The 144,179-nt window shown below is 44.9% G+C and overlaps 2 protein-coding genes across 2 annotated transcripts; one reads left to right on the top strand and one right to left on the bottom strand.

Annotated features, from left to right (window-relative positions):
* Nucleotides 1–30,555: 30,555 nt before the first annotated feature.
* UBE2T (ubiquitin conjugating enzyme E2 T) lies at nucleotides 30,556–104,764 on the bottom strand. The gene is made up of 7 exons (XM_085599702.1): nucleotides 104,608–104,764; nucleotides 95,306–95,418; nucleotides 80,731–80,800; nucleotides 80,125–80,230; nucleotides 79,478–79,576; nucleotides 71,039–71,122; nucleotides 30,556–31,130 (listed from the first exon to the last, which is right to left on the bottom strand). The coding sequence occupies exons 2-7, from the start codon at nucleotides 95,412–95,414 to the stop codon at nucleotides 31,011–31,013; spliced, it is 588 nt and encodes a 195-aa protein (XP_085455828.1). The 5' UTR covers nucleotides 95,415–95,418; nucleotides 104,608–104,764; the 3' UTR covers nucleotides 30,556–31,010.
* A 671-nt stretch (nucleotides 104,765–105,435) lies between these two features.
* On the top strand, nucleotides 105,436–136,732 carry LOC146870658 (protein phosphatase 1 regulatory subunit 12B-like). Its single transcript, XM_085599701.1, has 3 exons — nucleotides 105,436–105,739; nucleotides 129,750–129,796; nucleotides 136,654–136,732. Exons 1-3 carry the CDS (start codon nucleotides 105,476–105,478, stop codon nucleotides 136,658–136,660), a joined length of 318 nt encoding a protein of 105 aa, XP_085455827.1. The 5' UTR covers nucleotides 105,436–105,475; the 3' UTR covers nucleotides 136,661–136,732.
* The last annotated feature ends 7,447 nt before the right edge of the window (nucleotides 136,733–144,179 follow it).

The following is a 144,179-nucleotide window of genomic DNA, read 5'->3' as shown; positions in this document are numbered from 1 at the left end:
CCAGTGTCACTATGGTGACACCAGGCTTTGTGGACCCTGGACAGTACATACCACGTGAGAATTACCTGGTGACCAATGCCAGCAATGCCACTACTTCACATAGTGTGGCAGTTGTTAACTTCTCATGGGGAGGGGTAACTGGCCTCAAAAGGGTTGTGGTTAGTGCAGACCTCCCAGTAGAATGTTTGTTGGGCAATGACCTAGAGAGTTCTCTATGGTCAGAAGTGGAGTACAGGACTCATGCAGAGATGTTAGGTATATCATCACATGTCCTTGCTGTGACCAGGTCACAGGCCAAAAAGTGCCTCACTGAACCTCAGGTCTTGGATCCTGGAACAATGGACCAAGCACCTACCAAGAAGAAGAACAGGAGGGTCAAGGCTGTGCCTTCCCCCCTGCCTCAGAGTGATGATCAGCCTTCCCAGGAAGCTGATCTAGAGGACCCTGAAGGAACTGTCCCTGAAGAGCTTGAACCTGATCAGGTTGAGTTTCTGGGGACAGGGGGACCTTCAAGGGCTGACTTGAGGCAGGCTCAGTTATCCTGTCCCTCTCTTGAACCCCTCAGACAGCTGGCTGCTGCTGAGGCTGCTGGGAATGCTCAAGGTACCCATAAAGTGTATTGGGATGAAGGGCTCCTTTATTCAGAGGCTAGAGACCCCAAGCCTGGTGCTACCAGGAGGTTGGTTATACCTCTGCAATTTAGGGGCTTCCTTCTTACCTTGGCCCATGATATTCCTTTAGCAGGACACTTAGGCCAGAACAAGACTTGGGACAGGCTTGTCCCTCACTTTCACTGGCCTCATATGAATGAAGATACAAAGGAGTTTTGTCGCTCCTGTGTGACCTGCCAAGCCAGTGGCAAATCAGGTGGCACAACAAAGGCCCCCCTAATACCACTACCTGTGGTGGGGGTCCCCTTTGAAAGAGTGGGAATAGACATAGTGGGTCCCATGGATCCTCCCACTGCATCTGGGCACAGATTTATACTGGTGGTAGTGGATCATGCCACCAGGTATCCAGAGGCAATTCCCCTTAGGACCACTACAGCTCCTGTTGTGGCCAGGGCCCTGCTGGGAGTATTCTCCAGAGTGGGGTTTCCTAAGGAGGTAGTATCTGACAGAGGTACCAACTTTATGTCAGGATACTTGACAGCTATGTGGAAGGAATGTGGTGTCAACTACAAGTTCACCACCCCTTATCACCCACAATGCAATGGGCTTGTTGAGAGATTCAACAAGACCCTAAAGGGTATGATCAAAGGATTACCTGAAAAGCTCAGGCGAAGATGGGACATCCTTCTACCCTGCCTTCTGTTTGCTTACAGAGAGGTCCCACAAAAAGGAGTTGGCTACAGCCCCTTTGAATTGTTGTTTGGGCACCCTGTAAGAGGCCCACTGTGTTTAGTGAAGGAAGGATGGGAGTTACCTCTCAAAAAGCCTAAGCAAGACATAGTGGACTATGTACTTGGTCTCCGCTCCAGGATGGCTGAGTATATGGAGAAGGCATCCAAAAACCTTGAGGCAAGCCAGGCCTTACAGAAAGCTTGGCATGACCAAAAGGCTGTCTTGGTTGAGTTTCAGCCAGGACAGAAGGTATGGGTGTTGGAGCCAGTGGCCCCAGCAGCACTCCAAGACAAATGGTCTGGACCCCATACAATCCTGGAAAAGAAGGGAGAGGTCACCTACTTGGTGGACCTAGGAACTCCCAGGAGTCCCCACAGGGTACTCCATGTTAACAGGCTTAAAGCATATGTTGACAGGGCAGACATGGGCTTGCTCATGGCTACAGATGAGGGACAGGAGGAAGAGAGTGACCCTCTCCCAGACCTGTTGTCTCAGAACCCTGAAGATGGCTCAGTTGAAGGAGTGACCCTTGGAGGCAACCTCACTGCCCATCAGCAGACTGAATGTAGACAGGTTCTACAATCATTTTCACATATGTTTTCCTTGATACCTAGTCAAACTGACTGGTGTACCCATGTGGTGGACACTGGTGACAGTCTGCCTGTAAAGAACAAGCTTTACAGACAACCTGACCACGTCAGGGACTGTATAAAGGCTGAGGTACATAAAATGCTGGAATTAGGTGTCATTGAACCCTCAGAGAGCCCCTGGGCTAGCCCAGTGGTTCTGGTCCCCTGTAACGCCCTGAACGTCTCAGGATCGTTTAACAGACACGATAATGAGAACGCAACCACTTGTGAAGGTTTAGTTATTTTAATGAAGGCAAAAATAATACAAGGAATAAACAAAGGTTATAGTCACTGGAATCCTCCAGGCTAAGTACGTTACCAGCCCACAGCACGGATGGTCCTAACCGTCCTCTGCATATACGCAGATCCCGGCGTATGCCAACAGAGGGCAGAAATGAAATGGCCGACAATGCCAATCGGTAGGCTGTGAGGGGCACGAAGAGTGTTGGGGAGAATCGAGGAGTCAGGGAAACACCCAGCCGGGGTCTCTACCTGAAGGAAGCAGCCGCTCAACCTCTTCCTCAGACTGCACCGGGACGCGGAGTCACCTCCTGGTGATGCGTCACCGATACCCCAATCACAAGCAAAGAAGACTGAACCGAGAGCAGCCGCTCGATCGATCCTGTGGACTTCCGAGTCTGTAACGCGGCAAACACCTCCTGGTGTGCGTTACAGCTGGCAGTCCCTGTATCTCTGGTCGGGCTGGGAGTTACGACTCCAACCAGCAAAAGCGCCACTGCGCTTTGACTCAGCCGAGTCAAAAAGCGAAGCTCAATGGTTATCCGGTAGAGCTTCCGGGTCCTTCACAGGTGACGATGGGGCAAGAAACGGCCCAGGGAGTAACGACTCGACCTACCTCCGTTCTTGCCTTACTGGAGCACCACTCCTGAACACTGCTCTTCACTAAGCAGGTACGTCGGTGTAAACACAATATCCGACAGCGTTGTACCTCCCGGTTCCTCCCTTTATAGGGCGTTGTTTTCCTTGAGTTATGTAACAGCTCTCCTGTTTACATAAGGGCGTGTTTTCCTTGAGTTATGTAACAGCTCTCCTGTTTACATAAGGGCGTGTTTTCCTTGAGTTATGTAACAGCTCTCCTGTTTTACATAAGGGCGTGTTTTCCTTGAGTTATGTAACAGCTCTCCTGTTTACATAACCTCTCAACCGCTAAGCATCCTGGGAGATGTAGTCCGTTTTCGCTGGTTACCGTTTTCCTCCCCTCGCATGACAGGAATTCTTGACAGTACATCCTCCCTCTCAGCGGCTCCCCACGGGTCCAGCGCTGGCAGGAAAACGCCGATGGAACAAGGAGACCAAGCGCGGAGCATGAACCCCTTCAGCCGGTTCCCATGACTGCTCCTCCGGGCCATAGCCTTTCCACGCAACCAGGTACCACAGCTTCCCCCTGCGCCATTGGGACGCCCGTATGCCCGACACTTCATACTCCACCTCCGACTCCACGCATACCGGCCTAGGTGTCCCAGACGGCTTGGAGGGTGCTGGTTTGAGCAATGATACATGAAAGACAGGGTGTATCCGCAATGACTGGGGCAAGCACACCTTCACGTTCACGGGACCCATACACTTGGTAATTCGATAGGGGCCCATGTACTTGGGATGGAACACACTGTTCTTTCGAAACCTCATGTTTCTTGTGGATATCCAGACGTAGTCTCCAGTGCGGTACAGTGGCCCGGGCCTTCTCTTCCTGTCTGCCGCAGCCTTGTATCTTCTCTTGGCCTCTATTAGGACAGCCCTTGAGCGCATCAACGTGTCTTTTATGTGTGCCACCCTGTCCGCTGTGGCGGGAATCCTGTCCTCTCTGAACGGATTTAGAAATGGCAAGAACCTGGGATGTTGGCCATAGTTGCTATAGAACGGAGATGACTGTGTGGAGCTGTGAGTGGCGTTGTTATAGGCGATCTCTGCAACCCATAGCAAGTCGACCCATTCTTCCCTGCCCTGGTCCACAAAACATCGCAGATACTGTTTGAGCGTTTGGGTCAGGCGCTCGGTTTGGCCGTCCGTTTGAGGGTGGTAGCTGGTGGACAGGGCGGTCTTAACATGCAGCGCAGTGCACCAAGTCTTCCAGAATTGCGCAGTAAACTGCGACCCCCGGTCCGACACGATCACCCCAGGTAATCCATGCAGTCGTACCACATTCTTTAGGAGTAGTGACGCCAATTCCCCGGCCGTAGGGACTCTCTTGCAGGGGATGAAGTGCCCCATTTTCGTCAAGTAATCCACCACCACCAGTATTGCCGTCATCCCCTGGTCTACCGGTAGGCCCACCACGAAGTCCAGTGATATGCTATCCCATGGTCTATCCGGGGTCGGAAGTGGATGTAAGAGCCCTTGGGTTCGGCCATGGTCGGCCTTCATGGTAGCACACGTAGGACACTCCTGTCCCCACCTCCTGACATCCACTCTCATGGTTGGCCACCAGAAATGCCGTCCCATGCTAGCCACCGTTTTTTCAAAGCCCAAATGACCTGCGCATGGAGAGTCATGGCACCAGATGAATGCTTGTTTCCTTAGCCTAGGCGTGGGTATCAATAGGCACCTGCCCTTCAGGGGTATCCCGTCCTTCAGCTGCCATTCTCTGTGACTGAGGAGCCACCTCCGCCATGCGAATGACCTGATCCCTCTCTTTATTCCCCTCAGGAAAGTATCCGGTTGGATAACCCCCAATACCATCCTCGGGGAAATGATGGAATGCTCGGTCGCAGGAAATGGTTCCTTAACTGCAGATTGACGGGACGGGGCGTCCGCCTTCCGGTTTTCCGTCCCCGGCCGATATGTGATGCGGAAGTTGAACCCCGCAAAGAAGATCATCCACCGCAGCTGTCTGGGAGAAAGGTGTCTTGTGGCCGTCATGAACTGTAGGTTCCGATGGTCCGTGTACACCGATACCACATGTCTTGCCCCCATCAACCAATGCCTCCATTCGGTGAAGGCGTCCTTGATTGCGAGAAGCTCCTTCTCCGCAATATGGTAGTTGCGTTCGGCGTCGTTGAGTTTGCGGGACATGTACGCAACGGGATGAAGCACCCCTGTGTCGTGGTTGCGTTGGGACAAGATAGCCCCCAGCGCCACATCCGATGCGTCCGCTTCCACCACGTAGGGGAGATCCGGATCGGGGTGAGCCAACACCGGTGCCTTACCAAAGGCGCTTTTCAGGGCCTCAAAGGCTTTGTTCGCTTCAGGGGACCAGACAAACTCCTTGGACTTCCTCAGTAGCTGTGTGATTGGGGCCACCAATCCTGAAAATCCATCTATAAACCGCCTGTAAAAGTTGGCGAAGCCAATGAAACTTTGGACGTCCTTCACGCTTTGGGGCACCGGCCATTCTTTCACCGCCTTGATCTTTCGTTCTGCCATCTCCTGTCCCTCTGGACTCAGCATCACTCCGAGGAATTCCACGGATGTGACGTGGAAGTCACACTTGCTGAGTTTACAAAACAGCATGTTTTCCCTCAGCTTTTGGAGCACAGCTTTGACGTGGTGTACGTGCTCCTCCACACTGGACGAATAGATGAGGATGTCGTCGATATATACGACCACGTAGATATCCAACTCCTCTCTGAATACCTCATTCAAAAAGTACTGAAAGGCTGCCGGGGCGTTGCACAGACCGAACGGCATGACGAGGTACTCAAAAAGGCCGAACCTGGTCTTAAAGGCGGTCTTCCACTCGTCTCCGTCCCTCATGCGCACCAGATGGTATGCCCCTTTCAAATCCAACTTGGTGTAGATACGAGCTTTCTTGACCTGTTCCAGGAGTACACTGATGAGAGGCAAGGGGTACCGATTCTTTACGGTTATCGCATTCAATGCCCTAAAGTCCACACAGGCTCTCAGCTCCCCATTAGCCTTCGGGATGAAGAAGAGTGGCGAGGCGGCCGGAGACTTGGACGGGCGGATGAATCCTAGCTTGAGGAGTTTATCCAGGTACCCCCGGAGATGCACGTTTTCAGGCTCCGTCAGGGCATACAGCCTGCCGCTGGGAACGCTGGCCCCTGGCACCAGGTCGATCTGGCAGTCAAACTGTCTATGCGGTGGTAGCACTTCCGCCTTCACCTCATCAAATACATCCTCAAAACTGTGATAAGCCTGGGGGAGAGCCACATCTTTTTCTGCGGCTGTAGCCCCCGTCTGACTCCCGCTCTCATCTGCGTCAAGGGATTCCGTTCCTATTCCACAATGCAGGATGCAATACGGTGACGTCAGTTCGATGCGATGTGTTGGCCAATCCACAGAGGGGTTGGGTTTCTGTAGCCACGGCAATCCCAATATGACGCCATATTGGGGCGCTCGGATGATGTTAAACTCGATTTGTTCCAAATGGTTCCTCCCACATCTCATCGGAAGGACCCCCGTGTGCTGCCCGATGGGCCCCGTCACCAATCGCCTTCCGTCTACAGCATAGACGTCTTCGGGTACAGCTTTGGGAAGAAGCACTAGCCCTAGCCTGCATGCCTCGTTGTGGTCCATAAACATGCCAGTGGCCCCTGAATCCACCATGGCCACAACGGGTATCCACTGGTCATGCACTCCCACGTGCACCGTGAGAAACAGGTGTCGTTGTCCCTTAGTGACCGAGTTGGAAAGTGAAGGGATGGATGAGTGACTCCGAGATGCCCCTTCTTTGGTCTGGGAGTCCTCTAGTTTTCCGCCGGTACGTCCACCACGGCTGTTACCGACCGGTTGGCCCGATAACGTGACGTCTTCGGTTTGGCAGGGCATTCACGTACGTAGTGGCCTTTTTTGCCACAACATAGGCACAATCCTTGTTTACGGCGTGACTCTTTCTCCGTGGCTGTGAGGCTCGCTCGTATTGCGCCGATGTCCATGGGTTCTCCCTTGGATGCGGTGGAAGTTTCAGGACTTCCCACTGTCACATAGGATGGAAGGGATTTTCCTTTTCTCCCATGATCCCCCTTTCTTTCACTTAGCCTATGTTCCAGCCGTAATACCAGGTTGATAAGGCCCTCACATGTCTTGGGTTGTGGGTCAATATGAGCCACGGCGTCCTTGAGCTCATCGCACAGCCCGTGATGGAAGAGCGCCGTCTGTTTAGCAACAGGCCACTTGGTTTCCGCAACCAGCCTTCGGAACGCGTTGAGATACTGCACCAGGTCGTTGGATCCCTGTCTCAACTCAAGCATTTCACGGTCCGCCGTGTACGAGTCAGCCCTTCTGTCGAAGACCTTCAGGAATTCCTCGCGAAAAGCACCCCAATCACAGAAGATGGGGTCGTCCCTGCTCACCAGAGGTACGGCCCATTGTGCCGCGTTTCCAGCCAAATAGGATATAAGGAAAGCCACACAAGCCTGACTCGTGGGGAACGCCCTTGGTTTGCATGATAAATGTAGCGCCACTTGTGTGAGGAATACCTGCACTGTGTTAGGATCCCCACTGTACCTCTCTGGTGTTGCCAAGGGGACGGCTACCGGCATTTCCACTACTACCGCAGGGGTCTGGTTCGTGAGGGAGGTGCTGGGCGTGAGCGGGTCCAATTGGATAGCATCCAGTCTGGCTTTTACATCGGCTGTTTCTTGCCTGGAGGCAGCCAATTCAATTTGCACGGTCGCTAAAGCAGCCAGCACATCATCAAGTGTTGCCATGTCTGTTATCGACCGGAAGACAGTTAGTGTTATTAAGGTCGGATATTTTGTAACGCCCTGAACATCTCAGGATCGTTTAACAGACACGATAATGAGAACGCAACCACTTGTGAAGGTTTAGTTATTTTAATGAAGGCAAAAATAATACAAGGAATAAACAAAGGTTATAGTCACTGGAATCCTCCAGGCTAAGTACGTTACCAGCCCACAGCACGGATGGTCCTAACCGTCCTCTGCATATACGCCGATCCCGGCGTATGCCAACAGAGGGCAGAAATGAAATGGCCGACAATGCCAATCGGTAGGCTGTGAGGGGCACGAAGAGTGTTGGGGAGAATCGAGGAGTCAGGGAAACACCCAGCCGGGGTCTCTACCTGAAGGGAGCAGCCGCTCAACCTCTTCCTCAGACTGCACCGGGACGCGGAGTCACCTCCTGGTGATGCGTCACCGATACCCCAATCACAAGCAAAGAAGACTGAACCGAGAGCAGCCGCTCGATCGATCCTGTGGACTTCCGAGTCTGTAACGCGGCAAACACCTCCTGGTGTGCGTTACAGCTGGCAGTCCCTGTATCTCTGGTCGGGCTGGGAGTTACGACTCCAACCAGCAAAAGCGCCACTGCGCTTTGACTCAGCCGAGTCAAAAAGCGAAGCTCAATGGTTATCCGGTAGAGCTTCCGGGTCCTTCACAGGTGACGATGGGGCAAGACACGGCCCAGGGAGTAACGACTCGACCTACCTCCGTTCTTGCCTTACTGGAGCACCACTCCTGAACACTGCTCTTCACTAAGCAGGTACGTCGGTGTAAACACAATATCCGACAGCGTTGTACCGCCCGGTTCCTCCCTTTATAGGGCGTTGTTTTCCTTGAGTTATGTAACAGCTCTCCTGTTTACATAAGGGCGTGTTTTCCTTGAGTTATGTAACAGCTCTCCTGTTTACATAAGGGCGTGTTTTCCTTGAGTTATGTAACAGCTCTCCTATTTTACATAAGGGCGTGTTTTCCTTGAGTTATGTAACAGCTCTCCTGTTTACATAACCTCTCAACCGCTAAGCATCCTGGGAGATGTAGTCCGTTTTCGTTGGTTACCGTTTTCCTCCACTCGCATGACAGGAATTCTTGACATCCCCAAACCTCACACCAAAGAGGGCAAGAGAGAAATGAGGTTCTGTGTGGACTACAGGGGTCTCAATGCTGTCACCAGGACAGATGCACACCCTATTCCAAGGGCAGATGAGCTCCTAGACAAACTAGCTTCTGCAAAGTTTTTGAGCACATTTGACTTGACAGCTGGCTATTGGCAAATCAGATTAGCTGAGGAGTCTAAGGCCAAAACAGCATTCTCAACCCCAGGTGGGCACTACCAGTTTGTGGTGATGCCCTTTGGTCTGAAGAATGCACCTGCCACCTTCCAAAGGCTGGTGAACCAAGTCCTTACTGGGTTGGATGACTTTTGCGCAGCATATCTGGATGACATTGCTGTCTTTAGCTCCACCTGGGAGGATCACCTGATCCACCTGAAGAAGGCTCTTGAGGCTCTGCAAAGGGCAGGCCTCACTATCAAGGCTACTAAGTGCCAGATAGGGCAGAGTAAGGTTGTATATTTGGGCCACCTTGTAGGTGGAGGCCAAGTTCAACCACTGGAGAGTAAGATACAATCCATCAAGGACTGGTCCCCTCCAACCACCCAGACTCAAGTTCGAGCTTTCTTGGGCTTGACTGGGTACTACAGAAAGTTTGTTAAGAACTATGGGTCCATTGTGACTCCTCTTAATGATCTGACATCCAAGAAGATGCCCAAAAAGGTTCAGTAAGACAGTAAGCTGTCAAAAGGCATTTGATGACCTGAAGGAGGCCATGTGCTCTGCACCTATCCTGAAAAGTCCTGACTACTCCAAAGAGTTTATTGTCCAAACAGATGCTTCTGAGTTGGGTGTGGGAGCTGTGCTGTCACAACTTAATGTAGATGGTCAAGACCAACCCATTGCTTTTATTAGCAGAAGGTTGACCCCCAGAGAGAAGAATTGGTCAGCTATTGAGAGGGAGGCCTTTGCTGTGGTGTGGGCCCTGAAGAAGCTGAGGCCATACTTGTTTAGCACTCACTTCAAGATTCAGACCGACCATAAGCCCCTCTTGTGGCTAAATCAGATGAAGGGTGAAAACCCCAAACTGCTTAGGTGGTCCATTTCCCTACAGGGGATGGACTTTACAGTGGAGCACCGGCCAGGTACTGACCATGGGAATGCAGATGGTCTCTCCAGGTACTTCCACTTAGGACATGAAGACGAGACTGGTCAAGGCTAGTTTAATGTCCCAGCGTTTGGGGGGGGGGGGGGTTGTGTAGGAGAGTAGGGTCTGCTATCCTATGGTCACCCCAAATTTTTACTTTTTGCTTCACTGGTTTTTGACATATTGAGGCTGTGGGCCTGCCAATCAGACCCCCAGCCTGCTGTTCTCTCTACTAAATTAAAACTATGCACCCTAGGTGCATAACCAATTGGAAGTGGATCACCCTGTCAGCCCCTGTACCAGTGTACACTAGGTACCCAGGGCATTGGTGTACCCAAGGCCTGCCAGGGGCTAAAGCATGTATTATGCCACCCCAGGCTTGGCCTAACAATTTGACACAACTGGCTGATCACTCAGCTGGGGTAAGTCGGTGTAATCACCTCTTACTTAGGTGTAGTATACCTATACCTAACCTTAAATGGGACACCTGGTAACCTATAAGTCACTCCTATGGCAGGCCTTAACAATCCTGAAGGCAGAGTGCTTGGTTCCATGTGAGATGGTGCTCTGGCATGAGCTGAGCCTGTCTGCAGTGGTCGGAACAACTTCCTTCTGCTGTTTCCAGATATCGTCATACCATATACTCTTAAGTGCATTATGAACCTCGCGGTTAAATGCTATCTTTGGTTTGGCTTTATCAAAACATGTCGAGTAAGGTGTCATACGAATTGGAATACTAACCCCTCGCCAATTCTGGCGACGGGGTTAGCATTCCACCCTTCTAGAGGGACACGACATGTACAGTACCTGAAACCCGGGTAAAATCAGACATAGCCTCAGCTCCACAAAATGGATGCTGCCACCACAGACACAAGTCTGCCCTCCTGCTGCTGGGAGTCCTTCCAGCTTGGGAGGTGTGGACAAAGGGTTTCCTGCCAGGGGAGGTGCATGCACCACCCCAGACAGGATTTTGTGTATTGGTCAGGTAGGGCTTGAAAGAAACCAGACATGCCTGTGGCTCACAAGGAGCCTCGGTGCATATGCCAGTTCAAACCGGTCCTGGGGCACACCAGTCCCGGGCCTGGGGCGAGCTGGACAAAGGATTGGGGGTGTAACCACCCCCCTTCCTGGTCCCACCCATAGGGAGGGACCTAGCAGGTAGTCCGGCCCCTAGAATCCGCTTAAAGGTAGGAGCTGTGTCCTAAGACTTCAGACATCCTGGAATCTACTTGAAACTAAGAAGAAGACGGGAACTTCGACATTCTGCTGCACAGAAGACTGAAGGAAATCTCCCCTGTGGTCAGGGAGTGACCACCTTGCTAACGCAAGCACCATCCAGCGAATCAACGTCTGCTTTGCCGCCGCCTCCCGCCGGAGCCCGAGCCCAGAGACTGACAAGACCTGGACCTCCAGACCTCTCACCGCCCGATCCACAGTCCCTGAAAAGAGGAGACCCGTGGAGGAACAGAGACACGTGGAGCCGGCCATCTTGAAACGACCACGACAAGCTGACAAGTGCAACAACCGAGGCTCCCTCCAAGTTGTGCTTTGGGATCTGAGAAGCCCAACCCTCGAGCAGCATCTGCACCAAAGGTGAGCCCTCCAGCATCTCCACGATCTGCGTGGGGCCCTTCTGCATTTTGCCACTCGACGCGCCTAACCGGTTGCTGGCCCGCTGGCTAGTAGCCATCTTGGCGACGAACTTCACGAAATACACCGCTGGTCTGGTTGCTCCAGACTGGCCCTTGCTCCCCTTCAAAGGAGCAGTCCTTCTGACCTTGCTGGTCAGAACCATCAGCTTATTTCATCTCCTACAACAATTGCTTTTGCCAAGGCTTGTTTGCTTCGATCAAGTCGCCGACACCGCCGACAGCGAGAGCCTGCGTGGGATAGCTCGTGAACCGACTCCTGGACGTCGTCGACCTCCAGGGACCACGTGGCTGCAGAGACAAGCTACACCTTTCTTCCTGTTTGCACCCGACATTGCCTGGTACCCACCTGGTGCCACGCTGGTCACTGGCTAGTGACTGTGAACACTGTCCCCTCTGCTTACAGGTCTTCAACATCTCCGATCCACTCTTGGATCCACTGCATCTCTCCCGGACCGACCGCCTGCAGCATCTTTGTCTTCAAGCTCCACGGAACAGATAGAAGAAACCCGACGCACTTCGAGGCCTATGCACCCGCTTCCTGTGGGTGAGGTAAAGCTGGCACACCTCTGCCCAAGTGTAGTATTACATCTCTAGTGCCTGTGTTCCAAATCTTGAGTTCCTAGTCCATCCGGAAGATCCTCTTTGCAGTAACTTTGTACTTTTTACGCACCCATTGAAACCTATGGGAGCACGCGTGTGACTATTTGCTCTGCACACGCCACCCGTGGACCTCCTGGTCACTAACTGAAGTTAGCTCCTTGTAGGCCCAGAGATTCTAGAGGCCCTAGGCCTTTTCCCTTTTCTGTTCGTGGTACTTATACCACTATTTTAGTATATGGTTTGAGCGGCCACCACGGCCTATCCATATAAAGTGCAACTTCTGTGTATTCTACTGTAATCTTGTTTGACGATTTGTGCTCCTGTGCTCATAAAGAGACTAGGGGTTACTTTGAGAAATAAATACATATATATTTTGAATATATATCTGTGTGGTGTCCTTTCATTGGTATAAAAGGGGGTTGCATTTGGTAAAACAGCTGGCTTAACACGCTTCACGAGTTTAGCCTCAAAGACTGCTTAGCCTACGCTACCACTAGGGCAGCTAGTCCGAAAAGGTTGACTTACAACCACACCATAAGGGTTGCTTGGCATGGTACAAGGTGATCACTTTAACTAGTGAGCATCATATACCAGGCCAACTTCTCACACCTACTGAATTCTGTAATTAAACAATCACCACTCGATCTGAATTGTGAGCACTGCTGACCGCAGTGTAAGCCAGAGGCAGTAGTCATTAACACCTCGCAGCCACGTGCCGTTGGATTCGGATGCACGGAGTTGGTTGCACCTGGTCAGAGGGGGTACACAGAAATCATCACAGACTTTAACTTCTGACATCCTCAATCATATAATCAAGACCCCGTTTCACTGTTCGGACCTTCTGTACCGTGGTGTAGTCCTCCGACTACAGTCAACCAAGCCCAATAATCATATGCAGCAGTTAACTACGGAAGCACAGACACTGATGCACCTCAACGGAAACAGTTCTGTGAAAAACAAGCAGCAGTTAATATCGGACACCGTCCATTGTGGGGTCAAGACACCATTCCACTGTTGAGACCTAGAGTTGGTAACACCGGGTCAAAGGGAGTGCCTTTATCTCCACTCTCAGATGCAGTTCTAACATCGTCCATTGTGGGATCAAGACACCGTTTCACTGTTGGTACCTGTTCGACTACTGTGTTAGTAGTATACAGAGCACTCCACGCTGCTGGGCCTCAAACTGAACGCTGTGTGCCTGTGTCGCGGTAGCCAGAGTTGATCTGAGGAACCTTTCGACCTCGCAGACCTCGCCCCAGGAGCTTCCGCCGGCATGTGGTTTGCCCTCTTTCACATAATGAGGTAGCGAAAGGTGAACTGTGGGGCATATGTGCGTCACAGCAGCCACAACGGTTTCTTTTTTTTTTTTTAAAGCTCTTTATTGTTTTAAAACAAAGACATCCCCAACCCACCCCCCACCCCCTCTCAGACAAGATAATTCATTATGATAGTATTTACATATGTCAATAGAAAACATAGAGGGAAAAAAAAGAAGCGATACAACGGTTTCTGAGTATCAGCAGGCTGAGAGCATCATTCACGCAGCCACCTTCACTCACGAGGTCAACCTCGTGGCGGTGTAAGCTGCGCAGACCTGGCAGATATGTTCGCCATTCCGGAAATGAACCAGCACCAGAGAAACGTGCCTTTATTTACACCCCTACGCTAGCCTTGCGTATGCTGAGCCAGCCCACTACGCTAAAGATTTGGGGGGGAGGAAGGGCACGTACGCGCTATGTTTTCGAAATCTTCCCTACTGACTGTACTATTATGGTTCCGTCCACTATCTACTTCACTCAATAGACCATCAGTGTATGTTTACATGTACATGTGTGTACTCTACATACTCAAGTCTGTCCGCAACATCCCCTCAACACTTTCCATTGGATACTTTTATAATCGAGAATCACTTGCCACCTTCGCACATACTTTCCTCCCATCTCTCGCCGCATTCTGCATTGTGTAACAGAGGTGCTATGCCATGTTTGCTTTGTGTACATGGCTAGCCACGGTTCCCACAGTACGTAGTGTTGTTGTGTCTGATAGGTGTACATGTTGTTTGTCATGTTGTATGCGATTATATAAGGTAGCGCGTTTATTCACGAGCAGCGATTTCTCCCATTTACATATCGCTGTCTTAAAGAGCATACAGAAGTTTTTCTCACAGGTGCAAACTGTGACCACAATGGCAGTCATTCATTACTATGCAAGAATTTCCAACTGCACGACACTTCTAAGCTTACATGCCTGCTTTCTTCAAAGCACGCCAACTGCCACAATCACACCAACAGTCACACAGCTTTCTAACGGGGTGTCTTTGATGCCCCAAAGGTCTAGAGAACCTGGATGGAGCACAGGCACAGATACGCAGAAGACTGGCAGGACGACAAGACCAGGAGCAGCAGGAGTCTTCCAGATGCAGTCTTGGTTCCCAAAGCTAAGTCCAACGAAGTCCAAAGTCCCCAGACTGTAGAGGTAGAAGTGATTTTGGATTTAAATCTTGTCCCACTACTAGTCTGAAGGGCCACACAGGTAAGCCCTTAAGTACCCATAGGAAAGGGTTGGGACGATTCAGGGGTCCCTCCCAGATGAGAGGCTGGACAGAGGGGAGGATAATGCCATGTACCATGTCCTTAGTCCAGTTTCGTGCCAGAGCAGGAGCCAATGGCTACCTGAACTGGTTGCAACTGGAGTATGCAAGGAGGGCACCACATGTGTCCTTAAAAACGGTCTGGTGGTGATGGCAAGAGCCCCCAGCCCAATACACAGTCTTGTCTGGGAGGTGGTTTCCGTGGAGCCAATATATAGTTAGACATCTCGTAATTGACTTGATGCTCACTGTGAGAAGTTGGCCTGGCATATGCTGGTCACTAGTTATAGTGGCCACCTTGCACCAGTCCAATTCGACTCTTATGGTAGATAGGTTTAAGACAACCTTTTAAAGAAAGCTATCCTAGTGGTAGCTGTGGAGAGCAGCCTTCTGGCTCAGTCTCTGAGGAATGTAAAGCAGCTTGTTTTACCTTATAATCTCTTGAATTACCAAATGAAAGGACACCACACAGGTATATATATCAAATATATATATGTATTTATTTCTAGATACACTCTACTAATCTCTTTATGAGATTAGAACCCAGATACACATTCAAATGTCAACAGTTCTCAATAAATTAAGCACAAATATGGCTGGAGCCCTAGGGGCGTACCAGACCATATACTAAGAAAATGGTTTAACAAAGTCGACTTGCAAAATGACAAAGCCTAGGGCCTTGGGAATTGCTGGGGCTTCACTACTGTAGTGTTAGCAGGTAAGTAACAAGCCCACGGGAGACGCGTGCAGTGTCTAAACACAGCCGCGGGTTTCCTATAGGTTACAATGGAGCAAGTCGCGGTTTGTATTTTAAAGTTTTAGGGCACTTCGAAGAAGTCAACAAGCAAGCCACTTACAGGGTAAGTATTTCGAGGGCCAACACACACTTGGGCACCGGAGTGCACGAGTTACCTCACCGAGGGAAGCCGGGTGCATAGGTGTCCTTTGGTGTCGGGTCGCGATGCTGTTTTCAATGGAGACCAATGAAGACTTGCTGCTTGAGACGACTGAAGAGGTGTCCGCTGGAATCCGAAGGTGGATTGAAGATGGAGGACCTGAAAATTGAGGGGACAGTGTTCAAAGTCACTTGCCAGTGACCGTTGGCCAGCAGAATGGATGACCACAGATGTCGCGTCGTTTCAGGTCGTCGATGGTGATTTGTCTCTTCGCTCACGAGGTCCAGGAGGGATCGACGATGACCAGCAGCTGGATTCGAAGTGTCCCACGACGTCTGCAGCTGATGACGGTGTCGGCAACCGGATTGGAGCCAACAAGCCTTGGCAGCTGCAAGTCTCGTGTGGACTGAAGATAGTCGGTGATGCAGACCAGCAAGGTCTGATGGACTTACCCAGCGAGGGTAAGTGAGGGCAGGCCCGGAGCAACCGGTAGAGCCCTTGAAGTCGGTTAGAAAGTCTTCGGGTGAGTCACTAGCCAACGGGCAAGTAACCGCGAAGACGCCTTTGCAGGAAAAGTTTCACAGGAGCCCACGGTCACTCGTGACGGGGTAGGCCGCTGATTTTCGGAACCAGACCTGCTAGGGACTTGGACTACAAATGGTCCAAAGCACAAGTTCGTAGAACGTTGTTTAGGGTTTGCACTCGAAATCAGTGCAGGGTTCCCTGGTATTGCTGTTCCTCGTCACTCGTGGGGTCCAGATCCCACAGCTTTGCTGGGGACTCAAAATGGCCGTCGAGAGGTCAGGAAATCCGCTTCAGGGGACGCAGGGACTTCGGCGGGAGCGGTGAAGTTTGCAACCGTCGATTGAAGTTATAGGTGCCTGCCAAGCAGGGGAGTCACTCCTTGACTCCAAGGGAGATTCTTCAGTCTTCCAGAGATAGTGGAACTTCGAGGGGCCAGGATTCTTCTTTGTAGAGCGTCGTCCGGGGTAATCTGAATTCCATTGGCAATGCTTGCTATCTTATAGTGAAGATAGGGGAGGGACTAGCTCTATGACCACTCCTCTAGGAGGGTCAGGGTAGTGGGTGCTTACACCCACTTCCCTTTGTCCAGTTTCGCGCCAGAGCAGGGGCAGGTAGCCCCTGAACCGGTTTGAGCTGGCATATGCACAGAGGAGCCTACTGCTCCCCCAGTGCAGGACTTCAAAGCACTCTAAGAGTGCACCCACCCAGCTCCAATACACTAAATACTGTCTGGGAGGTGGTGACACCTCCCTGTGACAGGATGCCTTTTGTTGGGCTTCCTCCACTGCGAGTTTCGGTCAGCAGCAGGAGGGCAGCCCAGTGTCTGTGCTGGTGGCATCCATTTTGTGATGCCAGGGCTCTAGGAGATTTCTACCGTTTAGTACAGTGGGTACCTGTCATCCCCTCTAGAAGGGTGGGATCATACTCCCACACCAGTTACTGGTGTGGGGGTATGATTCCAAGTTGTTTGACACCAAACACGACACGTTGATGCAGTCATTCCAAAGTTAGCATTTACCGCGAGGTTATAATGCACTCAAAAGTATATGGTTTAACCGCATCCACAAACAGCAGCAGAGAATAGACTCTGCCAGCTGCAGAGGGGTCCTGCTCATGCAGAAGCACCCCCTCACATAGTAAACCAAGCACCCTGCCCTCAGGATTGTAAGGGTCTGCAAGAGGGGTGGCTGATTTTATGTGTGTGTATGGTGAGATATAGGAATCTATACCTCAGTGAGGAGTGCTAACACTACCTCACACAGGCTGCAGTAGCAGGCCTGTGGTGTCAGATTGTGAATGCTTCCCAGGGGTGGCATAATACATGCTGCAGCCCCTGGTAGGCCTGTGAAGTACCAATGCCCTAGGTACCTAAGGTACCATATACTAGGGGCTCATAAGGTACCACAGTATCCAATCACTAGTGCATCTAATATGCACACCAAGTTGTTTAGAGAGATCAGTGAGACTGGGGCCCTGATTAGCAGGGACACAGCCCGACTATAGCCAGAAACCAGTGTATACATCAGAAAAAAAGTGGGGGCAACATAAGTGCAGATCCTACTCTCCTACACTCACTATATGAATAAAATGGCTGACCGCACTTACAAAGCCTGGAGAATCGACCCCTGGCTTTGTAGGGAGTGTCCTTCTCATGCAGGGTACCCTCACACTTATAACCAAGCACCCTGCCTTCAGGATTCAAAGACCTTCCATAGGGGTGACTTCTAGGTTGTAAGTGCAGCAACTTCAGATTTAAGGAAACTTAGATCTGTTGTGAGTGGTGGCCTGTAGTCAAAGTTTGAGTAGTCTCTCATGGGTGGCACAATACATGCTGCAGCCCATGGGAGACCACTGGTGTATCTATGCCCGGAGTACCTTAGTACCATATACCTGGGACTTAGAAGGGTGCACCAGTAGCCAAGTGGGAAGGTACCAAAGTATTTACCATTGTCAAGATTAGGGAGAAAGCACAGTGACTGGAGTCCTGATTAGCAGGATCCCAGTCAGACTAGTCCAAAACACACTGTCACCAGGCAAAAAGTGGGGGTAAGCATGCTAGAAGGATCCTACCTTCCTACAAATAGTGACCGTTTAGGAGTGGTATAACAAAAATTAAAGATGAAAGGAAGTCTGTGATTTGATAAGTAACGGAGTATGAGTAAGAGCACATGGGCAAGGGTAGCCATTTTAGGTACGTTTCTACTGAGAGAGGAGGAGGATTGCCATAGTTAGGACTTGAGATTTGCAGTAGATAACAGATGTTAACAGATAATACACTAAAGGTTGGACAACAGCAAAGAGATTTTACAGGTTTGTTAATTAGGTTGTATTATAAAAAGGTATATTTAAAAAAAATGAGTGTATATAGGCTGAAATAAAATGTGTAACTTCTGGACACTACAGTAAAAGTCAAAATAGAAGGGAGCTTAGATGAGAACATGAACTAAAAATATAGTAAGCAGCAAAGATTGACGAGAAATTGCTATACTGAAAATATAGTTATTTTATCAAGCCAGGATGAATGAATGTGTTAGAAATTAGATGTGGGTGCCTGCTTATAGTATGTAATTTGAACCCAGTAATACAGCCAGGCAGGCACTTACACACAGTTACACTCCCACAAAAGGACGTATGTACCCACTGCTCAAATAGACAGTAACTGACACACTCAGTCACACACCCCTAAGGCAATTCACATGCCTATTTAATCACCTGGTCATCAACTTACATATGCATTCACACACCCAACAGCCACTGACACCCACTCACACACCTATACAGCCATTCATGTACCCAGCACTCAGTCAGTTACACATGCACTTACAAACCCATACACCCAGTCATACATTCAGTCACTCACCCATGAAGATACTCGCATACCTATTTACAAAACCATACAGCCACTCACACATCCAGTCAGGCAGCAACAACGGTACTTGCACACACACATTTATACACCCACACAGCATTTATGTATCCACCACTAATAAAGCCACTTGCACACACAGTTACACATCCAAACTCTCACTAACAGACAGTTACCAATCCCTACAGCCACTTACATTCCCATTTAGACACCCATACAGTACTAGCACAATCACACAAACTCAGCTACTTGCACACCCAGAGGCACTGATACAATCACTCACACATCAACTCACCCACCCATACAGAAACTCATATGCCCATGTATATAGCCATACTCAGACACTTACACAGCCTCTTTCACACTCACACTGACATAACCACTTATGTAGTTACTCACTTCCTTATAGTATGTAATCTTGACAGCATCCATGAACTGGGCAACAAATAATATATTAATTCAACTGCCATATGGCATTTGGCACAATGATTGGCCATATCTTGCAGTTTTGGTGAAACTGCGGGTGTGGTAAATATTTGGTCAGGTGGTAAGGGTTCCACAGATGGTCCAACTGCTTATGATGACGCACCACCTTCCCTCTTCCATCATCCTTTGATACATCCCTGTAAGTATGTTTTTCAGATGTTTCAAAACAGATGATGGCCATATGAAAACTTCTTCAGAGTGGCTCTTGACAGTTTATTGCTGCATAGATTGCACTGGACAATTTGTGCAAGAGCTTTATTTTCTCCTGTAGGCATGGAGAAATATTTCCAAATGTCGGAGGAATTCTTTGGAGGTAGTAAATCATCATCTTCTTCGTCCTGCTCGTTCTGTTCTTTTCTATCTTCAGCAGAAGAGATCTCAACTTTGAAACGGTCTTCTGTTATATGGCTGTTAGGGTCATTGTCGACATTGCTAAGTTAGCATGAGCTTTGCTGCCATGATGCTGCTTTTGCGCACTTTACTACATGACTTTATTTTGCAAGACTCTGTTTGTGCCTTTCACATGAGAATCGACTGCTTTCTGCGTTCTCTGCCTGTTCCAGGAGTTTAGTCTGAACACGGTGTGCAAGGTCGATAAACAATGCCCCTTGTTATTCTGTTCTGGTCAGTCCCTAGCACCTAGACAAAACATGCTAACACAGCTGCTATTGCTGGAAACTCGTGCTTTGATATTATGGGGATGCATATTGTTCAAACGCTTGGAGAGGGACCTTTCCAGGGAGAAGAGCTATGCTGTTCCTATGATGTAAAAATACCATCTAGGCACTAAGGTATGGGGTCCGCTGACAAAGCCCAGAGATCTTCTTTTATATAATAAAACTTCTTCTTGCCAAGGGGAGGGTGGTTAGGCCGTATAGTCCTTTATCCACAGTCTGTATATGATGACTTCCTCCTTCTTAATCTATGGACTTGCTAGAATGCTAACTGTTTCAGGATAACGCGTTTTGCTGCTGGTAGTGGCTCGTATACTGCATTATAGAGCACTATAGTTAAAATGAACATTTTGAACTATAACAGTGACTCGGTCTATTCTTATTGTGGACAGGTACAAGTGAGTGAGCGAAAGGGTACGTCTTGCTCCTGCGATTCCCGAGAGTCGGGAGTGTTGTGTTCTGGGGTGTCTAATCATTTGCATCTTCGTGATTATGTAGGAGAGCGAGTGAGACACTATAGCTAGTCATTCCTGGGATTTTGGGTACTGAGGTGGTAGGAAGGCTTTGCCCCTATACACCGAGGTCCCATTCTCCTGCGCATAGTTCCGTGTATGTGCAGAATCCCTGCAACACTTCTTTTGAAGGAAAGGGAAATATACGATGGAGCTTTGCTACAAAGACTGTTTCCAAAGATGTGAAATTGAAATAAGTTAGGGCATGGTTTTCAATGTGGAAGGATGGCTAGATTTGTGGTGGCATCACAGCAGATGTGCGGATCCATAAAAATGGAAAACAAGGAAAGACTTTGGTCCCAATTACAATGTCAGGCGGACACCGTTGCGGGAAAGGAACTGCCCGACCATGGGTCGGTGGTTCCAGAATTCCAATAAGGATGCAAACGCACTTAGTGAGGCTGGAAACTTCAATTTTTCAATGGGAGCTTGTTCGGTGGGCTAAAAACGCCCGCAGCACAAGCGTTCACTGAAAAATGGACGTTTGCCAACATCCCTGCACCGTGTAGCAGGCACATCACGGTGTCTGTCACACAATGCAGGGATGTTGAGAGGGGACCCTTAGGTGCCCCCAGAGCACTATGTGGAGGGCCAAAGGGAAGGGGGCCCTGCTAGGGACCCCAATGTTGCTTTCTGACAGCCTTTTACATGTTGGAAAGGCCGACATGGAGTGGCTGACGGAAACCAACATCATAATCCGGACAGCGGAAACACAGTTCTTAAGGGATTATGTTGCCTTTCCGACAGGCTCCTCAAGCCCGTCAGATTCCATCGCAGGGTTAAACTTCGACTGCCATCATCCTATAACGACAATCAGACTTTAAACCTACCATGTCGGGCACTTTGTGTTTTGCATTCGTAAAAAGTTTAATATGTTATGTTAATTGTTTATTTTTAATTGTATAATAACAAATATCTTAATAAAACGTTTTTTAAGGTTGTAAAAATTTAGATAACTAAATTGAACCTATAGGTAAAATTGTAGTTCAATTTATATTTAAAAACTGTGAAATTCATTTTTTTTAAAACAACACTTACAGGGGCGTTACAGTTAGGAAATAGCATTAAACGCCATAGAAATTCACTGAAAAATACAAAAGGTTACAGGGCTGTTACAGTTAGAAAATAGAATTTCAAAAAACCTTTTAATTGTAAGGTTCAAATTTTACACACACAAAACCATAGAAATTCAGCAGCTATAGTTACCCGAGCTCACTATAACTTAGGCCCCAGCAATGCACTGCTTATGACTTCACATATTACATCACTCATGACATGGTTTGTGACATCACTGATGACATCATCGGGCAAAGTAAACTTCAATACACTTCCTAAAATGATATTTAGATTTTTTTAAAGTAATAAACTACACAGAGCTCACTGTAACCTTATCAACTACTACACTCACTTATCACATAAGAGATAGTGTTCAGCAGATAGTCCTGTTTTCTAAACCACTACTGAAAACACTAATGACCAAAGAAAAAAGTCTATCTGTATAGGCTAGTCTATTGCAAGCCACACCACCGCAATTCATGAACCTGGAAAGAGGTTTTAGTGCAAATGTCAGACTTACACAAACCACTACAACATACAACCATTAGCAACTTGTTAGGGTGTTGGGGTCCCCATGGCCTAATAAAGCTCAGGGGAGGGAGGGGGCTCAGGCCCCATCCCCTTTAAATAAAATAAATCGCCTTGGGGGATGGGTCCCCAGAATCTACTGATGTTCCGGGAGGCGGACCATGAGCTCCCCTCACTGTTCATAAAAAAGGCCCTGGGGTATAGGGTCTCCAGGGCCTAATAAGGCTCAGGGAGGGGGGCCATGTAGCCCCCTCCCCTTTAATATAAAAAAACAGCCCAGGGGGATGCATTACCCAGGGCATAATAAGGCTCAGCGGGGGGCATGAGGGCACCTTTCCTTTAAAAAAAATAAAAATGTCATGAGTGATGTCATAGAACATGACGTGAGTGATGTAATATGCGACGTCATAAACAATGCATGGCAGGGGTGTAAGTTATAGTTAGCTCTTAACTATAACTGGTTAATTTGTGTTTTTGTTGTTCAAAACATTAATGTGGTCACTGACATTCACTTAACTATGATGTTACTTTAACCTTTGTTTTGTTCAGTAAAAATATATCTATATATCTAACAATATCCACTTCAAAAAAAGGGGATGACGACCCCGTGTGGCAGCATGTATATTCTTTATTTGTCGTTCTACATCGAACGCGTTTCGGCTGTAACCAGCCTTGTTCACTGATAACGAACTAACGTTTCCGCATTTTAAACATAGACGGGAGAAGAGTTGGCCTAACCGCTAGGGTGGTCGACCTCAAATCTGGGGAACCGGGTTCGGGTCTCGGCAAGGATGCCCATCCTCCTGTGATTCTGGGCAAATCACTTAATCTCCCCGTGCCTAACAGAAATGAATGTGTCCTCATGTAACACAAGTGGTGCTTGTGTAAAGCGCTCCGATACCCGAAACCTTCGGGTCAAGTTCGCGCTATATAAAACTTAGTAAAAAATAAATTTCGATCATGTGACTTATGTGTGAAAGGAGAAAACAGACAAACTTCTAGCAATAGTTTACCGCCTAATAACAAACAATTTCGTGTGGTAACATATCGCACTAAGCTTATTTTATACATTCATTATAATTTATCAACGTGTTGAAATACATAACGCTTGTACAAAAATAATTATATATAAAAATGATAAAATCATTCTAATTAACAGGGCCGGTTACATGCTGCCACTGTTGAGAATTAATTACTATACATATTGTAGTAACCAAGTCCACATCCAGAATGTAGTTTTAGGTAGATTTATTCAGGTTGGTTACAAGATGTAGATACAGTAGTATACAGCAGTAGATTAGTTGTAAATCAGCTGAGAATCAGTAGTGAATCAGCCCCACCAGGAGCAGCCAGCCAGGCGCTCAGCCCTTCTCCAACTGTGGGTTTCATAGATGAACAGTCCACATTACATCATCTCCACAGTGTTCCACTGGTGGAGCAGTGAATGGCAAGAACACCACTATACCAAGATACTACATATCCTCCTTTCTTCCAAAAGGAAAACAAAACAGAGAAATAAAGAATTGGAATTAGAGCTCAGAAGAACAAAATAGAGGAGAGTACAAGGGAGAACAAAGCGGAGGTAGAAAAAGAGAAAACAAGCAAAGGTCTTAAAGAAACAGATAAAATAACTTGTTTCCTATCCTCCTTTCTATAAATGAGAAAAAGAAATAAAGAAAAGAAAAAGAAACCATCAATGAGTACTCTCTGCACACCAACTGGCCAGGTGAGTGTGCAAGAATGCGATCCAGAACCAGGAAAAAGCAAGATGACAGAGAAGACAAGACATACAAAAGATTACTCATACTTCCCTGTGATAATGATAATAAAATGTTAACAGCACTGGGTAAAACAATGTACTAAAACAGGAAACAATACGTAGAGAAAGAACATAACACCCAGTGAAAATAAAGATAAAGCGCAGGGCGACTTCCATAAAAGAAACACATGAAGCACAGGGCGACTTACACAGAGAAACGCGTGAGGCGCAATGCAACTTACACACAAAAGAACAAAAGAAGCGCAGGGCGACTTATATACAATATAACGTGAGGCGCAGGGCGGCTTACACACAAGACAAACGTGAAGCACAGGGCGACTTACACACAGGACAAACGTGAGGCGCACGGCAGCTTACACACAGGACAAACGTGAGGCGCAGTGCGGCTTACACACAGGACAAACGTGAGGCGCAGGGCGGCTTACACACAGGACAAACGTGATCATTTCGGGTAAGAACCCTGATACATGGATAGGAACCATGACTCAAATGTGGGTAGGGACCCGAACCAATGGGTAGGAACCCATGACAGAGTGCACTTAAAAGAAAGAAAAACCTTGGACCCATGTGACACACCATGAGGAGACGAACATTTTGTGCACTGTAGAGATGAGAATACGACCCATGTGACATCTCACGTAGAGACAAAACAAATGTTGTGTACTGTAAGGATGGGAGAAACTCCTGTGAGAGACCTCGTGTTGAGGTACAAAATGTGCACAGTGACAGGACTAAAACTCTTGTGAAAAAGAGATCGTAAACACTGCTCGAAAACAAACAAAAAACAACCTAACTGGTTATGTAGTATGACTTGTCACACTGAGCATTTTTAGAGAACGTAGAGTTAACAACACAGGAGGTTGAAACGCTGTAAAATTGTAACTAGAAAGAATCACAGTAAACTGTAATAAATTATACTTCAAAAATTGGCATACAGATACTGAATGGTGAGACGTTGACCAAAGAGCTTCAAGCTTGCAATGTTTGAAAATATCACTAGATGGCAGCATAGCAGTGAATAAAGCTCGTAAAATTTTAAATTGTCACTAGATGGCAAAATGTTAACAGAACTGGAGAAAAGAAATATCGCCTCAATGCCACCTGTTAAAAAAAACTAGTCAAAATCGTGCTCCGATAAGACAGCTGATCCCATGCACCCGATGCCATGCTGTTTAAAGAGTCCGGTGCTGTTGGTGCAAGACCCGCTGCAACTTCGTCACAACAAAAGGCTTGTCTCCACAGACTGTGACACAGAAAACGATCAGACCTAACCCAAAAGAAACTTTAGTGAACGTGAACAAAACGTGGTTGTCAGCATGTGTGGAAACCACAATAGAAAGTATTGCAGAAATGCCAAATCCAAAATGGCGACACGCACGGGTTACGCCGCACCGGATGGCTCCCGGCGTGATCGTGCTGTTAAACGTCCGAATGAGGAGATCTGAGCATGGCGTCACAAACAAGCAAGGAAGGTTCTCGAGGAGCCACAGGTGAGATTGCGCATGCAGAGGGAGGCACGCGCTGAGTTTGAAAAATGTGGAAGAGAATGGCAGTTTAAGCGTCTTGAAAATACGGTGAATAAAAACTTTGGAAATGTCTCTCCCATAGCCACAACCTCCTCGTAGACTGCCTGGATGCTCCCCAAGCCTACGTAGCATAAACATGAAATGAATAGTTCACTGCCACTTCAAACCTGAGGCACACATGCAGGGAGCGGGCAGTCTCTGCAATAAGCAACATTGAGGGCAGGACAAGATAGCAGGCAGGGAGACACAGCGGTAGATTTGACAAGGGAAAGTCCCACTTTGATGAATAAAACGAGTGTCCCCTCATTAACATCTTGATCAGACACATGCATGCTTACACATCTGATCCAAGGTCAACATAGAGGCAGCATCAAGAGAAACTTCCACTTCTTTCAAAAAGGTACTTAAGCAGGACGAAAACACCAGACAAAGCAGGTTTTAAAGACAGCAGTTCTTCTCTAGTGCACAAAAAGTAGCACACGATGATCTTTTTACCAAAATGCCAATCGCCATACAAAACGTTTAACCCTCACTGGGGCAGAAACGCAGGCAACCACAGATTACCTTATATGAAGAGGTACTGTATACATTTGATGTGGCTCCTAAAACGTTTGTTGAGGCTCTGTAGACATATGTTGTAGCGTAGGATCATCTGTACGACGTAGGAAGCGTTGAGACAGGCTGTGTGAACAGCATGAACAGACTTAAGGAACGCTGTAGGAACAGCAATAACAGACCTTTAGAGATACTGTGGAGACTTGAGCTGCGTAGAAACTGGAACTGGCACTATTGAGTTGAGGGCGACCGGTGGGAGGTCACTGGTGGGGCTGATGTGTGCCAGTAGTTGAGTTAGTGCAGCTGTGGATTCATAAGTAGCTTGAGGTTGCGAGTAGGTACTCCAGATGTCCTCAGAGGTAGCAGGTTCTTAGGTTCAAATCGTCGCCAATAAAATGTAGTAACCAAGTCCACATCCAGAATGTAGTTTTAGGTAGATTTATTCAGGTTGGTTACAAGATGTAGATACAGTAGTATACAGCAGTAGATTAGTTGTAAATCAGCTGAGGATCAGTAGTGAATCAGCCCCACCAGGAGCAGCCAGCCAGGCGCTCAGCCCTTCTCCAACTGTGGGTTTCATAGATGAACATTCCACATTACATCATCTCCACAGTGTTCCACTGGTGGAGCAGTGAATGGCAAGAACAACACTATACCAAGATACTACACATATCAAGTTCATTGAAACTCTCCATGGAATAAAGTGCATGTGATTTGAATAAATACTATTTGGAATATACAAAATTATGTATAAAATGTTAATTTTACTCAGTGTGGCATTGTTCAATCCCACGTGCTACACTCTTTCCTGCAGCTGAAAATCCCATCATTGTACAGATAAAATTGCTGCATGAAATTACTGTATGCCATGCATAATTTAACTCAAATTTGCGCCAGGTCTAGATTTATTAAGAAAGCACTGTTTCCTCCTTGTGTACTTTAGTCAAGCAGAAATCGACAATGGTGATCGTAATGATAATAATAAAGCCCAAGTGGGCAGTGTCCCCTATAATAACTCATGTGTTTAACGATTATTTCAATCCAGCGAGGAATGTGCAAAATACGTAATGAGGTGCTTAGTGCAATGTGCGAATCATGTCCATGTTAAGATAAATTTAAAATACCAAGTTGAGAGGAGAAATGATTCACTGCTTCTTTATAAATGAGTATGCAAGTCTTCTTCACTATTGAGACCCCATGGATATAACGTGCTCATCAATATATGTATCTAGACTCTATCTACCTAAGCTGTTTTTCTCTATTGCCTCCTCTTTTGTTGGGAGGGACCGCATCCAGGGCAAAGAATATTAAACCTGTCGTTTCACTGTTATGTACTATTTCATAATGACGGGCTACCGGATAACTTCTATAATCGTTCCTAATTTTCCGCAAATGCAGCACAATTTGCTTGAGTGGTGCTTCCTATATAGGACACGCCACAGGGACATTGTAATATATACACTGCAAAGTATGTATTACACGTGTAGTTACCCTGATGCTTTTCATGTGGGAAGTTAGCGGTAGCTCATATTCCCCTCGTATTTTTGCCATGTTGGCAAGCCTTACATCTACTACATTTGCTGAATCCTGTTTTATTCATTTTAGTTAGCCGCGTGGTTTTAATTGTTTTTTGACGTTCAATGCTGTTTTTCACCAAGTCTTGTCTCATGGCTTAAGCTCTTCAGAAAAAAATTCCTGGTTTAGGTGATACACATTTCCCTATTACTGGATCATTTTTAACTAAATGCCAATATTTATGAAGAATGGAGCAAAATGACCCCTTTTGCTCACCAAATGTAATGAGGTGTCTGAAATTCTGGTGTTCTCTAGCCTGAAAGTTGGATTTATTATTTTGGAACAATATGTGTTCCCTTGATCTCTGTTTGGTCTTCTCAATAGCTTTGTCAATGCATGTTTATGGGTACCCCGCTTAAGCAATCTAGATTTGATCAATAGCAATGTTCTCTTTTTTAGGCTCACTGCAATTGCATCTTGCCCTTAAAGTCTTCCCATACGGGATACTATGTTCTAGATTGCGTGAATGGTAACTGGTTTCGTGTAATACCGTGTTTCCAGCTGTCTGTTTTCTATACAATTTGGTTTGCAACTTTCTTTCCTTAATGTAAATAGTCAAATCCAAAAAAATAACCTCTGTTTTACTGATTACCCTGGTGAAATGTAAGTTTAGATCATTCTTTCCAATTTGGTTAAGGAACATTCTTGCGCTCTCCTCAGAACCTTTCCAGACTATAAAGAGCTTGTCAAAACAACACCAATGTACAATGTTCCTCTCCCATATATCGTGGTAACGCGTTTGGACCACTGCTCCTCCCACCAGCCCATATTCAAATTCACATAACAGGAGGCGAAGCAGGTGCCCACAGCTGTACCACTATCTGATGGTAATATTCACCATTGAAAGTGAAGTAGTTTCTGTTTAAGCATCAATTAATTAATGGTTAGTAGCATTTAAGTGTGTTCCCACATATTTAATGGCCTAGCTCCCAAAAAGTAACTGACTACCTTAGGGCATCTTTGTGTTTAATGCTGGTATATAATGAGGCAACATCAAAGTTAATCAAAACATACTCTTCTTCCCATAGAAAATAATACATCCTGTGCAAAAAATCTCCGGTATCTTGCAAATAAAATTGGAGCTTTTGAACGAATTCACCTAGAAATTGATCAACATATTTAGATGTGTTCTCAAATGTACTTTCTATAGCAGAAAAAATGGCGAGACCTGGGGGGTTCTCACAGTCTTTGTGGACTTTGGTAATAAGATACATCAGAGGTGTTATTGGGTGCTCTGTTTTGAGAAACATGTATTCTTCATGACTAAGTAGCCCACTTTCCCTCCAACATTGAAGTTCTGATGTAAATTTTATCTGAACTGCTGGCATCACATATATCTATACACATACACATATGCATGATATTGGTTCAGATTTTCTCGCAACACTCCTCCCCTAGTACCAGTTACTGCTTATATAGTAAATCAATGTCTTTATCCATAATGAAGAATCAATATTCTTGAGGGCGTCATGCTATTACATCCTGGCAGACTGAATGCAGAGGACAGTCCCTTGAACAAATTATGTTTTTAAACATGTTTGGTGAAAAACTCTTAATGCAGCAGTTGGTAGGGAGAGTCCAGTCCAATGCCTCCGTCACTTGTGGTCATGGTACGTGCATAGGTGTGGAAAACCCGCTTGTACACCAACACTTTATCTAAACCCAAGCGTCTAGAAAATGAATTTACACTTGGAATCATGGTGAATGCTTTTTAAATACAAGTTGGCTAGCAATCTCAACGAGTTTAGGAGAAAAAGTCTTGATCATGGTCAGGGAACCTTGCCATAAATACAGTTATAGTGCTCAAATGGTAAATGTAAATGATGGTTCAAAAACGGTCCAGCAATATTAGCTTATCAATAGTCGCCATCTTTAAATGTTTAATACACGTTCATGTGAAGGTATAATGTCCCAAATTGCTAGCATTATAAGTCTCAATCGACACTATTGTATCATTGATATAAACATCCTGATTATTAATAGCATGACTAATTCACATAGAATTTGCATGAATGCAACAAAATGTTATTCTCATAATGTCCATTAGAAATACTATCTCATAAATAGCAGCCATCTTGCAATGTTCGAGTTGAGGTTCATGTGAATGTATATTGTCCCATATTGTGAGCATTCCAAGTCTCAGTCAGCACTGTTTTATCATTACTATCAACATACTGATTATTAATATCATGATTAATTGACACAGAATATCAAAAAATGCAACAGTGTTTAACTCATAATACCTACCTTCCATTCTTTACTAATGCTCTGAAAAATATGATGTCATCAAATGCTGTGCATAAATTCATCTTCTTGATCGATCATGCAGATAAATACTTAACTCATGAGCATGACTCCACTGATGTAATCGTCAAACGTTTTTCAGCCATCCCAAGTGTGAAAGTAACATTAACCATAATTTAATACTCACCAAAATAAATGCAACAGAAAATAGCATATTTCGTCCTGATGTGTTATTGCTTATGATCTCAAGGTAGGCTTTAATAGTAGTATTCCGTTCATTTCTGCTACCCAGCAAATTCTATATTATCCGTAGTGCCCCTCCATATTATAGTACATGTCATATTGCCCCAGTGGGCTATGATCCACATTCTATGATTGTCAGTAACTCACCAAGTTCAGTGCCTAACATCTTCGAGTTCTGTATAATGTTAAAGCCCATTGATCAATATGCTCCAGCAATTATCATTTCAAGCCATACTAAAAAATTAAAAATCGAAAGGCTATTCCAAAACAGACAACACACCACAAAAATAGCAAAAAAATAATAATAGCTGCAGATAATCCTCTCTAGAACCTAAAAATAATCATCGTCGAAGTATAGTCTTGCTCATTTAAGGATTTAGAAGTTCAATGAAGAACGTGTACAAAACATCAAGCAATGCTTTTCAGGCGTGCTTCAATAACACTTTATTAAATAAACGTTACAAACACAAAAATATGACAAACCAACAAAACCATGTTACACTGTAGTGACTACACATTTTGCAGGCTTCCTATGCATTTTCACAAAGGGAGCTTCATTCTAGTAACATTCATTGCGCTCTTCAAATTCTGTGAATACAGATCTTTTGGCACTGTTCAGGTAACAAAAAAGATGGCGTCTTATCCTCTTCTAGGAACAGGCACTCAAGGGAAACGAGAATAGAAGCGTGGATTCATGGTGCAGCATTATATTCCAGTTAGAACTAGAGATAGTACAATTTTTAACTTGTACTCTTTTGGCTATGCTTTAGTCATGTCAGAAGAAATCTTCTATTAATTTTGCAACAGCAGGCTTTGCCTCGGGTGCCAAAAATCATGAAGGCCATTCACGCTGAACAAAGCCTCATTCACACCATCATGGTCCCAGACAGGCTTTTTTAGCTTTCCCATCCACAAGGGCTCCTGGTCTTTTTTGGGATTCAGAGGAAGTACACGCACCTACAGGGATCTCCACTTTGGCAGACGTTTCCAGATTCTAAACAAAACAATTAGACAGAATTTAAAAAATCATTGGCATTCAAATCCTTTAAAAGTGCGCTTTTAGGATTTAGGATGTCCGGTCAGATAATTAATGTAGGAAGTGCGGAAAGCCAGAGGTAATTCTGGCACAAAGTTCCAACAAACAGTATGCTTTTTACTAATATTTGCATAATATACCTCTGCTAATAGTTTGGCCTGTTAGCTCTTTTGACATGTCCAACTATGCATTACGGCTTTGTTTTTGGCTACCTGCGCTGACGCGTTGTAGGGATAATTTTAAGACGTTAAAGGTAGCACAGCATAGATAGTGAGCATGCCTTCAGATGAGAAGCATATTGTGAGTGCCTATGTAGGTTGACAAAATAAACAGAGTAAGGTAAGTATATGAGAAAAGACCTGCCACAGCCTTGTCTACCGGTGCAATAATGAGAGTAACATTGCAAACTGGACGTCTTCTAGTTTATTTAAATGTGCATGCACGCAAGGGATACATTAGGGAGGGGAACTTGACAGGGCAAGGGAGGGAAGAGCCTCTGGTGCAGTGGTGAAGAGGCAAACAGGACATGTAGGAAGTGTAGGCCCTTACATTTAGCTAGGGGTAGGTGCTTCAAGCGGCATTCACTTTTTGTAGTTCTGCCTCAAAGTTACTGTAATTCCTTGGCCTCATGAGAGTGTGTGCAGAATGCTATGTACAGGCTGTGGCTTGTTTGCCAATGGAGGAACTCCACAGAGTAAGGATATGAGTTGGGATTTTATGACCTTCCACCTCCTGTGGGTAAATGCATCAGTGTTGTCCGAAATTGTGGTATTTCTTTGTGGAGGGGTCTTCATGGAGTAGGGTGGGGAGAATAACAGGACAACTGACCTCTGCAAACATTTTAGTGTGATCACATGTTGGGGGTACGGTGCCCGTGTGGACATTTGTAGGTGTTGGAGATGTTGGGAGAGGTACACCGGGCTATCAAACCACCAGAGTGACCAGCTAGTGCTTGTTGCTGAAACGAATTCATACTCTTGAAAAGGTATTGAGGAGTCCCAACAGAAAGCCCTTGTGCATTTGTAAGTTACACTGCCGAGCAGCTAAGCATTTACACACAGTTGCAGATGATATGAGGACACATCAGAAATTGGACACACCCCTGGTTTGAGCAGAGAAAAATAAAGAGTGTCCACTTATTTCTTTTCTGATCCCCAAATTTGGAAAATTTGTCTCAGAGATTAAAACTCTTATATACTAAATAAAGCAAAATGCAATTCTATTAGAGTGGGCAAAACAGGGGAAAAATAAAAGATAAGGAAAACTGAATGGAGTTCAGAGTCTGCATGAGTTGGAGGATGACCACTGTGAATGGCCACAAAGTGATTAACAAATATTAGGAAGACTTTTAGGATGAAAGGGGTGAACGATAGCCAGCAGGAAAAGACTTATAATGCTACACATCAGTAGCGAGGCATTGTAACTGACAGTCTCCACTAAGACGTACGTTGGAAAAATGCAAACAATAAAACTATAAGCATTTGCCTAGGCACTAATTTTCATGGTTAAAACCGCTATTCTAGAGGAAAGTTTTTCAAAAACCTTTAGCATTATGATGGAAAAAGGAAATTAGGCATTCAGACTCAAATATAGAAAGCAGACACTGGGAAGCTTTTTCACAAAATTCCATCCTTAAAATTGTCAGTATGCGAAGTCGAGTGGAATGAAAGTTTTCTTATAGCCTTAGAGCCAGCTCTAGCAGGCTCTACCGGCCATTAAAGGGCCGCTGCGGCGTTGGCGTTTAAAAAGGGAGTGGGCCTTTAAAAGCCGTAGAGCTCGCTACAGATGGCATTTAAGGCTATTAGAACACTCCTCCCCTAGAGTGCAGAATGTTTTAATTTGTGAAACAAAGATTGAAATCTCCTCGGCCCCGTGAGGCCTTTGTTCACAGCTGCTGCTGTGAACAAACATTGGAATATTAATGCTCTGGGCTTCTACCTGCCATTGTAGCCCGAAAGCACTCCATTGTTTTCAATGGAGCGCTCAACATTCCAATGTTCTAATAGTTGTTATATGAAGGCTATTGTAAAAAGCATAATGCATACCTCAACCCGTGCACAAAATCCTGAGACACTTTTAAAAACTGAGAGAAGTAAATCACTCAGGATATAGAAAAATACAAAGCCGATGTGAATGCAAAACGTGCCTTTTATTTACATCTTTTAATGCAACTATATAAGAAGTCTTTCAAAATTAGAACATTTTAAATTGCTGTATGCAATAATTTAATGAAGATACTCATCATACAGAAGGTTAAGTCCCTTAACTGTAACAAAAGTTCTGTCACATCATTTTCATTATTATTGATAGACACTGAATAGTACAGTAAGATCATCTATTATTGGGGAGAACATGGCAGCCGCTGTCTGAGCAGGTCGCTTGCACACTTGCGGCACAGCGTCTATCGCCATGAAGTAGCAGTTTTTTTTAGCTAAATTGTGAACCGCGCTCCGTAAAGTCAATTAACCCCCCCTATAATTACAACTTACCTTATTCTTTTTTGCTGCATATGTGCCGTGTCGGGTCGTCTGCTTTTGATGCGAATACCTGCTGGCAGGCGGTGGCCCTGGAGCTGAGGAGGAGCCGCAGGGCAGCAGCACGCGGTCTCCTCCGGGGCAACTTGGGCAGCGGCAGCACACGTACTGTTTGTCTAGCCCTGGAAGCAAGGGGAGCCAGTGCGGAAAGACAGAGGAGCTACAGGAGCTTCAGAGGTAGCTTCCGAGTACACTTCAGCAGGATTCTCAGGACCTTCCAAGCACGGAGAAAACAATCAAATCCTCAGCCCGAGGAAAAAAGCAAGGTTTTGCAAGCGGGAAGGCAGACAGTAGTGGTGGTGGGAAATATCTTCCCTCCTCCCACCCAAGGATCCACACAGGATTCAGAGGAAGGATTTGTCTGTAAGGTAAGGTACAGCCCATGGTGGTGGAAATTACACAGCAGGCAAGGGCACTCAGAGAAGGGTTAGTAGAGCAGCCTATTAGAGAGCAAATGGCTGCCAAGGAGGGCTCTCCTTCATTAAACCTTGTAAGCAGTCAGGAGCAGGCTTCCACTAATGCATATGGTGAAAAAGATGCACAGGTGGGTTTAAAAACAATTTCCCAGGGCGGTGAGATCGAGCCTAGTACAGGTGGTGCAGTTATGGATACTTCCTTAGGGAAAGTACCAGTGCCCATGGAAGCCATGCTCTATACCCTCTTGGAAGAAATCAAGAGGGGGTTCGCGTTTCTGAATCAAACCAGGGAGAGATAAGGTGCTTTTGCGAGTCCCTGGAAAAGAAAACAGATCTCTTAAATACGAGGACTGAGACTTGTGATAACTCTGTAGGGGAGCTGAAAGATTAATTGAGCACCACAAAAGCTGACATATTGGCTCTCGAAAAAGAAGAGCAGGAGGTCAGTGATGAATTGGAGCAACTGGAGAATAACTCTAGGAGGTTTAACCTTCGTATTCTAAACATTCCAAAAGGAAAGAAAGGAGATGACTATAGGACTTTCATCACTGCATTAATTAAAGAAGCGGTACAGATCGAGGAGACCGAGGAAGAATTAAGTAAAGACATCCAAAGGGTGCATAGGGATCCATTTAGAAGGAACCCCAACAAAACCAAGTCCCAAAAGATCTTACTGAACTTCCACACATTCTTAAAAAGAAAAAGTTCTGACCATGGCTCTGAAGGCACAGTCGTTGAGGGGGAAAGATTTTTCCTTCGAAATTAGATCTGACTTCGCCCGAGCCACGTTAGATAGACAATGGGGGTTGGGGAAAAAACTCAATGAGTTCAAAAAGTTAGGCGCTGTGGCCCAACTTAAATTTCCCGCCTCCTTAAAAGTCATGCACAAAAATAGAATAATAAAGTAAGGACTAAGCAAGAGGTTGATGAGCTTTTGGAGCATAAAACAAGGTGACCGCTAATATATCAGAGGTTTGCTTGAATTTCTTTGAGGTCTTTTCCCTTTTCTAGTTCTTTTTTAGTCCCCCTTTCTACCATGAAAAATTATATACAATACCTCTTAGTTAACACATGGGGTATAGGTGGGGGTGGGGCAAACAAATAGAGTAGCTATTTATTGAAATGTATGCGGCTATAGATATTGTACGATAGAGGGATATGATGGTGGGTTTCCTTCTGGCGTAGCAATCTAGGACTAACATCAAGTCCAAGGAGATAGTGGGATGGGTTCTTCAGGGTGGGGCGCAGGGGTAGGGGTAGGGGTATGGGTTGGGTGCATTGGGTGGGGAGCATATATGGAATAAACAAACAAAAAAATCCTATTTTGACTCAGTCACGCTGTTTATCTCAGAAATAAATGCAGTGGTCTGGTTTGTTTGCCTCAAACATGAAATATTTAGAGGATGCTCCAGTTTTTATCTTGGAAAGTTAATAGGTTACATGTTAAACACAAATAATTATCTTGCAAGAGACCCATCTGATTAAAAACTAATGTACGGCAATTTTTAAGAACTTAAAATGGGTTGGACATATGATCTGTACCGATTACAGCGCCAACATAAGGAGTGGCGATAATAATTAAGAAGCAAGTTAAGGCACACATAATTGACTCGCTAATTGACACTGGCAGCAAATAGGTCAGTCTTAAGATGATACTCATGGGTAATTTAATTACTTTGGTAGGGTATTATGGCCCGAAATGTGATGATCCGGAGCCCTTAAAGACAATCTTCGCAAATTTGTAAGCTTCCCAGATCCTGTAAATATGGCGGGTGATTTTAATATTGTTTTAGACCTCAAGCTAGATAAATCGCCAAACAGAAGAGCGGTGGTGGTTCCTAATTCACGTGTATATTTACATTCGATGATTAGGCAGACGGGGCTAAGTGATGTCTGTAGGGATAGATCTGGCCTCCCGCTGGGTGCCTCCTATTACAATAGGAAATATGTCAATAGATCTAGAATAGACTACTTTTTAGTCAGTCGAAGCCTGAGAGAGGAAATCCAGGACATCTGGTTCTTGACGAACCATTAGTCTGACCACTCAGGGGTGTATTTGGATCTAGATCTCAAAAATAGGAAGGTCGGGAGAGTCTGGACCGGACGCTGCTCCAGGACACAGAAGAAATAATTATCTGCGTCTTGATACAAAGGAATTCTTAAGCCTTAATATCGGAACGGCCTCTACTTCAATAGTTTGGGACACCTTGAAGGCTTATTTAAGGGTGAAAATTACCAGCAGATTATGCTTCAGAAATAGGCAGCACAGAGAGGAGGTTGCCCAAATAGAAACAGAAATGAAGATCTTAGAGGCTGACATGTGGCGTACTAGGGAAGAGGAGATGAGGCAGGGAGATGAAGATAAACTGAAGAAATTGAAGGAACAGCTAGATACTATCCTACAGGCGAGGGTTACAAAGCGCTGAGAGGTGAGCAAGTTGGCTCATTTTGAATACGGGGAAGGAGCAGGGAGATTGTTGGCCTGTAAATCAAAAACAGACAGAATACTTAACTCAATAAGGGAAATAGAGGATACTGTGTGATAGGTTAAATTAACTACAGACTCAGAAATAGAGGGAGCTTTTTATGTCTTCTTTCAGAAATTATACACGGAAGAACGTGTTAACAAACAATGTTGAGGAATGGTTGAGCTGGAACATACTTAAACCTCTAGATACATCACAACAGAATTTCTCGGAGCAGATTACTCAGGAGGAGGTAAAGAGAGTTGTACTTTCAAGCAACAAAGGAAAAGCGTCAGTTCCGGATGGGTTACCAACAGAGCTATATAAAAAATGTAGAGGAGGTTTTAATTCCGGTTATGACCCTGCTGTTTAATAAGATTTTAAGCAATAGTGTACAACTACTTGGTTCTTGGGGTGAGGCAACGATCACTTTAATACTAAAGCCAGGGAAAAATCCCACCAACTGAGTCATATAGACCCATATTATTGATTAATGCGGATTATAAAATCTTTGCTAAAATCCTAGCAGATCGGCTGGGCACAGTAGCAGGTGATATGTTGCATCTCGACCAGAAGTGGTTTGTTATGGGCAGAAATCTGTATGAACTTAAACATGATCTTATTGGTACGATTGATCTTGCCTCAACGTACTCGCTTCCCCTATCAGTTATGACTTTAGATGCCACTAAGGCTTTTGACAGAGTCAACAGGGTATACTTGGCGGTCGTGCTAGAAAAGCATAACATTCGTAAGAACTTCTGCAGAGCTATCCAGTTGATCTATCAAGAGCCATCAGCAAAAATGTTTCTTAATGGAAATTCAACTAAACCTTTTAAAATAACACAGGGCTGCCCCTTATCCCCTCTTCTTTTTAACCTCTATATTGAGCAGTTTGCCCAGAAGCTTAGAGACCAGGTGAATATTCTATCCTTTAGGTATGAAGAGTGGGACAGAAAAGTAGCCCTTTATGCCGATGACATACTGGTTTATTCCTCAGACCTCTCTGCTGCCCTGCCAGCCGCCTTAAAACATGCAGGAGTTTGGAAAAGTGTCTCGGTATGAGGTAAATTCAGGAAAAACAGAGATTATTACATGGAATCTAGAGGAGTCAATACTGTACCAAAAAAGAGATGAGATATCTTGGGGGTAAAGATAGTACAGGAGACTGATAAAATTACAGTAGCCAACACGTTGAATGCCACAAGGGAATGCTCGCAGCTTATGAAGCGATGGGTTCAACCTCCCCCCCCCCCCCCCCCACCGTCAATGTGTGGTGGGTGAACCTGGTTAAAATGATAATACTGCCTAAGATCACCTTTTTTAACTCTATACCTCTACATTTTGGTATGCCTTCCATTGATAAACTTCAGCAGGCTATAAATTCCTTTATATGGGCATATAAAGGAACTAGAATTGCTTGGAAGTTGTGACGCAGGAGGGAGAAGGTAGGATTATCCCTCCCAGACTTGCAGTATTATGCGTGAGCCTTCCAACTGACTCACTCCAGAATGCTGTTGAAAGCCCCAGACTCTTCCGGGGTGGGGTCCATGTTTTCAGCCATGTTGAAGGGAGTCAATCTAGGCAAGGATTGTTTCATGTTTAAGTACGGAGACCCTAAGTTCTTCGAAAAGATAAGTCTCAAGGTGCTACAGGCCATGGCCAGAATATGGCCAAGCATCAGACGGCTGATGGGCCTTAGTTACTTCTCGAGCCTCGTCCCTCTCTGGATCTCCCCCGGAACACTGGATTGTTCAAAAGATAAACTAGCACAGCCATTAAGAAACGCAGGGCTCAGCGTATGGGTAGACCTTGCTCAGGAAGGTATGATTCAACCTTGGTTAATGTGACGCACCACCCTGGAGGGGGAAATTTCTAAATTTAAGTATATCCAACTGAGAAGCTGGGCTCAAAACCTGAAGTCTCCAATTGGCATAGGTAACCTCTTAGAATAACACTTGGTGGTGAAACCTCTGGGGAAGAAAGAGGTATCTACCTGGTTTAGGGAAATTGAAGAAGTAATAGATGGGGATTTCAGACTGGCAGAAGATCTGTGGGGCGATTGCCTGCCGAGAGTGCACTGGGAACAACTCTGGCAAGTATTGTTGAGCACCTTGTTCTTTATTGTCAAGCCGGCCTGGTTAAGGAGAAAACATCTCTTTTCAATTAACAGGGCCTACTTAACCCTGTAAAGGCTCTCAAAGATTACAAAGGGGCCTCATGCAAGATGCATGAAGTGCAGCCTGGAGAGAGCATCAAACGTCCACATGTTCCAGGAATTTCCGGCTATTCTAGAATTCCGGGTGAAGGTTGGTAACACCATCTCGAACATCCCTGAGTTCCAAGTTAAGGTAAGCCTCTCTTTGATTATGTTCGGAATCTCCGACGAAATCACAGGCCCTGCGTGAACATTTCTTTTTTATGCCATACTTTTAGCAAGAAGGGAAATTTGCCGCAGATGAGAGGAATGTTCACCCCCCCTCCAATCACACTGATTGGCTAGAATCTGTAATTTCAACATCTAAGTTAGATCTGAGAGGGAACTCATCCATGAGGAAGAAGGCCCTTTGGAACGTTCTATTGAGATGGCAGGACATAGAGGCAGGTGAAAAATTAAGGGTCTCTCAATTTTGATAATCTTGCCCTATGATTATACCTCTTGGATCTCTCTAGGCTGCGATGCCACCTATGTTCCCTGTAGGCTGTGTGCTTGTGCGCAACATTTCTACTTAGAGCGCAGAGACTCTCGCAGGGAGCGCGCCCGTCCTTCCCTGATTTGATAGAGATTTAAGGGAGGTGTGAAAACTCCCCTATTCTCTTTTCGTGGAAGGCGCACCAGGAGGCCCAGCAAATGCATCCCTGACAAAAGGGGCTGTTGCTTTGATTTAAGTTTGGAACGTTTTAAGAGGCCGGCAAGATGCAGTGTGAAATAAACAGGTGTGATTGTGTTTCACATGGCAAAGACAGGTTGAGTATGCAGAATTACTGCCAGAGCTGCTGACTTTGGAACTGGGAATACATTTGTTGGAGACGTATGCCCACTGTAGAGACAGAGTAGTCTCTGCCATTGTCAAACCATGGTCGGTTCAACTCTAAATCGAGCAAGCAGACTATATTGTTGGCAGGGAGAAAACTCAATTGAAGTTCTGGCAGAGTTCTCCACCAACATATAAACTGGGCCCAAAGCCTTAATTATAGATTCCATGTAGGCATTTGGTTTGAAAATAAAATTACATTGAGATAAAAGTGATGTATCTGCTAATCGAAATATAAAATAAGGAAATGGCTAAATAATGAGACATTCTATTATCACTTACAAGGGGTGCCCCAAGTATAATAGCCATTGTCAGATATTCTATACAATCCTATGATTAGGAGTGGGATCAAATAATTTAATTAAAACTTCAGGACTTTGGTTATGTAAGGGCAAAAATCGACAATCACCTGTACGATACCCCCAAGTATTCTCTCTGATGCAACAAGAGAGGTCAACTTGCAGGCTCAGTTTGTGAACCCCTGTTGCTGAGGGACTCAGAAGCTGCAACCAGACGCCCCTCACGGATGCAGTTGTAGGGCCCTGCTAAGAGAAGACCTTCCATTTTTCAAGCAAATCTGTATCCGCAAGCAAGTGGTCCCCCTGGACTCCTTCTGCACATGTCCTGGATGGTACAGCATTTATAGTTTATGGGGCACAGTAGCTGCACCCATAGGTAATGCCTCCAAGTGTACAATAAATGCAATGAGCAAGGACAGATTAGGAGAATTGGTGTTAATTTTTTGTGCAACTGGAAATGTCAGCAAACATTAGGTGAATAGGTTTCGCACTTAAGACTGTAAAAGTCTACACATGCACATGGTAGGAAATTCGCAATCACTAGAAATGCACTTGTTAGAGTTACCCTTAGATGATCACAAATATCTTTATGTGCAAGTTTGAAGGCATAATTGACCCTCCATTATCAGAGGACAAGAATAGCCCACTACCCACTTGTTCCTCTTCTAGTTCTCATCTGGTGATCCTCTTAGGAGGGGAGCAGACATGGTTTCCCAGGACAGCAGGCCCTTTAGGTAGTACATGCAGGGCCAGCTTTTGGCATGGGCGGTCTGGGTAAGGGAGTCCAGGCCTCAGGGCGCCTAGAGTTGGAGCAGATGTACCTGAATCATCGATCTGTCAAAGGACCCCTACTAGAAACACCAAAAGCGGGGGCAGATGAGGAAGAAGTGTAGGAGAAGGATCAGGAGAGGCGCCAAATGTAGTTTTGACTGGGGCATTGTCTTAGGAAAGGCTGGCCTGAGTAAATGCCCAGCGTATGGAGACAGCTGTCATTGTCTGCTTCCCTGCAATGTGGATCATCTGCAGAAACCCCCTCTATTCCCCATCTGAAGAGGGAAACTCCACAGACTCCGATGGGCAGCGGGCTGTTTTACATCTCACAGGGCTCGATAATATAAGCTGGAGCTCTCCTCCAGCACAATAAACCCCGCTTTAGACATGGACATAGTCAGGGGCTCCAGATGAGGCCACAAGAGTACCTGGAAGCCATCGATCTCTCTATGACACTATAAATCACAAGAGAGCCCCTTAAGAATGCACTTCTACAAGCACATGCGAGTCCAGTGGCTGCTCTGCCTGGCCAGCGCTCCTTTTTTCTGTATTTAATGAATCTGACCTTATTTTGTTTGTTTGCCCAGGTCCTGGACTGCATTTTTCTGTGCTAGCCGAACCAAGAAGGGCCCATCCTGGGACCATGCCCTCGCCTCGGCCTCATACACTGTCTGCTGGTTGGATACATCACATCTGCTGCTCGCCATGGCGGAGGATTCCCTCACCAAGCAAAAGTGACTGACCGGGAATGGAGTGAACATGGACCCCGCAGATCGGGACTGGATACATCCCAGTTTTAAAGGATAGGCACCACTCAACCCTATGCAGTAGACTGTCTGATACTCCTAAACATACTTACTCCACTTCCTGAAATCCAACATACTCTGTGTTTTATTTGCAGGACACTGTTTAAACGTGTTTTCATTTCCAATGCGGATCAGTGGTCGAAGTGGGTTGGATCGGCAGGGCACGGCGTGCCCCTACTTCTTTTATTCAATAGATTCCAATCCCTTACTTTATTATAAACATTCGTCCCAGGACGGCAGAAATTGCCAAGGCTCGGCATTCGTGGCCGTTCGGGTGGGCAGGAAAGGAAAAGGACTATTTTCCTTCTTGCCCAGAGAAGACAAGGCCAATGTCCACTCCTGCTCTGCCGCTGGCACCCCCTATCTGTCTTCCTCTTATTCCTAGCACCTCCTCACTTACTGAAAACTGTGACTTCAAGCAACGGTTCTCACCCGCTCTTTCCTCCTTTCCTTTATTTGTTCCCTTGTGAAATGGATCCAAAAAAGAAAAACACTTTTGAAATAATTTCTTCTCTACAGTGCAGCCTGCAGGAATAAAAGGTTCAAAATATGAAAAATAAATAAAAACCAAGCTAAAGCAAGACACAGTGATGGCAAAGTGGGCAGATTTATTTAATTCACACCCAAACACATTAGCGTCACTTTACAGAGTTTGCCAGTGAAGCGCTACTTTTGTTTTCTAGTCTTTCTTTGCACTGCATTGTTTTCACCGGGTGGGTAAGTGCACCAATCCTGGAGGTACTGCAATACCTGGTTGATGGGTGGTTTGGAAAACAAAATGTGTACTGTGGCTCTGTGTTCATGGATGTGGTCTTTTTAAACCATACTGCTTACGTTTTGTAAGGATATAAGCAATGTACATTAAAATGGGTCCCTCCCGGGCCCTGTAGTCATGTCCTTACCTTTCCAGCAAAAGCACTCACTGATTTCTGAATAGTGAGTGTAAAAGCGTTATGGTAACCATGTTGTTCCTACTTATATTTCAAATGCTTTACTTAATCTTGCATTCCCTAGGAGTGTTTGCTTTTTCCAGGATGTTGGTACTTTATTTTTAGGCAGCATATTGCTCTTGTCTAGTGCGTGATTTGAATTGAGTTGCATCCAGGTGTTTATATTGGAGCACAATTGGGTTATAGTGGAAGGAAGTGCGAGTTTCTCTCCGTGGGGCACTATGGTGTTCAGTGGGGGGAGGATGTTGCACTATGGTCAGAGCTGCAGAATTTGGAACTGGGTAACCAGTTTCAGCCTTCACGACCAGTCCCCCAGACCACTCTCCTGAGGAAGCATATTCCCATGCTAGACCTTAGAAGGCCCCGCAAGACCTTAGAAGCCCTGGTGTCTTAGCACCAACAGGTGGACCCTAGCGGTGGCAAGTGTAGGTTAACCTTGATGCATGTCCACCACAATCCATAGTAAAGCACACCTCAGTCTAGCGGGCAGGCCTATGAAGCAGCACACCCTAGAGCAACAGTGACTGTCACGGAGGTCAAAGGACTCTTGAGAGGGGCTGTCTCTAGGGCGGTGCGACCGGTATGACAACACTGGGCACCGATTTTGGGTGGAGGTGTCATGGTTGCAAGTAGATTATGGTTTTAAAAGCACTTTGCTGCCTCTTCCTGGCCTTCAGCGATTTTGGGTAACAATAACAATGTTATGATAGCTCTGGTGATTAATGTTCTTCATAGAGAGAGAAAAAGATCAGAGTTTTGTCTAGTGGAAGTTTTGACTCATGGAAAGGTAGCACAGAGGGTTAATGTGCCTGCTGCAAATAACATGTACCATGCAGATCACAAAGTGCATATACTGTAAATAGGACCGTGGGTTACTGCTTTTGTCAGAGAGATCCTTTTGTTACTTTCAGTTTACAAGTTAAAACCCTACCATCGAACAGTGAGCTATTAACCGTCATATTAGAGCTGCATACAAACTGCAAGATATAAATTAGAGCGTTATGGTGTTTTCCCCCCCAGTCTTTTATTATCCTAATGTTGCAAAAGGTGTTCATTCAGATGGAAATCAATTCTGATTATTAAAGAGAACCCCCAACACATTTTAAATTCTTAGTTTGTGTTTCTCCAGACCAATCACTATTAAAACTATATTGCCTACTAGTATGGTTGTCATGTGACTCCTACACCTTGTAGTCCTTTGTCTTATGTAACAATTCCTATACAGTGATTTACACACGTACAATGTACTGTCTCTGTGTAATGTGTGTGATGTAAAGTGCTTTGACACCCTAAACTGGTATGAGCTGCGCTGTAAATCAAATTAAATGCATATGAGAGTGTAGCTATGGAACCTTGAGGGGCACTGTTAAAGGGTGGCAGTGAGGGAATCATTGTTGCATAGGCCGCTACCAGGGCTAAAGCGGACCCTGCCCATGAGGACAGTCCACCTCACCCATTGGTACCTTCATTGGCCTGGTTTCAGCAGACGTAGCTGCAACTCACCAGGGTTCGGCAATGCAGGGCTTGCATGCACACCAAACTAAGTTTGCAAATTTCACAGTCTATCTGCTTCATGCACACGCACTTTTAACATGTGTTGCCTGCTTTGGGGCCACTGGAATTATGCAGCAAAGGAGGACAAAACGATGCTGCATAGTTGACTAAATTATGCAGCAAAAAAAAAGGCTGCAGCATAATGCAGTATATTTTCTGATACTTTATTATTTTGACATTTTACACATGCTAACAGTCTCTGGAAAGATTTTGCCTTATTAGTACCAGTGTAACATACAAATACAGCAGTGAGAAAGGTGATCAGTCAACCTTTGAGAAGGGCTGTCCACTTTGCAGCAACACAAGTCACATTTTTTTTAAACTTTTGATCCGTTTGAGCTGTAAACAGTTTATAAATTAAAATTGTCAGATTATATAGCAGATTATGTGTTATGTGCCAAATATGGCAGATGCAAAAAGAACTGTTGATGGACAGAACGCAGAACAATGTCATACATTCACCCCAGTACAGAGATCTGGGCCTACATCCATGGTTTTTTTGCTCACCATGCCATTCCAGTTTGGACCCAGCCATATGCAAATCAGTCTTGACCCTGTACCCAATGGCAACAGTCCAGCCCGAACTGCCAGGCCAGGTCCTCCCTGGACTGGAAACAAGCATCCTAGGACCGGATCTGTGACTGGGGGTGAATGTTTTGCCAATGTGCAACATTCCGTCCATCATCTTGTGTGTTTTGCTGCTCAAATATGGCAGAGCCATAAGTATATAGAAAACATTTGCAAACTAGGATATTTTGAGATTCATGTTTGGACAGCTGTTGTGGAAAAAGGGAGGAGAAGTTCTAATGACAGCAACTCCATGGCTCAGAGACAAGGCTTGTGCTTTCACTTTTAAGCGTATTTGGGACATTCTGTGATTGGAAACACATCCCACTTTATGAGTGTATTTTAATGTCAATAACTCACATTAAACCTCAAATAATCATGTGTATCCATTGGTTGAATTAAATAACATAAGCTGTAACTGGTCAGTGAAATGCCAAATACAAAAAAGTGGGATGTTTTGTGCATTCTGGCCACACCTCTGATTCTCCGCCCACAGTTCCCCCACACTTCGACCACTGATGTGGATATTGGTTTCAGTCGGTTTTCGAGGCTTCTTATTAATAGGATCAAGAGGAGGAAGGTTTGTGACCCCCTTGTAACTTCGTTTACGTGGAAGGGTTGTGGTTGCTTGCTCTGGTGAAGCAGCAACACGAGACCATCTAGCGTTAGAAGAGTTAACCTACATACCACTCCGAACTGTGGCGATTGTACGCGCAAAACAGCTATAAACAGATGGAAGAGGTGAACAGAGTCTACGGCTATAAAACCCTTAGATTTGAAAACCACGCAATAATGGAAATGGCAGACTCTCTGGGCGCTGCCCGAGCCCAGATTAATGGGATTGATTGGCGAGGTCACGCCGATGAGTAACAATGTTGCAAGGTCTTCGTCCGCCCTCTAGTGATCGAAATGCAAAGTTGACTGAACAGCGTGCATGGACGACATATTTTGCAAAAAACAGAATGAAAAATATGTATACTTGATATCAACCGAGCACAGATATCTCCTGACAACGGTTGAGACCTGTATTCATCTAATTTTTAATGCAACTAAACAACTGTCACATAGTTCAGGGCTGGGCTAACTATTCTAACACTTTGCACTCGGCAGGAGCTGTACAGTGCGAAACAGTGCGGGGCGAAAAATAAGCAGTGAATATTTACAGAAGACCGAAATCTTGGTACTATTCGGTTTGTTTTGTTTGAATATATTTTGCAGACTTTATTTTACTAACTGAAAAGGCCATTATTTGGGGTTTTCATGGGATATTTAACACGTTACCCCACCTTGCTTTCACAGCCAGCAATTATCACAAAGAAAAGCAGCATCATTGGACTGACTGCACTATACGCAAATCACAATCGTTTATGAACACTAGCATGTAAAACCCCACTTGTGTGCATTTATAGTAACAATTCTTCAGTGCTCAGCGCCACAGCTGCAAAACACTCAAAAGGGACGGCTAAGAAAACGCTACAATCCAAGCCTTCCATCATCACGTGAAAGATTGAAATGAGCTCACTGAAAAACACTTTTGTACAGAATCCTCATAAATCAAAGGACGAATCTTGAAGTTAAATTACCTCAAATCAATGTCAAGTTCAGGAGACCACTCGAGATTGCATATGAAAAAAAAAGATCAAAAACTGGACCCCGCCTATAAACTCCAAACGAACACACCAATAATGACGTTTCTCACAGACACAGCACACTTAGCCATTAGAAGCACTGTAAATGAACAGGTAGTATTCGATTTACCAAATTTAACGGGAGTCAATTTATTGATCCAATAGAAAATGAATGTGAAGTAGGCTTAACTAGTATTCAAACTATCGACATGAACATGCAACCTGCAAGTGCTAACTCACTAAACCATCTGACCAGTGAAATAATGTGCAATCCAATGTCCGAGTTCTGAATGACACTCAAACAGCTAGACACTACAGGTACCATAGAGGATGGAAGAACATGCACAGTGGAATACGTTTCGCGCCACACGGGTCTAGCATCTGGGATGCATTATTATTGGGCATGAGGCAAGAGTTCCGCTCAGCTTCACTTGTTTCGGAAGCAAGCGATATTTCTAACCCTTTAGGCCAGTCCCTTCGCACGTAGGTGCCAGCATTGGATCTGCGCTCTCACTGTTCTGACTGAAACAGTCTCATCCCGCTTAACATGAGACTATCCCATCTGCCGAGCCCTGAGCTTACTGATGTCAACAGCTCCTCATGCAGAAGGAACATCTACCACCAGATACCCCACTTTGGCGAGCTCCAAAGAAGGCTCAAAGTTTCTTTCTAACTAATATGTGGTCATATTAACAAAGGAGCGGTGGGTGGGGAAGCTAAGAGCAGCCATGCAGCCTCCCTAATTATACAGTATTCAACAAAGAGCAGGATTAGCTGTAAGAGACGAGAGAGCACTTAAATATTCACTCTAGAGGGGGTTCGACCAAAAGACGTTTCTATTAGAAGGACTCAAGGCCCTCACCAACCTATTAGGCAAACCTCATCACTGGTTCAGCTCCTCATTTCAACACAAATCTTCTCATGATTGGGTGGGCTACAAACAAAAAAACGTAATGGGAGAGGTGTTCGACTAGTTCTGTGATAAATTTCTTCACTACTATCACATGAATGTCGGCATGATTTCAGCATCAAAATATTTCTAAATGCTCATAACAAAGTTTTACATCAGCAATCGACTAAATAGCCTGTTACATAACTGTAAAAATAATCCAACATGGTATTGCCAAATATATATTGTGTTACTGCCAGTGAAAAGAGCGTCATTTCTCTTCATATTTAGTTATTTGGTCGTTTAATCTGCTAATTTGTTATTCGTCTGTCAACCACTAGTAACGTGGATATTTTCAGTGTGATTCATTGCCTCAGAATCCCATTTTTTGCCACCACCATGGATGTGGAGAACCATCTCCATCTTTTCTGGGTGATCTCAGGAATGGATGATGCATCATGGAGCAAGGATACACAATACAAGGATATTTCGATCCCTGTAAGAAGGTGGAATCTGACCACATGGTTGCCCCCACTTTTTTCCTGGTGTTTTGATGGTTTTTGACTAGTCTGGCTGGGATCCTGCTATTCAGGACCCCAGTCTATCTGCTTACTCCCTTAAACAACATGGAGTGCATATTAGGTGCACTAGTGATTGGATACTGTGGTGCCTTATGAGTCCCTAGTATATGGTACCATAGGTACCAAGGGCATAGGTACTTCACAGGCCTACCAGGGGCTGAAGCATATATTATGCCACCCCTGGGAAGCAGACTAAATCTGACACCACAGGCCTGCTACTGCAGCCTGGGTGAGGTGGTGCTAGCACTCCTCACTGAGATATAGGTTCCCTATATCTCTCCTTACACACACACACATATAAACCTATCAGTCACCCCTAAGGCAGGTCCTATCAATCCTGAGGGCAGGGTGCTTGGTTTCCATGTGAGGGGGTGCCTCTGCCTGAGCAGGGCCCCTCTGCAGCTCTCAGAGTCCATTCTCTGGGGCTGTTTGTGAATGCGGTCAAACCATATACTCTTAAGTGCATTATAACCTTGCGGTAAATGCTAACTCTCGGATGGCTGCATCAAAACATGTCGTGTTTGGGGTCAAACGCTTTGGAATCATACCTCCACACCATTAACTGGTGTGAGTATGATCCCACCCTTCTAGAGGGATAGGCATGTACCCACTGTGGAAACTCAGTAGAATCCTGAAGAGTCCTGGCATCACAAAATGGATGCCACCAGTCACAGACACTGGGCTGCCCTCCTGCTGCTGACCGAAACTCGCAGTGGAGGAGGCCCAACAATAGGCATCCTGTCACAGGGAGGTGTAACCACCTCCCAGACAGGATTTAGGGTAATGGGGCTGGGTGGGTGCACTCCTAGAGTGCTTTGAAGTCCTGCACTGGGGGAGCAGTAGGCTTCTCTGTGCATATGCCAGCTCAAACCGGTTCAGGGGCTACCTGCCCCTGCTCTGGCGTGAAACTGGACAAAGGGAAGTGGGTGTAGCCACCTACTCGTTTGACCCTCCTATAGGTGGGGTCATAGAGCTAGTCCCTCCCTTCCTTCTAGTATAAGTTAGGGAACCCTTGCCATTGCAAACTAGATATCCCTGGACGACGCTCTGTAGAAGAATCCTGGACCTTCGACGTTCCACTACCTCTGGAAGACTGAAGAATCTCCCTTGGAGTCAAGGAGTGACTCCCCTGCTTGGCAGGCACCAAAACTTTGAATCAACGGTCGCAAACTTTCCCGCTCCCGCCAGAGTCCGAAGTCCCTGCAGCCCCGGAAGTGGATTTCCTGACTTCTCCAAGGCCATCGTGAGTCCCCAGCAACGCTGAGGCAAGTGGACCCCACGAGTGACGAGGAACCGCAATACCTGGGTACCGGGCACTATTTTCGAGTGCAACCCCTTCACGACGTTCTACGAACTTGTGCATTGGACCACGTGTGGTCCAAGCCTCCAGCAGGATTTCCTCCGAAGATCAGAGGCCTACCTCATCCCGAGTGACCGTGGGCTCCTGGTGAGTGAATCCTCGAGAGGCGTCTTCGCGATCCTTGGTTGCTGGCTTGTGGGACCCCAGAAGACTTTTCTACGGAACCAAAGGGCTCCCCTGGTTGCTCCAGACCTGCCCTGACTTACGCTCGCTGGGTGAGTCCCTCAGACCTTGCTGGTCTGCACAGCTGACTTTTTACACGTTCCACGAGACTTGCTGTTGCCAAGGCTTGTTGGCTCCAATCTGGTCACCAACACCGCAGTAAGCTGCAGACTTCGTGGAACACGCCGAATCCAGCTCCTGGTCGTAGTCGACGCCTCCTGGACCTCGTGGCTGAAGAGTCAAGACACCGGTGATCACCTGAAATCACCAGACGACTGTGGGCATCCATCTTCCTTGCCCCGGGTCATTGCCAAGTGACTTCGAACACTGTCCCCTCTGCTTTCAGGTCTTCCTTCTTCTGAATCCAGCCTTGGATTCCACCAGACACTTCTTCTGTCTTCACAAGCAGCAAGTCTTCTTTGGCTCCCACTGAAAACGACGCCGCGACCCGACACCAAAAAACACCTATGCACCCGGCTTCCCTGGGTGAGGTAACACCAGCACTACGATGCTCCTGTGTGTGTTGGCTCTAGAACTACTTACCCTGTAAGTGACTTGCTTGTAGACTCTCCCGAAGTATCCTAAAACTTTAAAATTCCAACCGCGACTTGCTCCCTTGAAGTCAATTGGGATCCGCGGCTGTGTTCTCTCACTGCATGCGTCTCCCTTGGGTCCTTTACTTACCTGCCTTGGGTGGATTAGTGAGGCCCCAGCGTTTCTAAAGGCCCTAGGCCTTGTCCCCTCGCAAGTCGATATTCCTAAGTCTCTTTTTTAGTATATGGGCTGGTACGCCCCTAGGGCCCCAGCCATATTTGTGCTTAACTTGTTGTGAAATGTTGATTTGTGCATATGTCCTTGACTTCTAATCTCATAAAGAGATTAGTAGTGTGGGTCTAGTAATAAATAAATACATATATATATATATATCACAGCTACCACTTCCACCAGCCTTGAAATCCTTCAACTGCTTTACGAAGTAAGTACACAAGCCAAATTCAATTGCAAGTTCGATTTATTCACCCAGAGCGACGGCCATAACGTTTCGGCTCCTCAGAGCCTTGCTCACATGACAGCGTTACACTCGTGTTAACACAAATTTAAAGTGCTAGTATTGGTCACATGGGGGAGTCACATGGTTACAATTTCATAGACATAGTGAAAATATTGTTAGAGAGACAGGGCTGACAATAAAATCAGGTTGCCAATTGCTGTAGCTACATGTTAGACTAAAATCTCCGAATACCATGCAACAAAACGACATACTCTACAATAACGGCATAAATGCCCGTAAGAATAAGGCAAAATGACACCCATATTTAACATACTTGCTGGTATCGAAGTCAGTAAATACAGCCTGCTCTCAATGTCAGAAAACATATAAACGGTTCTCCCTTAGGGCCAATGAAATAGGAAAAGTGTGTAGTGCAATTAAAAAATACAAAAGTGCCTGTGCTTTAAAAAATATAATGATGTAAATATCTTTAAACATTTCATATTTGGATATGGTCATATCAAAAAAGTAAGATGTTAAGAGTCGGGAACTGGCAAAAAGGACACTGTTCATGTTGTTATGGGAACAAATATAGGGAGGATTTCAAGCGTCCAAATATAAATACTGGTATATCATAAATAGACTTTGAAAAGTAATTGTAAGGACGTTTCATCAATTTACGGAGTGCGAATATTGACCCTCAAAGCTATATATATAGGAATGGATGACAATATCAGATGTGCAAAAACGCAAAATTTACATAAAAATTACAGTCTGTCAATAATAAATAGTTAAATACTAGATGAATAACCATAAAATTTATATAACTTAATAGTTTTAAGACAAAAGACTAAAAACTTTTTTTTAAATTGCCGTATACACATCCGATATAAATTCCAGTAAAACATAACAGGATAAAAGCCAATGGAGACTAAAAAGTGGCGAACACTTGTGCAAATATCGCAAAAAGAAGTCCTAATACATTACAGACTCTGGTGCAACATTATAGCGTATGTGGATCAACTCAACCCAAACAAGTGTGCAGATCCTCAGTCATGTTTAGTCCTGTTGGTGTCTTAGTGTTGAGTTGCAAAATATAACGTGTTTCCAGTCTGCGTAGGTTGAACTCACGATCACCTCCCCTCCTACTAGGCTCAATAGAATCAATGACATAATAATTGAGCCCCCTAGTGTCGCTATTGTGTGCTTCTTTAAAATGTCAAGCGACGGGGTAGGTGTTGTCTTGGTTGGAAATAGCACGTAAATGTTGCAATATACGCTTATGCACCGCTAGCTTAGTACTGCCAATGTAGCTAAGGTTACATGGACAGGTGAGGACATAGATCGCATACTCGGTTTTGCACGTCAATAGCTTGCTGATCTTGCGCTGTCTGTTACTAAATGGATCAATATATACTTTAGTATTGATACCATGGGTACAGGCCTTGCATGTCTTGCACTTGTAAAACCCACTGTTGAGCTGTAGCCAAGAAGTTTTATCAATGGTTTCAGGATTAGTATTAACCAAGGCTTGTCTCATAGTTGGGGCCCTACTATAAGTGACGGTAACACGCTGCGGAAGCAAAGGACCAATAATTGGATCGCTCCGCACAATGGGCCAATTCCTGTTTATGATTCTACGTAATTCCGCTTGTTGTTTACTATAGCCCATGATAATTCTAAAAGCATTAGGTGAATTCACGTCATTACCCTCTTGGTTGCCGTGTATTGCAGTGACAACCGTAATGCTAGAAGTGGGTTTCAACAGATCCTCACGGCTCAGTGCATTGGATCTTGTAATGGCACTTTCAATGACACCCTCTGAGTAGCCTCTCTGCCTGAATCATTGTTTACTCAAAGTCTGTGCTACTCTAAGATCCGTATCATTACTGCACACGCGCTTAAGGCGCAACATCTCCCCATAGGGTATACTTTTAATGAGATGGGGCGGATGGGCACTAGTCGCGTGTAGGGTCGAATTACCTGCCGTTGGTTTGCGGTAAAGCCTAGTTTCTAATTTGCCAGCTCGTATGTAAATTTCTGTATCAAGAAAAGTGACACTGGTTTGGCTACATGTTGCAGTAAAATGAAGGTTAAGATTATTGACATTTAAAATCTCAATAAAACCATTGGCCTCATCTAAAGATCCATTCCATATCACAAATAAATCATCAATGAATCGTAACCAGACAACCACTTTATCATTGAGGCATTGAGCATGGTCCCTCTGGAGGATCATCTCCTCCCAATAGCCCATATGGAGACAGGCGTAGCTAGGGGAAAAACAAGCCCCCATAGCTACGCCTCTCAGTTGTCGGTACAGTAAGCTGTTGAACATAAAATTATTGTTAAGAAGACAGCATTCTAGCATATCAATCAACATTTCATTGTGGACCCCAAATTGAGCTGGTTTGCGTGATAAAAAATGTTTGATGGCCTGGATACCATCGCGGTGCCCAATACTGGTATACAGTGATGTCACATCGAGTGCTAACATCCAGTACTCATCTCTCCATTCAACCCTTTTTATCTTGCGCAAGAAATCCCCTGTATCTTGTATAAAAGAATCCAATGATTTAACAAAGTCCTGTAAGAAAAAGTCAATATACTGCGACGTTTTTTCATACATGCCATCTCGGGCTGAAATAATAGGTCTGCCCGGGGGTCTGTTTGGATCCTTATGCACCTTGGGGATAAAATACATAGTGGGGATAACAGGATTGTCATTACTCAGAAAGTTGAATTCAGCTTCAGAAATGAGTTTGTGTCTCTTCCAGCTGATCAATTTACCACGGAACTCATTATTGGATACCTGGATAGCTGCTGCTGTAGTGCGAATGTAGCAGCTCCTATCATTAAGTTGATTCAAGGCTTCATGGTCATAGTATTCCTTAGTCAACAGAACAATGTTGCCGCCCTTGTCACTTTGACGAACAATAATCTTTCTATCACTCTTGAGTTTTAGAATGAGTTGATTGTATTGTTGCGTTTGGCGGTTGTAACAACGTCTCTTTATCTGAGTTTCCTTATGCAAAACCTTCATTTCAGTGACCACGTTTTCATTGAATATGTCCAATGCATCGTGGGGCATGATGGGATTATATGTGGACTTGGGTCTGAATGATGTAACAGGTCCCCGTAGGTTGACATCATCCTGATAATTGGAATGGTTGCATTTGTCCACACCCTCAGTATCCCACAAGTCCTGTATGGCATCCTGAAGAGATACCTCAAGTGCATTGCTGGTAGTATTCCGTCGATTGCTTTGCAAAGCAAAGGATTTTTTAAGCTTGAGTTTGCGTACAGCTTTATAGATATCAAGACGCGTGGACACATAATCAAAATTGTTCTGTGGCGCAAAGGAGAGGCCTAAAGAGAGGATCCTCTTATCATCATCTGTTAACTTCACAGATGTCAGATTGATGATAGTATTGGCGTCTTTACATACTATTGATTCTTCGCCCAGTATCCTCTTCCTCTTCTCCTGTTCTGATTTGAGGCCCCTCTTCCTCGCCCTCTGCCTCTGCCTGGACCTGAAGTTTGCACGTCTACGACGTGATTCATTGTTGCCGGCCTTGGGCGTAGGGTTTGCCTCCTCTCCACACATAAAAAAATTCATTTCCTCTGCTGGTGTCGGTTTAGGGATCAGTCCTGCTGCCAGACTGACGCGTAGCTCAGATTCAGAGTCACTGCCACCAACAGAACTCAAATCCGACTGTGAAGTATCATTCACACAAGTAACTTTATTAGGGCCCCTATTAGGAGGAATGACCTTGGATTTCGGAATCCGCGATGCGTCATATTTCCGCGCAAATGTAAAAATTTGCCCCAATTGATAGTCATTGCGGTCTCGTTGGAATTTAAACGTTTTTCTCTCCATAATTTTTGTTTCCTCCTTCTTGAGCCTTGCTGTCATGTCATTTCTTAGCCTGGTTTTCTCGTCAGACTCATCAATTTTATCAAGCTCATCATTGATTGCATCAATCTCCTTAAGTAACAGGGCCCTATCAATGTCAGCATACTTAATCAAAATCAACACCAGCTTACGTGAGGATTCCAGATTCGTTTCAGCCCATTCACGCATGAGCTCAGGATTGGGGTTTTCGTAGCTGGGGGCCGCCAAGATACGCAACCCGCGGGGGATACGCTCCACATCAATGTAACTTCGGAGGGATTTTGACTCCCACCATTTACTTTGCTCGCTCCGTAGCTTTTTCTCCAGTACTTTAAATTTCTCCTTAAGTGAACTGTCCTTTATACCCACATCCGTGGTATGACCATTTCGAATATTGACAGGCAATGGGAGGCTGTCAGAGAACATTGACAGTGCTGCAGCCTCCCGATCGCGAACGCTGTCAGCCGTCATGCTCAAAATCAGGGCTCAATTAATCAGCGTGTGGGGGGGTTGATACGACTGCTCAGATTTAACAACCGCAACCACCCACCGCCGCACAAATACTCTCCAGCCCTCGATACCTTAAAGATCCGCCTGGGGGTGTCTCCGGTCCAAATCCTGTCGTGTCGTCCGATCACGGCTGGGGAGAACCACCTCCGTTGTAATCCGCTGCAGTCCGTATACACCGATCTGTCAAAGTTGGTATCAAGGGGGTCAGGCGCCAAATCTTCTATCTTCTTTCCGGAAGCAAGAACATCCGGGTGGGACCCGGAAAAGGTATATATATATATATATATATACCTGTGTGGTCCTTTCATTTAGTAATGCAAGAGATTATAAGGTAAAACAAGCTGCTTTAAATTCCTCTAAAGACTTAGCCTGAAGGCTGCTCTCCACAGCTACCACTAGGATAGCTTTCTTTAAAAGGTTGTCTTAAACCTACTACCATAAGAGTCGAATTGTACTGGTGCAAGGTGGCCACTTTAACTAGTGACCAGCATATACCAGGCCAACTTCTCACAATCCCTAATCCCCGTTTAATATCATCCCATTGGTCGTTCTAATAGCGAGCTGGTTTACTATATTCATACAAAATGTGCACAATGCAACAATTTTGTTCTGTGCATCTTCAACATGCAGATGTTGGACTCACTGCAGGGGTTTGCAGTTTTGGGTGGAGCCATTTATGTAATAATTTAAATCAACTCTGTTTCAGCCCGACCTCTCATTCCCTTATCATTGTGGAACTGCCCCACATTTCTCATCAGATTATTTGATAATCCGTTTTCCCCTTATGTTTTCAGACACATGCGGATTGGTGTGTTTTCTGTTCAACAAGCGTTCCTTTTAATCTTTATCATGCCCCTGCAGATACCACATATCCATACATGTATTTACTGCCAATTGCTCAAGCTCTCCAGGTTATATCTCAGGCATTTCTGTACACTATGCATCAGTTGCAAATATCTCCAGTATTGACACTGTGGGAGGTTGAAATGTTTCTGTAACTTAGCACTTGACTTAAAAGCTCTCCTCCTCCACTTAATAAATGGGCCGGTAGGAGAATCTTTGCCTTTCCAAGTTTTCCATGAAATGGAACTCTCATCTATAATGATCGCTTCATTATACCATGTAGGTGCCTGCAGATGTATGCAATCTGCTATGCAGCCTTGTAATGACATGGACTCTCACATGCATAGCCAATATATAATGGTGGTTGTGTCCCTCCACTTTAAATCTTATCACGTACAATTGGTTTACCCCACCCCAAGCAATTAATGGCCTTCTTTAGGTACACTAATGTTGGGATCTTTCTGTACCAGAGAAGCATATATTTCCTTTGGGCTCCCTGATGAGCAGTCCAATAAGATTCCAAATTTTGAGACCCCAATTAACCAGCATTAAAAAATATTTCAGTCGGCATTCCTTTCATTTAAAGGGGGTATAACTTGATGTTGGTTCTTGTCAATGGTAAAGCCTCAAACTTCTCCCAATTGATCCAATGCCCCGAAAAGTTTGTGCTGGGATGGAATTGGTTGGGTTATCTAAGGTTACAAGATGTCATGAGCATAAAATAGTATCTTGACTTCTGCTACTGCTGTGTTCACTTCCATTAGGTCTTTGAACATATGAAGGTCAATTGCTGGTGGTTCTAATGTTAAACAAGAATGGGGAGAGCGAGCGGACTGATCTGGTACCTCTTCGCAACCCAGGGAATTGTGAAACGGAGGCCCCACAACTCCTCACTACTGTTGATTCCTTATATAGCCATTACACTTTTAAGATGAAATCCCCTCATAGACCCAATTTTGCCTGTACATTAAATAAACACCCCATTCCACACAATGGATATAGCAAGTTTGTCATCTTCATTATTCCTTACTTGCCATAAAATATGAGACAATGTCCTTAGATGCATAGTCAACGAACGATTTGCGAAAAATCACACTTGCAAGGGGTGAATGAGGTAATGTATCACGATTTTCAGCCTACTTGACAATATTCTAGCTTATATTTTCATGTCTATATTTAATAGTGATATGAGCATTAAGTTTAAGTAATATTTAAGTGCTAATAAATTCTCGTGTCCAGACTCCTTTTTCATCAGTCTTTCGGTACACATGGTGTAAAAGTGGTACAAGCTTTTTAATTTTTTTAAAATCATTTAATGTTCTATTGGAAGTCCATCATCTCCCGGTGCTTTTCCCATGCCCATATCATATACAAGTTATGCAATCGCTTGCACAGAGATTTCTCCAATATTTGTTTTTGCTTCTGTGAGAAGTTGGCCTGGTATATGCTGTTCACTAGTTCTAGTGACCACCTTGTACCATGCCAAGCAACCCTTATGGTGTGGTTGTAAGTCAACCTTTTCGGACTAGCTGCCCTAGTGGTAGCGTAGGCTAAGCAGTCTTTGAGGCTAAACTCGTGATGCGTGTTAAGCCAGCTGTTTTACCAAATGCAACCCCCTTTTATACCAATGAAAGGACACCACACAGATATATATTCAAAATATATATGTATTTATTTCTCAAAGTAACCCCTAGTCTCTTTATGAGCACAGGAGCACAAATCGTCAAACAAGATTATCACAGAATACACAGAAGTTGCACGTTATATGGATAGGCCCTGGTGGCCACTCAAACCATATACTAAAATAGTGGTATAAGTACCACGAACAGAAAAGGGAAAAGGCCTAGGGCCTCTAGAATCGCTGGGCCTACAAGGAGCTAACGTCAGTTAGTGACCAGGAGGTCCACGGGTGGCGTGTGCAGAGCAAATAGTCACACGCGTGCTCCCATAGGTTTCAATGGGTGCGTAAAAAGTACAAAGTTACTGCAAAAGGAATCTTCCGGATGACCTAGGAACTTAAGATTTGGAACACAGGCACTAGAGATGTAATACTACACTTGGGCACAGGTGTGCCAGCTTTACCTCACCCACAGGAAGCGGGTGCATAGGCCTCGAAGTGCGTCGGGTTTCTTCTATCTGTTCCGTGGGGCCTGTAGACAAAAGTGCTGCAGGCGGTCGGTCGGGAAGAGATGCAGTGGATCCAAGAGTGGATCGGAGATGTTGAAGACCTGTAAGCAGAGGGGACAGTGTTCACAGTCACTAGCCAGTGACCAGCGTGGCACCAGGTGGGTACCAGGCGATGTCGGGTGCAAACAGGTGATGAGGGGTAGCTTGTCTCCGCAGCCACGTGGTCCCTGAAGGTCGACGACGTCCAGGAGTCGGCTCACGAGCTGTCCCACGCAGGCTCTCGCTGTCGGCGGTGTCGGCGACTTGATCGAAGCAAACAAGCCTTGGCAAAAGCAATTGTAGGAGGATTCGGAAATCAGCTGTTGGTTCTGACCAGCAAGGTCAGAGGGATTGCTCCTTTGGAGGGGAGCAAGGGCCAGTCTGGAGCAACCAGACCAGCGGTGTTTGTCGTAGATTTCGTCGCCAAGATGGCCACTAGCCAGCGGGCCAGCAACCGGTTAGGCGCGTCGAGTGGCAAAATGCAGAAGGGCCCCACGCAGATCGTGGAGATGCTGGAGGGCTCACCTTTGGTGCAGATGCTGCTCGAGGGTTGGGCTTCTCAGGACCCAAAGCACAACTTGGAGGGAGCCTCGGTTGTTGCACTTGTCAGCTTGTCGTAGTCGTTCCAAGATGGCTGGCTCCACGTGTCTCGGTGCCTCCACGGGTCTCCTCTTTGCAGGGACTGTGGATCGGGCGGTGAGAGGTCTGGAGGTCCAGGTCTTGTCAGTCTCTGGGCTCGGGCTCCGGCGGGAGGCGGCGGCAAAGCAGACGTTGATTCGCTGGATGGTGCTTGCGTTAGCAAGGTGGTCACTCCCTGACCACAGGGGAGATTTTCTTCAGTCTTCTGTGCAGCAGAATGTCGAAGTTCCCGTCTTCTTCTTAGTTTCAAGTTGATTCCAGGATGTCTAAAGTCTTAGGACACAGCTCCTACCTTTATTCGGATTCTAGGGGCCGGACTACCTGCTAGGTCCCTCCCTATGGGTGGGACCAGGAAGGGGGGTGGTTACACCCCCAATCCTTTGTCCAGCTCGCCCCAGGCCCGGGACTGGTGTGCCCCAGGACCGGTTTGAACTGGCATATGCACCGAGGCTCCTTGTGAGCCACAGGCATGTCTGGTTTCTTTCAAGCCCTACCTGACCAATACACAAAATCCTGTCTGGGGTGGTGCACGCACCTCCCCTGGCAGGAAACCCTTTGTCCACACCTCCCAAGCTGGAAGGACTCCCAGCAGCAGGAGGGCAGACTTGTGTCTGTGGTGGCAGCATCCATTTTGTGGAGCTGAGGCTATGTCTGATTTTACCCGGGTTTCAGGCACTGTACATGTCGTGTCCCTCTAGAAGGGTGGAATGCTAACCCCGTCGCCAGAATTGGCGAGGGGTTAGTATTCCAATTCGTATGACACCTTACTCGACATGTTTTGATAAAGCCAAACCAAAGATAGCATTTAACCGCGAGGTTCATAATGCACTTAAGAGTATATGGTATGACGATATCTGGAAACAGTAGAAGGAAGTTGTTCCGACCACTGCAGACAGGCTCAGCTCATGCCAGAGCACCATCTCACATGGAACCAAGCACTCTGCCTTCAGGATTGTTAAGGCCTGCCATAGGAGTGACTTATAGGTTACCAGGTGTCCCATTTAAGTTTAGGTATAGGTATACTACACCTAAGTAAGAGGTGATTACACCAACTTACCCCAGCTGAGTGATCAGCCAGTTGTGTCAGATTGTTAGGCCAAGCCTGGGGTGGCATAATACATGCTTCAGCCCCTGGCAGGCCTTGGATACACCAATGCCCTGGGTACCTAGTGTACACTGGTACAGGGGCTGACAGGGTGATCCAACCAATTGGGTATGTACCTAGGGTACATGGAGTCCATTTTACAGAGAGAGCAGATAGCCTGAGAGCCTGAATGGCAGGATCTCAGGCCAACTAAGTCGAAAAACCAGCTAGACACTAGGCAAAAATTTGGGGGTAACCATAGTCAGATATCCACCTTCCTACACAACCCCCCCCCAAACGAAGGGAGATAAGGCTGACCTTGACCAGGTAAGCCTATATTGCCCAAGTGGCCATATAAGGAGGAACCAGCACTGGCATGGTTACCCCCTGTCTCATGGTCCACTAAGCAATCCCTCACCCTAAGGGTATCAGAGGGTCTCCACCATAGGGAATCTCTACCTGTGGTGTGTCTTGGCAAAGTAAAAGGCTGGTGTTGAGATGGAGTACTGAAGTGAGTGTCCTCAAAGTGAGGCCTCAGCTTCCTCCAATCATCCTCCACCATGGATGCCTTTCTTTCTTTAACTGAGTTGCACTGTGCTCTCAGGGTCAGCCTCTGGCTACCTAAAGCTGGAGGCTGGGTCCCTTTTGTGGGCTTACTGGAGGGACAGGTCAGGTTTGGGGCCCTAAGGTCCCATGTTTGCCTGTGCCCAACAGAATCCCCCTGGGGGAGGTCCCTAACTACCTGTAAAGGAGATCCCTCAGGAATGTTTTTACCCATCACCTGACTAGGGCTACTAGCCAGGCAATCCTCATTCTTTTGATGGGGGGGTTCTTGTGGACAGGGGCCCTCTGGGGGTCCACTGGCCTCCCTGACCTCTGCAGCCCTGGGCTGACTGAGGCAGGGTAGAGAGAGGCAGGCTACCTGCACCAGACTGGATCCCACCTTGGAAGGGGCCACTGACATCAGAGGCTCTGCCAGGCCAGGCTACCTCTGGGGCAGTTCCTTCACAAGGGGTGAGGTCAGATCCCTGAGGAGGCTGACCTTTTCCTAATGTCTGGGGAGAGGGAGACTTTTCTTCCTCCCCACTACTCTCAGTTTGTGTGGAGTGATCCATTGTTTCAGGCTTCACTACACCTATGTCAGTCTGAGTATAGGCTGAGACCATTACAGCCTTGCCAACCTTTTCAGGGGGGCACTCAGTTTGTGTTTGAGCTGTGACTGTCACAGCTCTGCCAGTCCCTACAGGGAAGTCTGTCTGTGCCTGGGCTGTGGCTACCACTGCCCTTCCAACCTTTTCAGGGAGGAAATCTATTTGGACAGGGGTTGTGAATGGCACAACCCCCCTACCCTTTTGTGAAAGGCCTACCATTTTAGAATGGGTGTCTTGTTCAACTCCAGCCCAAGCTGAGAGTTCTAAGTCATTCCCCAGTAAGCAGTCTACAGGCAAGGTTGGGGACACTGCTACCCTTTTAGGGCCAGTGACCCCTCCCCAGCTGAGACATACCTCTGCCATGGGATGACTGTTCTGTTTGCCATCAATGTTAGTCACCTGGTAGGAGAAACCGGGCAAAAGCTGCTCAGAGGGAACTAGCCAATGGGCCACCATTGTGATGCTAGCCCCAGTGTCTCTGTAGGCCTCAGCTTTTGTACCATTGATGTAGGGCTCCTGTCTGTACCTACCCAAAGTGTTGGGACAGGCAGTGAAGTTGGCAAACCCCATGCCACCATCACAGACAAGAGTGGTTGCTGTAGGGGAATTGGCTAAGCCAGGGTCCCCCTGTGTTCCCCAAGTAAACCCACCCAGATTTCTGGGGGCACTCCCACCACCTGGGGGATTACTGCTGACAGTAATAGGTGGTGTGACAGGAGTAATTGGAGGAACAGTTTTGTTTTTAGCCCTTGGGCAACCGCTGTCAGTTTTCCAATGCCCAGGAGTTTTACACTCATGGCAGTAGGGCTTTTTAGCTGTGGTAGAGGAGGGAGCTTGGGACCCACCACCCTGTGTGGAGTTTTGGGGCCCTGAGGACGGTTTCTCTTTTTCTTTATCCCCACCCTTCTCTTGAGGCTTGGTGGTATCTTTCTTTTGGTCACCACCCTGGTTTTTAGGCCTGATCCTGGTCCTGACCCATTTATCTGCCCTCTTTCCCAATTCTTGGGGAGAGGTCAAATCTGAGTCTACCAGGTGTTGATGGAGAAGCTGGTTTTGACAATTACTTAAAATCTGCTCTCTCATCATCAAATTGTACAATCCTGTATAATCAGACACCTTACTTCCCAGCAACCAACCCTCCAAAGCCTTAGTGGCACATTCCACATATTCAGACCAGTCCTGAGTCTGTGTCTTCTGGGTGTCTCTGAACATTAACCTGTACTGTTCAGTGGTTAAGCCTAACCCATCAACTAGGACACTCTTCAGGACTCTGTAATTTCTGACATCCTCTTCTCTAACAGTGAGGAGTCTATCTCTGCCTCTCCCCTCAAAGGAGAGCCATAAGATTGCTGCCCACTGGTCTTCAGGAACCTGCTGCACTTTGCAGGCTCTCTCAAGAGCAGTCATCCATTTGTGGATGTCATCCCCACTTTTGTAGGGGGGCACAATCTTGGACAGGTTCCTATTGTCAAAGACCCTATCTTTGTCCCTAGGGACATTGCTGCCACCAGTGGGTATAGACCCACTCTCTCTATGCTGCCTAGCCTTGCTCAGTTTTTCTTCCATCAGGGCTACTTCTAGCTCCTGCTTCCTGATCCTCAGCTGGGCTTCCTGCATTCTGGCCTCATGTTCCCTCCTCTGAGGGGTGGTCAGTCTCCTTCTGGAGTGACCTTGAGAGCCTCTAGAGCCATGGGAAGCATTGGAGTCACCTGAGCGATTCCTTTGCCTTCCAAGCCCTGTGTTAAGTCCACTGGGGAGATCCAATGGGGTGAACCCACTGTCAGTCCCCAATAGCCTTAGTTTAGCTGGGCCAAGTATAACACTTGGCACTGGGCTAGTTCTCCCTTCATCCCCACTCACATCTGTATCCCCATCACTTTCTTCCTCTGTGGTAGGCATCCCATCTAAGGGGTGACTATTGGGAAGGGGTACTTCAGTGGCATCTTCAGAAGGGGGGCCTCCTGTTCCTGTCCCTAAGGGGGCTAACTGGGAAGCTTTCTTGAGTGCTCTCTGATTCTCATCATTCTGTAAGAGCTCTCTGAGCTCAGCAGAGTTTGGGTTCTTGGGCTGTTTAAGGCCTCTAAGAGTTGCCAAATGCCTGAGCTCATTCTGATTAAGGGTAGCAAAGCTGGATGGTGCCCTCTGGGGGTCACTCTCAACAGAGATGGGTACAGTGGACCCCTCTGCCCCGGCCATTGCTCTTAAGTGTGGGTGGATGTGTTGCAATCTACCTACACTTGGGTTTACCTACTAAACCTATCTAGTAGTTGTAGTCAGGGTGTGCTACTCCCTTTGCTCTACAACAACTAAGTTCAGTAGAACTTAAGTATATCTAATCTTGTTTTATATGTACCTACAGGTACCTATGTGATCTTTCAATTGGTAACCAAGAGATTACAATGGTAAAACACAGCAAGCTCAAATCCAACCGCTGCTCACCAATGTGAGAAGTTGGCCTGGTATATGCTGTTCACTAGTTCTAGTGACCACCTTGTACCATGCCAAGCAACCCTTATGGTGTGGTTGTAAGTCAACCTTTTCGGACTAGCTGCCCTAGTGGTAGCGTAGGCTAAGCAGTCTTTGAGGCTAAACTCGTGATGCGTGTTAAGCCAGCTGTTTTACCAAATGCAACCCCCTTTTATACCAATGAAAGGACACCACACAGATATATATTCAAAATATATATGTATTTATTTCTCAAAGTAACCCCTAGTCTCTTTATGAGCACAGGAGCACAAATCGTCAAACAAGATTATCACAGAATACACAGAAGTTGCACGTTATATGGATAGGCCCTGGTGGCCACTCAAACCATATACTAAAATAGTGGTATAAGTACCACGAACAGAAAAGGGAAAAGGCCTAGGGCCTCTAGAATCGCTGGGCCTACAAGGAGCTAACGTCAGTTAGTGACCAGGAGGTCCACGGGTGGCGTGTGCAGAGCAAATAGTCACACGCGTGCTCCCATAGGTTTCAATGGGTGCGTAAAAAGTACAAAGTTACTGCAAAAGGAATCTTCCGGATGACCTAGGAACTTAAGATTTGGAACACAGGCACTAGAGATGTAATACTACACTTGGGCACAGGTGTGCCAGCTTTACCTCACCCACAGGAAGCGGGTGCATAGGCCTCGAAGTGCGTCGGGTTTCTTCTATCTGTTCCGTGGGGCCTGTAGACAAAAGTGCTGCAGGCGGTCGGTCGGGAAGAGATGCAGTGGATCCAAGAGTGGATCGGAGATGTTGAAGACCTGTAAGCAGAGGGGACAGTGTTCACAGTCACTAGCCAGTGACCAGCGTGGCACCAGGTGGGTACCAGGCGATGTCGGGTGCAAACAGGTGATGAGGGGTAGCTTGTCTCCGCAGCCACGTGGTCCCTGAAGGTCGACGACGTCCAGGAGTCGGCTCACGAGCTGTCCCACGCAGGCTCTCGCTGTCGGCGGTGTCGGCGACTTGATCGAAGCAAACAAGCCTTGGCAAAAGCAATTGTAGGAGGATTCGGAAATCAGCTGTTGGTTCTGACCAGCAAGGTCAGAGGGATTGCTCCTTTGGAGGGGAGCAAGGGCCAGTCTGGAGCAACCAGACCAGCGGTGTTTGTCGTAGATTTCGTCGCCAAGATGGCCACTAGCCAGCGGGCCAGCAACCGGTTAGGCGCGTCGAGTGGCAAAATGCAGAAGGGCCCCACGCAGATCGTGGAGATGCTGGAGGGCTCACCTTTGGTGCAGATGCTGCTCGAGGGTTGGGCTTCTCAGGACCCAAAGCACAACTTGGAGGGAGCCTCGGTTGTTGCACTTGTCAGCTTGTCGTAGTCGTTCCAAGATGGCTGGCTCCACGTGTCTCGGTGCCTCCACGGGTCTCCTCTTTGCAGGGACTGTGGATCGGGCGGTGAGAGGTCTGGAGGTCCAGGTCTTGTCAGTCTCTGGGCTCGGGCTCCGGCGGGAGGCGGCGGCAAAGCAGACGTTGATTCGCTGGATGGTGCTTGCGTTAGCAAGGTGGTCACTCCCTGACCACAGGGGAGATTTTCTTCAGTCTTCTGTGCAGCAGAATGTCGAAGTTCCCGTCTTCTTCTTAGTTTCAAGTTGATTCCAGGATGTCTAAAGTCTTAGGACACAGCTCCTACCTTTATTCGGATTCTAGGGGCCGGACTACCTGCTAGGTCCCTCCCTATGGGTGGGACCAGGAAGGGGGGTGGTTACACCCCCAATCCTTTGTCCAGCTCGCCCCAGGCCCGGGACTGGTGTGCCCCAGGACCGGTTTGAACTGGCATATGCACCGAGGCTCCTTGTGAGCCACAGGCATGTCTGGTTTCTTTCAAGCCCTACCTGACCAATACACAAAATCCTGTCTGGGGTGGTGCACGCACCTCCCCTGGCAGGAAACCCTTTGTCCACACCTCCCAAGCTGGAAGGACTCCCAGCAGCAGGAGGGCAGACTTGTGTCTGTGGTGGCAGCATCCATTTTGTGGAGCTGAGGCTATGTCTGATTTTACCCGGGTTTCAGGCACTGTACATGTCGTGTCCCTCTAGAAGGGTGGAATGCTAACCCCGTCGCCAGAATTGGCGAGGGGTTAGTATTCCAATTCGTATGACACCTTACTCGACATGTTTTGATAAAGCCAAACCAAAGATAGCATTTAACCGCGAGGTTCATAATGCACTTAAGAGTATATGGTATGACGATATCTGGAAACAGTAGAAGGAAGTTGTTCCGACCACTGCAGACAGGCTCAGCTCATGCCAGAGCACCATCTCACATGGAACCAAGCACTCTGCCTTCAGGATTGTTAAGGCCTGCCATAGGAGTGACTTATAGGTTACCAGGTGTCCCATTTAAGTTTAGGTATAGGTATACTACACCTAAGTAAGAGGTGATTACACCAACTTACCCCAGCTGAGTGATCAGCCAGTTGTGTCAGATTGTTAGGCCAAGCCTGGGGTGGCATAATACATGCTTCAGCCCCTGGCAGGCCTTGGATACACCAATGCCCTGGGTACCTAGTGTACACTGGTACAGGGGCTGACAGGGTGATCCAACCAATTGGGTATGTACCTAGGGTACATGGAGTCCATTTTACAGAGAGAGCAGATAGCCTGAGAGCCTGAATGGCAGGATCTCAGGCCAACTAAGTCGAAAAACCAGCTAGACACTAGGCAAAAATTTGGGGGTAACCATAGTCAGATATCCACCTTCCTACAGCTTCGTTTAGTGAATCCATAGTGTCACTTTAGCTAAAAATGTGTCCTCTAAGACATTGGTATCAGTATGATCGGAAAGGTACAATGTTTGGTAGAAAGAGGCAAAGGTATTAGTAAATCCCACTGGATTGGTCAGTAGTTGACCCAGTCTATTTGTGATAGTGGGAAATGGATGTGTAGATTCTTTAGCGTTTATAGTTGACATTACATTTTAGTTTAACTAAAGACATTTGGTGGCACAGTGCAAACTGATGTAAGATATTTTACCTCTCTTTACAGTGCCTGGGTTTCCACTTACCTAAAACAGCAGTCGCTCATCATTTCGTCTCTCTCATATATTTTCCCTGTGGTCCATTTGTTATGTGCAGAGGTTGCCAAGCCCTAATTTCAAGTCAAGTATAATGTGAGGGAATACCAGTCGTTTCTCATCTTCTGGAAGACTGTATTTATATACCATCACAAGAGGCCTTTAGAAGAGCTTATAAGGTCGATTTTGTAAGAACAGAATAATGAGGTCATGATTAGATGCACTATTTGTTATGATCGAAACATCAACTACTCTTCATAAGATTTACCCTTTCAAGCAAAAGTCGACATGAAGTCCCATGTGTGAAAGAGGTCAATGTATAATCCCATTCTAATGGGTTTGTTAATTGCCGGGGGTCTACTAAAGTGTGGTCTACGATTACCCGAATAATCAAGTGCGTAGGAAATTACTACTGTTGTGTAAACTACGACTTTGGCGTAGTTCTACAAGATTTGCTTTCCCACTCACGGGTGACACAGGTGAACTCAGTTCAATGCACCAATGCTGAAAGTGAAAGAAAGGTTATTGTAGCCCACAGAACCCTACCCAATACACTACTGAAGCAGAGTGATTGCTTTTGGGTTACTAACAATCCCTGCAATGGGATCAGGGGCACCGTGGTAACAGACACAAACCTATTTGTTTCTTCAATCTGAAACCATCGTTATGGAGGACACTGCATGGGGTTAAGAGTGCTTTTTTGACTTCTAAGTTCGATGAAAGGGAAATTGGAGGCCTGTCCTTGCCTTCTGTGGGATCCTACATTTTGGTTCAAACTACTTTGTTCTTGGAACCATATCTAAATTATGATTTGTCAAACACTTATTGCTTTTGTTGAAACGTTCCAGGTTCAATTTAATTCATCTGTTGAGTGTGCAAATGCCTGGACTGCAGAAAACATTGATACTGCCTTTGTGATGTTGCTCTGTTCAAGATACACTGCATTTTGTTTTTGTTTGTTCTTCTTATTCACATATGCGCAGATGATTTTTCAAAAAAGATACTTTTTACTAGAATGAATTTTAGGCAAGCCAGGCCTGGTCTGCAATACTTACAGAAGTTAACTGATTTCCAAACTTGCTTTCATGATGCCTGTATTTTAAATTGTGCTGTCAGGATGAGGGACACTATGACATTAGACTGATAAAGATTTTTGTGATGTTTTCTAGACTATGACTATTTGAATTATTGCTTTTCCTTGGTCATCAATGCAGCCAGACATGCACTTGATAGTCGGTTTTGATTGTATTTCAATTTTATACTGTACAGTATTATAATTCTTTTATGGTTAACTTGTTTTGAACTGAATAAAGAATGATTAACTTTACACTTCCAGTGTGCTTAGAAAGATAAGATCAGACAACATCTGCATTAATGGCAGACATGACAAGGATTCTGCATAAATCGGGAAAGATGGAGACTTGCAGTACCTAAAATGGGAGTTGGGGCCTACTCAAAAATGGAGTCGGACCTTAAATCATCAGGTTCCAGTCTCCTCCTCCATACTACATCTGTCCATGCAATAGACAGTAATGTTCTATATATGGATGCAAGAAAGTCTTTGTCCCCAACAGGAGCATTAACTGAGCCTAACACAACCTTAATGTTTTCAATTTCCCTTTTAGCAAAATATAGTGTCCGGCTGGTTTAGACCATGTTTGCAAAACTCTTGCTAGCAGAGGTTTCCTCATTAAAATAGTTCCTCCTCCTTTCCTGTAAGGGGTATGAGAGCCTGTGCCTAAGCTTATGTTGTATGTCTAACTTGCACATATCACTTTCTTCACCAAATCCTGTTTTAGTTTTGCATTCTCTTTCACTCTCTTTTTTGAAGTAACATTATGGTAGGGCATTTGGAGTCAATGGATTTCTCGCTCTTTAAAAAAATGTGTTCAGCCCATTCACAATTGTTAGACTTATGTGGCAGCCTGTACCCGTAACTAAGCTAAAGGGGTATTAAGGTTGGTCCCTGTTAATATAGCAAATTATTAAGTGGGTACTTTCAAGTGGTCCCTACAGCCCCAGGTGTTATTTTGAGACAGTATACACTTGTGTACATGGTCTATGTACCTAATCAAGTCAGTTGAAATGATCACAGGTGTTTATATTTGGTCTTTATCCGTCGATACAGATATCTATTAACTGTGGGCTATGGGTAATGTCCTCTTGTGTTCCTGTATAAACTGTTTTTTAGCACTTGAGAATGGTCTGTGTACCCAGGAAGTCTGTAGTCCCCGAAACATTACATAGGAGTGGGTTAAGGGGTTGAGGCACAGGACATATGATTATGGAGGGTGTAAGAATGGACAGTTGTGAATAGAAAACAGACGGGAGAAAAAAGGGACGGGAAGCAGTCCGCAAATCAAGAGAAGCAAGGAAAATTAAAAAGTAACTACGATGTGAGTTAGTGGGCCGCCAAACCAGAGGGCCTATCTGCCAATAGCTCATAACGCACTACAAAGTAATCCAGTCCCCTAGTTGTGCGCTAAACCGCCGGTTCAAGTATATCCCTTTCAATATCGGTGAGGGCCTGGCGTCATGCAGGAACTATGGTCTTGGATTTTCTCAACTCTGAGCAAGTTAATATAGAGTTAGTATAAAACAGAATACACCTATCTTTTGGTCTAAAACCTCCATTCTGTTGATGGTTATTATACTTTATTTTAACAATCCTCCTATAGCTCACCTTCATAATTTTCAGGGACCTTTATGTTTTCACTGTATTTACACTGTCTTACATAGGTGTGTCAATAACATCACAGAGAAATGGGTTGGACGCTCTTGGCAGGTTTCTTGTCATTCCTTGAGGGGTGATCTTGATTTGTCTCGTGGCCTTGATATCCATCAGGCCTGTACTTTTTGTTGATGACCCAACGACAAGTGACTTCCTATAGCTTCTTACGTTCTCACTGCGAGAACACAAGCATCAACATATCAACCAAATCCAGAAAGACTCACTTATGCCTCGCAGTGAGAACGTAAGTATCTATTGAGTTCAGTAATTTCACCAGTGTTTAACAGTCACCATTCTTTGGTTTCCCCATCTATGAACACCAGGCCTAACAAGTCGCAAAAATTATCCCACAGCATTAGCAAACCACAGCTGCCTGGACAGTTTTGATTTAGACATGTGTTCCAACTGTAAAGTTTGCTGTAACACGCGCTCTTGCCCTGGCTCAGGAAATGTCGATCTCTAGAACATTTATGCAATTGTAATTGCTTGGGTAAACGTGCACAGGAGTATTACATTCATGTATACCATTATTTATTGTTTAGTGTATACCTGTTCCACTTTTCTGTTGTGGTCACTGATAAGATCTCCATTTTAATAGTCAGAGGGTTTTGCAGCAGGAAAGAGGTTTCATGCGACTTTGTTGTCAGGTTATGCGCTTCCTTGTTTCATTGGGTATTCCACAAAGCCAAAATTCACTGACCACATTAGAGTAAGAAAAAAAATAAGAGATGGGGAAGAGTCCTTCTTTGATCACTACTCCCTTAAAAAGACTTGGATCCCATCTTTTTTAATCCAGGTAGTGCTTGATAAGCGAATGTGTGCAGATCCCATGTTGCCTGATCTACTAATCACTTCTTCCCACAATTCACCAATTCTTTATCAAAGATCTCCCTCTTATGTTTCCTCCCTCCAATTTTCTCTTTCTATAGTACTACCTTTATGACCCCCCCCCCCCCCCTTTAGTGGTTCATCTGTGTTCTTCCATGGGTCTAGTGACAAGTCTCCTTTTCTTCATTTTGCGCCAGGTCGCAAGTGGGATGACTTCTGAAGCTCTGCCCGCACTTGGTGTGCGTGGGTAAAAGTATCTGACGGGCATGTTGTGGGAGACTTTCTAAAATGAGGAAAGGATACCCTTTTAGTTGGATTTGTTGACATAAGACAAAGTGTTTGAACTGGATTACTTTTGTTAGAGTAATGGGGAGTCAGTGATGAAGGAAAAGTTGGGGAAGATATGGGGAACTTTGTGTAGTCTAATGAGAAGATAAGTGATGGCATTCTGCCCTCTTTGGAGATGGTGGACGGGGAAAATCATTATGGCTCAGTAGAGACGCTTACCAAAGTCTATGAAAAAACAGATGAAGGCAGAGTCATGAGAGACTGACCAGTCGTGTAACGAAACTTGAGCCCCCCCCCCCCTACATAGAGGGGCCCCTCTCAGGACTTAATGCCCTCAGGTCAGGGTACTGTGATGAGGGCCCCCACATCACAGGGGTTGCGGGGCCTATGTTACACCACTGACTCGGACTCCAGTAACTACCCTGGATCCATCAATGAAATGCAAAATCTGACAATGGCAAGAATTCTATACACTCCATATTCCCCAACACAAAAATCCGGATTTTTACAGCAGTGACATCGGGTCCAACTCTGTCCATAGAACGAGATTTAAGTTGTAGACACAATTACATATACAACTCGTAAGTGTGCGAACAGTCGCACTTAAGAAGAAGGGTAAGTGCACTACTTATCTTTCCACGTTACGACTGGACAATGTGCTCTCCATTGGTCCTGAAGAAAGCCCCCAGACCCTACTGGGCACACCTGGGCTAAAACATGTCGACCAGCTACTTTTTCAAACAGGTGCGATAGAACAGTTTCCTTTCAATCACCGCACCACCACCTTGTTTTTACCTCTACCCCATCTTCGAAACCAAGATCGACAGATGGAGGTAATTTTAATGACACTGCACCCTTACCTTCATGATCTCTAATCACTACTGTAAATACCAGATGGTCTTCCTCCAGGTGGAGGAAAGCATAACCAAGACCCTATGATGATGCTTTTCACGTAACCATTCCTGCAGAGAAACAAGATATACAGCAACCGCGCTTATTTCGTGAATGAGGGTTTTTTAAGGCGACCAGAACCCCAGACTCTCATTTCTGATTAAGAGATTAAAAAAAAAGAAATACCATAAAACAGGCAGCCCTAATCATAAACAATCAAAGAGATGCTTGGACAAAACGAATTATCTACCAAAGGAAATTCATTCAGTCCCCCCATAGGCCAAGTTCTATTTTTTCATATTTACCCAGCTAACATCAAAGGAAGTTTTAATCTTACCTCCTTCCCCTGAACAGCATGCTTCTCTGTCCAGATGGCAGCATTTTTTAAGAACATCTGCTTGTTGTATTTATACTCAGATGACTAAAAAACATAAATGGATTCAAATTAACTGGTTGGGTAATAGGATAGTTGTGGTGCTTAGTACAGGTCATTTAAATGAAGTTGCAGAAATGTGCAATGTATGTGGAAGTTTTAGTGAATTGCGGACCACACCCTTGCCTGTGTAAAAGATCACTATAAAAAAACACATAAGCGGAACACAGCTAAAGTTTGCAGTTATGAAACATTTAGTTTAGAATTCATTGCAATAAGTATCCTTTATTTTAAAACTCAATTGAATGTATACACAACATACTGTGCTCTGTCAAGTAACGTGGGTGGATGCTACCTGCATATTAAATATAAGCAGGCTTGTTTTCGCTGAAGATTGGTTCAGTGCGACTGTTAGAATGAGAACTCTGCATGTTGTTTTTACAAGGAAGAAAAAGTTATTTATTTGTAATTAATCCTGCTTCGGCATCATGATAATCTTTGCTGAATTCATGAAAACAGACTGTGTCGGATTCTAGTAAACAGTCTACGTGTCAGATTTTGGTAAACTTTCTCTTTTGAAAATCAATTTAGTTCACCAACAACAAATTATACCCATTTTTTAAATACGGCATTTTATTTTATTTTTTCAACTTTTCAAAATGGAAGGGGTTTCTGATGAGGCACTTTCCGATAATGGATGTCACTTCACTGCGACACAATTTGGGGACTTTATGAAATTCATGGGCATAAAACATACTTAAACTTCTCTTTACAATGGTCTCGTAGAGAGATTTAATAGGCTGATCAAGGAGAATGTATAACTGTCAAAAGCCAGTGGGTTGAATTGTAAGCAAGAACTGAAGAAAATGTTACGGGCAGTGCGCACAATAGCCAACGCTGACACGGAGATTTCTCCGTTCATTTTGTTGAGAGGACGAGTTCCCTCTTCCAAAATGTTGAGGAGATGGATAGGTGAGTTTGAGTTACCCAAAGGAAAAATAAGGGAAGTATGCAATAAGAGAGTAGAAGCTCAAAACAAATATGTTCAGCAGAAGGACCAGAGAATTGAGAGTGAATGTTAGTGATCAGGTTAGGGCAAAATGTTCTAGGATTCTAACTAAGGGAGAATATAGGTTCTCTGACCTTACGACTGTTGTGAGAGTCAACAGGAGTGCAGTGAAATTGGAAGATGGCAGAGGGTGGAACAAAAGTAAAATCACAGTGACTAAGTTACATCAAGATGGTGTGTTCGGGAAGCATGAGTCTGAAGCCGATCATGGAGAGGAGCACTTTGAGGCGAGGGCCCCTGTACCTTCTTCCAGGATAACTAGGTTGCCAAGAAAGTTCCGAGAGTATGTTATGCATTAATTTAATGGTAATTGTCTGGCCGTCAACATTTATTTTTGCTATGTTAAAGAGCTTAATGCTGACAAGCTTAAGGTATTTTTAGACATGTTATAGAAATATTTCTAATTTGAATGGTTATGGTTTTTAATTTTCTTTTGTTTATTGTATTGGGGAAAGATGTGCTGGGTTGCATTGCTTCTGCTCTGGCCACTCACGTGGTTGCGCGCGAAGGCATGAGTAGAATGTTGTTGGGTTGGGTTGGATTCTAGAATGGGGACTGTTGGGAAGTTACAGTTGTTAAAGGAAGAAGTGGCCGCATCGGTCCTGCTGGCCTAATAAAAACTTACCTGCGTAACTCCAGTGTCCTGATCTTTTCAGTACCTTTTGCCAGCCTAACAGACAGACTTCCTACTCACATGATTCTTGCAACAAGGCTCACCATTGCTCGTTCCTGCAAATTGTCCACCTCCCTCAGCCCCCCAAACGGTGTTGGTCAACTTATTCAATGAAAACTGACCCTAATAAGAGATAAGATGAGTACATCTGAAAAAAGTACAGAATCCATTCCGTAAATATGTAGAAATGCACATTCTTATCATGGAGGCTCAGGTTATATGTTTGCAGAACTGCACAGTTGGGGTTTATGTAGGCCCGGCTTTCCCTCCGGTTTATCAGCAATGTTTGTTCCTGTTATACTAGGGTGGGTGGCACTTTATTGCCTCTCACTTTGACTGTAAGGGTTTTTTGCCTCCACAGTCACCCACATAGTTTCTGCATTAAACTCTCCCATGTTTATGTGCCATATTGAATTGTGATTTTCAATTATACCCGTATTATATATATCACCTGTATGCCAAGATGCATTTTGCCTCTGTACCACAAAAACTTAAACAAGGTTCTGAAAAAGACAGCACCAAAATCACGCTTGGATTTTGCGCAATGCTCTTCACTGCCAGAGAGAATAACAGTGAGGGTATTAATTGTCTGGAGGCTTGAGGTGCATTCCTAGCCATTGTTGAAGATTTCAGTCCCCTTCCTCCTGTGCTGGTGAAATCAAGATCTTTGCTGTAATTGTTTTCCTTGCTGCTGGTGGCATGGTGCAAACTGAAAATATTGTTAAACCCTATTCTCTGAGTGCTTCCACTATGGTTAGGAGTACTATTTCCCCTCTGGACTCACCACTTGCAAAGTATCTGCTTCATTCTTCATTTTATACCCTTGATGATTTGCATGGTAACCACAAACAGATGAACCCAAGAAATAAATACATTTTACGAAGAATCGAGTTTCCTTCAACCTTTTAAAAATCTCAACATGCATTGATCATGACACTAATTTTAAGCAAACATATGTGCCACATCGACAGACACATATGACTGGATAAGATTTTATCTTCGATGACTAACTCAAGTCTTGCCGGTCATCACTAGCTAGGCTACCCAAACCCGCAAAGCTCTAGTGAGCTTACTGCTTTTGAGGGCTGTAGTTAAAGCTTTAAATGTTTCTTTTGCTGTGGCATGCATCCAGCTGCTCTCTATCTATAGGAGCAGAAGTAGAGGATACATAAAGAAACTATTCTGTTCCTTTTGCCACATTTTCTGAATTCCGTGGAGTTTATCATTTCACTCCAGTAGACAAGAACTTTAAATGAGATGCTGAGTAGCTGATAGGGAGATGGAAGTAGCCAAACATATTAATTAATAGCTTGCTCAGGCCTGAAAGCAAAGGAATCAGAAGCGTTGCTTTAGTCATAGTCATAGGATAGTATTGAGCGCGCATATCACCCGTGGGTCTCAAAGCACTGGCAAAAACCTTGGGGTGGGAAAGAAAGAAGAGGAGAGAAAAAAGAGAAGAAAACTAGGAGGAAGAAGAGAGATAAGAATAGCCAGGTTTTTAGATTTCTCCATAACTGTATGTGGTCAGTTTTGATACGTAGCTGCAGAGGGAGCGAATTCCTCAGAGTAGGAGCGAGGTGTGCGAAGCATCTGCCACCATTTCTGGCGGTGCGAATCTTACAAGGGGTGAGAAGATATTTGGTTGAGGACCTAAGGGTTTTGGTAGGTTGATACCAGGTGAGTTAGTTTCTTAGCAAGACAGCATGGCCCGTTCCCATGGATGGTTTTGTGGACCAGGCAATTGATCTTAAAATGGATGCGTTTCCTGATGGGAAGCCAGCGAAGAGCTCTCAGACTAGGTGCCGACGGGGACCGTGAGGGTAGGTTTAATACAAGTCTAGCAGCTGTATTTTGTAGCACCTGGAGTTTGGTGAGAAGCTCTTCATTGATGGAGGCCATCAGGGCATTTCCGTAATCAAACAGACTGATGATTAGTCCTTGGACCAGCGGCATCCTGGATACAACTGGGATCCATTGGAAGATCTTGCAAAGACTTTGCATTAGTCCATAACAGATACCCGTCACATGATTGACATGGTCTTTCCTGGACAAGTTATTATTGATCATCACCCCAAAGTTACGAACCACCAGTTTGGAAGATAGACATGGGCTGAGATTGGGAGGCCACCAATTACTGGACCATAGAGCTTGGGCATTCCTGAAAAGAATGATCTCCATCTTACTGGCATTGAGTTGCAGATGATTGGTTTGCATCCAGACATTGATGTCAGTCATGCACTTCATGAATCGAAGTTTAGTGTCCGTTAGATCTGGGCTGAGCGTGATCAGTAGTTGAGTGTCGCCTGCATACGACACAGTATCAAAACCATGCGATCTGATCACTTTAGCTAGGGGTGCCACATATAAGTTGAAGAGAGTAGGACTTAAGATGGAACCCTGGGGAACTCCCTTGCCTATCACTTGTCTGCGGGCGACAAAGGAGCCAATGTGTACCTTCAAAGAACGGTCAGTTAGGTAACTCCTGAGCCAGTTCAAAGCACTACCCCTGACTCCCAACTCCCACAGACAATTCACTACAGTCCTGTGGGAGATGGTGTCAAAGGTGGCTGATAGATCGAGAAGGACCAACATGGCTGACTGTCCAGTGTCCATGGGGAGTCTAATGTTGTCATTAGGTTTCCGTAATATAAGCCGCCCGAAACCCAGATTGGGAGGAGTCCAACAGCTTGTTACTCTCTAGAAAGGTTGAGAGTTGCCTGTTAATTAGGGACTCCAGGACTTTCCCATAAAAAGGGAGAAGGGCCGATAGTTGTTTGGTTCCTTGGGGTACAAGGTGGGCTTTTTTAAGATAGGCTTGACCATTTTATGGGAACCTTTGCAAGACAGGTCCCATCATTATAAGAAATCCAAGACCTGTGTCCATTAACTATAAAGCATTACACCACAAGGAAAAGCCCAGTCAACTTGGGCCCTCTGGTTAACCTTTGTGGCTTTGTAACATTTACAAGACTCTTCAAAGAGAGGAGTTGTTTCCAGAATCGTTTCAAAGGAAACAACAGTTTCTAAAATCAGAAGAAATATGCCAAGTTATACATCTGTGAAGACAATAAGTGGGAACACATACCACGGATACGAAAGTAGTTATCAGGTGAAACATCTTTTCTAGCTTCTTAAAATAATCATCTATTTAGTTTCTCGCGCCTTGTAATGACCCACCAGCTACTTAAAAACACCAAAGCCCAATATCTTCTGGCCCATTATTTTGAGCGGATTAAAACACACATACTTCATAGTGTAGTGTGATCCCTAGGCCTCCAATTTTGGATATATGTGGTACAGTGTGAGAAGTTGGCCTGGTATATGCTGTTCACTATTTAAAGTGGACACCTTGCACCAGTACAATTCGACTCTTATGGTAGTAGGTTTAAGACAACCTTTCAAGAAAGCTATCCTAGTGGTAGCTGTGGAGAGTAGCCTTCAGGCCAAGTCTTTAGAGGAATGTAAAGCAGCTTGTTTTACCTTATAATCTCTTGACTTACCAAATGAAAGGATACCACACAGGTATATATATCAAATATATATGTATGTATTACTAAACAACTCTCTACTAATCTCTTTATGAGATTAGAAGGCAGGAACATATGCACAATCAATGTTTCACAATAAGTTAAGCACAAATATGGCTGGGGCCCTAGGGGCGTACCAGACCATATACTAAAAAAAGAGACTTAAGAACAACGACTTGCAAAGGGACAAGGCCTAGGGCCTTCAGAAGCGCCGGGGCCTCACGAAACCACCCAAGGCAGGTAAGTAAAGGACCCACGGGAGACGCATGCAGTGTGAGAACACAGCCGCGAATCCCTATTGACTTCAATGAAGCAAGTCGCGATTAGAAATTAAGAGTTTAAGGATACTTCGGGAGAGTCTACAAGCAAGTCACTTACAGGGTAAGTAGTTCTAGAGCCAGCACCGTAGTGCTGGAGTTACCTCACCCAGGGAAGGCGGGTGCATAGGTGTCTTTTGGTGTCGGGTCGCGGCGTCGTTTTCAATGGGAGCCAATGAAGACTTGCTGCTTGTGAAGACAGGAGAAGTGTCCGGTGGAATCCAAGGCTGGATTCAGAAGAAGGAAGACCTGAAAGCAGAGGGGACAATGTTCAAAGTCACTTGGCAGTGACCCGGGGCAAGGGAGATGGATGCCCACAGTCGTCCCATGAAGTCTGCAGCTTACTGCGGTGTCGGTGACTAGATTGGAGCCAACAAGCCTTGGTAACAGCAAGTCTCGGGGAAAGGACAAAAAGTCAGCTGTGCAGACCAGCAAGGTCTGAGGGACTCACCCAGCGAGGGTAAGTCAGGGCAGGCCTGGAGCTACCAGGGGAGCCCTTTGGACCTGTAGGAAAGTCTTCAGGGGACCCACAAGCCAACCGGCAAAGGATCGCGAAGACACCTCACGAGGATCCACTCAACAGGGGCCCACGGTCACTCGGGACGGGGTAGGCCTCTGATCTTCGGAGGGATTCCTGCTAGAGGCTTGGACCACACGTGGCCCAAAGCACAGGTTCGTAGAACGTCGTGAAGGGGTTACACTCGAAAATAGTGCACGGTACCCAGGGATTGCGGTTCCTCGTCACTCGTGGGGTCCACTTGCCTCAGAGTCGCTGGAGACTCATGATGGCCTTGGAGAAGTCAGGAAATCCTCTTGCTCGGCTGCAGGGACATCGGGCTCCGGCGGGAGCGATGGAGTTTGCGACCGTTGATTGAAGTTTTGGGTGCCTGCCAAGCAGGGGAGTCACTCCTTGACTCCAAGGGAGATTCTTCTGTCTTCCAGAGGTAGTGGAACGTCTAAGGTCCGGGATTCGTCTTCAGAGCGTCGTCCAGGGGTATCTAGTTTGCAATCGCAAGGGTTCCCTAAACTTATACTGGAAGGAAGGGAGGGACTAGCTCTATTACCCCACCTATGGGAGGGTCAGGGGAGTGGGTGGCTACACCCACTTCCCTTTGTCCAGTTTCATGCCAGAGCAGGGGCAGGTAGCCCCTGAGCCGGTTTGAACTGGTGTATGCACAGAGGAGCCTACTGCTCCCCCAGTGCAGGACTTCAAAGCACTCTAGGAGTGCACCCACCCAGCCCCAATACACTAAACCCCGTCTGGGAGGTGGTCACACCTCCCTGTGACAGGATACCTATTGTTGGGCTTCCTCCACTGCGAGTTTCGGTCATCAGCAGGAGGGCAGCCCAGTGTCTGTGACTGGTGGCATCCATTTTGTGATGCCAGGGCTCTTCAGGATGCTACCGTGTTTCCACAGTAGGTACATGTCTATCCCTCTAGAAGGGTGGGATCATACTCCCACACCAGTTACTGGTGTGGGGGTATGATTCCAAAGCGTTTGACACCAAGCACGACATGTTTTGATGCAGCCATCCCAAAGTTAGCATTTACCGCTAGGTTATAATGCACTTAAGAGTATATGGTTTGACCGCATTCACAAACAACCCCAGAGAATGGACTCGGAGAGCTGCAGAGGCACCCCCTCACATGGAAACCAAGCACCCTGCCCTCAGGATTGATAGGGCCTGCCTTAAGGGTGACTGATAAGTTTAAATGTGTGTGCAGGAGAGATATAGTGAACCTATATCTCAGTGAGGAGTGCTAGCACCACATCACCCAGGCTGCAGTAGCAGGCCTGTGGTGTCAGATTTAGTCTGCTTCCCAGGGGTGGCATAATACATGCTTCAGCCCCTGGTAGGCCTGTGAAGTACCTATCCCCTTGGTACCCAAGGTACCATATACTAGGGACTCATAAGGCACCACAGTATCCAATCACTAGTGCACCTAATATGCACTCCATGTTATTTAGAGAGAACAGAGAGGCTGGGGCCCTGATTAGCAGGGTCCCAGCCAGACCAGAGCCAGAAACCAGTGTAAACATCAGAAAAAAAGTGGGGGCAACATAAGAGGCATATTCTACTCTCCTACATACAGTTACAATTCAAACTTTCACACCTTAAAAATTGACCACAAGGGTCTCTAGCATGCAACAGACAACCTTTTACAACTCTGGAAATGATAAATACACGGCTTTGCCAACAGTTCTGGCAACAAGGAAGTCCCATTAGGAGGGATATGGTCTTCAGAATTTAGAACAACCATCACAAAGAACGAGATGGCTCAGTCTAGAGAAGACAACGCAAGAATATCAAATGCATTTCTAAAACCATGACTTTACAGTAGCGAAGTAGGAAACAAGACTGAGCCATCTGTCCCTCTTGTAATTTCTCCATCTTCTTCATGGATACTTGACTCACATTTTTTCCTTAACAATAAAAATGAATAGCGGACCTCTGACCGAACGTCAGTGAGAGGCTTGGGTGATAGTGCGTGGAAAGGAACATAGTGCGTGGAAAGAAACATAGATGTCCTGAAAAGTAGGTGGCACAGTTACTTATAATCAAGATCATCTCCATTGCCCTACACACTCAAGCAATACAAAATAGTCTCAACAATCCACCCTGTTCGTTCTCATCACAGGAACTGACCTCCATTCCTATTCATTCCATTCGTTTTGTGAACAGCTTTATATGAACAGCGTGGAAAGACCATGCAAATATTCATTTAAACGATCAGTCCATATGTATCATTGTTGGAGTGACTGAGCTGCACGTTGTCATGTAACAAAAATGTAACATTGAAGAACTAAAGCTTACAATATCAGCCATGAGGGGATCATCAGGGTTGGGCTCTGCCATCAGCAGCTGTATAGACGTGAGCAAGGTGGAAATGTTCAAAGAAGGTCTCCAGGCCCCCTTTGGAAAGGAGAAAATAATTTCAGAGCAGCAGCATTATTGAAAGCAGTTACAAATAAAACATTTCTATCAGAAAGACCATCTCTCTCTTGGGTGCCAAGGAGACAATGTACAGGTGTGTGAACCACAAATTGCTTCACAAGGTGGTACTTCAAAGATGCAACGTGAAAAAGAGCAATAAGGATCACTCCCGCCTGCTTCCCCCATCCCCGACTTTTTATTTACAGAAGAAAACAAATAACAAGTTTTCTTTATGAGTTGCATTCAAACACGTTGTAACATAATACACACTAAATTGCAAGAACAGCTGGGTGTGAAGTAACTTGGGATTCCACCCTGACAATATAAAAGAAGCATCACTAGAAAAAAAAGAGTTTCATTCTGAACTCTGTGTACAAAATAATTAAAAACAGAACTAAATGGCCTCTACTTGTCCTAGATTCAAGTCATCATGAATGGGTTTGTCGAAGACTGTCACTTGCAGTGAAACTGTGGTCTCTTAAAACCTTTTACTAAAAGCCCCCACTAAAGCTGTGCGTCATTCATACCTTTGGCGGCAGTTTGAGAATGTCCAGACAAATCCTTCCTGCAGTATCAATGTTGGGATGATAGATGGGAGTCAAAAAACGGATTTTCGGGGGTTCAAACGGATATCTGCAAAACAAAAAAAATATTGAGAACGTGAGTTGTGACAATGACCCCTGGAGGAAAAAGAATTGCTATAATTCGTGTCCACTTAAGATGATATTGTAAGAGATCAGTATTGTAGTAATGGTTTGAGACTAACAGAATGCAGACCAGCATCGTGTACCCCCCAATGCTCATTCCAGTGTGGGCTTGGCCTAGGAATATTCCCATAAATGGTTGTGTAGCAAGATCTACTAATGTTTTAGTCTAAACATGCCTATTTAACATCAAAATACATCCTGTTGGAAGAGTTGGCATTTTTTTTTTTTATTGTTAAAAACGAATCAATGCGAATAAAATACATTTCTGAAAAAGTGCAGTTGTATGCCACAAAATGCGCTAATCTACTTGCAATATCCTGTAAATTATACTTAGAAATCAGAAGCATTGTGGAAAGTAGATATCAGAATTAGGTCAACTAATTACTCCTCATACTTCCTGCTGCCACATTCATGTGCAACATTTACCTCTCCGGGATGACCAATTCCAGGCTGAAAATTCCTTTTTCATATGGCGTATCTGCACCACCAACTATTTCTTTAATAAAAATAACACTTGAAATTAGAAACTTGTTATTCATACGTGTTACTCATTTCAGTACTTTAAATTAGGTTACCGTACTTACAAACTTTGTGCTTTACACTTTCTCCACTGCAACCTGCAAGATAAGAGAGCATCTTGTGTCTCACCCAGCACATCACACTGCTAATCCAAGCAATCACACCTAGCCCTAGAGTGGTCTCCAATGTGTAGCTCGGGAGCTACTGGTAGCTCTCCAGTACCTTCAAAGTAGCTCTCTGAGGTGAAGTCAAGCCCAGTATCAATTTCAGAGAGTTGGTGCCTATTAAAGAAGGCAGCACTGATCATTTCAAGACCCTAAGAGTGACAGCCATGCCAAACTTATCACAGTAACTAATACTAACACTCAAACACACACTGTGCTGGCTTATAGGACCTGCTACATACCAGTCTGTATCCAATCTCAATCTAATTAAGCCACAAGGAGATTGACAATGTTGTAGTCCCTCCTTTATCAGTCACAACATGTGTGTGAACAGTGCACCATCAAAAATGTATGGCAGCAGTAGCCTGAGCTGTAATCAGTCCTGACCCACCAAAGTGCGGGACTGCAGGAGTCCGAGTGAAAATGTGTCAGTTAGATGCATGATCACCTCAAGACCCGAGGAGAACAGGGTATGATCCAGACCAGAGAAAATTAAGAGATTCATCAACATTTATGTGTGTGCCCATAATAAACACTATTGCTTCCTGAAACTGTGCCTGGTGCCAAGAACCACCATATATATATACTAGCCTCATCATAAGAGTGTTATATTTGGCATAATTGAGTCCATTCCTGACATAATAGTGCCAATGGCATAACAATGGTCATTTTTGACTATTTTAGTATTTTTGGTCTAGTTGTGGTATGCTGGCAGTCATCATAGACCTACTCTGAGCATGACTGGCCTATATGTACCTATTCCTGTGGCCCTAGTATAATGGTGGGCATTACTAGCATAATCCAGGCATCCGTGGTGCTATGGTGAGCATCCATTAGGATTTAATGGGGTAACCCACAATTGTCCACGGACCTAGGTAATGATTGGTATAGGAAACAATTGTCCTAGACTTCTTTAAAGCTACAATTCAGGTATGAAAAACACTCATTAGTCAAAGGGCATCCGGTACATATAGAATTAGCATTGTATCATTAATGTACCACCATTTTCTTTACAATGCAAACAAGATATCCTCAAAAGAGACAAAGGCACAAAATATCGCTCCAATAGTGACTGTTTATTATTTAGTTACTTTTATAACAGATCACCATATTCAATGCTCCAAATAGAGAGAGAGGTTGCTCCATGGGGAGTGTGAAAAAGGAAAGTGCTCGTGAGGTAGGACAGATATAAAGGAGGGGAATCCAAAAGGCAAATTCAATAACCAATCAATTACACATTCTCGTATCCTTAGTAAAACTGGTCGAGGTTCATAGAACCTAAACATCAAGGATCTGGAACAACATCTGTATCCATCAGGACCACACCTCAATTCTGCTCCATTTTGTGGGAAATGTGTCAAGGCACGTCGCTTTAAAGAACACTACATCATAATTCAGTAACTGTCCAATTATGCACTTAGGAATCAGCTACCCCTCCAATCACACATTCACTGCAACTTTGCCTTTGACCTTGTACAGCGCTCCACTACCTTGGGCAATATTAATGCTATATAATCAATGATAAAATTGAAATAAGTTGATTGTCATGGAAAAGAAAAGAACAGTACATTATCAATGCAAAAAATCATTTTGCGTATTCATCATTAACTTCATAAACCAAATAAGTGTCAATGCAATCTACCTAGAGTAATTTCCACCAAGAGAAATGCATCTTTTCAAATGAGGCATCTTTTCTAGACGTCTCAGGGCTATCTATTCAAACAATCCAAAATTCAGATTATCAAGTACTTGGCTCGCTCCACGGTATGTTTTACGTAGTGGCAAGCACTATTTTGTTTATTGACTTTGTTTTATTTACATACATGCTGAGCGCAGTGCCACGCTCAGTTTAAATTTTATTTTTAGTAAAAGTTTGATGTTCAGGGACACCACGATCGTTTTTTTATTTTATTTTCTAACTTTAATACTGAGCGAGGCGCCCGTTTCATGGACACCACGCTCTTTTTCATTTTTGAGGAAGTACCGCTTCCTCCCTAGGACACGCATGGTCTCATCTAACGTGAGCGGCACCTCAACCTCTTTTTTTGGGGAAGTAAAACTTTACAGTTTCTTCCCAAAAACATTCCCAGACAAACACGAACCCACCACTTATCATAATGAAGAAGGTATACTCTTTCTTCCTCCTTCAACATAAGGCACACCTCTCCCCTCCTTCAACATCACACACCGTCTATTTTTCTTCAGGGGGAAGACATCCTTCTTTCCCTTCCACCTCGGGCTGTGCTGACATTTAGTGACGGTGATGTCCCTATTCAGAAAGCTGTAAGAGCATGTAAAGTGCCTATGCAGTGCACATCGCGCTCTAAATGGCTTCTCTGCACGCGGGCAAGAGTTTTTACAAACACCAAACTCCTTGGTCCTCGTGTAATCGATTCCAGAGGACTGAAAGCTCAGTTGGCCAGTCCAGGATGTGAGACTGTGACCCGAGGATTATACACAGATGTCTGCCTTGCCTGGCTGCAGCGCCGATCTATCTGATAGTCTTTGTTAAATGTGGCGCACTGCTTTGTTTATAAAGTTAGTTTTTTCTTTATTTGTCCATTTTTTACCCTTCTGGAAGCACGTCCTGTGTGTGTAGAACAAGCAGGAGCCGTGGTGTATTTGTACACATCAACACTAGTCCATAGGAGGGCTCTTTGTATTCATGCTGCGGTATTTAACTGAAACCTTGTCTTCAGTTCTCAGTGTCACACATGCTTGCAGAAGATAGTACACCAAGTTGTTCTTTAGCAACACAAGTCACGGTTTCCTCTTACTTCTGCAACACCCTAGGGAAGTTGTTGGATTTGTGGCTTGAAATTCTCCCAAGCCCCCACCCCCAACCGATCTCCCATTAGTAGAGAATTTCAATTGAACAAGTTTGAATCCACAAGTGAAAAGGCAAACCTTAAGCACGGATTCCTGTTTCACTTTCGTTTTTAAGTTGCAATACTTGCAGTTCAAAAGGGCTGGTCGCAAACACACGTCCAGTTCAGATGACTGGTGTTCCCCCAGTAAAGCCTTTATCTCCAAGTTCTATGTATTGCCAGAGATATCTGCAGGGCTGGGGCTTTGGATGCTGTTGAGGGGTCTTTACATTCTCGATGTAGTAACGTGCAAGCTTGGTATGAATGCTTCTGATGCCTACAGTACACATATGAAAATACACTCTTCTAAAAAGTAAATCTTCAAGTTGTAACGTACTACGGGCAGAAAAATTTACAGCTGTCCAATGCCATCCACTGCCACGTAATTAGTGTTTTAATTTACTAGGAAAAGAGTGACGTGACAAATATTGGTCTTACAGAGCTATTCATCAAGGACAACACTAGTGCTTAGGTGTTAAAAAAACAAAAAGCAGTTGCCGTACTTCAGTTTGTTTTTAAATATATAGACTTTAACTTATCACATTTGTGTTCGATTTTAAGCAACTGAGGTCCAGTGTAGTGCGTATAGCCCAAACGAATTGGCCGGAAACATTTTAGAGTTAGTGCACAAATTGCAAAGCACATTCCATGTTTGTGCTGTCAGGAAGGTGGTTCAACCTGTGAAGCAGAGGTAAGGGGGTACATTTATTAAAGCTTTGCACAGGTGCTCACGTGGTGCAGAGCAACGCAATATGTTACTGCAATTTACCATCCACTATAAAAACCCTCGAGCAGACGGCCCAGTTATTAATTCAAAAATAGTACTTTAAAGACGAGGAGCTTGGGGCAGCAGAGAAAGAGAAAGCGAGGATACTTCAGTGTCTCCCCTCCCACCCTTTACCCTGCATGATGTCATTATTTCATAAGTTCTTTATATGTTTGTTACCAGTCTCTACTGTGCAAACATTGAGCATTGTCCTGGTCACACACAGCGTCCCAGAGATGCTACGCGCACACCCCGACTCAAGAGACATTTCTGTGTCTTGTTTCTTTCCGTGACCTCCTTATGCCTCCGTTTCCGATTGATCTTGTCAGCACTGAGACCAGTGTGTGTGTTGGCGCTAGCACAGTCCAGATGGCATCGCTACCACCCCGAGGAAAAGCAGGAGGGCGCAGAGCTTGCAGGAGTTAATGCACATTTAGGCTGTATATTTGATTGGCAGTTTTATATAGCGCCAACTCGACACTGCAGACTTTACATAAGCACCAAATTACAATACGCCAGGCCAGGGCTTTCAGCGGGTCGGGTCTCACCGGGTCTGAGCTCCGGCAGTTTTTTAAGGAGGCCTCGAAACGGGTCTCTATCGGGCTCTGTTTTGTGCCCTGGCACAGGCGGTCCGTTTCTTAGGTCTCGTCTGAGACAGCGCTTTAGCGCTGCTCTGGCGAGACTTATAGTAAGCGAGTTTTGGAAGTGCAAACAGTGCTTTTCAGGCCTCCAAATACAGTGCATGTGCCCTGGGCGCGCGCACCATTGGGCAGCCTGAAAAGCACTGCCTGATCACTTGCTTTGATGTCCTCAGTGAGCCGCGGGGCCACTGAGGACATCAAAGTGCACACCATTTGCCACCCCCTTGTTTTTTCCTTTGATCCCTATCTTTCCCTTCCTCAATCTCACCCTCTCCCTGCCTTTTACAACTGCGGCCCGCACCACTGCGCCCGCCCCCACTCCCCCCTCCCACTCCCTCCTCGTCAGCTTCAGTGCGCTCTTGTTCTGTGCCACTCGTTTTCCCTCGTTTTTTGTGCCTTTCTGCCCTCTGTTCCACTCGTTTTCCCTCTTTTTGTGCCTTTCTGTCCTCTGTTACACTCGTTTTCCCTCTTTTTTTGTGCCCTTCTGCCCTCTGTTCCACTCGTTTTTGTGCCCTTCTGCCCTCTGTTCCACTCGTTTTTGTGCCTTTCTGCCCTCTGCTCCTCTCTTGTGCCCTTCTGCGCCACTCTTTTTTGTGCCTTTCTGCCCTCTGTGCCACTCGTTTTCCACTCTTTTTTTGTGCCTTTCTGTCCTCTGTTCCACTCGTTTCCCTCTTTTTTTTTTGTGCCTTTCTGCCCTCTGTTCCACTCATTTTTTTGTGCCCTTCTGCCCTCTGTGCCACTCGTTTTTCGTGCCTTTCTGCCCTCTGTTCCTTTCGTTTTTCTGTACCGGCTTGTGTGGAAACGCATATAATTGGGTGAGTATCTGTGCTTTTATCTGTGTATGCTTATTTTGCTTGCATACCACTTGGTGAATATCTGAGAGTGTGGGTTTGTGTGCCTTTTTGAGCTAACCAGGGACATTTCCACCTTAAAGATCAGGGAAAATATTTTAATCAAGAAATATTTCCATGGTTTGTCAAATGTCCTGGGCATACGCTGGTATTCAGTGAATATAAAAATGTGTGTGCATTGCAATGTTTGTGCAATTATATGCATTTAACAAAAAATACATAGACAAAAAGAATGCTCTACAAATAGCAGAACTGTTGCTGCGTAATTGTGCACCGTTTCACACAAAGAACAGATCAAATTAACTGCTTGTCTCCAAGCCACGCCCTTAGCTTCGCCCCTTCTGTTACATTTAGTTAGTGCCTGCATTTATTTATTTTTCCATTTAAAGCACTGATGCTTCCAAGTACATAATTCTCCATTAGTCTGTACACGTTTGCCTAGATCTCTGAATAATAATAGGTTCAATAACTCGAAAGAGAAAAATATACAAGAACAGTATTTCTTACGAAACGTCCCTAAACCTATAAAAATTAGCAGAAAAGAAGTTGGTCATTTGAAGAAGCAGCGAGTGCTTTCCTAAGAAGAGCTCTTCAGGAACCAGCCAGCGCCACGTTGACTGCAAGGTGACATGTTTACGTAGGACCACGTTCCCAGAACAGATGGCTGGCTTGTCTTTACCCACGCAGAGGAAAGGAAATTAGGGCTGCACACAGAACAAGCATTTGCAATGCAATAGGTCTCGCATTTGCAAAAGTTTAAGCTATTGGCATTGTTCATGACAATGCCTTTTTTAATCTATTTTATAAAACAAACACATAATGGCATTTATTTATCATTTACAAAGCCAATAGCTAGTGTTGCATTATTATTAGCAATGCCAGCTGCTCACACTTTTATAATGCGAGACCTATTGCATTGCAAATGCTTGTTTCGAGCGTTATGGGGGAAGGGAAATCCTTTAAAGAGTCATTTTCTCTCTCACCAGGGCTTTAAGTGGAAGCTTTTTCAATATTATATACAAGCCATAGTTGCTGCTTATTTATCTTATGCAACTAACAACCATTGACAAAGCCAATAGTCCTGACTTGTTGTAGGTATGATGTTACTTGTATCATATATCTGGATGCAATGACAGAAACCGAAAAATACCAGTCGGGCGGCACACTATGCTAAGCACAAATTCTTAGCGTACGTATTTTTAAGCCGCACCCTTAATTACATTGGCCACGCCCCCTTGAGAGACCCCCCCCCCCAGTTTTTTCATCCCACTTAAAGCCCTGCGCAAGGCCGAGTTTTTTTGTCCTCATCTCACCAAAGACGTTGGCAGATTTAACAAGCTGACTACTTTGAAAGAATGGGCGCCCCTCAGCTAACTTCTTTTGTCTAGGCCATCATTGCCTTCCCCACGTTTTTTGGGGTCTGGTGTAATCATTGGACCACTATTGGCACCTTTATCTATACGGGGATCATTCGAAGACCATGTCCCCAAGTTATTAATGGGGACCAGATGTTGTCGGGCCTAGTCACCCCACTATCTTGATCAAGCAAGGCCACCCTCAGCGCAGCTTTTAACCAGCTATCTCTGACCGGAGGGGACAGATCTTTCCACTTAATACAAATCTCCCTCCTAGCCAGGATTATAAGGTATAGCAATAAGCCCTTGTGAGACTGTATAAAAGACCCATTTACTTGCTAGTTTTTTCCAAAGAACACAAGGTAGAGGTCGACCTAGATATCAATTTCAAAGACAGCTGATAGTGAGTCCCCCACATTTTCCCAAAAAGAGCTTAACTCTGGGCAATCAAAAAAAATATGAATATCATCAGCTTTATCTTGTTTACATCTTGGACAGGTTGGGGTGGGTACCGGGGCAAATTTGGCAATTTTGGCAGGGGTATAATATAGCCTGTTTAACACGAAGAAGTGGTTCTTCTTAAGGCGGGAGGGCTTGATGTATCTGTAAAGTAACTTGAGGGAAGCTTCATGCGTTTCTTCAATGCCTTGGACGAGTGGAGTTGAGTTCCATATTGAAGTTTGAGAAGGAACCTTGCTATCCTCTGCTTCAAGAAGCCTTGTATACCACAAAGAGATTTCTTTCTTTTTAGGCTGCGGATCTTGTAGTAGCTGTTCAAGTTCCCATCTCCCTTTTATGTCTCCCGCCTCAACCTCGCACCATGATTTTAACTGAAGAAATTTGAACCTTGAAAAGGTGGGGCCGATCTTAGTTAGTCGAACCTCCCAGGGGAGGACCCCGTCTGAATCCACCAGGTCCGACCACTTCAGCAAACCAGCTCTTTTTATCGGAGCCACCAGGCTGACTTGCATGTGGAGGGGGGAGGGGAGGTTCCCCAGGGAATCCCAAATAGGGGCAAAATAAGAAAAATAACCTATACCCCAGATACGTCTTAGTTTGTACCAGGTCGACAGAGCAGCCTTCAGGACCTTAAGACGTACACGCTTAAAAAATCTGGGTGCCCCGAATTTATATAGGAACCCAGCCCCTCCACTGCCTCCCTCTGTTAGAGCCATTTCTCCAAGTAACCTACCCCATGCAGTTTCCTCTGGGGTAGTCAACAGCATCCTGATGCCCTTAAATTGGAAAGCCATTAAGTACCAGGTAATATCTGGAAAAGCCAACCCCCCTTTTAAAAGTTTCATTCTTAATTTTTTAGACGACATCCTTAAGCTTTTTTGTCCCCATATAAAGCTCCCTATTTTGCCCTGGATTTTACTTATATTTTTCTGAGGGAAAGTTAGGTGGACAGCATTAAAAAGGTATGTCAGCTTAGGGAGGACGGACATCTTTACCAGATTTACTCTCCCGTAGATCGTCAGGGGGAGGTATTTCGATCTGGCAAAGAGGTAGTCAATTGCCTTTTCGATTTTTGCCAGATTTATCAGGGGTATTTTGTTCAGATCTTTAACTATTTTAACCCCTAGATACTTAAATTCTTTGCTGGAAGGGCCGCCTCCATAAGCCATATTCCAGCACATAACTTCGGTTTTAGCCGAGTTGGGAAGATATCCTGAGATCAGACATAACTCGTTCAATGTGTTTTCAAGCCGCAGAATGATAGAATCAGGGTCACTAGTATACACAATAACATCATCGGCGTAAAGTGCTATTTTGCACTGATAATTCTGCGATCTAAATGGGATAATGGTGCTATCCAGTTTTATTGTCTGCGCTAGGGGTATATATATATATATATATATATATGTCGATGCTGGGGGTCAGAGAGCCATTCAATAAGATCTTCGCCAAATGGGAAACAACTTCACCTATAAGGCGATTCCCATGAACAAACCCGATTACCTAGCTTTAAAAACATCAGAATCTGGTAGAAATAAAACTTTAAAAGGTCAACCTCCGCTCAAGCTGGACAGATTCAGAAAGTCTTACACCCTGAAACAGGCATACTCTGGAAGGGCCCCAGCAATCATATTCCACAGGCCACATCAACCTTTGCTTTTAGAAGGAACTTCCAAAAGCACTTCTGAAAGAAACATCGCTCGTAATCTGTACTCGCCTGCTGTGGTCTCCCGAAACACGCACTACACAGATCACAATGTGTTCCTGAAGCCTTCATCTCCACTTTTTATATCCTAGTGTGAGAAGTTGGCCTGGTATATGCTGTTCACTAGTTAAAGTGGACACCTTCTACCAGTACAATTCGACTCTTATGGTAGTAGGTTTAAGACAACCTTTTAAAGAAAGCTTTCCTAGTGGTAGCTGTGGAGAGCAGCCTTCAGGCGAAGTCTTTAGAGGAATGTAAAGCAGCTTGTTTTACCTTATAATCTCTTGAATTACTAAATGAAAGGACACCACACAGGTATATATATAAAATATATATGTATTTATTACAAGACACACTCTACTAATCTCTTTATGAGATTAGAAGTCAAGGACATATGCACAAATCAACATTTCACAACAAGTTAAGCACAAATATGGCTGGGGCCCTAGGGGCGTACCAGAACATATACTAAAAAATAGACTTGGAGATAACGACTTGCAAGGGGACAAGGCCTAGGGCCTTCAGAAGTGCTGGGGCCTCACTAATCCACCCTAGGCAGGTAAGTAAAGGACCCACGGGAGACGCATGCAGTGTGAGAACACAGCCGCAGATCCCAATTGACTTCAATGGAGCAAGTCGCGATAGGAAATTTAGAGTTTTAGGATACTTCGGGACAGTCTACCAGCAAGTCACTTACAGGGTAAGTAGTTCTAGAGCCAACACCCACAGGAGCACCGTAGTGCTGGAGTTACCTCACCCAGGGAAGCCGGGTGCATAGGTGTCTTTTGGTGTTGGGTCGCGGCGTTGTTTTCAATGGGAGCCCAAGAAGACTTGCTGCTTGTGAAGACGCGAGAAGTGTCCGGTGGAATCCAAGGCTGGATTCAGAAGAAGGAAGACCTGAAAGCAGAGGGGACAGTGTTCAAAGTCACTTAGTAGTGACCCGGGGCAAGGAAGATGGATGCCCACAGTCGTCGGGTGATTTCAGGTGATCACGGGTGTCTTGACTCTTCAGCCACGAGGTCCAGGAGGCGTCGTCGACGACCAGGAGCTGGATTCGGCATGTCCCACGAAGTCTGCAGCTTACTGCTGTCTCGGTGACCAGATTGGAGCCAACAAACCTTGGTAACAGCAAGTCTTGAGGAAAGTGTAAAAAGTCAGCGGTGCATACCAGCAAGGTCTGAGGGACTCACCCAGCGAGGGTAAGTCAGGGCAGGCCTGGAGCAACCAGGGTAGCCCTTTGAAACTGTAGAAAGGTCTTCACGGGACCCACAAGCCAACCGGCAAGGGATCGCAAAGACGCCTCGGGAGGATTCACTCAACAGGGCCCACGGTCACTCGGGACGGGGTAGGCCTCTGATCTTTGGTGGAAATCCTGCTGGAGGCTTGGACCACACGTGGCCCAAAGCACAAGTTCGTAGAACGTCGTGAAGGGGTTGCACTTGAAAATAGTGCACGGTACCCAGGGATTGCGGTTCCTCGTCATTCGTGGGGTCCACTTGCCTCAGCGTCGCTGGGGACTTACAATGGCCTTGGAGAAGCCAGGAAATCCTCTTCCTGGGCTGCAGGGACTTCGGACTCCGGCGGGAGCAGGAAGGTTTGCGACCGTTGATTGCAAAGTTTGGTGCCTGCCAAGCAGGGGAGTCACTCCTTGACTCCAAGTGAGAATCTTCAGTCTTCCAGAGGTAGTGAAATGTCGAAGGTCCAGGATTCTTCTTCAGAGCGTCGCCCAGGGATATCTAGTTTGCAATGGCAAGGGTTCCCTAACTTATACTAGAAGGAAGGGGGGGACTAGCTATATGACCCCACCTATGGGAGGGGAGTGGGTGGCCACACCCACTTCCCTTTGTCCAGTTTTGTGCCAGAGCAGGGGCAGGTAGCCCCTGAGCCGGATTGAACTGGTGTATGCACAGAGGAGCCTACTGCTCCCCCAGTGCAGGACTTCAAAGCACTCTAGGAGTGCACCCACCCAGCCCCAATACACTAAACCCTGTCTGGGAGGTGGCCACACCTCCCTGTGACAGGATGCCTATTGTTGGGCCTCCTCCACTGCGAGTTTCGGTCATCCGCAGGAGGGCAGCCCAGTGTCTGTGACTGGTGGCATCCATTTTGCGATGCCAGGGTTCTTCAGAATTCTACCGCGTTTCCACAGTAGGTACATGTCTATCCCACTAGAAGGGTGGGATCATACCCCCACACCAGTTACTGGAGTAGGAGTATGATTCCAAAGCGTTTGACACCAAACAGGACATGTTTTGATGCAGCCATCCCAGAGTTAGCATTTACCGCGAGGTTATAATGCACTTAAGAGTATATGGTTTGACCGCATTCACAAACAGCCCCAGAGAATGGACTCTGAGAGCTGCAGAGGGGCCCTGCTCAGGCAGAGGAACCCCCTCACATGGAAACCAAGCACCCTGCCCTCAGGATTGATAGGGCCCGCCTTAGGGGTGACCGATAGGTTTGAATGTGTGTGTAGGGAGAGATATAGTGAACCTATATCTCAGTGAGGAGTGCTAACACTACCTCACCCAGGCTTCAGTAGCAGGCCTGTGGTGTCAGATTTAGTCTGCTTCCCAGGGGTGGCATAATACATGCTTCACCCCCTGGTAGGCCTGTGAAGTACCTATGCCCTTGGTACCTAAGGTACCATATACTAGAGGCTCATAAGGTACCACAGTATCCAATCACTAGTGCACCTAATATGCACTCCAAGTTGTTTAAGGGAGTAAGCAGATAGGCTGGGGTCCTGGATAGAAGGATCCCAGCCTGACTAGTCAAAAACCATCAAAACACCAGGAAAAAAAGTGGAGGCAACCATGCAGTCAGATTCCACCTTCCTACACCTAGTATTTTATTTGTCCACTGTTATTTCCATACCAAGCTTTGTGAATCGCTCTGCCATCCTGTACACAGTGTCTTGGCATGCCGTGCTGGGTCTACAAACTAAATACATAAAACCTATATCTTTAGACCTATCTAAATAAAAGGGACTGCTGGTCACGGCGAGGGGGTAGAAAGGTGTAACCTGTTTATGGGGTGGGTCTGACTTGAATTCAACCAGAGATAGCATCTTTACACCTATGACATGACAATATGACATATAATTGCACCCAAGAACTATGGTCCAGAAGGAATAACTAAGTTGTCTTTGCATTTTAGTATTTATTTGTACCCTCTCCCCCAGTTTATGGTATTTGAGTGATATTTTTTTTTTACATCTGGATTTGCTGGGTGGCATGATATTTTAACAGAGACTGTAACATTGGATAAAACAAATATCTGAAGACGAAGACACCATCCATGGGGAATAGTACAATAGTTACCATGCTATTGCTTGTTATTTTCGTTTTCTTTAAGCAGAATTTTAGTTTGTATTTGCAAAGATCCTCATTCATTGAGCTAATGTAACCTTAGTGTTCCTTTTTAGGTCGAGCCGGAGCCAGCGCATACGCTGCTCTCTGAGGCATGCTTGAAGCTCCGCCCACTCTCCGCGCAGATTTTTATTGGCTTGTCATTGCCCACTGTAAACTGGGGTATTCATTGTTTAATAGGCTTAGTAGTCCCTCCTTAGTACCGCATTGTCTCATTTTGTGACACTCCATTACATGTGTTGTTACAAGGGAGGCTTTAATTACAGCCTCCGAGCACTATTTTCTCAAATAGCAGACAAGCTCTCCCCCAACGCTTTAAAAACATTTTTTTATAGCATGGGCGCCGAACGCATTTGCAATGCAATAGGTCTCACATTTGCGTGAGTTTAAGCTATTGGCATTGTTAATGACAATGCCTTTAATTTATCTGTTTTAAAAACAACTCCTAAATAAAAAGCATTGTCATTTACAATGCCAATAGCTCAAACTCTCAAATGCGAGACCTATTGCATTGCAATGCTGGTTTAGGATTGTAAAGAGTCCCAAATATAATGTACATTGGTTTTTCAATTACTATTATGAACATCAGAACTATTTTGGACAGACGAAAGACAGTGATTAACCTGCCGATCAGGTTACCTTAGAAGATGACAAAGATCATTTTAGTATAAATGGGGAGTGTAAGATGGAGAAGGCTGCTGAACTAACATAAGCAACAAGGACCCGCCCACTCCCACTACCTGTTCCACTCTCAGCTGCTTTGTGTTCAGGTCTTTCGAAAGATAATACATAAATCTTCTTACCACAGCAGCCTAATAGAGATTGTATATGCTTGTGTCACTTAGGAACCAGTTTCCAAAGTGCATTCTGGGAGCAGGGTCAAGTCTGTCATTTACAGAAAGCCTTCTGGGCAGGAAAACTCTTCCCCAAAATAGCGGATTAGACTCTCAAATTCTGTGAATGCAGGTACCAATTGGTAATGGGATGCTGCCAAACTGCCATGGCTGGTAAGTTGGAGAACCACTACAGCTTATGGAGGACCAACACCAACATAGACATGTGTGGACTCTGATCTGGCACCTCCTGATGGTGGAGCTGTATTCTGGTCATTTCTTTAAGGCTAGAATGACGTCTGAAGCTCTGACGATGTTTACTGTACCTTGCCTGCTTTGAAGTCCCACACCAACTCACGCGGTTCAGGCATACCAAGAGAACGCAAAGAATCCTTCTCTACCAGTTAGTCAATAGAACAGGAATAAACACCAGCAAACAACATACTAGCACAAATGAGTTGAGTTGTGACTACCTTGCGAGCACACGAGGTCTACGAACGAACATTTGCTTCTCCCTGAGGGATACGCCTCTCCCCACCTGCCTTTTTCCAGTACTCACTTGTCCGTTTCTGCATGGTTTGAGCACTGGTCCAGCACCAGCCTAAGTGGCCAAATTGCCAGAAGTCGCCCAAGGCACACACAAGGGTCTGCTGAGGTTCTGCTACAGGCTGGACTGAATACTAGTCAGATCTAGATCACTCGAAGAGGACTGGCGTGGTTTTAGTGTGCGCCATTGTGACTTTGGGCTCACAATCTGACGGGTCCCACAGCAGTCTGGCCCTTTTAACATGAAGCTGTTGACCTGGCTTTACTAGAACTTCAGTGCATTTTAAGTTACTTGAAAACTTTAGCCATTGCATTGTAACAGTTGTGTTTTTGTCAAATATCTAGTGTTCATGATCAGGTAGCAACTACATACAAGGTTTTAATGAGTTTACACTTATGGCAGGAACTTGGTGCCCGTCTGTGTTCGTTTTTTTTTTATTATGGACAGCAAATCGATTGCAATCAGTTGGTGATGGCGAAAAGTATATATTGCCCATAGCTAGGTTTCTCAGATTTGCAACAGAACTTCCTCATTTTACTTCATTTAATTTGTGTATTGTGTTTGTACTATTTTAACTCTTTTAGGTATTAAAGTGTTCCTTTGATCCTTAATATCTGTGGATAAACAATCCCGCTTAATCGCAACTGTGATAACCATTTTATTCTGCTCACCTTCATACCATCTCCTTTAAGCTAGGCTTTTTTCTTTTGCTCAGTCAAGTACCCAGAGTCAGGGAGTATTGGGAGGCTAACTTTCCTTTTGCACTGAACAGTATCCTGGTTATTGATTGACCACCTGCAGTTTCAACTCTTATATTGCTAGGATATCACTACAGACGGAAGTATAAGGAGAAATCAAGAAAAACTTTGCTTCAATAAGTGCTGAACACTTCACTCCTGAACCGCCGGGTCACTGGTACATACGTGCTCGCAGGTCGTCCAGCTGGCTGCTGTTCTGCCAGCATGTGATGCCAGGAGGTGGCTCTGTTGTCAGTAGCATCAGCTCGCTCTTCAGCCTCGACGTCCTTTGCATGATCCTGTGATATAGCAATGTACATTTTACATACGATAGTGGAAGCATATCTGTCACTTATTTCTGTTACATGCAAGGAATTTAGACATTTCATTAATTTACACAAGGAACGGCCTCAGACAGTCGAGTCAAACATATTAGTTAAATTATTATCTACTGGGCCTTTGTCAGCTTTGGGGCAAAAGTCGGTAGCAAGTAAGGGCATAACCACCTCCTGCAAGTGCACTGTTGCTGCACTTCTATGCTAGATGTGGGGTTTAAGAAAGTGATATGGGCAGCAGGCTCTGCTATGGTGGCAACATGGGACCCAGTGGTTATGTGTACAGCACAATAGCCCAGCAGTGACTGAGTGGGGTGTACATTTTATAAGTCTACAATAATGTTTCAACATGGTCAGTGTAGGAGAGTAGGATCTGCACTTTTGTTGGCCCCACTTTTTTTCTGATGTCTACACTGGTTTTTGGCTATAGTCTGGCTGGGTCCCTCCTAATCAGGGCCCCAGCCTCTCTGTTCTCTCTAACCAACTTGGAGTGCATATTAGATGCACTAGTGATTGGATACTGTGGTACCTTATGAGCCCCTAGTATATGGTACCTTAGGTACCAAGGGCATAGGTACTTCACAGGCCTACCAGGGGCTAAAGCATGTATTATCCCACCCCTGGGAAGCAGACTAAATCTGACACCACAGGCCTGCTACTGCAGCCTGGGTGAGGTAGTGTTAGCCTCTAGCAGTAATCCCTCCAAAGATCAGAGGCCTACCCCGTCCCGAGTGACCGTGGCCCGCTGTTGAGTGGATCCTCCTGAGGAGTCTTCGCGATCCCTTGGCGGTTGGCTTGTGGGTCCCCTGAAGACTTTCCTACAATTTCAACGGGCTTCTCTGGTTGCTCCAGGTCTGCCCGGACTTACCCTCGCTGGGTGAGTCCCTCAGACCTTGCTGGTCTGCACCGCTGACTTTTTGTCCTTTCCACAAGACTTGCTGTTACCAAGGCTTGTTGGCTCCAATCTGGTCACCGACACCGCAGTAAGCTGCAGACTTCGTGGGACACGCCGAATCCAGCTCCTGGTTGTCATCGACGCCTCCTGGACCTCGTAGCTGAAGAGTCAAGACACCCGTGAACTACCTGAAATTACCCGACGACTGTGGGCATCCAGCTTCCTGGCCCCGGGTCACTGCCAAGTGACTTTGAACATTGTCCCCTCTGCTTTCAGGTCTTCCTTCTTCTGAATCCAGGCTTGGATTCCACCGGGCACTTCTTCTGTCTTCACGAGCAGCAAGTCTTCAGTGGCTCCCAATGAAAACGACGCCGCGACCCGACACCAAAAGACACCTATGCACCCAGCTTCCCTGGGTGAGGTAACGCCAGCACTACGGTGCTCCTGTGGGTTGTTGGCTCTAGAACTACTTACCCTGTAAGTGACTTGCTTGTAGACTCTCCCGAAGTATCCTTAAACTCTTAATTTCCAACCGCGATTTGCACCATTGAAGTCTATTGGGATTTGCGGCTGGGTTAACAGACTGAATGCGTCCCCTGTGGGTCCTTTACTTACCTGCCTTGGGTGGTTTCGTGAGGCCCCAACGCTCCTGAAGGCCCTAGGACTTGTCCCTTTGCAAGTCGTTAACTCTAAGTCTCTTTTTTAGTATATGGTCTGGTACGCCCCTAGGGCCCCAGCCATATTTGTGCTTAATTTATTGTGAAACGTTGATTTGTGCATATGTTCCTGACTTCTAATCTCATAAAGAGATTAGTATCGAGTTGTCAAGTAATAAATACATATATATTTGATGGGGGTGCTATTGTGTTCCACACAAGCGGACACCGCGCCACAACCAACCTGGGCTCCTGGATTGCTGCAACGCTGCATTTTGGACGGGGCACCTACGCTGTGAGTCTCCCCCGCCGCCTCCACGAGGCCGCTGTTGGGGGAGACTACAGCTCCCGTGAACCATCACTGCCCCGCCCCCTTCCTGTTGTCAGCGCGCCCGGAGGCGCTTTAAAACTCACGGCTCCCTCGGTGGAGCGGGGGGTGCTATTGTGTTCCACACAAGCGGACACCGCGCCACGACCAACCTGGGCTCCTGGATTGCTGCAACGCTGCATTTTGGACGGGGCACCTACGCTGTGAGTCTCCCCCGCCGCCTCCACGACACCGCAGGCCGCTGTTGGGGGAGACTACAGCTCCCGTGAACCATCACTGCCCCGCCCCCTTCCTGTTGTCAGCGCGCCCGGAGGCGCATTAAAACTCACGGCTCCCTCGGTGGAGCGGGGGGTGCTATTGTGTTCCACACAAGCGGACACCGCGCCACGACCAACCTGGGCTCCTGGATTGCTGCAACGCTGCATTTTAGACGGGGCACCTACGCTGTGAGTCTCCCCCGCCGCCTCCACGACACCGCAGGCCGCTCTTGGGGGGAGACTACAGCTCCCGTGAACCATCACTGCCCCGCCCCCTTCCTGTTGTCAGCGCGCCCGGAGGCGCTTTAAAACTCACGGCTCCCTCGGTGGAGCGGGGGGTGCTATTGTGTTCCACACAAGTGGACACCGCGCCACGACCAACCTGGGCTCCTGGATTGCTGCAACGCTGCATTTTGGACGGGGCACCTACGCTGTGAGTCTCCCCCGCCGCCTCCACGACACCGCAGGCCGCTGTTGGGGGAGACTACAGCTCCTGTGAACCATCACTGCCCCGCCCCCTTCCTGTTGTCAGCGCGCCCGGAGGCGCTTTAAAACTCACGGCTCCCTCCGCGTCGCGGGACGCGCGCGGGCGGCGCCGGGCTAAGCCCGGGCAAAGGGCGGGCCCTCTGAGGTCAACAGTGGTCGGGCGGGCCAACCATCTAAGCTGTAGACAGGTGAGAGAAGCGATATGTCCACCAGGGGGAAGCGCTCTGCTATCCAAATTGGTAAACCGGACGTGGCACATCCGATTACACCGCTATCATTAGAAAGTATGCTGGACAATGCTTTCAACATGGTTGCCAATGAAATTGCGAGCACAAAGAGACGGATGTCATTGGAGCTCTTACATGCACACCCTGAGCCCCGGGACTCAAGTATAGTACACATCATACCCTTATCCCCAACTGTTACAGTGTCTAAGTCCAATGTGCCCCACCTACCATCTATAACTCCTGGGGAGGAAAGCGACACTATTATTCTTGAGTCCCAGCTCGATACTACTGAATATGTCCCTATCCCTCATGTATCCCCGAAAGCTAAACCCGCTGGAGGAAAAAGGAAAAGAGGCCCTCCAAAATCCTCAACTAATAAAAGGAAACCAGCTTTGTATAACAAGGGCCAACCCACACCACAGAGTATGTGGACTAGAGGGAAGCAAAAAATAACAGGGGGCAGTAGTGTTACGATTGAACAAGCGCAATTGGCCGAAGAACTCCTGGACATTACTCCTCCCAGAAATGGTATAAATTGCATATGCACACAGACTGAGCCTGTTAGTGAAAGTATTACTGCAATGAAATCAAATGCGAATTTTATGGAAACCATTGTAGATACCATTTTTAAACAGTTAGAATGTCAAATGATCAAACAGTTTAATAATATTTTTAAAAGATTAGACTGCATTGAAACCTTGATAAAGAATGAAGATGTTAAAAGGAAGGGGGCTATTAGTCTTGACCTAATAAGGGGTGAGCGCTTTTTGAAAGATTTAGAAACTGCTAATAAGGGCATTCTGAGTGAGGGGCAAAATGCTTCCAGAAAAGCAACTATTGTTAACACTGCATCGAAAGGCGCCAATGAAGGGAGAAATCACACTTCAAAAAACCCCCAGCACACCCTGACTACAGTCACAGAACCAACATGCCCCATTACTATAGCCACCAATACGTTAAAGGATGCTCCCACCCTGCATGCCACAGGGAGGAAGGTACCTATTAACACTGCATTAGATAAGGGCCAAACAACTACTATAAGGCCAACAATGCACTCAGGGCCTGTCCTCCATTTGCCCCCCGACGCCTGCCCCTATGTAATAATTTTGGCAGGCGTACCTCAGTTAAGGGAGGGACAGAGCGAGTCATGGATGCAGTTAAACAACAAGTGTATAGACTGGCTATCCAAACACAAAGGGGTAGGACCTAATATTATGAGAGAAATTTTGACCACTCGACGGGTGAGTTGGGTTGGGCCACTACCCAAGAATATAGAAGGGGATTGTATTGTTATCAATTTTAGAAATCCCTCTACAGTTAAATTTATCCTTGGTAGTATCAATATGTGTTTTTCTCCCCCTACTGACATAACCTCTCTGCCATTGGGCTACTTTTATAGACCCCATCATAGACCACCCAGCCCCATTTTTTCACCTTTCCCCCTACATAATAGGTACAGTGCACTGTCTGATCTGGGCACTTTGGACTGACCATCAACCATCTCGCCAGATTCAGTAATCAGGAATTATTCTAATACATTCGGCCTAGCAGGGGATTCACTTATTGATCCAACTACAGTGATTGCTAATGATGATAAGGTGCCCAAGGGCAATAGCCATGTTTTTACCCCGGTACCATCTACTAACAATCTGGCAATCCTGAGCTGGAATGTAGCAGGTTTAAATGCTAAAGTCACAAATGGGGACTGGGTGGACTGGGTTTCTAAAATTGATATCTTGATGTTTCAAGAAACTTGGTGCACCACTCCTCTACTTTTTGATGGTTTCAGTTGTTTTAACCAAATCGTTCCAACACCTGCTATGGGTAGACCTAGCGGGGGATTATCAATATGGGTCAAAATAGGTGCAGATGTCAAAATTGAACCACTGGAAACGCACAATAGAAACTTCCAGGCATTGCTTTATATTAGTAGTGTTAGAATATGTTTAATACATTTTTATAACAATGATTTTAAAACACATCCCAATATGAATTTTATAAGGCTGTTTAATTTTATCGACGATATTATAGAAGGACAAAAGTGTGGCAAACTTGATGGGATATGTGTAGGAGGTGATTTTAACGCACACATTCACCGTCAAACTCCTCCCTGTAAAAGAGGTGAAGAATTATCCAACCTTCTGGCCACAAGGGACCTAATTAACGTTATGGAAAAGGCAAATACTATGGAAAATAACTGCCCCGTGGCTACTTATATTGGGCATGGGAGTGCTTCCACAATTGATTATGTATTTATGACCCCTACGCTTGTGGACCTTTTATTAGAGGCCACAGTAGTTAGGTCTATATATAGCGACCATTACCCTATCCTATCCACTCGTAAACTTCCTTACAAAAAGTTGAAGCGGATAGAAATAGGGGCAAAAAACCTAGTCGCGTCGACGGACAAGCTCAGGGTGGTCTGGAAGGGGATTGACAATAAGGGGGTGTTAGCCCGAGTTGTAAAATCCTATCCTGGATTAGTATTCACCTGCCTATCCTCCGACTGCCCTGACTATGCGATTGTGGAAGCATTCACGGAACTGTGTAAGACCATAAAGAAGGAGATATCTAAGCCAGTTTTAATTAATACTAACATTAACCCTATATGGTTTTAAAACTCCTGCTCTAGAGCAAATAGAGATTTGAGAGCTGCCCTAAAAGTTGACCCACCCGATCAGTCTTTGGTGAGGACCCTGAGGTCTAGTTACAAACGTACTTTAAGAACACGATCCGAAGAGCTTTTATTAACTCATTGGGAATCACTCGTACGAACTGCAGCAACAAAGGATGTTGCTGGGTTTTGGAGCGAGGTCAAGAACCTGAAATCACTTGGCTCCAATATCACTCCCATAAATTGTAGCATACCAGGGGACGTATGGGTGAAGCACTTTACAAATATTTACATGGCATCGACTCCTCCCATTGAAAACTGTCAATCATCTAAGTTTCCGCACATTTCAATAACGGAAGTAGAGGATGCAATTCTTCAAAGCGCAGGAAATAAAGCGCCAGGGCCCGATGGAGTATCTATTGACTTAATAAAATCAGAGCCTGACCTATGGTCCCCACTCTTGTGCAATGTTTTTAATAACTTATCCACTACCTCATTGCCCGATTCCTGGTCCAATAGCACCATCGTACCTATTTTTAAAAAAGGGAACAGACTTGATCCTGGGAGTTATCGCCCGATATCATTAATTGACAATACACTGAAGATTTTGGGCAGGGTCATTTTTAATAAGATCAGCACTTGGGCCGAAGAAAATAAAATTTTACACCCATGTCAGTTAGGTTTTAGAAGCAATGTAGGGACGGTTGAGCAGTGCTTGAACCTAAACTTAGTTTTAGATAAATATATTATAGCTAAAAAATCCCCACTTTACCTAGGTTTTATGGATCTAAGCTCTGCTTTTGATTTTGTCAACCGATCCCGCCTATGGACAGCCTTGCTGAGATATGGTTTGGATGAACCTTTGGTCCAATTCCTGGCCCATTTACACAGTGATTTAAAAGCCTGTGTTCGTATTAATAACGATGGTGAAGTTTCGGGCGAGATTTTAATCGGCAGGGGTGTAAGACAAGGTTGTGTCTTGGCTCCCCTGCTTTTTATCTTATATATAAATGAATTAAGCAAATCCTTGGATAAATTAACTACTGATGTCCCGCTCGTCAATGGCAATCCCCTCCCTGTATTGCTTTATGCCGACGATGCGGTACTATTAGGCCGTACACCTAATGCACTCCGCACTTTAATTTCAGGCTTTGTCTCCTATATGGCCGACCTTGACCTATGTACAAATTTTAAAAAATCTTATATAATGTCTTGTGGGCCAAAGAAACATAAAATCCGCCATATTACGTCAGGGAACAATGTTTTAAATAGCACTAGCACTTTCCCTTACTTAGGTCTGTTGTTTTCCGATTTCGGATCCTGGCAACCTCATGTCGGCAGAGGGAGGAACAAACTGGGCAAAGCCATTAACTCTATAATTACTTTACGCCAACCAAAGCATACTGAAGTCATTCTATCACTTCTACAAATCTATAAAACCCAGTGCGTCCCTACAGGAACCTACGGTGCCGAGGTGTGGGGATACTCGAGTTGCACCAACATTCAGACAGAAGAAAATAAATTCTGTAGGAAGGTCCTGGGGGGAGTTATTTCGGCACCATCATACGTGTGCCATAGAGAATTGAATCTCCCATATATAGAGGACTTTATAAAATCTAGACCCGCTTTGTTTTGGTTAAAAATCTGGCGTAACCCAGCCGCCTCACTGACTCGTGACATAATTTTAGATTGCCTAAAAAGTGAGCGGGCAAAATATATTCCCTGGCTTAATGCGGTACAGATGAGCCTCCTAAGCGTAGAAATGGGGCATCTTTTCTCAGCACCCGAAACAATTGACTCATCACATAAGACTACAGTGAAAAGGGCTTTATTTGATCTGTATCGAGTGAACCGAGAAAAAATTGAATTTACAAAGCCAGCAATTCTAGGGTACATACCCTTACAAGTATTATGTACTAGGCCATTTAACATGCCCCAAGGCTATCTGCGCAAGAAACTGGGCAGATGGAATCGGAGTTTGCTGTTTAGATTTAGGGATGGGAGTGTGGTAAACTTACTCTGCTTCCCCTTAGGTTACACCCATAATTTGGGAAACTTATCTTGCCCATGTAACCAGGGTGGAAAGCAAAGTCTGCTGCATTTCACACTGTTCTGTGGCTTTTATGTAAAATATACCAAACACTTTCTAATCCCCTATTTTAGAGCCAATGCCCTGACGGATTTTAATGAGGCTTTTAGAGTTCTACGGATGCTAAGTACTGACGATGTAATTTACAGAGTTAGTCACTTTCTTCAAATTGCTGTCCGTTCCCGTGCCTCAATGAATACGACCTGAAGTGTGTTCATTATTCTGCTCACTCAACATACTGTATTTTGCACAATGGTTGTTCATTTACCCAAATGAATCTGGCTTGACAGCCTGTTCATTATTTGCACATTGTATTTTTGCACATTGGGTGTACTATTAGATATGCTGTTTTATAAGATCTGTTTTCATTAATGTATCCGGTTGTTTTATCACTTGCACATTGCATATTTGCACATTGGATGTACTTTTAGACATGCTGTTTTCTTAAGACCTGTTTTTATTGTTCATTGGGATGACTTTTTATGTATTTTAACGGACGCATCTTTTAGAGCTTTCTGACGCGAACTAAATGAACATGTTAGATTTAGAACTATCTTTGCACTATTTGCACATTGATATTTGCACTTATTTGGCTGTGTATAGGAATGTTTGACGTAATTTGTATGTACTTTTATGGATGTTTTTGAATATATCCGAATAAAGATCATTTGAAATTGAATATATATATTTGATATATATACACACCTGTGTGGTGTCCTTTCATTTAGTAATTCAAGAGATTATAAGGTAAAACAAGCTGCTTTACATTCCTCTAAAGACTTAGACTGAAGGCTGCTCTCCACAGCTACCACTAGGATAGCTTTGTTTAAAGGTTGTCTTAAACCTACTACCAAAAGTGTCGAATTGTACTGGTGCAAGGTGTCCACTTTAACTAGTGAACAGCATATACCAGGCCAACTTCTCACAATAGTAATACCCATCTATCTCTTTACACAGGTTTATCTGATGCATGGTTTCGCCAATGATAAATATTTCCAGGAGCTAAATTAAGCATAGTAGAAAAAATATAATAATTTACAGTAAAGACTACACTGTCTCAGGTTCATCATTTCCTTCTTCGAATATAACATATGAAAGATGGAGACAAGGCGCAAACTCATCAAGAGATGACTGTCTTGGATGACTTACACTTTACGCCCTTCCTGGATGTTCAGTCAAGACCTCCTCTACTTATATGCTGACCTGAAGTAGGCCACTAAATTGTACGGAAGATGCAATTAGTTATATTTTCCTTCTGGTAAGGAAATAACTACTTTGCTCAACTCGCGATAAATTCACTCAATGCATTTAAAAAATTACACTTAAACACAGCCAAAACATAGAAATCTAACATACAGGCAAACTGTTAACACGCACCATCCTCTCTCACATGCCAGAATTGCTAGTACTATATCTCTTAGAGAAGAAAAAATCTCCAGATTGTGTAAACCTATCTTCCAGCCCCATTTACCACCCAATGTTACAGTCCGTTTCATGCGCTAAGTCTGAAGACAAGTCACGCGAAGAAAATTAAGTGTAAGGAAGTTAGTTCGCTCGATGTGCCTAACGGGATGTAAGGGAACAAATGAGCACGTCATCACCTTTGGTCTCTGACGGAGTCCTCTCGTCTCGACAATCGTAGGACCAGGGCGCCAAATATTCTAACGAGTAGGTCGGACCAATAAATGTACAGACAAATAAAATACAGAACTGCGCATGGGCATCTGTAAGTCCCTCAAAGTCGGCCATGTTGAAGTCAGTCAAAAACTAGATGCGTAACAGAATTGTGTGAATGAACTAGAGTGCTAAATACTGTATACGGATGAAAAGGTGGTCAGTCGCGGGAGTCATGCTCCCTAAAACAAGAACTCTGAAATTCACAAAGGTGCTATTGGTAGGCAGCGGGAAATGACTAAAGCAAAAATTAGGATCCTGATGTGTTTAACTAATGTGTTTAAGTAAAAAATACCGCGAAAATGGATTTCCATGTTTATGACGTGTAGTTTAGTGGTGACAAGTTATGAAACATTATGATATGCCCATCTGCTTTTGGAAACTGTATCATCAGGTCATCGGTGTTTCTATTTTAGGCATTTTAAAATGTGGATTAGAACTAGAAGCAACAATTTGGGGGAAATGCCACTTTCTAACTTATGCTCCAATGCGTTTTAGAGAGCCGGGATGCTATTCGTCAATAGAAAATATAATTAGAAGATCAACTTTTTTCCCAAATCGAACCCAAATAGAAGCAAGATTGTGACATTTTCCGGTGTATCCTCTCAGCTGTATGACGGTGTTTGAAGGAGTCCGATGATATTGGCAACAGTAAAGTGGCCGTCTCAGACTTTTCGAGGTACATTAGGAATAGTAAGATGGCGTCAGACGACTTCCCGAGATGCCCCGGGAACAGTAAGATGGCGGTGGGGAGCTCTGAGTGTTAGTCGCCGTTTGTGGTTTGCGGCTCCCAGGATGTCAGAGCCGGAGCTGGGGGTACGGCGGGCCGAGTCTGCACGGGCACGCCGTGCCGAGCAGCTGCGGCGCTGGCGGAGCTCTGAGGCAGCGTCGGCTGCACCGAAGGAGAGCGGGGATCGGCGGCCCCGGGTGCGTTTTGAGGACGGCGCCGTATTTCTGGCTGCCTGTTCCAGTGGGGATACCGAGGCGGTGAAGCGGCTCTTGGCTCGTGGGGCGGACATCAACACTGTCAATGTGGACGGGCTGACATCCCTACACCAGGTGAGAGTGCAGTGCAGAACCACCTCTCTTATTGCACTCTAAGTAAAAATGATTCAAGAGCTGAAAAGGCATAGGTATTGGGTATTTTAGCCTTTGCACTGGTGTGTCTTCTGGTAGCATACCCTACACCAGGTAAAGTGGTTTTCTGCTTTCATGTTCGTGGTACTATCTTGTAAATTAGAGCTGTGTTTGCTAAGAGGGCGAATGGCAATACCTACAAGCCGATGGAACAATACAGCTAAGAGATGCTTGGCGTGTTTATAAAATTAGGGACATGTCGCCTGACGTGTGTCGAGGAATGTATCTACAATGGGGGAAGTAGCAGAAGTATGCTGGGCTATAACAAGAAATTGGATCTGGCTGCAGAGTTGATATCAGAATTGGACTAAAGAAATGTTAGTTAGCAGGGGGTTTATATTTAGAAAGCGGACAGCCAATGGAGGGATGCTGCTTAAGCATTATAGGAATGTGGAACAGTGCTCAGAGATGTTGATTTCAAACGATAACAGGGGCAGTTTTGCTGAAATATCTTAAGTGGTGAGACCTAGGGGAGACGGTGTGCAAATCTATGCCAGTTTGTATAAAAAATGCGTCAGTGTGTGTGTTTGTGGGCTGCGAGCGTAAAGTGGCTCCTATCAAGACCATGTGTTAGCCAGTTTAGTTATTTTTGTTGTGCATTTATATACACATTTACGACCAGGGAACGGTCTGCAGATGTATGTTTGTGAGTCTATAAAAGGAGCATTATGGGCCCTTTAAAGACGTAGAGTATATCATTACTAGGGATTAGTTTGCACGGTTCTGGAATATGGCGAATGGAAGGTGTGGCCTACTAATTGATCGTGTATAAATATGTATGTATTTTAAGGCTGGTGGGCAACCTGTAGAAATTATTTGTGTTATTTATTAAGACTAGACAGTCGGATGCATCAGTTTAGAAAATGGCCATCATGTGGTGGTTATCACTGGAATGAAGAAATTAACAGATGCACCAAGTATAAAGTGTGGTGACTAGTCAACTATTAGGATTTTCTTTGCAAATATTCAAGTTTCTCCCTATGTAAAGACTGAATATTTGTAAAGTGTAACTTTGATTTTGTTAGCTAAAGAGTCCTAAAATTAAAATCAAGTCAACAGAAGGTCTTTGAACGCCCTTGAAATAAATGAGACACTGGGTTCCCATAATATATTAAATGTCAGGCTATTTATTATTTTCTGTGACTGCCTAAGGTATTGTATTTTAAAGCTGAGTCTGCAGTATTTATTGTATTTAAACACAATATTCTGTGTTTGCATAGTAGATAATCAGCCATTTAAAAATCCTTGACAAAGTAAAATTGTGTCCGCGCTATCATTAATACATGGCTTTGGCTGACAGTTATCTGGTGGCTGGAAGTGTCAGTCTTAAACATTTCAGTCAATACTTTTCGTGCTGCTGTAAATATTCTGTAAATTGGAGCAAGCCAACAAGCATGATTCCATTGCACTGTTAAATTGCTGAATCGTATATCCTAGAATTAATAAATTTCCTGTAGGGGATAGAAAACAAGGTTGGAAGTAACCTACCTGTTCTGCGGTTGCATATGTACAGGATCCTGTATATTTTGTATTGCTCTGCACTGCAGACCCTATGATAAGCCCAGGAAATGCCTCTGAGTTCCAAACTTATGCAAATATTAAGTTTCAAGGTGGGAGTTATTTACATTTTTTTGCTAGGTTGAGACACACAATGTGATGTACACTGATGGTGGGTCCGTTAGAGTGGCAGCAACAATTTGCCCTTGACTAGCAAATCATTTCACAAAAACGCTTAGCAGTAATGATGATGAGTTCAAACCCCAATAGTTATAACTGAGACAACTGATCCTTCATTGTAACGAGGGACCACTATCTTAACTTACTGGATTTCAAAGTCCTATTAGTTTCTATGTAGTACATTTCGAATTTGTCTTCCCATATCTGCACCACTTGGATTTTGTTTGTGACTTATTTAAATAGTACTAAATGATTGTGATGTGGAATTGTATGCCATTTTACAAAAGCAATATGAAAATGCATTTCACTACTGTTGGAAAGTGGGTTATTGGTAGTGGCAAATTTAGGTCTGCCACTGGCAATAAGGCCACTAACACATGATAGGACCCAGCATAGGTCTTAAAAAATGATTCCTATGCTCAACCCTTGGTAACGTGGCTGCGAGCAGACAGGCTTAACTTCAAAGACAGGTATGTAAAGCATTTAAAAACACAATTTCAGTAAATAATTAAGACACAACACAAAATAAAAATCCAACACCAATTTATAAAAATAGGTAATATTTTTATCTTTTAAATGACACCAAAACGGAAAAAAAAATCCCCTCTAGGGAACCAGAGAAATGAATTTTTAAAGATTAGTCACTTTCTAGGGCTTAGAAACCAACAGTGCCCCTTTTAGTCATTTCGTTTTCTCTGACAGGGACACACCTTTAGAAACTGTTCTGGAGAATATCTCACCACTGTGTTGTGCCGCCTTCTCCAGCAGGTGGGTCCAGTTAGAACTCCTTCCTGAAGTTCTGCTTGCGGGTCCCAAAGTATCCAACACACAGTCCAAGGTTCTGGAATCTCCAAGAGGGTCCTTGAAAGTGTGAAACTTCAATTCCGCAATCCACTTGAACAAAACCCTTACAAATCCACTGGTACTCCAGGCTGGGAATCCTTTGTGGGGCTGTCCAGGTGAGCTCTGTTAACCTGTAGCTTGCAGGGAGTTCCACTCTTGAGTCCTTTGGCAGCAAGTTAATCCACAGGGCTGCAGTTTCACTTGGTGCAGTCTTCAGAGGTCAGACCTTAGAGTTCCTTGCACAGTAAAATCTTTTCAGCAATCTGTTGCTTCTTTCAGTTTCAAGCAGCAGATCTGGAGGGCTCTGCCCCTCTCAGATACTTATTAAAATTTCTCTGGGTCAAGCACCAGGTCACTTCTGACCAATGAGAGCAGGGCAACTCCTCATAGTTATGACCACATCCTGTAGAGTGTGGCATTATTTTGTCCCAGAGTGCATCATTCTTCCAAATCCATAATGGCTGATTTTCCAGCAAGGCGTTAAGAGCTGGCTAAACACACCCCCTGGGATGGTTTATTTCCATGGACTCTCCCCCTACCATATGCACATACCTTCCTTAAGCCTAGCCCTGACTCTGTGTGAGAAGTTGGCCTGGTATATGATGCTCACTAGTTAAAGTGATCACCTTGTACCATGCCAAGCAACCCTTATGGTGTGGTTGTAAGTCAACCTTTTCGGACTAGCTGCCCTAGTGGTAGCGTAGGCTAAGCAGTCTTTGAGGCTAAACTCGTGAAGCGTGTTAAGCCAGCTGTTTTACCAAATGCAACCCCCTTTTATACCAATGAAAGGACACCACACAGATATATATTCAAAATATATATGTATTTATTTATCAAAGTTACCCCTAGTCTCTTTATGAGCACAGGAGCACAAATCGTCAAACAAGATTATCACAGAATACACAGAAGTTGCACTTTATATGGATAGGCCCTGGTGGCCACTCAAACCATATACTAAAATAGTGGTATAAGTACCACGAACAGAAAAGGGAAAAGGCCTAGGGCCTCTAGAATCGCTGGGCCTACAAGGAGCTAACGTCAGTTAGTGACCAGGAGGTCCACGGGTGGCGTGTGCAGAGCAAATAGTCACACGCGTGCTCCCATAGGTTTCAATGGGTGCGTAAAAAGTACAAAGTTACTGCAAAGAGGATCTTCCGGATGGACTAGGAACTCAAGATTTGGAACACAGGCACTAGAGATGTAATACTACACTTGGGCACAGGTGTGCCAGCTTTACCTCACCCACAGGAAGCGGGTGCATAGGCCTCGAAGTGCGTCGGGTTGCTTCTATCTGTTCCGTGGAGCTTGAAGACAAAGATGCTGCAGGCGGTCGGTCCGGGAGAGATGCAGTGGATCCAAGAGTGGATCGGAGATGTTGAAGACCTGTAAGCAGAGGGGACAGTGTTCACAGTCACTAGCCAGTGACCAGCGTGGCACCAGGTGGGTACCAGGCGATGTCGGGTGCAAACAGGTGATGAGGGGTAGCTTGTCTCCGCAGCCACGTGGTCCCTGAAGGTCGACGACGTCCAGGAGTCGGCTCACGAGCTGTCCCACGCAGGCTCTCGCTGTCGGCGGTGTCGGCGACTTGATCGAAGCAAACAAGCCTTGGCAAAAGCAATTGCAGGAGGATTCGGAAATCAGCTGTTGGTTCTGACCAGCAAGGTCAGAGGGATTGCTCCTTTGGAGGGGAGCAAGGGCCAGTCTGGAGCAACCAGACCAGCGGTGTTTGTCGTAGATTTCGTCGCCAAGATGGCCACTAGCCAGCGGGCCAGCAACCGGTTAGGCGCGTCGAGTGGCAAAATGCAGAAGGGCCCCACGCAGATCGTGGAGATGCTGGAGGGCTCACCTTTGGTGCAGATGCTGCTCGAGGGTTGGGCTTCTCAGGACCCAAAGCACAACTTGGAGGGAGCCTCGGTTGTTGCACTGGTCAGCTTGTCGTAGTCGTTCCAAGATGGCTGGCTCCACGTGTCTCGGTGCCTCCACGGGTCTCCTCTTTTCAGGGACTGTGGATCGGGCGGTGAGAGGTCTGGAGGTCCAGGTCTTGTCAGTCTCTGGGCTCGGGCTCCGGCGGGAGGCGGCGGCAAAGCAGACGGTGATTCGCTGGATGGTGCTTGCGTTAGCAAGGTGGTCACTCCCTGACCACAGGGGAGATTTTCTTCAGTCTTCTGTGCAGCAGAATGTCGAAGTTCCCGTCTTCTTCTTAGTTTCAAGTTGATTCCAGGATGTCTGAAGTCTTAGGACACAGCTCCTACCTTTATTCGGATTCTAGGGGCCGGACTACCTGCTAGGTCCCTCCCTATGGGTGGGACCAGGAAGGGGGGTGGTTACACCCCCAATCCTTTGTCCAGCTCGCCCCAGGCCCGGGACTGGTGTGCCCCAGGACCGGTTTGAACTGGCATATGCACCGAGGCTCCTTGTGAGCCACAGGCATGTCTGGTTTCTTTCAAGCCCTACCTGACCAATACACAAAATCCTGTCTGGGGTGGTGCACGCACCTCCCCTGGCAGGAAACCCTTTGTCCACACCTCCCAAGCTGGAAGGACTCCCAGCAGCAGGAGGGCAGACTTGTGTCTGTGGTGGCAGCATCCATTTTGTGGAGCTGAGGCTATGTCTGATTTTACCCGGGTTTCAGGTACTGTACATGTCGTGTCCCTCTAGAAGGGTGGAATGCTAACCCCGTCGCCAGAATTGGCGAGGGGTTAGTATTCCAATTCGTATGACACCTTACTCGACATGTTTTGATAAAGCCAAACCAAAGATAGCATTTAACCGCGAGGTTCATAATGCACTTAAGAGTATATGGTATGACGATATCTGGAAACAGCAGAAGGAAGTTGTTCCGACCACTGCAGACAGGCTCAGCTCATGCCAGAGCACCATCTCACATGGAACCAAGCACTCTGCCTTCAGGATTGTTAAGGCCTGCCATAGGAGTGACTTAGAGGTTACCAGGTGTCCCATTTAAGGTTAGGTATAGGTATACTACACCTAAGTAAGAGGTGATTACACCAACTTACCCCAGCTGAGTGATCAGCCAGTTGTGTCAGATTGTTAGGCCAAGCCTGGGGTGGCATAATACATGCTGCAGCCCCTGGCAGGCCTTGGGTACACCAATGCCCTGGGTACCTAGTGTACACTGGTACAGGGGCTGACAGGGTGATCCACTTCCAATTGGTTATGCACCTAGGGTGCATAGTTTTAATTTAGTAGAGAGAACAGCAGGCTGGGGGTCTGATTGGCAGGCCCACAGCCTCAATATGTCAAAAACCAGTGAAGCAAAAAGCAAAAATTTGGGGTGACCATAGGATAGCAGACCCTACTCTCCTACACAACCCCCCCCCAAACGCTGGGACATTAAACTAGCCTTGACCAGTCTCGTCTTCATGTCCTAAGTGGAAGTACCTGGAGAGACCATCTGCATTCCCATGGTCAGTACCTGGCCGGTGCTCCACTGTAAAGTCCATCCCCTGTAGGGAAATGGACCACCTAAGCAGTTTGGGGTTTTCACCCTTCATCTGATTTAGCCACAAGAGGGGCTTATGGTCGGTCTGAATCTTGAAGTGAGTGCCAAACAAGTATGGCCTCAGCTTCTTCAGGGCCCACACCACAGCAAAGGCCTCCCTCTCAATAGCTGACCAATTCTTCTCTCTGGGGGTCAACCTTCTGCTAATAAAAGCAATGGGTTGGTCTTGACCATCTACATTAAGTTGTGACAGCACAGCTCCCACACCCAACTCAGAAGCATCTGTTTGGACAATAAACTCTTTGGAGTAGTCAGGACTTTTCAGGATAGGTGCAGAGCACATGGCCTCCTTCAGGTCATCAAATGCCTTTTGACAGCTTACTGTCCACTGAACCTTTTTGGGCATCTTCTTGGATGTCAGATCATTAAGAGGAGTCCCAATGGACCCATAGTTCTTAACAAACTTCCTGTAATACCCAGTCAAGCCCAAGAAAGCTCGAACTTGAGTCTGGGTGGTTGGAGGGGACCAATCCTTGATGGACTGTATCTTACTCTCCAGTGGTTGAACTTGGCCCCCACCTACAAGGTGGCCCAAATACACAACCTTACTCTGCCCTATCTGGCACTTAGTAGCCTTGATAGTGAGGCCTGCCCTTTGCAGAGCCTCAAGAGCCTTCTTCAGGTGGATCAGGTGATCCTCCCAGGTGGAACTAAAGACAGCAATGTCATCAAGATATGCTGCGCAAAAGTCATCCAACCCAGTAAGGACTTGGTTCACCAGCCTTTGGAAGGTGGCAGGTGCATTCTTCAGACCAAAGGGCATCACCACAAACTGATAATGCCCACCTGGGGTTGAGAATGCTGTTTTGGCCTTAGACTCCTCAGCTAACCTGATTTGCCAATAGCCAGCTGTCAAGTCAAATGTGCTCAAAAACTTTGCAGAAGCTAGTTTGTCTATGAGCTCATCTGCCCTTGGAATAGGGTGTGCATCTGTCCTGGTGACAGCATTGAGTCCTCTGTAGTCCACACAGAACCTCATCTCTCTCTTGCCATCTTTGGTGTGAGGTTTGGGGACCAGAACCACTGGGCTAGCCCAGGGGCTCTCTGAGGGTTCAATGACACCTAATTCCAGCATTTTATGTACCTCAGCCTTTATACAGTCCCTGACGTGGTCAGGTTGTCTGTAAAGTTTGTTCTTTACAGGCAGACTGTCACCAGTGTCCACAACATGGGTACACCAGTCAGTTTGACTAGGTATCAAGGAAAACATGTGAAAATGATTGTAGAACCTGTCTTCATTCAGTCTGCTGATGGGCAGTGAGGTTGCCTCCAAGGGTCACTCCTTCAACTGAGCCATCTTCAGGGTTCTGAGACAACAGGTCTGGGAGAGGGTCACTCTCTTCCTCCTGTCCCTCATCTGTAGCCATGAGCAAGCCCATGTCTGCCCTGTCAACATATGCTTTAAGCCTGTTAACATGGAGTACCCTGTGGGGACTCCTGGGAGTTCCTAGGTCCACCAAGTAGGTGACCTCTCCCTTCTTTTCCAGGATTGTATGGGGTCCAGACCATTTGTCTTGGAGTGCTGCTGGGGCCACTGGCTCCAACACCCATACCTTCTGTCCTGGCTGATACTCAACCAAGACAGCCTTTTGGTCATGCCAAGCTTTCTGTAAGGCCTGGCTTGCCTCAAGGTTTTTAGATGCCTTCTCCATATACTCAGCCATCCTGGAGCGGAGACCAAGTACATAGTCCACTATGTCTAGCTTAGGCTTTTTGAGAGGTAACTCCCATCCTTCCTTCACCAAACACAGTGGGCCTCTCACAGGGTGCCCAAACAACAATTCAAAGGGGCTGTAGCCAACTCCTTTTTGTGGGACCTCTCTGTAAGCAAACAGAAGGCAGGGTAGAAGGATATCCCATCTTCGCCTGAGCTTTTCAGGTAATCCTTTGATCATACCCTTTAGGGTCTTGTTGAATCTCTCAACAAGCCCATTGCATTGTGGGTGATAAGGGGTGGTGAACTTGTAGTTGACACCACATTCCTTCCACATAGCTGTCAAGTATCCTGACATAAAGTTGGTACCTCTGTCAGATACTACCTCCTTAGGAAACCCCACTCTGGAGAATACTCCCAGCAGGGCCCTGGCCACAACAGGAGCTGTAGTGGTCCTAAGGGGAATTGCCTCTGGATACCTGGTGGCATGATCCACTACCACCAGTATAAATCTGTGCCCAGATGCAGTGGGAGGATCCATGGGACCCACTATGTCTATTCCCACTCTTTCAAAGGGGACCCCCACCACAGGTAGTGGTATTAGGGGGGCCTTTGTTGTGCCACCTGATTTGCCACTGGCTTGGCAGGTAACACAGGAGCGACAAAACTCCTTTGTATCTTCATTCATATGAGGCCAGTGAAAGTGAGGGACAAGCCTGTCCCAAGTCTTGTTCTGGCCTAAGTGTCCTGCTAAAGGAATGTCATGGGCCAAGGTAAGAAGGAAGCCCCTAAATTGCAGAGGTATGACCAACCTCCTGGTTGCACCAGGCTTGGGGTCTCTAGCCTCTGAATAAAGGAGCCCTTCATCCCAATACACTTGATGGGTACCTTGAGCATTCCCAGCAGCCTCAGCAGCAGCCAGCTGTCTGAGGGGTTCAAGAGAGGGACAGGATAACTGAGCCTGCCTCAAGTCAGCCCTTGAAGGTCCCCCTGTCCCCAGAAACTCAACCTGATCAGGTTCAAGCTCTTCAGGGACAGTTCCTTCAGGGTCCTCTAGATCAGCTTCCTGGGAAGGCTGATCATCACTCTGAGGCAGGGGGGAAGGCACAGCCTTGACCCTCCTGTTCTTCTTCTTGGTAGGTGCTTGGTCCATTGTTCCAGGATCCAAGACCTGAGGTTCAGTGAGGCACTTTTTGGCCTGTGACCTGGTCACAGCAAGGACATGTGATGATATACCTAACATCTCTGCATGAGTCCTGTACTCCACTTCTGACCATAGAGAACTCTCTAGGTCATTGCCCAACAAACATTCTACTGGGAGGTCTGCACTAACCACAACCCTTTTGAGGCCAGTTACCCCTCCCCATGAGAAGTTAACAACTGCCACACTGTGTGAAGTAGTGGCATTGCTGGCATTGGTCACCAGGTAGTTCTCACCTGGTATGTACTGTCCAGGGTCCACAAAGCCTGGTGTCACCATAGTGACACTGGCACATGTGTCCCTGTAGGCTTGAGCCACTTTGTCATTAATTAAAGGAGTCTGTCTGTACTTGCCCAGGTTACTGGGGCTCACAGTCAGGGACAAATCAATGTCCCCATCACAGATCAAGACTGCCTGTGTAAGGGTTCTGTCTAAGTCAGAATCTCCTTCAGTTCCCATAGTGATTCCCACTACACCCTTTGTCTGGGGACCAACACTGCTAACAGTAGTACTGGGAGCAGGTGCCTTAGGGGCAACAGTGTTGGGGGCTCCACCCTTTTTGCAATCACTAGTCCAGTGAGTTGTATTTTTGCAATGATTGCACCAGGGTTTCTTTTGACCTTCTTTCTTCTTTTTGGACTGTTGTTGGGACCCACCCTCCTTAGCAGTAGTTTGGGGCCCTGTTGAAGACTTCTGGTCTTTAGATTTCTGATCTCCACCCTTTTGGTCTGTTTTCTTCTGATCACCCCCTTGGCCCTGGTTCTGGTTCTTTTGCTTAACCCTGGTTCTGACCCATTTGTCTGCCTTCTTTCCCAATTCTTGGGGAGAGGTCAGATCAGAGTCAACCAAGTGTTGATGCAGTTGCTGGTTTTGACAGTTATTTAAAATCTGTTCTCTCATCATCAAATTATACAATCCTGTAAAATCAGATACCTTACTTCCCAGCAACCAACCCTCCAAAGCCTTAGTGGCACATTCAATGTATTCAGACCAGTCCTGAGTCTGTGTCTTTTGGGTGTCTCTGAACATTAACCTGTACTGTTCAGTGGTTAAGCCTAACCCATCTACTAGAACACTCTTCAGGACTCTGTAGTTTCTGACATCCTCTTCTCTAACAGTGAGGAGTCTGTCTCTGCCTCTTCCCTCAAAGGAGAGCCAGAGGATTGCTGCCCACTGATCTTCAGGAACCTGCTGTACTTTGCAGGCTCTCTCAAGAGCAGTTATCCACTTGTGGATGTCATCCCCACTTTTGTAGGGGGGCACAACCTTAGACAGGTTTCTATTGTCGAAAACCCTATCTTTGTCCTTAGGGACAATGCTGCCACCAGTGGGTATAGACCCACTCTCTTTATGCTGTCTAGCCTTGCTAAGTTTCTCTTCCATCAGGGCTACTTCTAGCTCCTGCTTCCTGATCCTCAGCTGGGCCTCTTGCATCTTGGCCTCATGTTCCCTCCTCTGAGGGGTGGTCATCCTTCTCCTGGAGTGACCTTGAGAGCCTCTAGAGCCATGGGAAGCATTGGAGTCACCTGAGCGATTCCTTTGCCTTCCCAGCCCTGTGTTAAGTCCACTGGGGAGATCCAGTGGGTTGAACCCACTGTCAGTCCCCAATAGCCTTGGTTTAGCTGGGCCAAGTATAACACTTGGCACTGGGCTAGTTCTCCCTTCATCCTCACTACTGTCAGTATCCTTTTCACTCTCATCCTCTGTGGTAGGCATCCCATCTAAGGGGTGACTATTGGGAAGGGGTACTTCAGTGGCATCTTTAGAAGGGGGGCCTCCTGTTCCTGTCCCTAAGGGGGCTAACTGGGAAGCTTTCTTGAGTGCTCTCTGATTCTCATCATTCTGTAAGAGCTCTCTGAGCTCAGCAGAGTTTGGGTTCTTGGGCTGTTTAAGGCCTCTAAGAGTTGCCAAATGCCTGAGCTCATTCTGATTAAGGGTAGCAAAGCTGGATGGTGCCCTCTGGGGGTCACTCTCAACAGAGATGGGTACAGTGGACCCCTCTGCCCCGGCCATTGCTCTTAAGTGTGGGTGGATGTGTTGCAATCTACCTACACTTGGGTTTACCTACTAAACCTATCTAGTAGTTGTAGTCAGGGTGTGCTACTCCCTTTGCTCTACAACAACTAAGTTCAGTAGAACTTATGTATATCTAATCTTGTTTTATATGTACCTACAGGTACCTATGTGATCTTTCAATTGGTAACCAAGAGATTACAATGGTAAAACACAGCAAGCTCAAATCCAACCGCTGCTCACCAATGTGAGAAGTTGGCCTGGTATATGATGCTCACTAGTTAAAGTGATCACCTTGTACCATGCCAAGCAACCCTTATGGTGTGGTTGTAAGTCAACCTTTTCGGACTAGCTGCCCTAGTGGTAGCGTAGGCTAAGCAGTCTTTGAGGCTAAACTCGTGAAGCGTGTTAAGCCAGCTGTTTTACCAAATGCAACCCCCTTTTATACCAATGAAAGGACACCACACAGATATATATTCAAAATATATATGTATTTATTTATCAAAGTTACCCCTAGTCTCTTTATGAGCACAGGAGCACAAATCGTCAAACAAGATTATCACAGAATACACAGAAGTTGCACTTTATATGGATAGGCCCTGGTGGCCACTCAAACCATATACTAAAATAGTGGTATAAGTACCACGAACAGAAAAGGGAAAAGGCCTAGGGCCTCTAGAATCGCTGGGCCTACAAGGAGCTAACGTCAGTTAGTGACCAGGAGGTCCACGGGTGGCGTGTGCAGAGCAAATAGTCACACGCGTGCTCCCATAGGTTTCAATGGGTGCGTAAAAAGTACAAAGTTACTGCAAAGAGGATCTTCCGGATGGACTAGGAACTTAAGATTTGGAACACAGGCACTAGAGATGTAATACTACACTTGGGCACAGGTGTGCCAGCTTTACCTCACCCACAGGAAGCGGGTGCATAGGCCTCGAAGTGCGTCGGGTTGCTTCTATCTGTTCCGTGGAGCTTGAAGACAAAGATGCTGCAGGCGGTCGGTCCGGGAGAGATGCAGTGGATCCAAGAGTGGATCGGAGATGTTGAAGACCTGTAAGCAGAGGGGACAGTGTTCACAGTCACTAGCCAGTGACCAGCGTGGCACCAGGTGGGTACCAGGCGATGTCGGGTGCAAACAGGTGATGAGGGGTAGCTTGTCTCCGCAGCCACGTGGTCCCTGAAGGTCGACGACGTCCAGGAGTCGGCTCACGAGCTGTCCCACGCAGGCTCTCGCTGTCGGCGGTGTCGGCGACTTGATCGAAGCAAACAAGCCTTGGCAAAAGCAATTGCAGGAGGATTCGGAAATCAGCTGTTGGTTCTGACCAGCAAGGTCAGAGGGATTGCTCCTTTGGAGGGGAGCAAGGGCCAGTCTGGAGCAACCAGACCAGCGGTGTTTGTCGTAGATTTCGTCGCCAAGATGGCCACTAGCCAGCGGGCCAGCAACCGGTTAGGCGCGTCGAGTGGCAAAATGCAGAAGGGCCCCACGCAGATCGTGGAGATGCTGGAGGGCTCACCTTTGGTGCAGATGCTGCTCGAGGGTTGGGCTTCTCAGGACCCAAAGCACAACTTGGAGGGAGCCTCGGTTGTTGCACTGGTCAGCTTGTCGTAGTCGTTCCAAGATGGCTGGCTCCACGTGTCTCGGTGCCTCCACGGGTCTCCTCTTTTCAGGGACTGTGGATCGGGCGGTGAGAGGTCTGGAGGTCCAGGTCTTGTCAGTCTCTGGGCTCGGGCTCCGGCGGGAGGCGGCGGCAAAGCAGACGGTGATTCGCTGGATGGTGCTTGCGTTAGCAAGGTGGTCACTCCCTGACCACAGGGGAGATTTTCTTCAGTCTTCTGTGCAGCAGAATGTCGAAGTTCCCGTCTTCTTCTTAGTTTCAAGTTGATTCCAGGATGTCTGAAGTCTTAGGACACAGCTCCTACCTTTATTCGGATTCTAGGGGCCGGACTACCTGCTAGGTCCCTCCCTATGGGTGGGACCAGGAAGGGGGGTGGTTACACCCCCAATCCTTTGTCCAGCTCGCCCCAGGCCCGGGACTGGTGTGCCCCAGGACCGGTTTGAACTGGCATATGCACCGAGGCTCCTTGTGAGCCACAGGCATGTCTGGTTTCTTTCAAGCCCTACCTGACCAATACACAAAATCCTGTCTGGGGTGGTGCACGCACCTCCCCTGGCAGGAAACCCTTTGTCCACACCTCCCAAGCTGGAAGGACTCCCAGCAGCAGGAGGGCAGACTTGTGTCTGTGGTGGCAGCATCCATTTTGTGGAGCTGAGGCTATGTCTGATTTTACCCGGGTTTCAGGTACTGTACATGTCGTGTCCCTCTAGAAGGGTGGAATGCTAACCCCGTCGCCAGAATTGGCGAGGGGTTAGTATTCCAATTCGTATGACACCTTACTCGACATGTTTTGATAAAGCCAAACCAAAGATAGCATTTAACCGCGAGGTTCATAATGCACTTAAGAGTATATGGTATGACGATATCTGGAAACAGCAGAAGGAAGTTGTTCCGACCACTGCAGACAGGCTCAGCTCATGCCAGAGCACCATCTCACATGGAACCAAGCACTCTGCCTTCAGGATTGTTAAGGCCTGCCATAGGAGTGACTTAGAGGTTACCAGGTGTCCCATTTAAGGTTAGGTATAGGTATACTACACCTAAGTAAGAGGTGATTACACCAACTTACCCCAGCTGAGTGATCAGCCAGTTGTGTCAGATTGTTAGGCCAAGCCTGGGGTGGCATAATACATGCTGCAGCCCCTGGCAGGCCTTGGGTACACCAATGCCCTGGGTACCTAGTGTACACTGGTACAGGGGCTGACAGGGTGATCCACTTCCAATTGGTTATGCACCTAGGGTGCATAGTTTTAATTTAGTAGAGAGAACAGCAGGCTGGGGGTCTGATTGGCAGGCCCACAGCCTCAATATGTCAAAAACCAGTGAAGCAAAAAGCAAAAATTTGGGGTGACCATAGGATAGCAGACCCTACTCTCCTACACTCTGGATCAAGAGTGTCAGAGTGAAACTGAAACCCAGGCCTCCCCTCTGCCTTTGAAGAGCACAGTTTACGACTCCACCTCCTGGCCTGGCATTCCTATAGACCAGCACACCGCCCTCCCAGCAAAGTGGTTCTTTATTACCTCTTCAAAGCAGCCTGGCTAATCCACTTAACTCTGACCAATCAGGGCAGACCACTGGAAGGCTGAATTTGGACTTACAAACAAGAAAGTCTTATAACTTCTTGTATGTACACTTTAGGAGAAATTCAACAATATAATATTGTTGGATTTACTACTACAATTCTGGGAAGTCTTTGAATGGTCCGGCTAGTCCTCTCCTATCAATAACTTCCTACCATGTTAACCTATGGGCCATGGGGTTTGCAATGGAGAAAATGACTTGGGCCAGTTTTCTAGCACCAGGGCTTATAAAAACATATTTGATAAATATTGCCCTAATCTCTACAGGACCCCCCCTGTGCAACTAAGGGAGACATTAGGGGCTCTGAATCTGCAGAAATATTGCAGATCCTCCTTACCCAGTTCTTCTAGCATCAAAGTCGAATTTGGGCAGCTCTTTAATACAATGTGGGGAGTGAAATGTAAAATGTCACTTTACCCAGGCATATAAAAACTCATTTTATAAGGGCGTACCTTATAGATAACTGACCCCTGGGATACCGAGGGGTGACTCTGGGGGACCCTAATATGCAAAAACATTGTAGGCTTTTAATTTTTAAGTGCTCCAACCCCCAAAGTTGAGTTTGGGCACAATTTAAGGTTTAAAAGCAGTCCTGGCAACCAGTGCTGTTTTTAAACTGACCTCAGGCTTCCGTGCTGCACACATGCTGGTGCAGAAAATCTGCTAGCCTCTAAACTGCCATGCCCCAGGATACTGGGGACTTCTAGGTAGTTTCTATCTCCTGCCCTATTATATACTAGGGGCTTATGGGGTAGTTCATGCCAATTACAGGGGTACCCCACCATACCATAGGGTACCCTAGTGTATGTTGGGTGTCTTAACTGTATTATATTGTGTTCCTTTTAGCTTGGCACTGGCCCTGGTTAAACAGAGCCCAGGGTCAGTCAGAGTCAGTTACCACCAGTTCCAGTCAGCAAAAAGTTGGGGGGTGCCCAGGGCACAGAATTACTTTGCAACAACTACAGATAAGTTTAGACAATGGCCAAGTGTTTCATGTTGAAAAGGCGCTTCCCTTGGGCTGTGTTTTCTTTCATGGTAATGATAGTCTGTGTAGACCTGTAGTTTTAAGCATTATCGATCAAACATCATTTTGTGCAATTGTTACTATTTATGATAGCATTAATTATTGAAGATTAAAGTCTGTGCTTATTTTTACAATTTAAAAATAACATAAGATATATTTGATAATCACTGTCTGAGAACAGTGCTTTTTTAGATCTCGCCTGGCGTGGCCGAGTGGGATGGGTATGCTCAGACGTGAGTCCTGTGCTCTCCATGCCACTGGAATCAAGCTATCGTGGCTGAAGAGGGTGTTGAATATAGACCTCAGCTAGGCCTACCAGTGCAAGGGTTTGCCCTTCTCTGCACAGAGTCCTCAGACAATTTAGAAGAAGTTGGCACAGAAACTGGAATAGAAAATACAAAGTTTAATAAACCTTCAATGAAGTGGAACCACATTCACACAGCACACTGTGGTGCTGAATGAATGTAGCACACAGAGTAGAAAAACCATGGGTCTTTTATACCCACATAGGGGTTCAAAAAGAGGGCGGTACAAGTATACATGAGAAGAGTTACATACATAGATGGTCATACAGAAATGCACAGTCAACAGTAAAGGAGGAGCTAGCAGTTGCTGGCTCTGGTAGAAACAACCTGATAGTTACAGACTAAAAACAGATGTATGGACAGTTAGATATTCCTGCGCATGTGCAGGGTAGCAGAGTCTAAGTATAACCAGTCCTTTAAACAGAGTACAAGGGAAAACAAAATGGCTGCCAGAAATACAAAATGGATTCCACAAAATGTACAGGATAGCCTCTAAACACCAGATGGATTCTGCTAACGCTAATTTAATCGCAGCCAATTTACGACAGATGACCCTTTTAGCGTTAGCTGAAGACATCTCCCATAATCCAGTAGGAAAACGAAAAATATGCATATTAATTTTTAAATTTTTTTCTTCATTTTTCATAAATTTATCAATATCCTAATTCATTGCTAGGTGGGCATTTCTCATTCTAAATATTGTTAAGCGGGTATGTATAAGGTATAAGCAGAAGTACAAAGGGAACAGAGAATTGGGTCATACAGATGGCAGGAGAGAGTAATTACTATTATCAGAAACAGAACTATTAGCTTTCTAGTCCTAATCAAATCCTAGAACCATCCAATAAAAACATTTTCAAGGCTCCTATGCATTTCAGTTACCATCCATTTCAATATCAAAGTAGCTAACAGTACATCTCTAATAAAAACATTTTCGCTAGACTTTTCAAGTGTTTCCCTTATGAGGGCTAGAGTATCCATCATTATGAAGGAAATGTAACATCTTTCTACTGCTCAGATGAACATTTCTCTCATAGAATAAACATTATTCCTAATATAAACATTAAAGCAGTCAGACATATTATTACAAAAATGATCCTGGATCCAGGGGACCAGGAGGACCATGAGAATTAGAACGAAGAGCTGCAAAGGGTTGCTCCTCCTCAAAAATGGGACGACCAATGGGATACATTTTCAACAAAAAAGAAAAAGAAGTCCTTGGGAAATTAAAGCCGCTGTACAACCAACCAGAGGGGAGTCTTCTCCCTGTGTCCGTTTGAGCCTCACAGGCAGGCTCTTGTTGTTCCCACGGTGGGGCTGCACAACTTGCAACTCAGGAATCATGGCCTAGTTTCAAGGGAGAAGTTTCTTCTTTCAGGATAGAGCAATCACCCACCAGGGCAAATGCTCTCAGCGATCCTGTCCAGTGTCTCAGGCAGTGCACCAGTTTTCTTCATTTCAATCTAACAGGCACCAGAGACACAGCACCTGTACCCTGAACTGAAGTCCTTCCCTAACTCCTGTATTGCTCTGCTGGCACACTGCTCTTTCGTTAGGGCCATAGATTGCATTCAGTGTGCCCAGGTATCTCTTTACCAACAAAGATGAAAACTTTACAGCCACTTTAGGACCAGGATTCAGAGGCCTGATGCTAGGATCTCTGAAGCAACCCTTGTTTCAAAGGGGGTTACCTCAAGCAAAAACTTTCTCGCCTTCCTGGTCGGTCTGTGACTCTCGGCTGGGCATCAAAAGCTTGATCCACGATTTCTCCTTTCTGATTTGTGACCTCGTCTTTCGTCCAAGACAGTGGCAGGGGTACATACTTCACATCCCAGTGCTTCCGGCCTTCTACCTTCACTGAGGTTCTGGTTGCCAGCAATGCCTGTGCTGGTTACCTTCACTTTGACTTCAAGCTGGACTGGTGCTGACTCCTCAAGCTGGATCTGATGTCCGCGCCCCTCTGGCAATGGTTGTAAAGCAGCAAATATCTATTGGTGGACAGAACAAAAAAAAAGGTCTTTAGACAAGGCACAGAAATAATCTATCAACAGAGAGGATAGTCTCAGAATACTTCCTAGTCTAGGGACGCCCCATATATTAACAAGGCACCCTGGAACTACTTTCATCTATGTGAGAGTAAATAAAACAGCCTGGACCTATTGGCAAGTATAAAAGGAACTCTTTGGTGAACTGACAAGAATAATACGTCACCCAATCCCAAGCAGTCAAGGAAGTCTGTTCATTTACCAAATTCTGAGGAAAAGAGAAAAACAATACAGACATACTCCAAATCCTTACATCTGTATATTCCTATCTTAATCATCTAAAGACCCTCAAGAAAAAGGAAATGTTATACACTTTTACTCATAGACTTTGCATTACTTGTACAGGACTGCAGACACTTCTAAAATGATTTCTCTTAATAAAAGCACCTACATTGTATGTATACTCATGTTATAGGAACAACAGGAAAATCTAACACTGCTAATTTAACAAGGATTCCTATTACATAAAGAACTAAAAACTTCAACATAATGGGTACATGTTCTCCAGCGGAACATCTTGTGACTAACAGACTTCTATAAAACAATATTTTCCTCAAAAAATGTTTGCTAAGGATCACATGGGCATCTTCCCTGCATTCTACTTTTTCACAATCCAAACTATGCAACATCAGTTCTAGTAAGGACTGTCAGTTTATTTACAAAGACTAGCTAATAAAAACTAGCAATGCCCTTGCAAAACTGTATGTAGCATGAGAATAACAAACAATAGTGGTGTTATCACTTGAGAATTTTAGAATAAAAACTACCCACAGCTAGTTCCCCTTAAAGATCAAATAAGGAAACGGCAATCTAGCAACTCATCCTCTCATAATTCCATCAGAGAGGATGGGTAGTAACATAGCAAAATATATTTATTCATTTTATTAATGCTAATAATGTTTGAAACAGTATTACTGAATAGCCAATTAAATGTCTCATGGCTATTTCACAGACAGTTTTGAGAAAAAGAGAGAGAACACATACATTTGCCTACCCTTAATTTGTAGAGGAGCTAGCCTCCTCTCCCCAGTTTTGACAGTAGGAAACCTGTAACAGGTTTCATTCTGTCAACACTATCAACCCCAATTTGTAGCAACTGGGCATAAACAAACTCTGAGGAGCTAAATGGCACATTTCAGCTAGCTAAAGAACATATTCCTTTAGCAAATCTACAAGTGTAACACGAGGGCACATGAATTCAAACTAAATCCCATTGCTGCCTTAATTCAGCCCTAAAAGCATTAGTGCTATATATATGGCAGAGCCATTGTCTTTTAAAGAGAGGTCACATTTACCATTATACTATGTTCATTGAGTGCACAAAAACTTGCTTTTGCCCAAAAAAAAAAGTAGGTTCAAACCTATTTCTTTCCCTGCCCTGCCATTTCGTCTTTCAAATGTCAAAGCAAACGTTGCGCTGAGCCCTGCAGGCTTCTAAATGTAGGACTTCGGCCTTTAACCTATGCAGCTGTCCCATCGTGCATGCAAGGTTTTCATGCGGTGCTCCCAAGTCAAAGTGACCCTAGAGACCGAAGGCTGAACAACAAACCCACTCCAAACCTGTCTACCAGCAATTCAGAGGTAAGCTTAATAACTTCTGCCAATTTTTGGACATACTTATAATTGTAAGCAGTGTGCCGAGTGCTTGTCTAGCAGTATAGATGTCAGTTATTAAGTCTATGCTTACATATGTGCATTTACTGGAGCCTAAGGCAGTTTAACTGGAGAAACCCAATTTAAATAGTGAATTTTTACTCAATTTCGACTTTGATTTTTAGGGCACTTAAAAATGAATATCCTACAATGTTTTTGCATAATAGTCATCCCCAGAATATCCTCTACATATCCCAGAGATGTGGCATCAGAAATGTATAATGTATACCCTTATAAAAATGAGTTTTGTACGGCTGGGTAAAGTGACATTTCACATGTAAGTGACTCCCTATTACTGTATAACATGGCTTAAATTCAATTTGGAGGCTAGGAGGTCACAGTATCATTATTAGGCATTATAAATATTAAAAAAACGAATTTAATGCACCTATTTGAAATAACATTTTTTATATAATCAAAATATATATTTATTTTAATTAATCTAATCATTTTGATGAGTCTACATATGAAAAGCGAGCTGCATCCCTTGCCTATCATATTTAAACGCAGTCATTCACAGCCCTAAGAACAGAAACTTAACTTGAGGGTCTGCGCCACTTTTAAAAGACAGTCATTATTATTTAACATCAAAAACCACTCTGATCCTTATTTAAAAAGGCATTAAGAAAATAAATCCCTACTGTCAATCTGTCCTCTATTTATCAAAAATAATGAAACTATATTTCTAACTTTTAAAACAGCAGTCTGAAATGCCGCATTTTACACCGTGTTTGACTTCAGCTGTTCTCTGTGGCCGGAGTCCGAAATAGAAATAGTCTTGCTGACACAGCTGTTTGACACGTAAAGGCGTCGAATTCACACGCCCTTCAAGTAAACCTTTCTAGCCAACACAAATCTGTCGTTCTGTAATATGTACTTTAGTGCAGGAACAACCAACTCACTCAGATAATGTGAATGCCTTTTAATACCTAATACAGAAGGATAAATGCTGTGACATTTTGTATCTTAATTTAATCTATTGTAAAACACACAATTTCGTTGTTTGAGGCCTTTTATCCCCATATAAAGAATATGAAAAAGGAAACCTGATTTCCTTTAAGGAATCAAAGGCATACTTATACACTTCCAAGGAAACAGAACAGGATTTAGCTAGTGCGATATTTAGAAAAATTCAGGTCACCTTTTTGCAGGGGCTACAAATCATAATGGTTCCATAATATCCAATCTGGAAACATATGACCAACGGCTGCCTGTCTATAAGAGAAGGGCAGTCATGGCTAACCACAGGTGACACGTATTTTAGTCTTGCATAACTTTTTTCTTTTATTCATCTCCAATACCAATTAGACATACACTGATAACGTGTTGTCTGCTATTTTGACAGCATGATAATATCATATCTGTGGAATTTAGTAATTTTGAACAAGTTCCAGCCAACTGCTGCGCAAAGATAGACGTCGTCACGGCCATCTCCTTACCTCATAGGAGAACTTGTACTAGTATTAAAATAGAATTGTCAATACGACACAAAAACAAAACATATATATAAAATAAAAATACATATGCCAAGCCATCAGTACACCAAGTACAGAAAGCATAGACAAATTACAATAACATATATAAATGAGCAGTGATGCGCAATTACTGAACCTACAGCTCAGAGTCGAACATTCTGGCCTGCTTAATTTGTCAGGCTTAAAATCAATAACTGATTTCCTTGCTTTACTCACCCCCATCTGACAGTAGGTCAGCTTTATGATGACCAGCTGTCAGCTGAACTGACTGTGTCGCTTCTGACACACAGGACCAACAAGAACAATTTATAAAAAGGACAAAAATGCTTAAAATGAAAAACACAGAACATTTCTTTGGAAAGGTGTTATGGCAAAAATACATAGGCCACCTTAATTTTAACTTTCTAAAAGTAAAATTACTTCACTGATGTTAGCTTTGGGCCACAATTTCCACTGTGAAAATTAATTCTTAATTGGAAACAGCCACTGCGAGCACTCCTGCCCCCCACCTCTTTCCAAGGCTCTCCTGCTGCAAGCATTACACATTTTCATGTCAAAGAAGCTTTCTAAGCAGTGATTGCACCTCCTGGTTTACTCGCTCCTATTGCTAGCCCCCACCTTACAGGCTTCAAGGTCAAAATCTGCCTCGCACAGCCCTGAAGCTGTCAAAGACAAAAAGCCTTCCTAAATCTAAACTGCAATAATTTGCCCTATGGAAAAAATAATTTTGATATACAATTTCTTTTCAGAGGTCATAATTTTATTTTCTAGTCTCCGATTAGCAGGTTCAGCTTAAATTAGAACCTACAACCATCTGGACCAAGCACATTGGCTCACTGAACCACCAAGAACACAAAGCTGCATAGGAACAATTTGCAAATTCGAAATACCCACAATTTTCTCAAGCTAAACTTTTAACCACTCCCTAATTACTTTTCATTAATACTTTTGTACATTAAGGGTGTCATCAAATCACAGGGGTTGCTCTTTCTCTAGCTACACCCCTCTCAATTTCCTTTTGCGACTCATTGATGGTGATGAGACCAAATTAAACTTACTCCTTAACAATTTCACTTCTCAGAATTCTTTCACATATTCACAGTCATTCAATCACACGCTTTTTCCAGTGCTAGCAACACAATTTACCACACCACAACATTTAAACACACATTTAACCCACAGATCAACACTTAAGACAGAAACAAAAGACAGCCCACAGACTGTACTTAAACCAAACCATTTGTAAATACTAGTTGCAAGTCATATTCACTAGATTTGGCTGGCAGAACACCAGGAAAACGCTCTGCATCTCACCACTTATGAATGTTACTAAGTGCACAGACTGGGATCCTTTCTATGTACATATTTAGTTCCTCTGGGTACTAGTCACCAAAGAAGAAATACTTTTATATACCTAAACCTAGTTATGTATCCCCTCTACGGGTGCCGGCTAATTATATACAAAAGAAATGGTACATCCAAGAAAGCAACATATTCATTCATTCACGCACTTTTTTCTCCCACATTCGTACACAATCAAACATCTCTTGCCTAGTCTTTCGCTGAAACATACATTGTTCCACATACTCAATCTTTCGTAAATTAAATGACCCATACATAGGCCAACGCAACTCAGGATCCTTACGAGTGTATTTATTCCATAATGCGCTGTACATTATAGAAGAAAAAAACATACTTAATATACATATCCCTATTAGGCTTCATCTAGTTTCAAATTCAAATTGGTACCACTACCAGAGCTACACCTCCTATGAAGTGTGCTGAAAACAGGCATGCCAAAAATAGTGCAGAATACGCAGTATTATAATCAAAGTAGCACTTAAGGTACCTTTAGTACGATGTGCCGTTCAAATCAATTCAGATAGAGAAAATTCTCCTCATTACCTGCCTATATAGGTTGCAACTTATATATAAATTTCATAACAAACCAAGTTGGCCAACACCATTTCCAAAAGCCACAGTAAGTGTTACTAAACTACCTTACCAATCCCAGGCATCAAAACCAACAGCAAGCGCCACAGACACCAATCACTTGGTGTCCAGGTTCCAACTGCCAAGTTCTAAATTCGACCAAATGGTCACTGCACGGCGAATCAACAGAAGAGATCTCAGTCGAGGACCGGCACCACCTGGATGGTCAGATCAGAAGGAAAGGAAAAACGCCGTGGTTGCCAAGACTCTGGTCTCATTGGGCAGCGATCGCGTCCACCGCGAGATTCCAATCCTTCGTCGCGACCAATCCTTTGGGCATCCGAGTCACCGATGAGCCCCAAGTTGGGCCGCCAATTTGTTGAATATAGACCTCAGCTAGGCCTACCAGTGCAAGGGGTTCGCCCTTCTCTGCACAGAGTCCTCAGACAATTTAGAAGAAGTTGGCACAGAAACTTGAATAGAAAATACAAAGTTTAATAAACCTTCATGAAGTGGAACCACATTCACACAGCACCCTGTGGTGCTGAATGAATGTAGCACACAGAGTAGAAGAACCTTGGGTTTTTTATACCCACACAGGGGTTCAAAAAGAGGGCGGTACAAGTATACATGAGAAGAGTTACATACATAGATGGTCATACAGAAATGCACAGTCAACAGTAAAGGAGGAGCTAGCAGTTGCTGGGTCTGGTAGAAACAACCTGATAGTTACAGACTAAAAACAGATTTATGGACAGTTAGATATTCCTGCGCATGTGCAGGGTAGCAGAGTCTAAGTATAACCAGTCCTTTAAACAGAGTACAAGGGGAAACAAAATGGCTGCCAGAAATACAAAATGGATTCCACAAAATGTACAGGATTGCCTCTAAACACCAGATGGATTCTGCTAACGCTAATTTAATCGCAGCCAATTTACGACAAGGGGTGAAACCCCGAAACCGGTCCTAGAATGCTTGGTTCCAGTCTAGGGAGGGCCTGGCTTGGCAGTTCGTGCTGGACTGTTCCCATGAGGCACAGGGTCAAGACTGATTTGCATATGGCTGGGTTCAAACTGGAATGGCATGGTGAGCAAAAAAATGATGGATTTAGGCCCAGATCTCTGTACTGGGGTGAATGTATGACATTGTTCTGCATTCTCTCCTTCAATTGTTTTTGCAAGTGAAATCTCAGAAGTAGAAGTTTCTCTGTACCCTTTCTTGAAGCTTTTGTGGTGTTTGTCAGTACGGCAAGATACTTCATATGAGTACCTGACAAAGATGGGGTGGCTGAAAAAGCAATATGGTAGTGTTGGTTTAATTGTTTCACTTCAGGAGAGGCTACATTGTCCTTTCTAATTTTATTAGTCCTTTACTCTGTCTCATGCAGGCTGTTCAACTTTGCTGTTTTCAGGATTGCCTATTGGAGAGCTCTGGGTAAGTTGACTCCTAATTGACATGAGTAAATCTCACTTTTCAACTACACATCATTCCTAACAACATCATTGTGTAAGAAAAATAAAAAATGTTGCTTAGCTATTCGTTATTTCTGTCGGGTTATTTTGAGAAAGATCATCTCTGTTTCACACTAACCAGAAGAATCTATTGGACTTTTGCAATGCTTTGGAAATACTTGGAATGCATATGTCCCGTCTTACTAAATTAGCGCTTCTAAATCTTCATGCTACTCCTTTTATTGAGCTTAAAGATGAAAGTCAAACCGACCTACGCAATCGAACGACTAAAAGCAGATTCTAAATCGGTTAACAGTGTACTGTCGTAGCAGCTGTTAATCGGATTTGATGTTTTGCTTTAGTCGCTTGCTTTTGCAATAACGAGGAGTATCAGTTATTTTTTATTGCAGACTTCTAATCAGTGTTTTCAACCTGTCGTCTTTCCTGCGATCAAAGCACGTGTCCAGTTCCTGTTTGCTTATTTCAACTTCCCTTGGTTATTCACATTGGCAATGGATGGGGACAAAATAAACCCCCTAGGTGCGGTCAGGCTTCAGATGAATACATATGAATAATATACCTCAGTTGTGAGTTTTATTTTAATTGGGCCCAATTGAACTTTTAGAATGGACATGGTTCTAAGAGTGCCAGGCAGAGGAATTCATTGTGAATACAGTGAAGAGGGAGACGTTATAAAATACTTTGCATAGATTAAACTGGTGGTAATACTTCTAGTTCATATTTCAAGGCAAAGCATATATAAGTATTCCATAAACAACATTTAAATATAATGTAATATTCTTAATTTAATAACTACCTCTGGCATCTACACAATTAAAATGTTTCAATTATCATTTATTTTTTGAATTTTTAGACACTCCCCATCCCAATAGTTCCATTGCTTTTTCTTCTTTATGAGATGTTCCAAATCGTTTTCTTCTGTGTGGTTGACAACGTGTCTATTGGCAATTCATGTGCAATGCTTGATAGATTTATGGCTCGTCCGGTATCCTGCACAGATTATTTTCTTGTAGCTAGGATTGAGACTGAATAAATGTCATCTCTGTTGCTGCTGGGTATTTTGCAAGACGAGTAACGTTTTAAAGATCTGTACTACAGCGATTTTCATTAGTACAATACATGACCTATTGTTATAACGCAAAATGTAGCAATATTATTTCATAAGTCCGCTTGTACAAAGCCAATAGGTGTGACTCCACTTACCATATTTCTGTAAGGTCGTGGGCTGCTTGAAAAAAACTCATATGGGTTGTTAGAAGCAAAGAAAATCTGATTAGATAGTTTGTGTTCCTCTACATTCAAAGAAAAGATAGGCACCAGGCTCAAACCAAAAAGATGTGAAAATCTTTCTGCTGACCAGTGTACAGTTTGACGGATAGGGGTTAAATTGAATTTCCTCATGCCTTGAAATGGTCTGCAGTACAATCGAATCAGTGGAAAAATAGGCTTGTAGGGGGTGCTTGGTAGGTTGTCCCAAAGCTTATAACAGCAAAAGGATGCCCATAAATTGCACTTCTTGTAAACGGGTCACTCCTTGAAAGATCTGTCGAATGTCAAAAATGTAAGCTACCAAGATTTTTGTATGTTTTGCAAAACTGATGTTTTATACCACAGATCATTGTTCTTCTTTGATTTTCTGGTAAGAACTTTAAGGTATGGGGAAAGATGGCTTCTTTTCTGGATGATTTGAAAGCATGATTGTGATGGCATATGGGATACATGTAAACTGTGAGCCAAAATATAAGGAAATGATGGAGGCGTTCATTGAAAATTTTGTAGTGGATGAATGATTGTAAAGAGCATTCATTTGACGCCTGTAAGCGCTTGCTTGCCAATAATGGTACAGTTAAAGTATGAATACAATATATGTATGATTAAAACTTCTCTGGTCCAGCACTTGATTTTTTTTTTCTTTTCTTTTTCCATAAAGCCATGATGATTTTCTTCCAACAGTGCATGTGTAGTACTGTTATTAACTAACTGATTTAACAGATTTCATAATTTCAATTGGTGTGCAGAACCCCCTAATTTCCATTTGAGGTCTCTTGACTAAAGTCCCACATTATTTTTTGTATTGCTTCATACAATTTAGGCAGGTCGTGTGGGCATATTGAGTTGTCCAGTTGCATGCATCAAAATGTACACACACAAATGGCTTTCAATCTTCAAAAGGGTCCCAAGATTGTTTTGTGATGCTCAAGCATGCACCGTGACGCACGCATCCATCTTGATGCATGTGATCTTTTTAATTTACCTTTCATCGTGGCGGATGTCCTCATAAAATGGTAAATTAAAATGCATTTATTTTGTAAGTCTCTCCTTGGCAGCACTTGCGCTTTCTTCAGGCAAGGACTGTAAGCTGGGCCCCCACTCTCCACTCATCTGTTTAAATAGCTGATGTCACTGTCCTTTGTAAAGGTTGGCCATTGATTTCTTAGTAGGCTTATTAGTCCGTCCTTATTACCTTCCTCTCTTCTGTTGTTTCCTCCCATCAGGACACCCCCTGTTACTTGTGTTGTTAGTCAGTAGCTTTCGATTACAGCTCCGATCACTCTTTTGTTAATGGTCTTTCTCCTGTCAGGACATGCTCTTCCTGCAATGTTTTTTTTACATTTTTATTTAACTAGCGCGGCCAGCATTAATAATGGTGGCGCATGCCTTTTTTTTATCACCCATGCTTTCGCTTTAAACAGCTTAAGCTAAAACGTGGGTGCTACGATTACTTCAAAAGCACAGAAATAGAAGAAAAATGTGCTTTTTTTTTTTTTCTATTTCTTAAATTTTGAAGCAACAGCGGGACCCGCGCTTTAGCTTATGATGTACAAAGCCCAAGTGCGGGTGCCAACAATGTAACAAAAGTAAGCTGCCGTTTTTTTTCTATTTGCTTACTTTTGTTACAATTGCGGCACTCGTGCTTTAGCTGTAAACATTGTAAGCTAAAGCACAGGTGCCGCAAATGCTTAATGTTTACAGCTAAAGTGTGAGTGCGACAAAGGTCTCGCATTTGCAAGAGTTTGAGGTGTTGGCATTGTAAATGACAGTGCCTTTTATTAATGGGTTTTGAAAAGTTTTCAAAATCCATAAATAAGTCATTTACAATGCCAATACCTAGAAGTCTCGCAAATGCGAGACCTTTGTCGCACTCACACAAGACCTATTTACATTACAAATGCTTGTTTTCTTTAAAGTGTGCATGAAGTGCATACACTGGATTTACTGACCGGACAGTAATATTCCGCTGCTGGGTCCCAATAAATAAATTGCATCAAAGCATTCACTAAATAAATAAATCATAGGGAACACGAGAGGATCATTGAAAGGACTGTGTAGAAGACGTGTGAACAACAAAAAAAAAGCTAAACAATGGATTTAGTGGCCCAATAACACTGTAGTTGCTTGGGTCCGTGTTCAAAGGAGTGAGTGAGTTGTGGAGTGTGGTGGGGAGTATTGTAGATTGAGGAGGAGCGAATGACAGGATCTGGGAAATAGAAAAAGTGTTAGGAGAGAGCAATGGGTGATGAATATAAATTAAACCAGCACTGGCAAAGCCAGTTGGACTCTTGTTTTAAAAATCACGGCAGGCCTGCCAAAAAAAAGAAGAAAAATCTGGGAAAAATATTGACAAAGGGACACATCCGGGAGAGGTGGAGGAGTGAGTCAATGCTGCAGAGCAGCAGAACCTGTAGGGGCTAAACATTTTTACTAAAAAATCAATAAAAAAAACTATCAGGGTAGTAATGGAATAGCTGTTGGGCAAGCAACATAGAGAAAGTGGGTGGGAATTGAGGGAGGACTTCAAGAAACCCATGCACTCCCATGGAAAGCTAGAAGTAAAAGGAACCACACTGGCAAAGCCAATGGGTATTGCTGATGCAAGAGCTGTTGGCTTCACCAGTGTGTTTTATTTAGCCTGGTTGTTGTACGCCAGCGTACCTGCTGTTCAGCATGGCCAAAAAGGAGTGGGGTTCGAATGGTGTAGTAGCACACTGCAATCACAGACCACCCATTTCAAATGGGAATGCCGTTACATTTGAACATACAATTTTAATGATAAAACTATACAGCACACAAACAATAATGTATGGAAAGGGCTTCACCTAGTGTATTGATTGATTTTAATCACATTAAAATATTTCTTTTCATCACACTTCAGAATTACAAAAAAATGCTTCATTTGTGCTTTCCTAATTCGTATGTGTTCCGAAATATTTGTGCAGTTCATTTACATACATTTAAATTTTGTTGTGTGCTATAAAAAAACCTTTCCTTTCCCATCCCCAGTATTTAGCAAGATTATCACATAAATCCTCTGACTTAGAAGTCAGCAAAAGAAAAGTAAACGCCAAGCTCCCTCAAAAAACGGAGCTTGACAGTTGACCACAGTCTTGGAATGCACAGCAAATGTAAAAAAAAAATGTATAGGCCTGTTTTACCGAAAGTGAACACTTATGAAAGAATATAAGGAGCGATGGTAAACAGGCTATGCTCCACTGGAGGGACAAAGACCTGCTGGACAGCCTAAAACAAATATCAAATATGATTGATCTTATGAATTCTCACTCTAGGGCCCTCTGCATTAAAGTAGAATCAGCTTTTACAAAGTTCAGCAGCAAGTGTATTGGGGACGTGGGAGTGGGGTGGAGGGTGAGAGTCGCATTTTGGTGTCTTATTAGAAAATAAATCGTAGTATTTCATTTAATCTCTTTCTGAACCACAGTTTTTACAAAGATGTGTAGGAAATATAATGTTTAATACTCATGTTTCTAACTGATCTTTTAGATTCCCTTATCGCAAAATATCCCTGTGGAAAATGGGGCTTTAGATGACTGTAAGCGTGCTTACAACAGCTGGCTCTCAACATAGTCGGAACTGTGCAAGGATTTCAAATCTATAATTAGTGACTGGTCTGACCTTCAGCCACTGTGCTATGTTCCATCTAAATTAAATGCTGCCTGTCCCTCGCTCCCGTACCTTTATTAAATCTTCTTATTTTTATCCAATCCTTTCCCTTTTCAGATTTTTTAAAAGAATGTTTCAAAGGAAACATGTATTCCCCCTCACCCCATTGTTAATGGCGATGACGGTTAAAGCTATTAAGAACGGTTGGATGTGTTTTCCTTTGTTCTTAAATCCTTGATCCCTCTTTACTTTCTCCAGTATGATGATAACTCAGTACCAGAGTCAATGTTCTTGCCATTAAGGTGTATACAGCTTTCTTGGTCTTCGTTGTGTTGCAACCCACACCTCTAAAATCCTTAGCTAAGATGGCTCTATCATTGCTGCTTAACATTGATACTCAGTGTGTTTTCAGGCCTCACAGATAAGTTAGACTTGACTTGGAAAACAGTGCTGTTAACATTCTCAAGTCATCAGTAGAATAATTAAATGCTCCTTTCCGACCTTTTTTCCTTTCCTTGAATTGGTTTGCGGGGAGCAATTGGTCTTGTTTTTACATGTATTCTTCCACAATGAAAAGGTTATGCTGACTTTAAAGATGTCGTCTGTTGCACACCAATCAAACTTGATCAGTGAGGTTGTTCCTCTAACCAGTAAACACTATTAGTTTCTTTCTTTAATGATTCTCCTTCATTGGTCATAAACTATATTTTAGAGTGCATAATCATTTAGGAAATAGAAGCCACAAACCTTTCTGCTTTCCCTTCCAACTTCTTTATTTTAGTAACTTCGGTAAGAATAGAAGACACAAACCTTTCAGTTTTCCCTACCACTTTTCCATTTTAGTAATTTCAGTAAGACTTTCCACCTTCTATTAGGCCCCACTACACAGTCACTCTTCTTTGAGCTAGTCTCAAATGCCTCAGGAAGTGGACTTGCTCAGTTTAACCTTAACTGTGTACCTCTTTCTTTTCTGTACATTCCTTTCCCAAAAGGCTCTACCTTGCTAAGACCTTATAGATGTTTGGTAGACTCTCAGCTGAATTTGCCTTAGCTTCAGATGAGCTGCATTTTTTTTACACAAAGGCTACCCGTTTTGGACACCTTCTTTTGGACCAAACATATTTTCTTATCTAAAACTGCAAACGCTATTCCCATGTCCTTTGTTGTTTAGCCTCTGCATTTCCGAAAAAGACTAGAAGCATTGACACACACATAAAACAATTTTTGTGCTATCGTATAATGGCTATAGATTCAATTTAGGATTCAACCCTCTAACTACCACTGAACTTTAGCAATGAAATATAAGTCCTAATATGAACCTCACGCAAGGAGTCTTGCTATTGAATTACCCATTGAATACTCAACATGCTCCTGGGCTCCTGCCTCTTTCTAGCTCCTGTTGCCAGCGCCTGTTTCTCTTGGCTGTTGTCTTGCTCATTGCTGCTTAGTTTCACCACCGCTGCCAAGTTTCTTGGTTTCCCGCTCTGGCCTCTACCGAAGCCCCTCCCACCCTGCCTCTGTGCGACCGCATTGAGAAGGCACCTGGGCTCATGCCTGCCTGGTGCTAGCTCCTGTTGCTAGCGCCATCTTCTCTCTACTGTTCTCGTGCTCATTGCAGCTTGTTGCTTCCTAGTTTTACCGCTGCTGCCAGGTTTCCCTCCCCTACCATTCCCTCTGCGGAATTCTACAACACATTGCGGATTTCATTGCTCACTTTCATTTCTGAAACCAAAACACAATTTTTGCTTTTAGTCAATGTGTTTTTTTTTTTTTTTACACATTGATGGCCTAACAGGTTCCCCAAAAACAAAGTTTTGCAAAATACATGAAAAACATTAAAGAAGCCGAAAGTCTGACAGCCTATGCTAGACCTACTGGTTTTGCCAATGCTTGTTTTTAAGTCATTTTATTTCCTTGCAGAAAGTAGTTTCTGTCGGTGGAGGCGATCCAAGACCAATCGGTTGGAGCTGTGGTGTTGTGCTGTAAAACGTTTGTCACAAACACTGACCCATTTGCCCATTTGTTGTGATCAAGCATCTTTGGGGAGAGAAGGAACTGGAGCCTTGCTGATTTTGTCAGTGATATTGGTGTTTACTTAAAGCCTTTGGTTGTTGTCTGCTTCATGTCCAAGCATTCTTAATATAGTAAACGGAAGTGAAACCAATAGATTGGAAAACCCTGTTAACAGGGTGTTATTTTGTTCCAGGGTATTGTATTCTAACTTGCTCAACTTTGACTAGAGAGTCCCCAGATAGTAAATTGTGTGCTGCCAGTCCTGTCTCTGTAGAAGCTATTGTGACTCTTGGTAGAACCAGCACATTTAACATTGTCTGCATAGGAGCTTGTACATTGTGACCACAGTGTCAGGAAAATTTGGCCGCCTGTTATTTGGTCAAAACTCCCAAGGCTAGCTTTTGTTAGGAATTAACATAAACTGGGACAGTTAACAATTTATGAAATATGATGTAAGATGGAAGAACAAAACAAAAATGTATCTGTGCCCTTGGTTTAGCCATGAATAAAGGTGGCAGTATAGTTCTGGAGCTGGGTGCCCAGCCAAAACATCCAATGCCATTGTTGTACTTCTAGCTTGCCAATACGTATCAGAATTGACTCTGCACCTAAAATACCGTCAGCCCTAAGATGTTGCATCAGAAACCTGGTTGCAGCATGACTCCTAATGTGTAGAACAGCAAGTGACCCTACAAAAATCAATCCACTTTACAAAATGGCATCCACTTGTTAATGGCCTGCTATAGAAACGCCAGCTATCCACCTGTCCTTATTTAGACAACACTAAAGACCGAAAGCAGGATCTTCTTAAATTAATGTTAATCCATTGTCTCCATAAAGATGCTCTCCCCTTTTTAAATGCGCATCTAACACAGTAAACTTGTGAGCACTGCATTTCAGCTGCCTGCCTTCAGAATGGCAACTGCCAGTGCAGATCACACACTGGGATAACACTTACTGTCTAGTGAGTAAAGCGCCTCTCACTGCTTTTGGGCAACAGTTTTTTTTGTCTGTGTACATCAAGGTGACACTGGATTCTTGGCTGCTGCTGATTCATTATGACATTCAACATTCTCTACAAAATCTTCTTTACAAAATGGCAACGGATTGTCTACTAACTGCTGAAGAAACATACATTTACCTGCCATCATCAAGATAACTCCAAAGACTAAAATTAAGAGCATACTGAAATATCATTTTGCATTTTCTATAAATCGGATTGTATCTTTTTAAACGCATCCTTTGCGTGGATAGTCCTGAGCTCTGCAAAACAGGCTTCAACATCAGTAACGAAGCCACTCCTGTTGCTGCTTTGGGGAACAATCTTTCAGTCCTAGGGCAGGATTAAACAAGGACAAAACTGGATGTTACTTAAATAGTAAAGGGGTATTGCACATTTAGCATGCTATTTCTCAGCAGAGCACAAGCCAGCCATTTCTGTAGGTATTGCAATCCCACTTCCCACCTTCAATATTAGATCCAATCACAGCATAATCCACAGAAACCGATTGAAGACTAAAACAGACATCAACAGCACCATCACAGTGAGTCTCAAAAACCATTTGAAAGTGAATGATCTCGCACACAGCACCAAGGCAAACTCCGAAATAATGCAGTCTGACATAACATGGATCCACCAGGAAGGATCTCAGAAGCTGAAATCAGAATATACAATGTTGGATACTCTGAAGCAAAAATAAGAAAAGAGTAATTGCTTTGTCTAAATCCTTATGTTTATCTCGTCAAAGAGACTTAGCTGAGTTGGAAGATCGCAGCTGCTTGTGGTGTTTAAAGAGGATCCTAAATCAAGCGTGGAATTTCTCGAAATGTGGTTCCCGAAGGCACTAATAATCAACGTAAAAAATGACTTTGAACGTGAAGTAGCCCACACAGTGCCAACTCGTAAGTCTCAAAATACCAAAATTCCAAGGACCAATGTATACAAAGTCCTCCGATACCAGTAGGTAGAAACTTTTTGGACTATTCATGATATAACAAACAGATCCTGTGGGAAGGAGTGAAGGTCAACATTTTCCAGGAATACTCCAAAGACACTGCCCTCCTTCGGAAAGGCTTGTGCGCTCACCCCGAGGCTGACAAGTATAAATTTGCCATTTTGCATTTGTCAGCCAAAATGTGTGTCTTTCTAGGAAAAATCTCTGAATCGGAACTGGACATGAAAGCACAGAATGCAAAAGTACTTTTTCATGAAATCTGTTTTTGTCTCCAATAGTTTCGTTAAAATTACTTCTACCAAAATGCTAAGAAGTCCCAAAGCTATCTGATGATGGTTTCTCTCAGCTACGCCATTTCTCTTATTGTTGCCTTCTTGAAATGCTCCTTTTGTCCTATGAATGATATTCCAATAGTTTTGGCATTATGCTGAAAGAAATGTTAGTGTAGTTAGGTTAAGTAGTGTGACACCTAGAATTATTTCAATAAATTAAACAGCAGCAAGTAACTTTATTTCGGTTTGTTGAACCATAAAAGTGCAGAATACAAGTATTAAAAACATAATAAAACGCAAGCTATGCTGTTTAAGTTAAAAATCGGAGCAAATCAATTGAATAACATAGGTTTTTAAGATAATGCATCCTTTGATACCTAGGCATATTCCCGCTGAGACAACCCAAAACAAGCATTTACAATGCAATGGTCTCGGCATTGGTAAAGTTAGAGCTATTGGCATTGCTCATGACATTATTTTTGTTTATGTCTTTGTTTTTAAAACATTTAAACAAACGGCATTGTTATTGACAATGTCAATAGCTTAATCACTCTCAAATTCGAGACCTATTGCATTTGCACCCACACGCAGATTAAGCTATCGACATTGTAAATAACAATTCCGTTTCTTTAAATGTTTTAAAAACTAAAACATAAACAAAAATAATGTCATGAGCAATGCCAATAGCTGTCTTTTACCTGCTATTGTGCACCTACCTCTTGCACACACCCCCACTCGTCATCACCCCACCTTTTCCAGTCTCAAAGCCTCCAGTGCTCCCGCTCTACAGCACCTCTGCATTTCCCTTGTCTCTGCATCCCCTTTACAAGTTCACATGGCAGCAGCCTTTTACATTTCCTCCTGTGAACTGGTTAATGTAAACGCTAATGCAAAATGCCAAGGAGAGGAATTTCTTTTGGCACTTGGCTCCACCTTTGGCTAATCTTCCACATTTGTCGGATGGAAAATGGACATCTAAATACGTTGTCCTGAAATACAAGTTTTAACATTCTTAAAAATAAAAATCACCAAGGTATATTTAATGTAGTATCTGGATTCTCCATTCAGGAGTACATTGTGAGAGAGCTTAACAGTTATAAAACCACAAAATTAAGATGGTGCCTCCTTTGTACAGCTATTTTGAGCTGTAGCTCCTCCAGAGGCCTCTTAACGGGGGAGTGAAGCTCCTTAGCTTCCTCAGTTACAGCTACTTCAAAGGAAATCCCCACCCCCGGTACCTCACTTGCAGCAGCCTCCTTTTGGGCATTTGTCTAGGGTTCAGTCCTTACGACCTGGAAGAAGCAGCATACCTAAAGAGCAATTCAGATGCACAAATGACGCAAGAAGTGGTGGGTCAAATTTTACCTTATTTCCTGACCTAGGAGTGGCTTTTGTTTGTATACGCAGCTGTGGTGCTGGCTGGTCAGTGAACAGACTAGGTGGAAAAGAAGGGAACTCCAGCGCAGGGTGTGTATGTTCTACAGCCAATACACACTTCTAAAGCATTATATGTTTTCGGTGTCTGACAAAATAATATTTTTTTCTCGCTAGTGCCATCTATCTATACTCTACACAGCTGTGCAGAAACTCTCTGCACAAGAGTAACTGTTTTGGGAATTTTTAATAGAAAACAGCTTTCATTTAAACAGATATGTGGCTGCGGGTTAGTAGGCCTCAACCCACGGAGAGATCAAAAACATCAGAAGCAAAGAGTGGGAAAAGGGAGACGCACAGCAAAGATGCTTATTTCAGACAGAGTTCTACACACATCTGTATCGATTTGGTCTACTGAAGTTCTGTAATCGTAAGAATGGGCTCTCAAGTCAGCCTTATTGAAGAAATGATGCCACGAGACTTTTATCCTTACGCCTACCTCATCGGCACCTCGGGGAACTGCCCTTCCTGAAACCATTTTATGGTACTACACAAACATTTCCACCCAGGGGGCACAGCCTTTTCAAAAGTGCTCCACTTTCAAGGATTTAAGTGAGGCCTGGAAGTGGGTGAAGGGCAGGCCTTGCTGTCAGTCAGCTAAGCAAAGGTATACTTAGCGCTACTCACCACACAAGTTGGGGGAGTGAAATCAGTGTGAAGAGGTTAAAAGGATGGGTGGGAGGAACAGTATGTTTCTGACTTCCTTTCAGCGCTTGCCTCAGCAGCAAGAATCCTGGCTAGTCAGCTGCTGCCATCTTCTCTACGAACCTGGGAATTCGCGCAAACTGGAGTGTTTGTGCCTGCAGCGGCCCGTCTGGTGTCGCGGCTCGCGGCGGAGTCACGTACGTAGGCTTCGCTCCCTGGCGTGGGCACGTCAGATATGGCAACAGACGGCAGACGTGGAGTGACGGCTTCCGGCGTCGTTCTTCCAGTGTTTAGTACACATTTCGCAAGTGTGGGAGAAGAATAGGGCGGCTCCATCTCAGCTGCTTGTAATTTCTTCGAACATAGATGTTGGAAACGGCTCTGCTTACTGCTTTGCGCGCGCGCGTCGAGCTCACTGCACTACCCCACAGAGCGGGTGACAGTGTGGACACAGCAGCCTAGAACCTGACACGTGTTTCTGTGGCTGTCAGACGGATTATTCAATAAATTACACATGCCAGTCATAGCGCCGCTGCGCCCACGTTACCCACGCGGACTCCACAACCGGCTCTCACGGGATTGGTTTTTATTTGGGAAATGTAAAACATTCTGCAACTGCTGCTGAGACAGGCACAGCTAAACCAGCAAGCAACGGACGAAGGGGGAGCGGACGAGCACACGACCAAGGCAGCGTCCTTTTCGGATTCGGGGGCGTGTTTTGCTGTTGTCTCCTCGAGACTTTTCGCAAAAAACACGCCCCCCGATCCGAAAAGGACGGGGCATGATTGGAGTGACGGGACCTCATCTCCAATGGCTGGCCAGCATTTACGAGGCCAGCCAATGGAGAACAGGGCAGAAGAGGGGCAGGTTCAAGCCCCTCTTCTCCCAAGTCATTAAATCTCCGGACTTCCGGTCTGCCGACCGGATGGTCCCGAGACCTAAAAAGGAGATGGGAGCCTCCTCAAGGAAAGTTTTTCTAAATCCCCTGAAGGGTGAGAGGGAAGCCAGGGCACTGGAGAAACACACCTACAGATCCTTTTTGCTCCTGAAAACCGTAGCAGGTGCCGAACCATACCTCACAGCTGCTAGACATCCGTGGGACAGTTCATTTCTTATAAAGGTTTGCTTGGGATCTATCAGTACAATGATTTGCTTTCCCCCGGGTCAGTATGATCCCCATGCACTTTTAAGCTTGTCCTTGTGACGGTTGCTTTGCCCAAACCTTGACACATCTGGTTTTATTTAGTAAATGTTATGATTTTTTACGTAAAATGTTTTAATACCGCTTTTAAAATCTAGGGGTTTCATCCAATTTCAACCTGCCTTTTTATATTTACAGCTATTACCTGATCATGTGGTGATACTGTAGAGATTTACTTACTACTTACTACAATGTTGTTTTTTTTTTTTTTTTTACCTGACAAGGGGGAAAAAATAATCAACAGCCCAGTAAGATATCCCACAAGGATACTGGGCGGGGAACTGGTTAACACACAGATGCTTATGGCTGGATGAACTTTCAGTGACACAAGTTGTTCAGAAAGAAGACATCTGTCAAATCCAGGCCGCCTAGTGCTGCAAGAAACAGCCAGCTCTACAGTAGCACTGACCCAAGTCTACGGACATATCCCCCAATTATAACAAATATCCGCGCTTACAGTAGCCGCATCCTACACTTACGGTTCATAGTCCGCATTAGCTTTCCTTTCCTTTGAATACATTGGTCTTTCGAGCAGTGACAGTTTAGAGAGGATGGTTCTCCAGGATGACTCATTAAAAGGAAAAAGTGTGATAAGAAAAACAAGGAAGGACATTTCTGTTAAAAGTAAGTGCAAACTGAGGCAAGGGGATGTAGAGTGATATTGCAGCAAATAAGAGAAAAGCACCAGGATAAAGTTAGTCCAAATACAAAGACTGGAAGCAATGCTCTCTTTGTACAATGTGCTTATTGTAGGTGAACACACATTTCACTGCACAAAGTATTATTTATACTTGAATGCGTAGTGCAGGCAGACACATATTGACTGTAAACACGGCCCGCTCGGTTCCACATAAGAAGGTCCACATATGTGAATCGCTGCCTTGCATGACTTCCTGTTTTGCCACAACTTCCTGCCTGTGAGCTCTCTTTTTGTGATCACTATACCACTGGATCGACTGGCAAAAGCAGCACCCTTCTGGCCAGAGATCTTCAAACCTGGGGGCTCACTAATGGGCCAAAAATGGCATCAGGAGACACTGAGCTTTTTCAAGAACTAAAACATTTAACATACTGATTAAAATAAAACCTTTAACAGCTATTTCATTTTGGGTCCGGTTTTGGATTGTTTAAAGGGGATACAACATAAAAAGCTTGAAGACCTTTGCACTGGCTATAAGAGAACAGCGAACCATTTCCAACGAATACCTCAATAGACCCATTGGAATTTTAATTCCGACTAGAGGGCTACGTCAGGGTCCTGCCTTCTCTCCAGAAGTGAGGGTATGAGTAGGATTCACGAACATTTCAAGTGGACTGTTCCATTTCTGAGAAGTGCAGTCCATAAAATCATTCAGCTGGTCGGTGCTGTACACTGATAGGGGAAATACAAAAGTTTTGGTGTACTTCCCTAAAGGGGAGCAAGTTATGTGAGGCTCAATGAGCACATGGTACCACATCAGGCCTGTGGTAGAGCTTGGAACATGCCTAGTATCCTGCACCTAAAATAGAGTTTACTACCTCGTGCAGTTATACAGAAAGTTCGATGTGGGTCTGCCTCTTCACCCCGCTATGGAAATAAAAGTGTTTCCCAAGGGAAGGCTGCTAAGCCTGTTAATAATGATTAAAGTGCTGTTTTTCTAGGGGGGATGGCAGTTAACTGGATCAGCGGAAATCACTTTTTAGCTGGATACATTTGTAAAAGCAGCAAATGTTAAAGCGCCCTGGCTCACGCGACAAAGGCTATTCACAGAGGCAGAACAACTGGTGCTGAGCGAGACATAACAATACAGTGACAAAAATGTGAAATTCGGCGCATCCTTTGGCGGCTGCGAGCTAAAACAACATTAAGGCATCCCATTTCAGCAAGCTACTCCCGACTCTTCCTACTGCGATTGCCTCATAATTACCCCGTCCGCAGTCCAGGCA

The sequence above is a fragment of the Triturus cristatus genome, chromosome 1_1 (assembly GCF_964204655.1).
Source record: "Triturus cristatus chromosome 1_1, aTriCri1.1, whole genome shotgun sequence".
Taxonomy (NCBI): domain Eukaryota; kingdom Metazoa; phylum Chordata; class Amphibia; order Caudata; family Salamandridae; genus Triturus; species Triturus cristatus.
The sequence above is the reverse complement of the archived record's forward strand: the minus strand, read 5'-3'. Positions and strand labels throughout refer to the sequence as shown.

Coding starts and splice junctions, on each gene's coding strand:
- UBE2T (XM_085599702.1), bottom strand. CDS start 95,414: ATGCAAAGGACGTCGAGGCTGAAGAGCGAGCTGATGCTACTGACAACA. Junction 80,231..80,730: donor GAATTGGTCATCCCGGAGAG/GTAAATGTTGCA, acceptor TTTGTTTTGCAG/ATATCCGTTTGAACCCCCGA. Junction 31,131..71,038: donor ATGCTGTTCAGGGGAAGGAG/GTAAGATTAAAA, acceptor TGTTTTGTTTAG/AATCTGGAAACGTCTGCCAA.
- LOC146870658 (XM_085599701.1), top strand. CDS start 105,476: ATGTCAGAGCCGGAGCTGGGGGTACGGCGGGCCGAGTCTGCACGGGCA. Junction 105,740..129,749: donor GGCTGACATCCCTACACCAG/GTGAGAGTGCAG, acceptor TGTCTCATGCAG/GCTGTTCAACTTTGCTGTTT.